General features: G+C 40.5%; 1 protein-coding gene across 7 annotated transcripts; it reads right to left on the reverse strand.

The window, feature by feature from the left end:
- Positions 1–6,544: 6,544 nt before the first annotated feature.
- Positions 6,545–112,615, reverse strand: LOC105921694 (BBX high mobility group box domain containing). Of its 7 annotated transcripts, none has more exons than XM_036129375.1 (15): positions 112,480–112,614; positions 111,152–111,227; positions 108,093–108,255; positions 107,718–107,972; positions 92,017–92,218; positions 91,873–91,940; positions 91,618–91,692; positions 90,916–90,996; positions 75,592–75,657; positions 49,177–50,011; positions 48,930–49,062; positions 48,510–48,661; positions 47,906–48,100; positions 29,398–29,590; positions 6,747–6,838 (listed from the first exon to the last, which is right to left on the reverse strand). In XM_036129375.1, the coding sequence occupies exons 3-15, from the start codon at positions 108,240–108,242 to the stop codon at positions 6,829–6,831; spliced, it is 2,415 nt and encodes an 804-aa protein (XP_035985268.1). In that variant the 5' UTR covers positions 108,243–108,255; positions 111,152–111,227; positions 112,480–112,614; the 3' UTR covers positions 6,747–6,828. The 7 variants fall into 7 exon arrangements, with proteins under 7 accessions (XP_035985269.1, XP_035985268.1, XP_035985265.1 ...); XM_036129372.1 differs by lacking the exon at positions 6,747–6,838 and adding an exon at positions 24,244–29,305; XM_036129376.1 differs by lacking the exon at positions 29,398–29,590 and having other exon boundaries at positions 6,545–6,838; positions 112,480–112,615.
- Between the last annotated feature and the right edge of the window lie 12,378 nt (positions 112,616–124,993).

Below are 124,993 nucleotides of genomic sequence, written 5' to 3' on the forward strand. Positions count from 1 at the left end.
ATAATATGTAGTGAGCCTCGTGTGGCCTAATCTAATTCTGCTAAACATCCCCTGTTCTCTCCTGCTCTTCCCCAGAGGCTCTTCTTCCCCCACTTTTTGCTGTATCTTATATAAATGTCTTCCTTTATTTCCATTATCCCATAATTTTTGCCGTTGTACCTTAATTTTGCTACGTATGTAGGATCGTATGTAGGACCTTATTTATCGTCAACCCCTTCTTAGCAACAGAATCTGCCATCTCATTCCCTTGAATGCCACTATGTGCTGGAATCCATAAAAACTGAACATCAATCCCCAGACTATGTACTCGGTATAATGATAAACTTTCTAACATAATATCCTCCCTACATTTAGATGAGACTAGCCAATGCTGCGCTTGAATCTGAACATATTCTCATGGGTTTGACTTCCTCTATCCATTGTAATGCTAACATGATTGCCATCAGTTAATCTTTTAAACAGCTTAAATTTTAATTCAGGAATGTCAAAAGCACAGCTTGTTTTTCCATTGTCTGGATTTTTTTACCTATCCGTGAATACATGTACATAATACCCATATCTCTCATGTATCAAAGTGTTCACATAAGCTTGTATACTTAACATGCTATTGCTTGAACTAATCTTTTTTAACAAAGAAAGATCAACACTAGGTTGAGGTAGTAACCATGATGGTATAGCCGGCATTAAGGTAGTTAGACTAACGGCCCAATTATTGATTCCTAACTCCTCTATTATCTGAATAATTCCCTTACTAAATACCTCCTTTTTAATTTTACCACTTTCCCAACTTTCAATTAGTATTCTTTTTGTAAGATGTGTTTCTTTTTTGACTTTGTAAATTACCGCAATAATTTGCCCTCAAAGACTTAATGGCAAAAACCTCCACCTGAAGCGTCGATATTGGAGTTGATTTTACTAACCCTAACCCTTATGTCCAACCTTTTTAAAGATGAACTAGCGGCTGAATCAAAAACAATACCACCGTAATCTAGAACTGATCTAACTAATGCAATATATAAATTTTTCAACGCCATACAATCAGCTCCCCATACACTTCCTGTTAAACACCTCATAATATTCAATACTTTCTTAGTATTGAATAGTTTCCATGTAAGCAAACTATCAAACCCCAAGAATTTAAAAACTTTTACCCTTTCTAATCTTTGTTTATACAATTTCAGACAAATTTGACTTTCTCGTGAAAACATTGAGATTTCTCAACAGATAACTCAAATCCCTTATTTCAAAAACCAATCTTCCACCACATCAATAGCATCCTGAACTTTCTTTACAACATATTCCTTCCTCTTTTCCAAATTGCCCCGTGATCTGCAACAAGTGATTTTCCTATGTCAGGTTTATCATAATAGAAAATAGTACTGGACTAACTCCCTTGAGGGGTGCCGTTTTCAACTAAAAATGAATCAGAACTACAATTACCTGCACAAACCTGGAGGGTAAACTGAGTGAGAGGAGGAACTGAAAAAAACAGGAAAAAAGCCGGACCAAAAACTAAACCATGACAGTTTCTACCAAGTTTCATTTTAGAAAAGAAATATACCGTTGCAAAAGTTCTTCAACTTTTAACATGTTTTTACTTCCTTGAGTATTTGCTTGACTGGTTTTATCTTATGAACTACTAACAAAATTACCATAATTTGCATAAAAAGTAGTCAGTATTAGAAAAAAAGATATGTAGTGTTTTCAGACGTCAAGTAATGAAAGGAAAATAAGCCTATATTAAATTTTTATTAACTAATGTTTTGCAACAGGAAGACTTTTGAAATCAATATCAAAAACACAGTTGTCATGTTCTCCACCCCACTTTCACATCTCTCTGGTAAAAGAGAAGTTGTGCTTCAATTAATATCTGCTACCCTTATGTGCTTGTGGGATGGGATAGCACATGTAGAGATGCTGATTTTAAGACTTTGCACCAGTCTCTTAACAGATTTCCAGATCTGCTTATATCAAGTTATTTTTTTCTTTTAAATAAACACCCATTCAAACTTAATTGAAGTTTTCACTAGATATCATGTTGTGCAAAACAATATTCCCTTAAGTCATTCTGGTCTTTGTAGAGTAACGCTGGAAGTGGAACGATGGAGTTGGGATTTTTAGAATTTTTAGAGATAAGCACTCTAGGAAGACAATAGAAAAATGAGCTGCAGATAAAAGCTGTTATTAATTAATTTATTTTACTGGGTTTTACATAGGTGCATTCCGGCTTCTTTTGGTAACTCTGCTGAGTGAGACGGAGAACAGGCGCAAGGAGAGAAGCGCGGCTGAGGAGATGTGTTGTGATTATAATACCTGCGGATGTTATCTTAGTTGTTCACACCGCCTCCACGGGATTGCCTTGTAGGCAACGGCCCAAGGCAGGAGTGCCTAAGCTATTTCTAGGGGCCATTTGAAAAGAATTTCTCTTCAACCTCAATTCAAGAATGGCACAAATTTAGCTCAAAACTCAAAACTAGAGGTAGATGGACACAGATTACGTACAGCTCAGTTTTCTTGTATAGCGGGTAAAACTGAAACAGTTCTACCTGCAAATACAATTTTGAGTAATTTCCGCTTCACCTTTTGCCTGGTGGGGCGAAAAAGTTTAGACACCACCAATCTAAGGTCGGTAATTCGGAAAGCCGCTTAACATATAACAAAAACATGGTGCTCCTGGCCATTTGGAGTTTCAAAACACTGTTACATTAACAAGAATGAGTGGTGCCATGTTAGTTCCCACTTGATGGCTGTAACAGATTTTTTTTTTCTAGTTGCAAGAAAAGTGTAGAAGGAATGCGGTTGGGTTTTATATATTTTTTATTAACATTCATTTATTATATCACATTGTAGAAAACAATCATTTCATATATCACAAGCTAGTTGTAGAAAACAATCATTTCATATATCACAGACTCAATGTAAAAAACAATAATTTCATATTTAGAGAAAGACATTATTTTAATACAATGTCATAAACTAATTGTAGAAAACACTCATTTAATATATGACAAACTCAATGTAAAAAAACACTCATTTAATATATCACAAGCTAATTGTAGAAAACACAACTTTAATATATATTTAGAGAAAGATATGAGAAAACATGCATGCACTGGTTTCAAGACCCCTGCCAGTACTGCGTGATGGCTTCAAGTTGATCTTGTCATTCAGGGCTTTCTTCAACCATCTGAGAAGATCCTATTTGTTGAATCTGTGTCAGTCTCGTTCAAGCGGGTCAACTCCCGCATGCAGCGTTTAGTGGCGGGTGAATCCATGATTCCATCCTCGGTTTCCTGATGAGCCCGCTTGCAGCGTTTAGCAGCGGGTGAATCCTTGATTGTGTCGTGGGTTTCTAGATTCACAACGGGGTATGTCACGTACGAGTCTTTGGGGCCTGCGTCGTACGTATCTTCAGGGTTTAGTTTGCGGAGCAGGACGAGTCTCAGAACAGCCCAATCGTTTGACGTTAGCATGCACAAGGAGTGGATAGGTTGCAGCTTGTCGGTTTCTTGATCCAGCTGATACAGACACATTTCGCCGGTTTCGTACTTGAAGAGGTATCCCCATTTACCGCGAGCTCCATAGGGTTCCAAAGACCATTCTTCTTGCAGAGGTAGGGTCGGAGGCATCTGAGTTCTGCATAGAGACAGCATTACCTTGCGAGGGGTCTGCTGAGCTTGCCTATCACCGTCCTGATAGTTGTAGGTCGTGACGGGTGTGTCGGAAATGATAGGTTCAAGCTTGCTTGTTTCGAACGCCATGTTGAAAAGGAGTCAATCACTATCCATGCTTGAGAAAGGGACCTTATATTATGAGAGAGGCAACTGGGGGCGGGGTGAAGGACGGGTGGGTGTGAACTCCAGGGGTGGGGGAGGGGTCCGGAAATGGGGGTCAAGTGGAGGTCAAATTAAAAGGGGTGGGGTTTGATAAGCTTTGATAAGGGTCATTCCGGAAGTGGGGGAGGGGCCGGAAGTGGGGGAGGGGCTGGAAGTGGGGGAGGGGGGTCACCTAAAGGTCAATTAAAAGGGGCGGGGTTTGATATGGTTTGATAAGGGTCATTCCGAAAGTGGGGGAGGGGCCGGAAGTGGGGGAGGGGGGGGTCACCTAAAGGTCAATTAAAAGGGGCGGGGTTTGATATGGTTTGATAAGGGTCATTCCGAAAGTGGGGGAGGGGCCAGACGTGGGGGAGGGGGGGTCAACTAAAGGTCAATTAAAAGGGGCGTGGTTTAATATGGTTTGATAAGGGTCATTAATCACCCGTTGATTAAAAAGTGACAGAACATATACCCATATGTCTCTGACGTGGGAGACCGTTAGCTGTTAGCTATTAAGCTAGCATTAGAGAAGTGGCGACACTGGCTGGAGGGTTCGAGCAGCCCATTGTCATCTGGACTGACCACAAGAACCTTGCTTAAGCCCCCCCATCAAGCCCGCTGGTCACTCCTCTTCTCCAGATACAACCTTTCCATAACTTTCACCCTCGCTCTAGAAACGTAAAACCTGACGCCCTTTCTCGAGAGTTTGCACCTCAAGAACAGGAGAAGGAACCTGCGCCCATTCTACCGCCCACGTGCACCTTTGGGGCTCTCCGTTGGAACCTGGAGGGTCGTATCAGCCAAGCTTTACTGTTAGATCCGGATCCTGGCATCGGCCCCGCTGAGTTAATGTATGTCCCTAAGTCTGTCCGTTCTGATGTACTGCGTTGGTGCCACGACTCAAAGTTCTCGGCTCACCCTGGAATATATAGGACTCAGTCCCAGGTGTCCCGTCGGTTTTGGTGGCCGTCCTGGACCAAGGACGTATGTGAATATGTTCGTGCCTGCCCCATCTGCTCTCAGAATAAACCATCCAATCAGCCTCCCTGCAGTCTGCTTAATCCACTTCCTATTCCGAAACGCCCCTGGTCCCACATCGCATTGAATTTTGTCACTGGATTCCCATCATCTCAAGGTATGACCACCATATTGACTGTTGTTGACCAGTTCTCCAAGTCATGCCATCTCATTCCTATACGTAAACTGCCTAACGCCCTGCAAACTGCCCAACTGCTCATTAAGCACATATTCAAACTCCATGGTATCCCAGTTGACATCCTGTCTGACCGGGGTCCCCAGTTTATCTCCCAGGTCTGGTGGCACTTTTGTTCTGCTCTCAGTGCCCGGTACACCCTCACCTCCGGCTACCACCCTCAGACCAAGAGCCAGACAGAAAGGATAAACCAACAACTGGAAACCACTGTTCGCTGCCTGACTTCCTCGTCACCCTCCGATTGGAACAAGTTTTTGCCTTGGGTTGAGTACACTCTTAATTATCACGTTTCATCTGCTACAGGACATTCCCCTTTTGAAATCGCACTAGGATATCAACCTCCTCTTCTACCCGCCGATGAACTCCATATACCGGTCTTGTCAGTAAACTAATACATCACCCGGTGCCAGGACCACGCCCGCCGACAGGGGGGGACAAACTGGTCAGTTGTCCTGGGCCCCGGACAGAGGGGGGCCCAAAACTGACACTATGACTGACCAATAAAATGGTCAGTCAGCGTGCAGCTTCATCCAAAGTCTCCCCGTGTGTCTCACGGCACGTTGCTGCTCCCCCTCCCCTCTCGTACATGGCTCAGCAGCGCCAGCCAATCAGCACACAGGCTCAGCCTGGCCCGCCCACTCAGCTCTCTGGTGTCTCTCACAAACAACTGCGCTACGCTGCTCTAACCCGGAGAGAGAGAGAAAACAGGAGCGGTAAATTTTAATATTTTAATACCGTAAATGAAATTAAGCTGTACGTTTTGTAAAAAGCCAGTTAAATTCAGTGGAAACACAACAATTTTATATAAGCATGTGAAAAACCATGAGCAAGAAAACATCGAGCCACAGAAACGGAGAGAGGAAACTTCTCTCATTGCCTCGACAGACCCACAGACTGACGTCACTGACTGAGGCGTTTCAGTCCTCCAGAAAACATCCAAGTAGGTCAGAGTGGCATTCTTCAGCAGCAGTTCATGTTAACTTTTAAAGTAGATATTATCTATCATATGTTACTGGAGCCCACACAGAAAGGGTAGTTAAGACATTGAAAGAAGCCAGTACATATATCCTATTAAAAAGTGTTATTTAAGATAAGATAACATTAGCTAACCCTTTATTTATCCCACGACGGGGAAAATTATTAAAGCAACAGGCAGGTGCACACAACACAGAGAAAATTACATAAGGTTGAAAGATATAAGAGGTGGATTAGGGAAAAAAAACACTATTAACATATTAACATATTATTATTATTATTATTATTATTATTATTATTATTATTATTATTATTTAATTGTAATAATAAAGTAAAAATCACAAAACCTGAAAGGTCAACAGTTTCATGATACATCAAGCTTAGGGACTGGCTAATATACAGCAGGTCAAAAAAGGCCATATTTTGGCTGCAGTGCTTGCTGTTCTCTTATGCAGCAAAGATCAACTAGTGCACTAAATTCAATAGATGGGTTGAAAATATTCAGTATAAAATACAGAGATTTCCAGGGCATGAAGTACAGTTGACTTTTAGTGTGTGTGTGTGTGTGTGTGTGGTGGCGGCAGGTGTAGAGGGGGGGGGCCCAAAAAGACTGCGTTGTTCCGGGCCCAAGCAAAGCTGTCAGCAGGCCTGGCCAGGACACTTGGAGATCCACCGTCACCGCCCTTACTTGCACTGCAGAGCAGAACAAGAGGTTCGCCGACCAGCACCGAGTTCCAGCCCCCCAGTATCGCACCGGTCAGAAGGTCTGGTTATCCTCCAGAGACGTCTTGACGAACCCGACAGCTAGGAAACTCGCCCCCCGCTTCACTGGACCCTATGAAATTGAAAGGGTCATTAGTCCCATGTCCGTCCGTCTGCGCCTGCCTCCACATTCCCGAGTCCATCCCACTTTTCATGTCTCCCAAATAAAACCGTTCATTGACGGTGAACTTTGATCCCAGTTATGATTTCACGTACGTCGTCGCCATCTTTCTCAGGTAATCCAGTAATCCTCAAGTTCCAACATCTCTTATATCATGCATGGTAGTCACAGGAGATTCTGAGCATAGTATTTTCTGTCTTAAGACGGTTGACTGTTTTGATACTTTCTTGTTTACATCAATAACTACTGTATTAGTCTCAATACTTCTCTCATTGCTCTTCAAAATTTTAGTCCGATTGTCCTTCTTTGTGTTAAGTTCACCTAATGAAGAATGGCATTAGCAGCGTCCTCCTTACATTTGAACTCTTGAAGCTTGATTTTTTTCTTACTTCTGTTCTTAATAGGCATGTGGTCACAGTAAACCCTCATATGACTGGTTGCAGTCGTGGTCTGGCATGTTAGCATATATATGTTGACTACCTGACGGCGGAAAAAGGAAAATGAAGGGTGGAATAGTTTGTAGAAAAAGCTAAACTAAGAACAAAAAGCTCTTATGTTATTTTAAAGCGGGGCTAACACATGGACAATGGATTAAATCATGGCTTAATAATAATTGTTTGCCAGAGCCTGCAAAAAGCATGCCTGACAACTATTTTAGGACCATCGCGAGCAGCTTCACCGCCACCGCTGCTAAGACATTTGAAATTTCCTCTATTTTCTTAACCTCACTGTCTTCCACTTGTTGAGACTGGATGAGGTGGAGTCAAGTGATTACAGACTGTACAGGTAGTACAGTGTCTTAAAGGGACACATGTGACACATTGAAACTTGAATTAATAAAGACAGTTGTACTGACATAAAATATAAACTCATGGTTACAAAGGTCATTAAAATAATTGTTAAAATTCATGCAAGATTAAAAAATAAGCTTTATTGATCTCACATTGGAGAAATTCACTTGTCACACATCGGCTTAGTGATCAAAAGAAGGTGCCAAAAGGAGGAAAAGGTGCATAAGGTATAGACAGTGGGTCCACATATATATACAGTGTATCAAAGAAAAAATAGAATAAAGAATAAAAATACAAAGGAAATAAAGCAGAGATTTGAGATTACTATGTTCATTCAGGGTGGCTTATATACAAATACAAATACAAAATGTGCATTAAGGTGGTACCAGGTAAGGAACAACAGTGAGGTAGTGAGATAACTATACAGGTGAAGTTGCTTATTTAACAGGGTTATTGCACAGGGTATTGGATAGTAATAGCACTCTAGTAATTGCATGGTTATTACAGTTATAGTGCAGCATTGTATAATCTGATAGCAGCTCCTTTTTACAGACAGGATGTCTAAGTCTGTCACTAAAGGAGCTTCTCAGCTCATCTACAGTCTGGTGCAGGGGGTGAAAGGTGTTGTCCATCATGGATGTAAGCTTGGACAACACCCTCCTCTCAGCCACTTCCTCCACAGAGTCCAGAGTGCAGCCCAGGACAGAAGTGACCTTCCTCACCAGCTTATTCAGCCTCTTTCTGTCCCGCTCTGCGCAGCCAGGAGCCCAGCAGACGACAGCGTAGAGGAGGGCTGAGGCTGAAAACTGTGTTCCTGTCTGCTTTTGAGATGTCCTGTTCTCCAGGAGCAGAAGATAACAAAGAGCTTCCATCCCCTTTTGCCAACATTTGCACTGTAGTTTGTGACCACAACTATTTACCAAACTGATTTGGTGGTCTTGTGGACAATGCCCAAGTGTACATCTGGGAGTTTGTTGTTTGCCAAATTCTTAAAAAGCTGTCCTGTTAGGTGTGCCGTGGTAGTTTGGTGGCTGATGCTGAACCTGCATTGTTTGATCAGGGCTATCACCTGCTCACTCTAAAAAACAAAGAGGGGTTGATGATTCTTTCTGAAGGCACTGTAAAGGTAGTGAGATCAACTGAGCACCTTGCTTGCCAGATAATGTCAGGACACACTGTCAAGGTGGCCTTCTGTCAGTATGTCTGTGCCCAGATAGGTTCTGAAGATGTGTTTCTTCTTTCTTCATTTTGGGATTTACAATAACCATTTTGTGCTAATTTCACTTGTGTCTGCCTTCTATAAATTAAGGCTACACCATGTTGCCAAACTGGACATGCTAAAGTTGCAGAGTGGCAACAAAGCTGTGCAAGACCATTCAATTTCAAGGTTTTTAGCTTTCAGATACATGTACACACTGTTATTGTTTCGCTATATACATAAATGTGTTGATCAATGTTAGATAGAAAGCTATAGATGGAGACTATACATACTTGTAAAGAAATATACATAGAGATTATATATATATATATATATATATATATATATATATATATATATATATATATATCTAGATAGATAGATAGATAGATAGATAGATAGATAGATATAAAATCAGTTAAATCTAAACATTTGTGGTCTTTATTTTACAAAAACATGTCACATGTGAACTTTTTAAGATCTGGTATAGACACAGATTAGGAGCAGGTTTTTTGTGGGGAAACTACAGGGATAAAATTACTAAATTGAGAAAAAAAAGTTATAGGTGAATAAAGTAAAAATATAATGCGAACACTTGTGGTAATATTGTGAGAATAAAGTGGTATTCTTCTGTTCTTGTTAACAGACTCGTCACTTCTCGCCTAGACTATTGCAATTCTCTCCTCCTCTGTGTCACTCACAAATTCCTACATAAACTCTAGCTAGTCCAGAATTCAGCTGCCCGCATAATCACAATGACCCCTCCATCCACCAGTGTTTTACAACAGCTCCACTGGCTCCCAATTTAATTTTGAATTCTGTTTAAAATCCTCCTCTTATCTTTTAAGTCCATTCAAAGCCTCTCCTCTCCCTACCTTGCTAATCCCTCCTGCACTCTCCTATCCACACGACTCACCGCCGTCTCACCACCATGGGGAGCAGAGCATTCAGCCACTTTGCACCTGGCCTTTAGAACTGTCTACCTCCGGAACTCAGAAACACTTCTTCACTCCCACACTTCAAATCCAAAATCAACACCTACCTGTTCAAAACCATTTTCCCTATGATTTCATTTACAATGTGTAATTTTAACCTGATTTTTATTTTTTGCTTTATGATCACTTTTTATTATTTTGCGTGTTGAGTTGTTTTTAACAACAAAGTATGGTAACCCTGAGTGTCCAAAAAGGTGCCTATAAATAAAAATTATTAATATTATTTTTAATATGAGAAAAATGTCACTATTAGAAGCAAGCCAGAACATTACGAGAACAGTCATACAGTCATTTAAAGAACCATTTCAAAGTCCTGGCAATATTTCACGTTGGAGTATTAGGGCCAAGCTATAGATTCTTTTTTTTTTTCTTATTACGAGAATAAAATTATTACATTAGAAGAATAAAGCCAAAAGGATATGGCAATAAACTTGTAACAGTACAAAAATAAAGGTAATATTATGAATACAAAGTATATTACGAGATTAAAGTCCCCATATTTTAATTGCCACATCCTACATGACTCATCAGCAGCATAAGGCCAGCCCGCCCAACAAGGCGCCTACTTATGCATGTCTATGTGTACAACATGCATCTAAGCTAGGAAGATGCTAAAAACTGCAAATGAAGCTGGTGTTAAGTTCACTATGTTATTACAAAAAATAGCATGGAAATGATAGAACCCATAAAAGAGAAAATTTTATAGAAATATATATTTACTGTTATATTTTATTTGACAAAGATTAAAGCTGAATTTTAGTTTTCCAAATAATTGAATTTAATAAATAAATAAATAAAATGTTAAATACTGCAATAGACTGGCGACCTGTGCAGGGTGTACCCCGCCTCTCGCCCTTTGACAGCTGGAGATAGGTGCCAGCACCCCACGGGACCCCACAATGGATAGGCGTGTTAGAAAATGGATGGATGGATGAATTTTAAATAAATTCCTGCAGTGTTTGTCATATTATCTCTTTTCAGGCTGCAACACATGAACAGAGCCTCTCTATATGCAGCCAAAACAAGGTGCCTTTTAATTTTTTTAAAACAGAGAAAATACTGACATGGGCAAAATTATGTCGGTTATTGTAAATTTTTGGTTTATCGCTCAGGCCTACCGGATATTCGGAATCCGCACTGTGCTGATTCGGTGGAGTGTGCTTTGGGTTAGATCGATTAGCTGCTGTGCAGCAAATCTCCAGTGGGCTCCACTCTGCTGGGGAGCGAAGCCCCAGTAGCCTCCACACTGTTGGGGCTGCCCTCCACACCGCAGTGGCTGCCAAGATAGAAGACTCTATTGTCCTTGTGGCTCATGAGTATGGAGTTTGTCCTGCAATTGGTTTGAACCCCGGCACCTACCGTTATTGTATCCTTGGGCAAGCCACATCCCCCTAATTGCCTGCTGGCGGTGGTCAGAGGGCCCGGTAGCGCCAGGACAGCCTCACCTCTTTTAGTCTGCCCCAGGGCAGCTGTGGCTACTAACATGAACGTGAATGTCTGATTGTAGAGTAAAGCGCTTTGGAGTCGTCAAACTAGTTAAAGCACTATACAAGCACAAGCCATATTTTTAACCAATATGCCCTTAAATATTTCCAACATAAATGCTGAGTAGATACCACGCTTAAAATAATTTTTCAATACATTTGTCCGGCAGACACCAGAGTGCAGGAGGGGAAGCTGTGTCGTTTTTCTCATTAAGACCAAGATTTTGGAGATCTTGGACCCACCCAAAGCTGCTTTGTCCATGATCATTTCTGAATTTATTGTTGGTATAAAGCCAGGTAAACCTGTAGTCTCAGACTTGATTATTCTGTTAAGTGCGGCTTGGTATTTGTTTGGTTTGCTTGGTAACAGAAATTTTATCATACACCAGCATTTTCATCAGCTGGAAAGCTGTACTCTAAGCCTTTTCTTTTTTAACAGTGATTGAAAAAATAAAAATCTAAGAATTGACACGAGTAAAAATAATCAAAGAATGCTGACAACAAAATTTCTATCTGTCACAAAAATACAGGTTTAACAGGTTTTTTTAATAGGTGCTGTACAAGTAATAATTATGTCATCAAACAGTGATCTGACAGTAATGTGGGCTGAATAAAGAGGAGATTCCACAATACAATGGGAACAAGTAAGGCAAGGCAGTACTAAACAAGCTGGGCTTTCACTATGCATAATAGCACATCATGAAGAACATTGATCACATAAGGTATGGCAAGCACATGATTAATAATGTCAATTGATGTACAACATATCAGTTAGGAAGGCCTTTAGAAAACCTCATGGCAAAGTTAGATTAAAAGGAAGGCATAATCTACATTCTAGTTAAGGACAAATTCTAATACATGGTTATGTATAAACTGATAAAATGCTTTTTCTGTTTTAAATTTTGACAAAACTTTGAAGAGTTATAAATATGCTGAAACTCACACAGAAATATTCTGCTTGCAAGATTGTCCCTACTTTCGAACTAAACCAGGGAAAGAATTCTTCACATAAGTCAATGCATGCGCCATGAAGTTTTCTGGATATATTCATCACACTTGACCTTTAGTTAACAGTTAGAATAAAATCTGCACAGAAGCAACAGTATGCTGTCATAACATACCTACAGTACAATCCAGATTGAATTAGAAAAATATAGGTAGAAAATTATTACATTCAAGAAGACAGCACTAGCACAAAGGGGTATTACAGTTAATTTGGTAACATAGGAATTTTAAATCTTAAAGAAGCAATTTTTAATAGAAAAGTTGAGAGAATGAAGGGCTAGTCTGTACTCTGGATATCTAGGTACATTCAGTGATTCAAATCAAAGCATCAGTTATATAGACTGAAGAAAATATTCAATTTTTATTTAGTGACCATGATCATTTTGGTTTGGGTCATAAGGTGCAAATACTTTCAGTTCCAAGATACACTGATTGATGCCCTTGACTGTTGAGACAAACCCTGAATTTAAACACAAACATAATCCATCCATTGTCTTCTGCTTATCCAAGATCGGGTAGCGGGGGCAACTGGTCAAGGAAAGAAACCCAGACATCCCTCTTCCCAGCAACATACTGCAGCTCATTTTGGGGGATCCCAAGGCATTCCCAGGCTATACAGGATAATCCATCCAGCGAGTTCTGGGTCTTCCCCGGGATCTCCTCTCAGTGGGACATGCCTGGAAAACCCCCAAAGGGAGGTAACCAGGGGGCATCCTGATCAGATGCCCAAACCACCTCAACTGGCTCCTTTTGATGTGGAGATTGTTAATTTTTAGTAGTTCTGGCCTATCCCGCTTCGCTCTGAAGGCCCATTTTTACCCCGGTTTAAGATTTGACGATAAATGAGAAAAGCATTGATCAGTGGTAAAACATTGTGATATGCATATTTAATTCATTAGGAATTCCGAATGGAGACAAAAGTTTACATTACCAGTGTATCTAGGTCCATTCCCTTGGTATTGCAGCTTTTGTCTGATCTAAGTTTTGGAAAAACATCCTTTTCATAAGCTTAGTGCTCCTCCCGCTAAGCTCAGGAGGAGGGTGGCTGGGCCCATCTGTTCGAACAAAGAAACTCTTTTTTTTCTGACCTACTCCCCCACCTGCCATAAAACTCATGTAATGTTTACCTTACCCTGCACCAGGGAGAGACAGTCAACCACCTGCATTCCTCAGCACTAAGATATTTATTTTCCTCAACAAGATCCAGCAGATCTACTTTGAGCTCCCCCCGGACAATAGAGTTTCTCACCCTATCTCTAATGCAGACTGAACGCCACCTCTCAATGCTCCTAGATGAGCGACCACTATAGACTTTGCATGTCAATCAGCTGCCCCTGATGCTTAAAGGTATAGTTGGTAATCCAGTTCAGAGACACTTTTTGTTATACTGAGTGAAATGGTCCTTCCATTCTGAGAGTAGTCAATACATTATGTATCCAGAAAAAAGGAGGTTAAAAATTAGATCTCTGTGAGAACCGCAGACCTATAAAAACCCTGACCAATCCTGTCATTCAGTCTGAATGGAAAGAACCAATCAGATGCCTTTGTGTCTCATCCTGCACATGCCCCCTTGTCCCCCAAATTCTAGGTATATCGTCTTATCTATTGGTTGTTCCACATGCCAATCATTCAGACATGCTCACGTAATACCAATGTGCATGCATGTTCATTGTTAGTTTCTGCTTGCTGGCTGCGCATGCACACTTCCAGTGTTTATGTATCTGGTTAGCTTTGGTGTTAGCCCTTCATTGTAGCTCCGCTGCTCTCACAGTATACTTTGAAAATGACTCATGGTCGCAAGAAGCAAACCACATACAAGTTTATGAGAAGAGGAAGGCCTCAGTAGAAAGAAACATGACCAGAGTGGATTTGGGAGATTTCGTCATGCGGTCCCCCTGAGGAACGGAAGAGCAGGAAATACGATCTTGCGCATGCGCAGTTATTAACAAAAACGACATGGGTGTTTATTACTTACATTTCCGGAAAACTCAGCAACTCTACCTTTAAATCACGTTTGGTCTGAACACAGCACAAGGCTGAGCCGGGCTACTCTCTGGAGGAAGCTCATTTCAGGCGCTTGTATCCAGGATCACATTCTTCCTGTCATGATCCATACCTCATGACCATAGGTGAGGGTCAGAATGTAGACGGACCAGTAAATTGAGTTTTGCTGTTTGGCTCAGCTCTTTCTTTACCACAACAGACCAGAGCAGCACCAACATTACTGTAGATGCAGCCCCAGTCTGTCCATCTCTTGTTACCTTTCTGCCATCTACCATCGCTTGTGAACAAGACAACACGATTCTTAAACTCTTCCTATTGAGACAAACGTAATCCAATTGGATAATCAAAATGAATTGGACTGACAATGTTAACTGAAGATTTGAAAGCCTACAAAATCCAGTGCAACACTTAAGATAGAATAATTTTTATTTCCTCCAAAAGGATTTTCCCTTGAAACATACCTTTCTATTTCTTTGGCTAATGTTCATAAATTTACTTGCTGTAAAGAGGTATATTAATGTAAAAAGGTAGAGTGTTGGGGGGTGAAATGGGAGGAAAAGGGGTAGGGAATTCAGTTTTGCAATAAAAGTATACAGGTATTTCTAGTCTGCTTGGATAACCAGAGGTTTCTTACATTTCTGAAAATTTTAAATTATTTATTCTGTTTCTGATTAAGATGAGAAATCGTAGTTTAGTTCTATGGAGCTTACTGTTTACTGTAAACCAAAATTAGCCAATCACAGGTTGGTTGCAGTTCAGCATTATTTGCAAACAAACATGAGTTATGAAGATTGTGATTTAAGATTTAATAACCATGTTATTAAACCCATCCATCCATCCATCCATTTTCTTACCCGCTTGGTCCCTCATGGGGTCGCGGGGGTTGCTGGTGTCTTACTCCAGCAGTCACCGGGCAAGAGGCGGGGTACACCCTGGACAGGTCGCCAGTCTATCACAGGGCAACATATACATACATGTATATATTTACATACATACATACATACATACATATATATATATATATATATATATATATATATATATATATATATATATATAGATATATATATATATATATATATATAGATATATATATATATATATATATATATACATATACAGATATATATATATATATATATATACATATACATATATATATATATATATATATATATATATATATATATATATATATATATATACATACATAACAGTGTTTCCCGCATGAATTTGCTTAGTCGAGGTGGTGACTTGTCGGCTGGAACCAGTTTTGCGCGGATGACTGAAGGGGGGTGGGGGGGGGTGACGACGACACAATCAGTGTCCGAAATTAACTTCCTGACTCTCAATTTTTACCAAAAATTAAGAGTGAGATTATGTTAATTTGGTGGGGGGGGGGGGGGTGGCTTTGTTTACTACCTTTGATAGGAAAATATTACATTTATTATAAAAGGCACAATATAAATTGTCAGATTCACATCCAGATTCACATCCTTGGAAGGGGTACTAGAGAGTGCCCCTCCTGGGGACTCCCTCGTTTTGCTGGGGGACTTCAACGCTCATGTGGGCAATGACAGTGGGACCTGGAGGGGCATGGTTGGGAGGAATGGCCCACCTGATCTGAACTCGAGTAGTGTTTTGTTGTTGGACTTCTGTGCTCGTCATGGATTGTCCATCCCAAACACCATGTTCAAGCATAAGGGTGTCCATATGTGCTCTTGGCACCAGGACACCCTAGATCGCAGTTCAATGATTGACTTTGTTGTCGTTTCATCTGATCTGCGGCCGTATGTCTTGGACACTCGAGTGAAGAGAGGGGAGGAGCTCTCCACCGACCACTACCTGGTGGTGAGTTGGCTCCGATGGCGATTTGCTGGGAACGTCTGGCAGAGTCCCCTGTGAGACGGAGCTTTAACTCCCACCTCCGGGAGGACTTTAAACATGTCCCGAGGGAGGCGGGGGACATTGAGTCTTAATTGACCATGGTCCGCGCCTCTATTGTTGAGGCGGCTAGTTGGAGCTGAGGCCGCAAGGTTGTCGGTGCGTGTCGCGGCGGCAACCCTCGAACTCGCTGGTGGACACCAGCGGTGAGGGAAACTCCATCTCTGGAGTTTGCCCAACCAATCTACATGTGCTTTGTGGATCTGGAGAAGGCATTCGACCGTGTCCCCCGTGGGATCCTGTGGGGGGTACTCCGGGAGTATGGAGTATCGGACCCTTTAATAAGGGCTGTCAGGTCTCTGTACGACCGGTGTCAGAGTCTGGTCCGCATTGCCAGCAGTAAGTCGGACTCATTTCCGGTGAGAGTTGGACTCCGCCAAGGTTGCCCTTTGTCACCGATTCTGTTCATAACTTTTATGGACAGAATTTCTAGGCGCAGCCAAGGTGTTGAGGGGATCCGTTTTGGTGGCCTTAGGATTGCGTCTCTGCTATTCGCGGATGACGTGGTCCTATTGGCTTCATCAGGGCGTGATCTACAGCTCTCACTGGAGCGGTTCGCAGCCGAGTGCGAAGCGGTCTTGGGGTCTTGTTCACGAATGAGGGGAAGATGGAGCGGGAGAACGACAGGCGGATTGGTGCGGCGTCTGCTGTGAAGTGGGCGCTGTACCGATCCGTTGTGGTGAAGAGAGAGCTGAGCCAAAAGGCGAAGCTCTCGATTTACCGGTCGATCTACGTTCCTACCCTCATCTATGGTCACGAGCTTTGGGTCGTGACCGAAAGAACGAGATCCCGGATACAAGCGGCTGAAATAAGTTTTCTCCATAGCGTGTCTGGGCTCTCCCTTAGAAATAGGGTGAGGAGCTCAGTCATCCGGGGAGCACTCAGAGTAGAGCCGCTGCTCCTCCGCATCGAGAGGAGCCAGTTGAGGTGGCTCAGGCATCTAGTCAGGATGCCTCCTGGACGCCTCCCTGGTGAGGTGTTCTGGGCACGTCCCACCGGGAGGAGGCCCAGGGGAAGACCCAGGACACGCTGGAGGGACTATGTCTCCCGGCTGGCCTGGGAACGCCTTGGGATTCCTCCTGAGGAGCTGGCCCAAGTGGCCGGGGAGAGGGACGTCTGGGCCTCCCTACTGAAGCTGCCACCCCCGCGACCTGACCCCGGATAAGCGGAAGAAGACGGACGGACGGACAGATTCACATCCAGGCAATAAGAAAACACTACAGATTATCATTATTCTATCCATGTTGGTCTCATTAGTGAATGAGGCAGAGTTTCATCAAGCCTATACCGTCCAACATTTTTCCCTCAGCTGCCACACTTAAAAGCACGCTGGGGTTCACGCTGCGTCTTTACGCTGATCCAGCTGCTGGATAAACAGTGGGGACAATGCATAAATGAAGAATGTAAAGGGTTCCTTTAGATGGGAGAGAGGGAAAAATGGGTCTGAGCTAAAGCCCCTGATGTTACAAGTTCCTTAAAATGACCCTTAAAAGTGCACACCTAAATTATATGTAACGTAATTTTGCGCACCTGAATTCAAGCGCAAGGAACCACGCCCACCGAAGCACCGCTGGTTCTGTGTCGTTAAAAGCAAGAGCATGAAATACAGCTACTGGCTCTACTATTGATTTCAATTGGGACATTTTGGTATGAGTGGAAGGACATTAAACGCAGTGATTCACGTTTTGAAGGCTGGCCACTGATAAAAGCACCTGGCTGCGAGAGGGGGGGGCAGTATGAGCGGTAAAGCACAGAGACACAACGTACGTAGTTAAAAAATGCAGAATAAATAAGAACGAAACTTAAAAACAGACTAGTTGGCGTTTTAGAATGCATCTGGTTAGCAGAACGGTTTTCTGATCCAGCATGCAGCCATGACTGGTTCTGAATAAAGGCTTCATCTGGGAGCCGCTCTCCCCCCTTGCCTCCTGCTCCGCAGAAGGCGGAGTTTAGACTGAGCTCTGGATGGACAGAGCTGTGAATGGGTCCTCCACAGCCCAGATGGGTTTTGAAGAGAAGACAAGTTTTGCACGGACGACTGGCGAAAGGGGGGGTGGGGGTGGGGGGGTTGGCGTATCCATGTATTTTTGCCTGTTTTTTCCCTGACATATACCATATGCACGCGCGAAAGCAACAACAAAAAAACGCGTGTTAACGTTAAACAAACATACAAGCATATTGACTTAGTTTTTTTTTGTAATGTTAGAGAGGCGGTAGCGTGAGTTCGCCTCGCTAAGACAGTGCTGCGGGAAACACTGTACATATATATATATATATATATATATACACACACACACATATATATATATATATATATATATATATATATATATATATATATATATACATATATACATATATACATATATATATACATATACATATATATATATATATATATATATATATATATATATATATATATATATATATATATATATATATATATATATATATTAGCGTTTTTCGCGCCTGCACGCTGGACTGGAAGGCAGAAGGCGAGCACAGCGGCAGACGCCAACAGAGCAAACAACGAGTTCTCGACGTATTTTTCTTTAGGTAACGTATCACAAGATCGTTTTAAGAGTAAGTTGATGGTTGATGGTATCAGATTGCCAGATACAGTCCAGATAGCGAGTCTGTGAATGCTGGCCAAACGATTTAGTCCGGTCCGGTGGCCAAATGCATTATCATTATTCAACGTCTGTATCTCCTCTCTGCATCGACTGATCTGCACTAGATGTTTTGTGAGTCGTGGGTGAGCGCTGCTCAACGCGTTCGTGTGTATCGCCCGGTGGACGGGCGGAGAAAATGTGTGACAACTTCTGTGGTGGCTGGCGGCCGGCGGTGCGCGAAGGCGCTTGGCTGCAGGGCTGATCGACGCCGCTTGCAGCTCTAATTATTTAAGCAGGACAATGACCAGTGCAAAATTAAGTTTTATTTACCGGAGATTAAGTGTAGACTGCAAATTCTGTTGGGGTATGATGGCTCCTACAGTCCATTGGGATTTGTCTGCCTGGGTCCTTTTTCACTGAAAATATCCATTTCTTTCTTCGTCCTTCGGTAAACAAAAGAAACGTACATCCAACGATTTGGAATGCCTCTGTGTGGCATAAACTAAAAGCACGCTCTAATTCACCCGTTTTGTCACGGTGTTTGGCGAGAACAGTCCTGCTTTTTCTTACCGGCGTAACCCGGAAGTAGCACGTGCGTCACTTTACTGTTGTAAAGTGTTGATATTGAGGGGAGTGTTCATTTATTTTCATTGTGTCCCCTACGTTACTGTGTGCCACATATGCCACAACGACACATGTTAAAACGTCTGAAGGCATGAAATGTGAATAAGAGTTTTTGAACTTTAATTTATCTAATGCTGATTATTCATTGAATCATTTGAATTTAAATATTTAAAATACTTTCACAGCAAAATTATATGCGATTAATTTAGATTAATTATCAGACAGCATGGGATTAATTTCCACTGTTATGCTGATGACACTCAGCTATATTTATCCATAAATCCTGATGAATCCAATCAGTTACTTCGACTGCAGTCATGTCTTGATGACATCAAAAGCTGGATGACTTTAAATTTCCTGCATTTAAATTCTGACAAGACAGAAGTTGTAATCTTTGGGCCAGAGTCTTCAAAAAATAAAGTTCTTAATCAATCCCTTAATCTGGATGGCATTAACTTGGCCTCTGGTAATAAAGTTAAAAATCTTGGTGTTGTTTTCGACCAAGACATGTCATTTAAATCCCATATTAAACAGGTTTCCAGAGTTTCCTTTTTTCACCTCCGGAATATCGCCAAAATTAGAAACATTCTGTCCAGGAGTGATGCTGAAAAACTAGTCCATGCATTTGTTACTTCAAGGCTGGACTATTGTAATTCTTTACTATCAGGAAGTCCACAAAATGCAGTTTGAAGTCTTCAGCTGATTCAAAATGCTGCGGCAAGAGTTCTGATGAAAATCAACAAGAGGGATCATATGTCTCCAATTTTAGCTTCCCTTCATTGGCTTCCTGTTAAATCAAGAATAGAATTTAAAATTCTCCTTCTAACGTATAAAGCCCTTAATAATCAAGCTCCATCATATATCAGAGCTCTGATTACCCCGTATGTTCCTAACAGAGCACTTCGCTCTCAGACTGCAGGTCTGCTGGTGGTTCCTAGAGTCTCTAAAAGTAGAATGGGAGGCAGATCCTTTAGCTATCAGGCTCCTCTCCTGTGGAACCAACTCCCAGTTTTGGTCCGTGAGGCAGACACCCTATCTATTTTTAAGACTAATGTTAAAACTTTCCTTTTTGACAAAGCTTCTAGTTAGAGTGGCTCATACCCTGAGCTATCTCTATAGTTGTGCTGTGATAGGCCTAGGCTGCTGGAGGACATCAGGGTCTAATTTTCTCACTCTACTGATTTCTACTGTTCTTCAGTCTACTGTTCTCCAGCTTTGCATTGTATTACATTGAAATGACTGTCGTCATTTCAGCTTTTAACTTTTTGCTCTCTCTCTTTTTCTTCATAGTAGGTACACCTGGTCTGGCGTTCTGTTAACTGTGACATCATCCAGAGAAGACGGCTCACCCGCTACTTCCATCTAATGTAGAACAGATTACTAGATCAATGTGTGCTTCTGTGCTTTTTTGTTTCTCTTGTTGTGTCTCTGTTCTGTCTTCTGTAACCCCAGTCGGTCGAGGCAGATGACCGTTCATACTGAGCCCGGTTCTGCCGGAGGTTTTTCCTTCCCGTTAATGGGTGGTTTTTCTTCCCACTGTCGCTTCATGCTTGCTCAGTATGAGGGATTGCAGCAAAGCCATGTACAATGCAGATGACTCTTCCTGTGGCTCTACGCTTCCCCAGGAGTGAATGCTGCTTGTCGGGACTTTGATGCAATCAACTGGTTTCCTTATATAGGACATTTTTGACCAATCTGTATAATCTGACCCAATCTGTATAATATGATTGAACTTGACTTTGTAAAGTGCCTTGAGATGACATGTTTCATGATTTGGCGCTATATAAATAAAATTGAATTGAATTGAATTAATTAATTAGAGTATGTAATTAATTAGATAAATTTTTTTAATCGATTGACAGCCCTAATATATATATATATAGATATAGAGAGAGAGTAGAGAGACACAGAGGGAGAGACAGACAGAGAGAGAGACACAGACAGAGAGATACATACACAGATATAGAGATAGACACATACACACACAGAGAGAGACACAGACACAGAGAGAGACACAGAGAGAGAGAGAGAGACACATACACACAGATAGATACAGAGAGATAGAGAGACACAGATAGAGAGATAGATATAGAGAGACACAGAGACACACACAGAGAGAGACAGAGAGATATAGAGAGACACACACACAGAGATAGATATATAGAGACACACACACATACAGATAGAGATATAGATACACACACACAGATAGATATATATATAGATAGACACACACACAGATAGATATAGATATATATAGATAGATATATATAGATATAGATATATATATATATATATATATACACATATATATACACACACACACACACACACACACACACACATACACATACATATATATATATATATATATATATATATATATATATATATATATATTATATATATATATATATATATATATATATATATATATCAGTGACGTGCGGTAGGGTTCATAGCTGGTGAGGCACTGACGTCATCAGAGTCTGATTTACAAATATATACACTCTACAGAGTAGACTCATTGCAAAGTGCTGAAGGAGACTGATTGAGCCAAATCAATTCACCAAGAGGCATGTAAAAAATATTGATTCTTTGATGAAAAAAAAACGAAATTATTTGTCATTTGATTGGTAACAGTTTATGAGTTATGATGGATTTCAGCATTTGTAACACATTTAAAAACTATAACCCACATTACACACATTTCATTACAAAGCCAAAACATGAATAATTATCGTTGTCTTACCTCTACTTATAAATTAAGTCCATGCAGCGCTCTTTCTGAACAAAAATATCAGTCGTTTTCCGGTAAAAGTTCTCTTTATCTTCTTCAGTTTTAAAAGTCTCTCAGTCTCAATGGAGCTCACTGCCAAGGAGGAAAGCCTTCCTTGATCAGTCCTGTTCCACTGCATATTTGAGTCTTTTTAGTGCTTTACTTGTTGAGCATAACTCGCTAATAAAACATCCATAACTTGCTGTGAGTCTACAGTTTCGGGATCAGGAGCGGTGCTCCTTGAACGCCCCCTGTCTAGAGGCCAAGGAACTGCCGCTCTCCCCTACAACCAGTTCTTTGCCTTTTATGATCGCGCAGCCGCGCACGAAAACATGTTACCAGCACACATTTTGATGACCGAAACACAATTCGTAATCCACATATATTAAATTGTGGAAAATCAGTTCATAACTGTTTTAACAATTGAATTTATGATCTAGAGACAGGAAGATGCATTCACGGAATGGAAGCCAGCGCACTTAACATGGGATTGCGCAATTCCAGGGGAGGCCAAGCTCGCTCCGGCCTCACTGGCTTCGCTATCAAGCGCCACCAAGGATTTACATGAAAAATAGCGAAAAGTCTGCAATTTTAAAGAGAATATGATCGAAAATGAGGAAATTAGATAAAAAAAATACTTAATACAAATGACTGAGTGAATCAAAATTTATATTATGTTATTATATATTTTCTTTCTTTCCATGATGACAAGTTAGGCCTGGCCTCACTTGCTGCCCCCTGACTGCACGTCACTGATATATATATATATATATATATATATATATATATATATATATATATATATATAGGAACAATATTAATGTATACCAAAACCCAGAAAATTGTAATAAGATAACTCACGTAAACTACAGTAGGAATAAATTGTAACAGCACATCTCACATTAATTACAGTAGGTTTTATCTAGAATTTGGTCATTGAAGTATTGGTCTAAACAGAGGAATGTAGAGCTCCAGGGGAAGAAGGTGGGGGTGTTAATGGTTGTACGGTCTCTTGGAATATTAAAACTTCTGGAAATCTTCTTATTGTTTATCCAATGATTGTAACTTACCTTAATACCTTCATGGGCGGGGTTATATCTACACATCACAGCTGAATCAAATAAAGGGTTATTATAGACTTCCCATTGGCTAGGGAGCGCAGAGCCTTGTGTCTTCTTTGTGCCAGTGTCAAGCCCAGATACATGCACAGGGTTGCATCAGGAGGGTGTTCAGCGTAAAACGTTTGTCAAATTTACCATGTGAGTAAAAAAAACATAATCTCCATACTGGATCATTTAAAGCCCGCATTGATCGACAGGGTAACATTGGAAATTGGGCTACTAGTGGTCAGCTAAGAATAGGAGGAAGAGATGTCTGTTGACAGAGAAAGAAGAGGAAAGGCAAGAGTCTAGAACTGAGATGGGGGCTTTAAGTGTTGGGAATATGTCAGGAAAAACTAGAGAGTTGGTTTACATAACGCATAAGAGGAAGGTGGACATACTGTGTGACCAAGTGGATAGTAGCATCGCTAGAAGCTTGGGAGCAGGATTGAAGCTATTCTATCATAGTGTAGATGGGAAGAGAAATTGTGTAGCACTGAACTTGAAGGAGTTTGTCGGAAATGTTATGAAGATAAAGAGTGTTAGCTAGAATGATTAGTCTTAAGGTAGAAATTGAAGTTGTGATGTTCAGTGTTGTTAGGGGTTATCCCCCACAGGTTAGATGAGAAATTCTTATGTAATTTAGATTAAGTAATGCATAATATCTCCAGAGATGAGAGTGATTTCAATGGTGAATGAGATTTCAATGGACACCTTTGAGCTGGGAACAGAGGTGACAAGGAGCTAATGGGAAGGTTTGGTATTCAGAACAGGAATGCAGGACAGATTGGTGGAAGACTTTGCAGAAGATCAAAATACCTGTTTGAGTACTTTATTCCAAAAGAGACAGAAACACACGGTGACTTACAAGAGCAGAAGGAGGAGTACACCAGTGCTTGTGTAGACGATGTAACCTGAAGGAAGTCAATGACTGCAAGGTAGTAGTTTGAGAGTTGCCATACAGTACAGGGTGGTTGTGTATAGAATGACTCTGATTGTGCAGAAGATGACAAATATAGAACAGACAACAAAGTGGTGGTAGCTGAAACAGGAAGAAAATTGTGTAGCTTTCCTCATTCCACCACCAAGTTGCTTTATCAACATTCCTTCCAGAAGACATCCCAATGCCTCTCCTGCCTGTTTTCCCTGATAGCATTTGCTGTTGCTGTAAAGTCATCTGGAAGCACCTCATGGCTATGTGTTGAGATAAATAGATCAGCTAACAAAAAGTGAAACACTGACGACAGAAGAGAGTTGCCAGGAATACTGGGAGATCCAGCTACAACTGCATGTAGTGGTAAACAAAGGCCAGTGACCTTTATGATGGGCTGCACAGTCGGGAAAGAGAGAAGGAAGTACTATAGATGCAGTATTTGCTTCCAGGGTGTCAATGAAGAAGTACAAAGAGGGTCAGATGGAGCTGCATTGTGTTTTTGTAGATCTAGAGAAAGCATATGACAGGGTGCCGAAAGAGGAGCTATTGCCTTGTATGAGGAAATGTAGAGTAGAAGAGATGTTAGAGGGTTGCAGAGCATGTATACGAACTGTAAGACAGTAGGTGCGACAGATGAGTTTAAGGTTGAAGTGGTACTGCATCAAGGATTGTCTCTGAGTCGCTTCTTGTTTGCCGTGATAATGGAGAGGTTGACAGATAAGGTTAGACAGGATTCGCTATGGACTATGATGTTCACAGATGGCTGTGAATGAGTACATCAGAGGTACAGCTCATGTTAGCTGTATAGGAGATAAAAACAGAGAAGACAGATTGAGATGGTTTGGACATGTACAGAAGAGGAATAGTAAGTATATAGGTAGAAGGATGTCAAGACTGGAACTACAAGGCAGTAAGCCTAAAGGACAAAGAGGAGATTTATGGCTGGAGTGAAAGAGGACATGACGGCAGTTGTGAAAGAAGAAAATGCAAAACATAAGATTAGGAGACAAATGACTCGGGAAGTGCCGGAGGTGGCAACAGCGCACTAGTCAACGAGTGATCCCACCAGCACCCATTTGTGCCTACTGTAATGGGCACTGTAATGGCCCAGTACACATGTTGAGTGTGTACTGGGCCTGCATTAGTGGCCACAGGCCCAGCATCTTCACTAACATGACAGAGTGTGATGAGGCCACGGGGGAGATATCAGATAAGTACATCCTGATCTGCATTAGTGAATGCAGCCCAGCTTAGAACTGCTGTGCTCAGTGGAGATGGGGGTTAGACAGAAAGTGCAGCTTTCCCCTCTTCTGTCTCCACATTGACAGGTCACAGAGCACAAGACCATGGTGTAGCTCTAGGAGGCTGGCATCACCATGATGCCAAAAGACTTCAACTGGATACAAAGATTGTTAAAGATAAAAAGAAGCTCCTCACCTTATAAAACTATATCTTCTTCACCATGGTCCAGCACCCTTCAAGAACATAAATAAGTACCTCAAGCTGGCGTAGCTTGACTTGGTTTTTGAGGGGTGACATAAATTCATCAGGACTGCCCTGGCAAACTGTGTAAGGTGTCACCACACTCTGCTAAAGCACATTCTTTTGTATATCATATGTTTGAATCATGACTGATTTTCAACCCGTTTTCCTGTTCAGGCCTAATCTACTCTACTGGATGAGAAGCACAAGAAAGTTAGTACATTCATGTGATACAACCCCAGGATGGCTGAGCGCTTCTACTGCCACAACCCTTACTCTAGTAAAGATGCTTTTTGTTCTTGCAAAAGCCTGCTGTCCGAGTCTTTCCAGACTTTTCAAGACCTTTTTGTGTGGTCTTTCAAACCACACAAACAAACCTGACATAATTTTTTTTTTTTAAAGGGAAAATGCTAATGTATTTAGTGTGCATGTCAGGTCCCAATGGCATCAGTGGCAGGAGCTCTGCCTGGTGGTTGTTCTCAGAACTGTGCCGATTTCGAGTGGCAATTGTTCCAGCCGTGAACACGTCAATACAACAAATGGATCTGACAATTAATAACATCTGAAGCCTACAATATGAAACAGATCAACAGATCTGACCAAGCTAACCCAAACAATGAAGATGATAGTTTCGGGTGTTACAAGACTGACTTGACCACCCCAGCATTTGCCCATTCATCTAAAACAAGAAAAATGCGCTTAAACAAGAAATCACAAAGAAAAAGAAAAAGGCAGAAAAGAAATGTAGCATAACAGCAACAATGCAAAAAAGACTGAATATGTCAATCATTAATCTAATAATGGCCATATTATTAAAGGTATGATATTTAATATTCCAGTGATTTTATTGCAAAAAGAATCACTTATGAGATACAAGGGCACAATTTAATCTTTATATTTAGGTAATGTTCAAAACGATTTAAATCTTACAAATCTGCTTTAAATGTGTTATAGTCGTACTGCAAAAAATATTTTATCGTTTAGGGCAGGGGTTGGCAAACTTTACAAACCCAAGCACAATTTTTGCTCTCAGACAAGCTAAATAAGACAAGTTTAGAGCCACACATTTTACATGTTTTTTTTTTTTGTTTTTTTTTTTTAAGACAACTTCAAATCCTGGACATCTACTACAGAAAATCTGTTGTCAATTTTAAAGAACCACCATTTCATTCCTAAATTCAGGTTTTGAAATAAAGTAAAAAGCTTTGGTTTTGGGGTATAATTATGACAATTTTTCATAAAGTCAGTGTGTCAGATGCTGTTTACATACTGACATCTATTTCATCCATTTTCACTATGTACTAACTGAAGGTGAGGTACTCTAAGCCTAAGCCGCTTCAGTGCAGGTAAGGTTCAAACATTTAGTTCCCATGACCCAGAAGACAATATCCTGAACGTAACCTGAAGGTACCTCAAAAGGCCTCTAAAACCTGCTTTGCATTCCAAATGTCTGGTCTTTCATGTAGAAACCTGCAGCTAACTGGATTCAGAATGTCAAAGATATGACTGTGGTGGAAGAACCCTGTGGCTGGGGGAGGCATTGCATTACTCTCATATGTGCAACTCAAATTTCACCGTCAAATTAGTACAGTTTGTAAGTTAATACACAAGCAGTGCATACTACACAGAAAATATGCAGGCCTAAAAATCAGCCTTTTACTCAAGTTATGAGAAAGCCACACTCTAAACATATTGAAATTGAGATGACAATGGTGCTTCAGGGCTTTGTGGTGGCAGAGGGCAGGTGGTAGGTTTGACGCTAGATTTGAAACACTTCTTTCACTTCCGAGAAGCAGGATTTAAAAGGGACACCATCCTTGAGGGACAGTGAACATAAAGATAAACTGCCCTCTGCTATTGTCAGTTCTGGTTCAGATTTAGGGGAATGCATTTCTCTTAACATTCAGTCTAGCATCAGTTGCTACAACATTTGTTAAAACTAAAACATGATCACATAAATATCTGGATACAACATTAGTATACTACAAAGAAAAAAACAACTGAATAAGTAGTTGTTAATGGAAGTCTGTCCATCTGGTTAAATTTTATTTTGGGTGTAAGATGGAAGCAAAAAAGCTTTCCCAAATACATGGGTGTTTAAAGAGGTGCAGGGAACTATTCAGCGGGTAAAACAAAAAACATGACTACAAGCTCTTGGCACTTTTAGAGCCCTGTAAAAATTATGTATTTTCAATCCCAACACTTCACATTTAAAATGGCTTCTTTCCAACAGTTTTGGGGTATAATTATGACAATTTTTTATAAAGTCAGTGTGTCAGATGCTGTTTACATACTGACATCTATTTCATCTATTTTCACTATGTACTAACTGAAGGTGAGGTACTCTAAGCCTAAGCCGCTTCAGTGCAGGTAAGGTTCAAACATTTAGCTCTTAGTTACAGTAAATCTACAGTAACCATCTATGAAGGAAGCCTTGCATTAAGGGACGTCTGGTTCTTTTGCACAGACTAATCAGGTGTAAATATAGCAGGTCTTCTTTTTCAGTGCTGGTGCAAAACAGTACTTAGTGGCCACAGCCACAAATGTGTTGGTATTGATGTTTTAATATTCGTACACATGGAACACATCAGTGTAGATGGAAATCGTGTGCATTCTTAATATCTAAAATAGGATAACGTGTGGTACTTAAGAGTGGTCAGTGTCACATACAGTACACAACAGTGAGAGCTTGAAAAGTTTTGAGGATTACTGAGGATTGCAGACAAACCAGTCCAACAAATCTCCCTTACTAGCCAAGCTGAGGACCCTCTGACTGCTGCAGCTGAGATACTGAAAACTAAGAAGTCACACAACTTCCTTCCAAAACTAATAAGGTAATTTCCCTTCAAGTTATGATAAATGTAAAACAATGATGGAAGTATTTAAATGGCCCCCTTTATAACCACAAAGTACTAACGAGAGAGGATAATTTTTGTTTGCATAACACAGGAGCTGCTGGCCTACTGCGTGACAGACAAGCAGCACCAATGTTCTTATGACTGTTTTTCTCAAAGCACCTGGTGCACTTGACAAAACAATCTACCTGAAATTCCACTTTACCTGTTTCTCTAAAACTGGACTGTACTGACCACCTCTTACTGTAGGGAATTCATCGACAGTCAAGTACATCATCCATTGAAGACACAAAGCTATCCTTTGAGAAAAGCATTCTCCCTCAATCTGATAAAGTCTCAGGTAAAACACTGAGACAGCAGCAGGGACGGGGCAGGCAGGAGAAGAGGACAGGGTTTATTTCCCCTTACATTGAATTCAAGCAAAATCAGAGACTGGAGTTTGTCCAAACCCCCCAAAACAAGAGACCTCCCATGAGAGCAAAGCTTCACTACTACTGTTCATGTCATCTTCTTCCAGAAGCAGCAACACTTCACTGATCAGCGCAGGATATGAGAACCGGAGTTTGTGCAAGCTCTTTCTTCTTGCTCTGAGCCAAGTTCCTCTGGCCTCTGAAACAGGGACATCAGACTTTAAATGACCACCCACAGGCCTTGCGTTATCCACCTATTAAATAATATATCAGGAAGGCAGGACTTCCTACCTGTGAACAGTTTCCATGGCCGCTACCTCAGCAAGGGCTGCCAAGCTGAAGAAAGTAGGGAGCTCTTGTGGTAAGGTGCTCCTCTCAGTCTCTTCTTCTGTGGGACTGCTGTAGCACCTTTTTTCATTGCATAAATTCTGTTGGTTTAATGGCTTCTTATCCTGGTCCTGGTTTCGATCCCTTGCTTTGTTTTCTGCAGAAAAACGTCATATGAACATGTCCAAAGATTAGCAGACCGTTTCATTTATTTTATGGTTCAGTGATGCAGGCCTGAATCATAATGAAAGAGTTTGTTCCCCGGTGAGCTGCTGGTTCGAAAACTTGCTCTGCCCATCTCAGTCGTTGGGTCCTTGGGCAAGACACTTAACCTGCTAGCGATGTTCCGATGGATGGTGACACCAATTGTCTAGCAGCCCCGCTTCTGTCAGTCTGCCCCAGTGGCTACAATGTAGTGTACCGCTGTCAGCATGTGAGTGAATGTTTGAATGAACATAATTGAGTCAAAAGGGGTGAGAGATTGCTAAACTAAAGAATTATAACTAAATGCATAACAAAGTCAGATACAGAGATGGACAAAATTGTTTGTACCCCTCTCTTAATAAACTGATATCTCACAATGGTCACTTCAGTAACTTGAAAAGTAATAATAAATAAAAATGTACTGAAAATTAACCAATGAAAATCAGACATTACGTTTGAATTGTGGTTTATCAGAGAAATTTAAACACAAACCAATAAAACATACCTGGACAAAAATGATGGTACCTATAATATCTTTTGAAAAAGATTTCGCGGCAGTCACTGCAGCAGAGGTGTCAAGTAACGAAGTACAAATACTTTGTTACTGTACTTAAGGACACTTTTTAGGTATCTATACTTTACTCCATTACTTATTTTTCTTCCTACTTCTGACTTCTACTCATTACATTTTCACACAAGTATCTGTACTTTCTATTCCTTACATTTTTAAAACAAACGTTACTCGTTACTTTTGGCTTCAGTTTAAAATTTATAAATATTTATTTCACGTAATGTGCGCCATCCAATGCAGATCATTGGCGCCATCCACACCTAGTGAGAACTAGTGTAATTGGATGAGTCATATAACGCAAACACTCATTGGTTAGCTATTCTATAGCTATTCTCTTTTTCTCTCTCTCTTTCTTTCTCTTTCTCTTTCTTTCTTTTCTCTCTCTCTCTCTCCCTTCACACACAAACTACATAGAATGTTTTTGCACCAAAGGGTATAGTTTACCTTAGGTATTTGATGGAACTCACACATTTATGTTCTGGCAGTTCTGCAGGCTTGAATACTACCTCTGTTTGGAATTGAATTCCAATAAAGTTTGAGAGAGAACATGCTCCTTGAGTGACTTTGTCTTTGATTAATGGGTTAATGATTATGTTGTGTCTTGGGCCACATGTAAAACTAATCAGTGTTTAAATTAAGCTTTCAATTCATATAGTGGCATTTTTTTAAAAAGGTTACTTTATACTTTTATACTTTAAGTAGTTTTTGGAGCACATACTTTTTTACTTTTACATGAGTAAAGAGGTCAAGTTGATACTTCAACTTTTACCAGAGTGTTTTTAAACTGCAGTATCTATGCTTCTACTTAAGTAACAAATGTGTGTACTTTTGCCACCACTGCACTGCAGTCAATTTCTGTAACTGTTAATGACTCCTCTGCACCTGTCAAAATGTATTTTGCCCCATTCCTTATGAGCAAACTGATTCAGTTGTCTCATGGTGCTTTCACACCGAACGCGAATGAGGCAGCCTGAGTAGGTGATTTACATATGCAAAAGGCCTGGTGTAGCAGCCAACAACGTGATTTGTGCGATCCGATTGGCGCGTTTCACCTGGAACAAATGGAGGGGAACCCGCAACGACATTCGCAGGAGTTCTAAATACTGAACTTTTCTGTCAAGTCACGTCTACCAACCAGGGACTGGATGTGGTTGTCACATACGGTGAAGGAGCACAGCGGAGAGAACACTTTTTTCATTCAAAATGGAAGATAGAAAAATTAATGTTGACATGGGATGAAGTAAATTCTCTTTAGAGGTTTATGGGTGGCTTTGAAAAAAGCAGTTTTAATTTAGACCTTAAAAGGACTGTTAAAGTGCCTGTGACATGAATGGTAAAAAAAAAAAACTGAATGGAAAGATTACATTGACAAAGCTGTTTTGATATAAATATTATACAGATTAAATAAACGGTTGTTGAGATATATGGTCACAAATCTCACTAAAAAGGACTTTTTTTTTTAGATCCTGTCGCGCTACTTTGTGACATAAAGGGGGAACCCTGGTGGATAAACTGACTGGTGCTACAATGGCTGACAACATAGAAAGTAGGGAGGGTTCTTATTTTTCTGTATGGCTCACTCAACTATCAGTTTACTGATAATGATTCACTATCATGAGAAGGGCGAGTCAGAAGAAGAGTTCTCGGAGCAGCTTCCTTCTATGTTTGAGCCAACAGCAGAGCCAAGAGCTTCCTCAGCTTTGTTTAGCTTAGAAGACAATACATGGTTCATATTTTTGAAACTTTACATTGGAATAATTAGATAAACATTCATTCCAATATATTATATTTAGCCTTCATTATTTATTAAATGTGTTTTATTACAAGTGCACTTGTATGGCAAGGGTGACAGAGTGCTGTCTAGAAGTTTATCAAGTTCTAAATTCCCTGACCAACACTCAGGATTTCCCACTGTATTTTTGGACGTTTGGGTCCTGCAGTACAGTAAGTAATCATCTGAACATCACGCAGATGCAAATCAGCTGCCTCAAAATCCGCAAAGTGTAACCACCAGCAAGTATATATTTCAAAGTAAATATCAAAAACGACAGTTGGGATAATGACCACTTACTACTACATAAAATCATAGAAGTGTCATGATTTGTGGTTATTGAGGGCCACAAATGCAGTGAAGGCGACGCAGAGCCATCATAAACGTAAGTAACTTTAATGAACAGGACACAGACGGAACTTCAGGTAAGGTTACAGACCAGATAAACCAACAGATTAACCAGAGTTAACTAAGGATCCAGGGAAGACTGAACAGAAACCAGGAATTTAAATATGCTGGCCAATAATCATCTGGATTACAAACAGGTGCGAGATAATCAACAGAAATACATACAGCGGAGAAGGCAACTAGGGTGGGAAATTAGAAGAGCATGAAACACAGATAAACTATATACAAAACAAACACTAACTGAAAGATGCACAATCCAAGGAACCGAAAAACTAATAAATAACCAAATACCTCAGGATTGTGACAAGAAGAGTATTTTTGTTTTTTATGTCAGTGTTATTTTGTATGAAATGTGCAAATGCTGTTTAATAATTTCGAAAAAATACATTTGCCTCTAAATCTGATTCCTATGTTCTTCTGATTTTTTGTGCTTGTTAGTTAACTGAAATAGCAAATTTCTGTATATGCAACCACTCTGGTGATGTATACTTAGATTTATCAGCAACAGAGTCCAAACATCAGTAGGCAGCAGTGGCGTCTTTGGCATGATAAGTTAGGTGGGGCCTAAAAACTCAACACCTATTAGCAGCAGCTAATTTATTTTTATCGTGATGCATACTGACTTTGCATCAGTATGCATCAACCCCCTGGTTGTGATGCCCCCCCCCCCTCTGGTCATTCATGTTTTATCCCTGGGGGGGGGGGGGGGGTACATTCCTCCCCCTTCTGATCTGAATAAGTAATATTATCAAGGGTTAAAGTTCTCCATCGCTGTGAGGGATTTTCGTCATTTGGAAAATGAGCGCAAAATGTTCCGTGCCGACTTTTTATTCAAGATTTTAAACAGAAGCTGCGTTCAACCAATGAAATCTGGCAGAGCCAGGACATTAGTCAATCAGAAGGAGAGTAGGTCGGGTCTTTGCAAAGCGGAAATATACTAGTTTGAGGTTTATCGGTGTTCAATCATTTTAACTTTTGGAAGAACATCTCAAACTGACCACAGATGCGTGAATGTAAGTAGCGGTGGTCAAAGGTTTTCTTTGGATTTATGCAAACCAGCAGGTCAGAAAGTTCAGCGGATAGAACAGCTGACAACAACTTCCCTCGGTAAGTGTGTCTGTCGCTGTTATGTTTTATTTAAAACGTTTTTTTTTCTTTCTTTTTTTTAAGAAGAAGAAGGAGGGTCGGAATGTGAAACGATGACTGGGTCTGATTCGGAAAAAGTAAAAAAAAATAAATCATAAATATTATTCCACCTGCGCTTTTCTGTAACAAAGAATGTCGTGGAGGGGCTGTTGACCATCTCCAGCAGTCAATGAGCGAGAGGTGGGGACACAGAGTATATAGGCAAGGCAAGGCATATTTATTTATATAGCACAATTCAGTACAAAGACAATGCAAAGTGCTTTACATGATCAAAATATAGCAAAATAAAACAGAATAAAAGCAAGTAGGAATAAAATGTAGATAAAAAAACTCTAGTGGTGTTTTAGTTAACTAGAACAGTTGAAGGCAATCCTAAAAAAATGTGTTTTTAATCTTGATTTAAAGGAACTCAGGCTTTCCGCACCTTTACAGTTTTCTGGAAGTTTGTTCCAGATAAGTGGAGAACAGAAACTAAATGCTGCTTCTCCATGTCTGATTCTGGTTCTGGTTCTGCAGAGCAGGCTGGAGCCAGAAGACCTGAGTGGTCTGGTGGGTTGATACACTGATAACAAGTCTGTGATGTATTTAGGTGCTAAGCCATTCAGAGATTTATAAACTAACAGAAGGATTTTAATGTCTATTCTTTGAGATACAGGAAACCAGTGTAAGAACTTTAGAACTGGGGTGATGTGCTCTACTTTCTTGGTCTTAGTGAGGATTGATTTATATTGAATGTGACAGTGGAGTTAATGTACTGGTGTGAAGAAGATGATGTAATGATGCAAGTTGCTGTCTTTTGAATTAGCTGCAGTTTATGGAGGGTTTTGAAATTGTAAAGTGGAAAAGTGAGTAGACTGTGGACCAGTTTGGCAAAAGTGCGAAAGAAGAACTTGCTTGATGCTGTAAATATGAAAGTTTACCAAGTGTTGTTATGAATGTGGAAAGTTTAAGGAGATTATGCAGAGGGCTGTCCAGGATGACACCAAGGCTCTGAAGCTGGAAGGTGGGTGAGATACAGGAATTGTCAATGGAACTACCAGATTTGGTTAAAGTGGACTTTGCACAATAAGCAAATGAGGTTACTAAGGTGGCATGACGTCCACGGCCCGGAAATATATGGGCTGACTAGAAAAGATTTTCAGTCAAATTAATTATTTTTGCTTTAACCCCTGAATATTTTGGATTTTTCAAAATTGATATTAATACATGTGTTGTGTCCTTCACATTTGTAAATTAATTTTGTTGTTTGTTTTTAAAGAGTATTATTACATTTTCTGCTCAAAGCGGTTAAAGTAAACTAATACCCACTCCCGAGTCCCAACAGTAAATGGCGCCAGTTTAAAAACAATAGTTTAACCTACTGGACCTAGCTAGCTACCTGAAAGAGCGCCTACTAGCTAACCATTATTAATATTTTTTTATTCATTAATAAAACTTTTGAAATGATCCCCCCCCTCTGTTTTTTTTGCAAATCGCACACTGTACGTAACAATAATACTCACCGACCACATAGTACAGAAGTAAAAAGAACAACAGAAGAAACTGGAGGAACATAAAGATGAAACCATATGTATTTATAAGGATCAGAACAGATCACTGTAACGCAAGGTGTCCAGAAACTAATGCAACAACTGGTCCTAGAGACAGGTGAACAATCCAATTCTTCAGTTTCTGGAGGAGTAATCTTGAGCAGATGGCAAAAACAATCCCGTTTGTCATCTTCATAATCAATTCTGCTCCAGTATGCGCCATCAAAAGGGGCCGGTATAATGATCCCACAAGGCTTCTAAACAGGCCATAATTTATTCAGAGTTGGTGTTAAAACTCAGCGATTATTGCCTGTGGGTGTTTGCAGCTTCTCATGCGTCAGGCTGTTGAGGAATGCAAAAGCTTCATCTCGTAACAGCAGGTTCCTCCAGCGACTGGTTGGATCTTCAGGCGTGCAGGATAGATGAGGTAGCATGGGATGCTTCTTGCCTTGATTGCTTGCAGTGCAGGGAGGAGCTGTTTGTGTTTGGCTAATTCCGGACTTATATCAGGGAAGGAAATGATTTTCATATTGTCGAAGCATACAGTTACTTTCTTTTTGGCCAAAGCCAAAAATTTTCTCCCGATTTCGAAATTGAAGTTGGTCGGATCAAAACAGGTCTGGGGGTGACACGAGGAGGTTCACTTGGTCTCGGGTCCAAAGACACGGTCCTGTGTGCTCCTTTAATTTCCACTTCCAGTCGCTGAGTCGCCATGCCCTCGAAGCCTTCTTTTAGTCCCAGAATATTATTCCTCCTGCTATGATTTTCAAGCTGGTCAACTTTTCTTTTACGGAAATCGTTATCACTTTTTCGCTGCTTCGTCAGCTGTTTGAGCTCACTTACTGCGTCCTCGGTGTCACTGATTTGATTTTCTGCCTCTATTACCCTCATCAGTATGGAGGACCAAGTCTTCCATATTTAAAAATAAATACAGAAATAAATAAATGCTCAATAAATAAATAAGCATACAATTAATTGCCACCAAAAATACAATAACCTAATAAATGTAGGTAGAAATTAAATTATACAGTGAAACATAAATGTATCTGTATCTATTATTAGCTTCTTTATTTATTCGCCTTTGTAATAATTACCTTATTTATTTATTGTCCGTTATAATCTTCAACTTTATTTATTAATTACTTATTTTTTTAAGTCTTTATTTATGTGCATGTTATAATATTTTTGTTTGTTTTATTCTTCCTTTGTATTTTTTTACCCTATATATTTCTGTGATGCTATTTATTTCTGCCTGTCCTTTTTACATTTCTGCCTGTCCTTTTTACATTTCGGTATGCATTTTTTCCTTGTTATGCAAATGAGGAGGGCTGTGTCTTAAGGGCTCAACTTCTGCCCATTGGTTGGTTAGCATTTTACTGCGTCGGTCAAATCTACATGGCTTTTCCCCACACTAAAGCATTGTTTAGTAATGTCAAACTCAGCAGTGTCCGACCTCTTAAGGGAAGTTGCTAATAGACTGGAAGAATTAGAAAGCTGTACGCAGGGTCTGACATAAAGAGTGTTGTGTAAAGTACTGAAATCTCGGAGTCAAGTAAAAGTATAAGTACCTCTCCAAAATATGACTTTGGTAAAAGTCCAAGTCACTGACTGAAATGTTACTTGAGTAAAAGTCTTAAAGTATCTGAAATGTCTTGTACTTAAGTATGAAAATTACTATAAAATAGATGTACTCACGTAACGTGATAAAAAGTATAAGGAAAAAGTAAAACAAAGCAAATGCAGTTTGAATGACATTTTTTACATGTTGGTAAACATTGAAAGTCAAAATCCCTTAATTTAATATAAACAACCAAGTGCAGGAGAAGTTTAGACCAAGTTTAGACAGAAAATACAACCTTTTTGTAAGCTTTCAGTTTTCCTTCTTCAAGTAAGATCAGTGCTATGCACTTTAAAATTGTACACAACCAAGTGCAAGCAAAGGGGGTGTATACTAAGAACATGGTTAAGTGATAATGTGATAGTTAACCTACAGGAAGTGGTAAACTTGCTAATAGATACGCCTGCGGTTGCAGGTATCATTTAGTTAAGAAAAGTAGGACTCTCGGCTCTACTATTAGATGCTCTACCTATACCACAAGGTTAATTTAACCTGCTTTACTACTAAACCAGCTTCTTATCCTGTTGATCAGGGGCAATTCTAGGATCCAGCCCCCAGTGTTGACTGTGATCCCTGGTATGAACAACAGGCTTTCCATTTTTAGTCCAGATGTAAGATTCTTAGAGGTGACACACTTTTGAGCTAAAGCTCGTCAAACAAGCTACAATATAGGCCATCCAAAAGCAGTGACAAACAGATTGAAATGTTTTCACTCGATAAAACCTTGTGCATTTGTAAAACCTGCATGATGGCAATAGTTAGACTAGCTATATTGATAAAAGTGAGGAATCATTTCCCTAAAGACACAAAACTAGGGTTAGGGCACTGATGCACAAGGGTTGCTATTACTACATTTAATAGTAATTGTCTCTCTTGCTTACAAGAGAGACAAATATAGCAGTTTAATGATCTATATATATATATATATATATATATATATATATATATATATATATATATATATATATATATATATATATATATATATAGATAGATAGATAGATCATTAGTCTGCCATATATTATGGCAGTCTCATGACCAGTCCATGTGTTCTGTCAAGCAAATTGCTAATAAGTTAGTAAATCCCTACAGATATCCTTTATGAATTTGCATAATGAACTTTTTTTTAAACTCAGATTAAGAGAAACAGTTCAGATTTAACTTTTCAGACAAGCATTTTGAATCCATGACTGCATCTACTGAGCTCATGTTTAGAAACAATTCATTAGAACAGCTGAAGCGCTTCGGACACCGATGCCACATGTGCAGAAAAGAATATAGCTGCAGATGTAAAATGCTCGAATAGAAATAAATCAAAATGGCAAGAATAGCGGAGTTCTGTTTTTTTTAGCAACTAAAAATATCTGTGGTCCCATCATGGTCTGATTGTGAAACAAAGATGCAAGGGTGTACGTTTGATTAGAACTTTGGTAGGGACACTTACAAACAAACCTTCCCTGGTCTGACGTCATTGGTCCTACGCAATACACATGCTCCTATTTTTTGATGCTTGACTTAAGCGTCAGGGCGTGTTTTGTCTGTCTAAAGAGAAAATCAGCATTTCCTGCAAAATTTTAGAACCACGACACACACTAGATGCTGTTTGTTAATGTTTAAAGCATTACAGGATCTGATCAATGTTGAATTGGGACTTTTTTTCCATTTGAACAACCACCAACAGAGACAGACGGTAAATATATGCCTATTAAACCAAATATATTCAAAATATATCCGTTGTCTAGATTTATCCTGTATTTATATAAAAAGTGCATAATTTAGAAGGATGCAGGTCCAAAGCGTTTTCAGGATTTTGCACATTCGCTACTCCTGAAAAAATTGTTTCTTCGGCAAAACCGTAACATTTATCGACAAAATTCCATTTTTGTGAGCGCCAGAAGGGTCTGGACATGAATGTGTGAAAGTCTCATGCCTGTATATCAAACGGTTTAGGAGTAGCGACGATGTGAAAACATGTGTCGCTTGGGAATGTCAGGTGTGATTTTTCACCACACCTCCATAGAAAATCAATGGAGAGCTTTTAGGCTTTGTGGTGCTCTGGGATGATTTGCGAGAAATCTATAAATCCCACACCAATGATGGTTACATTTCCAGAATCCAGACAACAATTCCTACGTTTTGATGTATAATTTATGTTAATAGAGTGAAAATTGAGCGAGTGAGAAGAAGTTGTTCAGAGAAGGAAAATCTATAGAAACGTCAGAGTGGCCACTCTAAATGACCTCCCTAGCAACCATAGCAACGCATTAATTTTTCTGAATTTAATGAAAATGCAAAATTATTTTAAGGAGGTACTATATGAAAATGGTAAAAGATATGAAAAAGCTGAAGTAGCTGAAGATAGCTGAAGGTTATTTGAACATTTTAAAAGTTGAATGCCATTTCTTGCTGAAAGTAGGCTGAAGCAGTAAGCTGTCAAAAAGCTGAACATTTTGAAGAATTTGAAGGATTCTCCATTCAATTTTAATGAGAGCAAAAAACTCACAAAAAGTTAAATATTTTAAATATTATAAAAGTTATAATTACCAAAAGACATAGCAGTAATGTCGTGAACGAGCTGAACGTTTTGATACAAAAATTGTTTAAATCGGTTGAAGTATGCAGGAGTAGTTAGATGCCGAAAAACTTACAGAATAATAATTAAGACCTGAAGGAACTTAATATGGTGTATAGCATTCTCACTGATAATAATAACTAAAAAAAGCTGTTCCTGCGTAACAGCAAGTGAGAATGCTAATCTACAGAATGATTGAGCAGAAGATGCAGAAAACATTGAAATCAGATTTGAAGAATTTGAAAAAAAAGAATTTGAAGAAATTTGAAGAAATTTGAAGAATTTGAAGAAATTTAAAGAATTTAAAGTATTTGAAGAAATTTGAAGACTTTTAAAAATTTGAAGAAATTTGGAGAATCTGAAAAATTTGAAGGAATTTGAAGAAATTAGAAAGGAATTAGAAAAATTTGAAAAATGTGAACATTTTGAAGAATTTGAAAATTTTGAAGAATTTTGGAGAATTTGAAAAAATTTGACGGAATTTGAAAAATTTAAAAAAAATTTTTTTTGAAGAATTTGAAGATTAAGAAAAACTAGAAAATTTCTGAAGCAATTTGGCAAGGCGCCTGCCACTTGGTGCATACCGTACCGTCAGAAATAGCAACAGGAAGCAACACTGCGAATTTCAGCTTCCTACGGTCTTCACAGCCCCCGCAGCGGGCGTCGAAAGTTGCCATTCTATTTCAATGGAGTGTCTCCCTCTGGCCCTCAGAGTTCCGTCGTCATGGAAACTCACTGACACACCTGCAGCGGCCAGTCTACCGAAGTGCAGACACTTTGGTCACAGTAAGTCCCATTGGATTATAATGGAGAACTTTGCCCCGAACAATGCTTCATATCTCCTGATCCATAAATGGTAGAGATGTAATTTTTTCTGTGTTTAGTTCGTAACGGATAGGGGAAGAAGAAAAGCTATCGTTTTTTGCTAGAAAAAGTTTAATAAAGGCGTAAAAAATTCTGATCTAAATGGCATTTTTATGGAATTTAAGAAATCCTCTAAAAAGGGTCCCGAACAAATCGCTGTAACTCAAAAAGTATAAGAGATATCAAAATAATTCTTTCACCATGAGTATCAGCAGGCTTTTGATGACCCTGAAGCACATTTTTATGTTTGTACAAAAATCGGTGTAGACACAGCGACGATGTAAAAAAGTGGTCGATGTGGGAAAATGCAGCTCCAAAGCGTTTTTAGGAATTTGCACATTCGCTACTCCCGAACAAATTGTTCCTGCGGAAAAACCGTAACAGTTATCCACAAAATTCCTTTTTTGTGTGTGCCAGAAGGGTTGGGACATTCATGTGTGAAAGTCTCATGTCTGTACATAAAACGGTTTAGGAGTAGCCACGATGCGAAAACATGTGATGTTTTGGATTTTCAGACGTCATTTTTCAAAACCGCTCTATAGGAAATGAATGGAGGAGGTTTCGGGTTTGTGTCGGTCTGAGGTGATTTGCGAAAAATCTATAAATGCCACACCAATGAGGGTTACATTTCCCGAATCCTGACAAAAATACCTACGTTTTGATGTATAATTTGTCCACGTAGAAAGTTCCACTTTTGTTTTGTCTTTTGTTTGTTTCTGCATGTAAATAGTTCCTTAGCTTAGCTTCTTTTTATCTTCATTTTGCTTAGTAGTTTAGTTAAGTTTCACTAGCCTAGTATACAGGATTTGTTAATCGAAATATTGTGTTAATTCAGATAAACAGCATTATATAGTGATGTTCTCTGGATGTTCATTTTATTTCTGTTATTAAATTCTTGGACTTGAAAAGAAGTTGTCACTCTTTTATTCTATGTGTGTGCAGGTTTTGCTGTTAAAAGATCACTAGTGCTCAAATTCATCTCTTTCAACCAGTGTCTTGATATCAGCTTAAGAGCTGATCATCACCAGACAATACTTAACAGAGGGTTATTTAATAAACATTAAATAACATTAAACAGTGTATAATTGCACAACACTGTCAACTGGAATTATCCCTCCCTGGGTATGAACAATATATCAACTTGCCATAGTTGAGTTTTGGTTTGGCTTTGTTTTTCTGTTATTTTTATTTTTTTTATCTTTTTGGGTTAGGTTTGACTTTATTTATTGTTTGTTTTCAGTCATCGGTTATTTTCTGTCAATTTTCACTTCACCTCCTCAGCAGTCAGTCACACCTGATAATCATTTACTTGTTAATTAGCCAGACCCTTGTTTCACATGTTAGTGCTCTATTTAAATCTCCCTCTGTCTTCAGTTCGGCACTGGGCCATCTTCTGTTATCCACCTCTTCATGCCAGTCCCCGTTTTTGCCTTGGAATATTTGTTTGCTCTCTTGTTTAAGGTTAGTCCTGCCAGTCTCTCTAAAAACTCTGTACTCTGCTGTTTGTTCCTGGAGAAGCTCTGCTCTGTGCCCCGGTGTCTCCAGAGAACTGCTAACCTGACTAGCCGCCCTGGAGAAGCTCTGCTCTGTGCCCTGGTGTCTCCAAGAAACTGCTAACCTGAGTAGCCGCCCTGGAGATACTCTGATCTGTGCCTGGTGTTGCTACGAGGTCTGCTAGACGAGCAGCACTTAGCTTTCCTGACCACCCAGTTATTAAGGACTCTCACTCCGGGCCGTCAGCTCCTGCCATCACCTACATCCCTGACCTTCTGCAGCCCTGAACCTCCGGTCTTCATCATCCGCCATCCAGCATACTTCATTTAAATAAAACTCTTAAACTTTAGTCCCGTGTGCGCTTCCTGAGTTTGTCATGTGATAGCAGGGTCCAGGCAAATGTTACAGAAACAAAAAAAAAATGCATACAGTGCTAAACCCAAACCTCCTCTCTGATTCTGACCACAACACAGTGCATTTAATCCCTATATACAAAACCATGCTTAAAAAGGAGCAAATCACAGTTCAGAATCCTAGTCCAGTACCCCAAGTGAGCAGCGCTTATGCGCGCATCCATCCTGGGTTCCTGACCCAAAGGGGAAAAAAACAATCAAACACAGCAAAAATGTGATGAGTCTGGGGGGGGGGGGGGGGATTTATAATCATCTGTGTGTGTGTGTGTGTGTGTGTGTGTGTGTGTGTGTGTGTGTGTGTGTGTGTGTGTGTGTGTGCGTGCGCACACATGTCAGTATGGGCCCATGACTCTCCAGCCACCATCCTCCAGCCATAGTCTTAGATGGCCTATTAATAGCAGAGCGTCTGGTTTGCATAACATCCTGGAGAAAATTTGAGGTAGCCAGCTCCAAGGCTAGCCATCAGGGCGCCAGATTCAATAAAAAGGATTTTTTTGTCTCTGACTGTGAAATTTGTGTCAGCCTTGATTGCCAATAACTAACAGTATTTCTTCACAACCCTGTCCTATCTGATCATTTTTGAATAACCTTTAAGTTCTCAGTGCTGCATTTGATACAGTTATCCCAATATTCTCCTAGAAAGACTTGAACATACTGTAGGGATTAAGGGGAAAGCATTAGGCTGGTTTAAATATCATCTGTCTGACGGATTCTAGTTTTATTATATTAATAATAAATCTTCAAAGTGTAGGGTCACTTGTGAAATACCGCAGGGTTCAGTCCTTGGGCCAATTCTCTTTAGTTGCGATTGGTAAAATTTTCAGACAGCATGGGATTAATTTCCACTATTATGCTGAAGACACTCAGCTATATTTATCCGTAAATCCTGATGAATCCAATCAATTAGTTCGACTACAGGCATGTTTTGATCACATCAAAACCTGAATCACTTTAAATTTAAAGACAGAAGTTGTAATCTTTGGATCAGAGTACTCAAAAAATAAACTTCTTAATCAATCACTTAATCTAGATAGCTAAATTGGCCTCTGGTAATAAAGTAAAAAACCTTGGTCTTATTTTTGACCAAGACGTCATTTAAATCCGACATTAAACAGGTTTCCAGGGTTTCTGTTTTTCAACACCGGAATATCGCCAAAATTAGAAATATTTTGTTCAGGAGTGACGCTAAAAAACTAGTCCATACATTTGGTACTTTAAGGCTGGACTACTGTAATTCTTTACAATCAGGAAGTTCACAAAATGCAGTTTGAAGCTTTCTTCTGATCCAAAATCAATCAATCAATCAATCAATCACTTTATTTTGGTCAATTGTCCACATAAAACACAGGAAACAACAAAAGAACAACAATAAACAAACCCACAATTTACCAAAAAAGGAATAGGCTGAAGCAAAGCTTATTCTTGCCTACCCTGGTTCTATACCTTAACCTACCAGTATATCTTCACAATACATATTTAAATCTACATAACAGTGTAAGATTTTATCACTTTATATTTTAAAGCTCTTTTAAAGTTCACCAAGAAAGGACATAAATTAAAATCATCATTCAATTCATTCCACAGTTTCACACCAATAACTGAAACACATCTAGACTTTATCTGGCTCTTCTCTTTTGCACATTCAAATATAAACAAACCTCGCAAATTATATTTATTCTCTCTTAGCTTAAATAATTTCTGAATACCAGAAGGAAGACTTCTGCAAAGCTACAAGAGTTCTGATGAAAATCAACAAGCGTATTTCTCCTACTTTAGCTTAGCTTCATCGACTCCCTGTTAAATCAAGAATAGAATTTAAAGTTCTTTTTCTAACATATAAAGACCTTAATAATCAAGCTCCATCATATATCAGAGCTCTGATTACCCCGTATGTTCCTAACAAAGCACTTTGCTCTCAGACTGCAGGTCTGCTGGTGGTTCCTAGAGTCTCTAAATGTAGAATGGGAGGCAGATCCTTTAGCATCAGGCTCCTCTCCTGTGGAACCAACTCCCAGATTTGGTCCGTGAGGCAGACACCCTGTTTACTTTTAAGACTAGGCTTAAGACTTCCCTCTTTGACAAAGGTAGAGTGGCTTACCCTGAGCTATCTCTGTAGTTATGCTGTTATAGGCTTAGGCTGCTGGAGGACATCATGGTCTATTTCTCTCACTCTGCAGAGTTCTCCTACACCAATTAGCATCGTTTGTTGTTATTTCAACTTTTAGTTCTCTGTACACCTGGTCTGGCGTTCTGTTAGCTGTGACATCATCCAGGGGAGACAGATCATTCGCTATTACCATATAACATATAAAGGATTCCTGGATCAATGTGTGCTTCTGTGCTTTTGTGTCTCTGCTCTGTCTTCTCTAACCCTCAGTCGGTTGAGGCAGATGAGCGTTCACACTGAGCCTGGTTCTGCTGGATGTTTTCCTCCTTGTTAAAGGGGAGTTTTCCTCTCCACTGTCGCTACATGCATGCTCAGTATGAGGGACTGCTGCAAAGCCATTGACAATGCAGACGACTGTCCCTGTGGCTGGAATGAATGCTGCTTGTCAAGACTTGATGCAATCTACTGGGTTTCCTTAAACAGGACACATTTCGACATGTATGATTTGATTGAATTTGACTTGAGATGACATGTATTGTGAATTGGTGCTATATCAATAACATTTCATTGAATTCAAATTCTCTGGAGATCTTTTACTGGGAATAACTACAGTACATTGATTTTGCTGATTGTCATCCCAGATTGAAAGTTAATCTTTTCAAAATCCCTTTTCAAAGTCACTTTTTAATGAGATTAGCAAAAATAAATCTATTGGCGCAGGTGGTATTTCCGCTTTTCTTTTAAATACCTGTGCTGTACTTACTCCAGTCTGGTTCCCTATTTTCCAGCAATCACCGAATCAACATATTGTTCTTTCTCTTTGGAAAAGGTCAACTATCATCCTGGTTCCCAAGAAATCAAGTCCATCGGAGAATTATAACTTATTATGTTTTTAAGTTCTCCGATGATACTGCTATTCTCAGGTTGCTGCATGAAGACATGGACTCCTCATTATATTTTAGTGAGGTACAGTCCTTTGTTCACCGGTGCAATGACCACCACCTTAATAATGCTAGGAAAACAGAAGAAATTATCATAGACCCTAAGTCTTTATGTGACAATTGGCCGAATTGACCAAAAAATAAGCCAGGTCTGATATTTGGGTGTTCACTAAGATAACTTTTTCAAGTGGGAAATTGATATCAATATGTTACGTTATGTTCCTGATGGAAAGCAGTTGAAAAATTGAGCGTGCTTAAGAGAAAGGCAATGGTCTGTCTCAAACTAGACTCTGTTCTGAAGGTTCCCCATCTTGAAAAAAAATCTCTAGGATCAATGGGATTGATCCACATCAGAATAATAACTGGACAAAGGACTTACATGACTTGCCATAGCTACCCACCACCATTCTCAGAAGCTGAGCTTGCTTTCTGTCTCATCAATGAAGTAATTTTTTATACCGTGATGAATTTAGAAATATTACATCTTTAAGGGCTCATGGACATGGTGTCTATCTCCAGCTGTCAATGAGCGACAGGCGGGGTACACCCTGGACAGGTCGCCAGTCTATCGCAGGGCAACACATAGACAAACAGGACAAAGAACCATTCTCGCACACACTCACACTAAGGAGAATTTAGAGAGGCCAATTAACCCAACAGTCATGTTTCTGGACAGTGGGAGGAAGCCGGAGTACCAAGAGAGAACCCACGCATGCACAGGAAGAACATGCAAACTCCATGCCCGAAAGACCCAGGGCAAGGGTATGACCTGAAACCTGGACCTTCTTGCTGCATGGCATTAGCGCTACCCACTGTGTCACTGTGCAGCCCTCGCAAGCCTTCTAAAAACTCTAAACCACCATAACATGGTGCTTTGAGAAACACGCATGCCCATTATTACTTTTTAAATTCTTTGGTTATAATGAAACATCAAAATTAATCTCCTCTGCGTGGAGGAAATAGAGAATCTCCTTTACCCCTACTTTGTTTGCTATCCTCAGCTGGCTAGGCTTGCACAAGCAGCCTGATAAAAGCTCTGTGTAAAACAGCATAACAAGCTTTGATTCAAACTTACCAGTCTGAAAATGCCGTGAACACACATTTATTGGGATATGGCGTCAAAAATTAGGTTTGGTTGTCTCAAGTTTGTTATCCAGGGTCCATTCGGCATCTCATTGTCGGTTCAGAGATCCAAGCTCCTTGGTTTCTATTCCACATTGGAAAACTGAAAAATCTCAACCCATCATTGTTTTTTCCAAAGCGATTGTGTGAAAGAGTGTGACAGTTTATGACACAGCACATTAAGACCATATTTTTAACTTAAAAAAGAACAGAAAACAAAGACTGTGTTGTGGATAAGAGCTGTGTAAACAAACAGAAGCTGGTTTCAAGATGCTCAGGTATCCCATAATGCAGTGCAGTTGTTAAGTCACCCTTTCAAGAGTTATTTTAGTTGCATAACACCCAGTGTTGGGTAAGTTACTTTAAAAATGTAATCCGTTACAGTTACAAGTTACTTTGTTTAAAATGTAATTGTAGTGTAACTTTTTCGATTACTTTTTAAAAGTAATGTAACCAATTGCTTTTGATTACTTTTTGATTACTTTAAGGTTTTAATGAGTATTGACCCATGTTCAACATTTAATTTTTGAGAACTGAATGTGAACCTTAAAAAAGCGGAATTTGGGAATTGACACTTGTATGACTGTATTGCCGTATATCCATCAGTTGTTAAAGGACAAGAGTCAGCAAATGCAAATTCTGCCCTGTAAAACAATGACAGCACAATTGTTGCTGTATGATCTGAAGCCCCATTTAGAGCTTTTAAACAGGCTTTGAAAAACTTTGATAATTTGCTGCTGTAATATTATAGATTTTTTTGAATAAAAAGCTAGCAGATGTGCATAATCAAAAATAACAGAAATACAGTTATAGAGCATTCAGTATTGTAAGAAAGCCCACACTGTTTCTGGATAAATACATTATTGTATGAGTTAGGTTCTGTTCCGTTTTCTGCCTTTTTCGTTGTAAAACTGAAATGTCCCATGCTCCTGAATGCACCATAGCTTTCCGACGCACACGAACGCAACACTGTGAACGCTGAGCTGTGTAGACACGCGTTTGATTTTCCGCTTAAGACAAAGTTTTGCAGTTTCACAACACACGTCGGCTCTCACGGTTTATTGTTGTGTGTGAATAACAAGAGGTGGCTGTCAACAAGCTTGAAGGCTGTCATTTTTGATGCGCTGCTTGAGCTGAAATAAAACCATGAAACGATCGCTTGCTTGCTGTTCTTTCAGAAGGCTCCACCAGCACAGGATGCATCATCAGAGTGATAGAGACAAGGAGCCGTAGCGGGAAACGGCGATACAGGGCGCGAAACAATAAAAATATCATTACATATTTCGCAAAGGTTTTTTTTTATATTTTTTTAAAAGATGTAACTAAATTTGTAATTCTTAATATTTTCGGAAGTAACTGTAACTGAATTACATATTTTCTCATTGTAACTGTAACGAATTACAGTTACTCTTTTTTTGTAATTAAATTACGTAACGTCGTTACATGTAATCCGTTACTCCCCAACACTGATAACACCTTAGCTCTTTTGATAGACTTGTTTACCTATTTAGCAATCCATGTATAGAAAGTCAAGTATACCGTCTTCTAACTCATGCTTGAAATATCTTGCATTGATCCAATTTATGGCACTAAAGTTCTGGTACTCTATGTGTTTGTGCAGTTAGGGTGTATGGTGTATGTCCCATCCCCCAATGCAAAAGCCCCTCAAAACAAAGCAGACTGAACATGTGAACAAGTACCTGGTGACTCACCTTCAGCTAGAGAAACACTGCCATCAGCTGTGCGAACCAAGTGCGTAATCTTGGTCTTCCTGGCCTTCCTCTTCTGGCTGCCAACCAGAATTTCCATACTGGTCGTGCCATGGAAATCTGGGAATAATGTGTTGATGGGAGTAGAGGACTCGACTTTTGAAACTGAATCCAGCAGGAAGGAATTACTCTTTTCCACTGCAGTATTGTACAAAAACAAAACTCCATCAGATCAACATATTTTTAACCTTTTAACTAAACTTTTTTTATATATAAAGGAGATTTAAATGAATCACTTTAATATTGTTTTTATGTGACCCAGACAACTAAATGCTTTGCAAAAAAAAAAAAAAAAAAACATTCCCAGTGTGGGGTCACAGTTTGTTACAGGTTGGGTACAGCAGAAACATGTTTCATTTTACTTCAACAAAAATAGCCCCACAAGCTCACAGAAAGAAAGAACAAAGTAGCCCTATTAGTGAATGAGTAGAGTTCTATTGGATTACAATGTGATTTGGATTGTGTGTAACTGAACTTGAACTCTGTGCTCTCTGTATTGGATTGTTTTGTCAAGTAGAGTGACCTTTGGTTTAGACAGCATTCTGACCTTTGGGAACTTTAGAGGGGTCATCTAGGTTTGAGGATGATTCAATTTTCTTTTTCTTGGCAACAGCTGTCCCCTTCTTATCAAAGGTCAGTGGGCTGTACTGTGGTAGGCTATTGAACTTCTTTTCAAACTCCTCCTCCAGTTTCCCCAAGCTGAAAAGTGAAGTCCAAGTTTTGATAATATACAGTGCAAGACAGAATTAGTTAACACTCAGTGGATTTTGTGAGATTTAATTAAATACAAAGGAATTAAAAGTCTCTCTAAATCATTCTAGGTTACCACTGGTATACTGATCAGTCTTCATTGCAACGAGCCCTTAGTCTTTGAGTTTGTAAACAAGCCATCCCATCACCCTGATCTTAAAACTCGCTCCACAGATTTCATATAATTTAAATGTATTCAGTGTGAGACAAGACTGACCTCTGTGAAGACTCTTCTTTGGACTTGGACTTTTTTAGCTTCTTGGTAATACTTGGTCCCATGTGTGAAACTGTCCAGCTATCATGACTCCAGGTAGTATCATGATCAAAAGTCCGAAAAGCACCTCTTTTACCTGCAGACATTTGCCATCCAAGTGAGTTAAGTTTATCGGCATTCATTAACTACATATACTCACAAAATTAGATTGGAATGTTTTATCTATTTGGTTCAAGACTGAATTAGATACCTCGGTCTATATTGGCTCTCAGTGAAGTTAGCATTCCCTCAGACACCAGAGTTTTGTACAAGGCACCCTTACAGCTGCGCTCTGATTTCCTGGAGCCATGGTTGTGTGTATTTAGCTCACAGGAAGTATCACTAGCCTTCTGCTTCCCTTTCTCTTTGTGCTTCTCCTTGTCCTCTTCTTTGGGCTTAGCAGGTGATTGGCTGCACGGGGACTGGGCTGATTTTGGGATGCAGCCCTGAAGGCCTGTGCTTTCAACATTTACACTTTCTGCTTCGGTCCTGGGGATAATCACCCCTGCTTTCTTTGTCTCCACATCAGAGGAGCCATGGTGCTTGTTGCCATCTTCCAACTCTTCTTTCGCTTTGACCATTGTCTTAACTTTGGTCTTATGTTTCCTTTGGAGCAGAGCACAGTTTCTACCTGTAAGACTGGTAGGGTTCTTCTTGGATTTATCCTCTTTGCCAATCCAGGCTCCTCTGGCCACTGCCTCAATCGTGCTTTCCACATTTGATTGAAAGTGCTGAAAATTCTTGCAGATTTTCTTTTCTGAATACAGGATGTCACTAGACATGACCTCCTCATTTTTCTTGTTCTTTTTAACATGTCCACTTTGGCTTGCGTGTTGAGGAAGTGGGGCGGCATAGGTGGAGGTAGATACAGAGGGAGGAGAAAGAAGAGGGGTTGATGTGTAAGTAGGAGAATAGCTATCAGGGTCTTCTCTCTCCTCTTTAACTCCTGACTTCATGAACATTTGTTTGAGAGTTGCTGTGGAGCAGTTGTCCTTTGGCTGAGATCCTATTGTGTCAATGTTTCCTGCTTCTGATGCTAAACACATCTAATGAAAATACAAAACAAATAAACAAATACATTATTTAGAACTGTATTTTTGAAAACTATTAGAAATACTATTCACTCCACATAGAAACATTATGATTATAGGGAGTATTAGGAATATAAACAGAAATGTTATACAGTTTCTGTACAATTCTTAAAAAAATACAGAAAGGAAACATTTGCGACAGTATCATGTACTGTTTAAAACTGGAAAAAAAAGTTTAGTCCTGTCATGTTCCACCCCACTTGCAAGCAGGCATTAATCAATTCACTTTGTTTCCAAATTCCTCTTCTGTATTAACACACTTTACCTCAGTGTCATGTAACAGAATTGCTTAGATTAATTTTAAAAAAATTGCCTAAAATTACTTTTGTCTAAATTAAAGAATAATTGTGTAATTGCAAATAGAGAAGATTTATTTTGGTAGAGCATTAAGTATGAAACCACTCTTTGTAATTTAGAATAACCAAAGATTTAAAGGGTGGAATCATTCGGTTAACAGTTCAAACATTATAAAGTTTCACATTCCAGGTTCAAAATGTTGCAATCTCCCATACAAAGAGACACTTCACTTAAACTGTCTCGGTGAGCTTTAAAGGATAAACAAGTAAAATAGTTAAAGTAAAATCAACCTAAATGATTCTCATTTGTCACCCAGGATGGAAATAACATTCCCTATAAACAATTGATCCTCTCCATCAACAATGTCTTAGTCAAGTTTTTGTTTTCCAAACCAAGAGGTACGGTGCAGAATGACTTGGTTCAGAGTGTAGTATAGTGTATATGAAAGTTCCCAGTGTTCCCAAAATCCGGCAAAAGAGCAGCATCCTGCAAACATGGAAGCCAGAAAGAGAGGCGGACCAGAAATAGAACAGAATACAACATAATATACCTATCCTGCGTAAGTAAAAAAAATCAGCAGCAGCAATTAATCGTTTTGAAACTTCAGGCTGTGTGTTGTTCCCATTTTAACCACCAGGTCATTATAAGGCCCGAGCAGCTAAGCTACGAAGGCCTATTGAAATTGGAATGTTTCTTATTAATTATTCTGGCAAATGAGTTGTCTTTTGGAGGTCATTTTCAAAAACTCACACAATTTTGAGTCATACAAGAAATGGCTCAATAGTGCCACCCTGAAATTTTCAAAACACCCTCCACATTTAGTTTAATTTGTAGTAGAGAGATGAAATTTGGCACACTTGTAGATTTCCCCAAGACATACCTAAAACTCTCTTTCACTAATATTCTACAACAAACAGGAAGTTGGCCATCTTAGATAAAAACTTTCCACTTTGACCCCATTTTTCTTGTTTGTAGCCTCTGCGTTTGATCAAGCTCCTCCTAGTAATTTTGATTAACCGGCTTGAAATTTGGTCAGTTTGCTCAAAAATGATGGGATCTAAAGTTATCAAAACCATGAATTTTGTGAATCGTGAAGGAGTGGGGCCAGACCTCAAAGTTGGATGACTCACCAAAAAAATAATAAAAAAAATGGCATAGTGCCAACAGGGAAAGTTGTTGATACAAAACTTCTTGTGATTGGTCCACATGTGGTCCTGAACAAAACTAAATAAGTCAAATAATGATGTAAATGAAACTGTCCTTAGTGATAGATAACAAAATAGTCTGACATGGTCTCCACTACTGCAACCTTTGGTTGGAGGGGGTGGCCATGGCGGTGTGGCAAAGTGTGGCGTCAAGCCAAGGCTATACGTTTGGCTCTTAGTTCCAAGTTTTTCATCAGATCTTCACCAAATTCACCCCTGAAGGAAATGTATTAAAAGGTCAGGTGGGCGTGGCCAAATTCCTCCACAGCGCCCCCTAGCAACACTAAAAAAAAGAGCTCTGAGCTCTGCTTTGAACGAAGATCATGAAATTCGGTACATGTATGCAACTTCTCAAGATGTACAAAAAAAGTCTCTTGGAGCAATAGTCTAAACCCCACAGGAAGTCAGCCATTTTGGATCAAATCCGGCAATCTGCCCCTTTCACTCAAGTCATATTTTAGCAAACTCCTCCCAGAGCTTTTTACTGAGAGACTTCAAAATCACTCAGCATAGTCTTCAACCATTGGTGAAGACCAGACTTCTCAACTTTTATCAAAAGTTAAGAGTGAGATTATGCTAATTTTGGGGGCGGGGCTTGTTTGGGGGTGGGGCTAACCGGACCATGGAAGAGCCGGTGGAGTCAACTCCATCTCATTTTTTACCCGCCAGACATTGAAGTAGACATGTATTACTTTTGTTAAAAAGAGAAAGAGACGTATTCATACTTTATAGTTCAATTAATGGATTAAAACATAAAAAACACACAAATGTTCAAATAATACTCAATAAAATTAAGTAGTTTTAAGTTATTGACCGAATTATTATGCTGTTACACATTCATCTATGGGTTTGTTTATCATTGTAGATCTATAACCTGATTGGTGATTCAGGCTGAGTTTCATCAAGCCTTTATGGTCAACATTTTCCCCTCAGCAGCAACACTAAAGCACACAGAGGTTACCGCTGCGTCTTTACGCACGATCCAACTGCTGATGTGTCCCTCTTTTCAGCTCAATGCACTTCTAGACTATTACAGTTTATAACCATTATCATCACCTTTCACAGCGACAGGTTTCTCATCTCAGTCGCCGCGCTGACCAGACAAATTTCTATTGCTCTCGTCAGTGAGCTCTGGGCGGTGAGGTGGGCGGATTTTACCCCCGTTGGTGCGCTGCGTGCGAGGGATAAACAGTGAGGAAAATGTATAACTAAATACTGTAAAGGGCTCCTATAAAGGGAACGGGGTTACTGACAGGTCTGAGATGAAGTCCCTGATATTACAAGTTCTTTAAAATGACCCTTAAAAGTGCGCACCTGAATTAAAGTGCAAGGCAGCACGCCCACCGAAGCGCCACTGATTCTATGTTGTTAAAAACAAAAGAGCATGAAACACAGCTACTAACTCTCCTATTGACTTTAACTGCCACACGTTGCTACCGATGTGAGGACATTAAACGTAGTGATTCACGTTTTGAATGGTGATAAAAGCACCTGCTCTGAGGGAAAGGAGGGTGGGAGAGGAGCAAGCGCTGAGGCACAGAAATACGGTGCATGTAGTTAAAAATTCAGAATTAATAAAAACGAAACTTATAAACAGACTAAGTGGCGTTTTAAACTGCATCTGGTTAGCAGAACTGTTTTATGATCCAGCGTGCAACCATGACTGGTTCTGAATGAACCGGTCATCTGGCAGCAGCTCCCTCCCCTCATGCGCATGCGATACAGGACCTTACCGGCCTACTTTCACCACTGGTTAAGACTAAAATTATTCATAACTCTGATCACTCTTCCTGCTGCTCTGTTAACACAAACTGCAGCAAGAATTACTGATGGCCACAAGCTGTGAAAGAAGCCGAAACAGCTCAGCAGAAGGCGGAGTTTTGTCGTCCGCAGCCCAGATGGGCTTTGTGATTTTTATGTGTGAGAAATGCTATGTTTGCGTGAGAAATGCCATGTGTTGTGTGTGAAGTCAGTGAAATGCGTGTGTCACACGGTCAATGCGTGAGAGTTGAGAGCCCTGTGAAGACTATGCTGTTAGCCCCGACCACATGTTTTTCGACAAGAAAACGTGGTCGGGGCTAACCCTCAAAATATGACATAAAAGACAAAACTGCTATATCTTCAACATACAAAGTTGCAGCAGCACCAAACTTCCTGTCAGTCATCTCCTATAAGTACTCACAACAAAAACTCATTGCTCATTTGATGACAGCACCTTAGCCCCACCCACTTAAAACAGGATGTTGCCAGTTTCACTGGTGGATTTCCTCTTTTACACTCTGAATCAGAACTTTCAAGCATAGTGTGATCAAACAGAACATGTTGATGCTGAATCCTGTTCTGAAAAATAGCAGTTAGCTGGACAGTGTGGACGTAGCTGAGCGGTGAATCTCCATAGCATCCTGTTTGGCCCTACATTTGGCTCTAAATCACACATGCACTATTTGCTTCAAACTGGACTTGAATGATCTTTGTCAACCTACCAACAGCTCCATTGGATCATATTTGCATTTGGATCAACAGTGCCCCCAGGACACTTAAAAGGGTGTATCTCCCTGATACATCATCAAATCCTAACTAAATTCAGTGTGATTGACCGTGGGTGACTGTTTGAAAGGTTGGTATGGTCCGCTAATTATATCCATTTAGCCCCGCCCACTAAGAATTAAGTGAACACCAGGCAAAGTATCAGCGAAGGGCTTCAAAACATCTTCCGCCCAGATAATAAATTAGAGCTAACACAGAGTAGCTTAGCCACTCCTTGCCATGCACAAGATAGCGGCAGTTAATGACATATGAGTTCTGGCCCCTCCTTGCCATACACAAAATGCAGTCGGCTGAGACAACAAGCTAACCCACTAGCCAAGAGGGCGAACTCGACCTGATAGGGGCGGTTACTAACCCACACGAAGAGCTTCAACAAAACCGCGGGAAACTCAGAAACCTGAGAAAAAGAGCAGAGAGAGAAAGAGAAAGGGGAAAATAGCTCTAAGCTGATTGGCACGGCTTGTTTCTCAAAAAACAAACCAAACAAAGGCACAAATAACAGATGATCACGTAGATAATCGTTCACTGGCTTGGCTGGGCAACAGGAGACGCTGTGTTCTCTGGTTGAGAGCGGCTGCGACTGGTTCCTGGAGCTGCTGCAATAGTTCCAGCTCACCTGGGCGGCTGAATTGAGCTTGGCTGATCCGGCGGTTTTGTTTGGCCAAAACAAATGGCGGCGCTTCGTTGGCCCCAAGAAGACGCAGGATTTCCTCAGTCTTCTATTTAGGCTTGAATTAAAGAGATTTTAGAGTCAAGTCCTCCCCAGCAAACAACATGGAGGAAAAAGGGTGATGTGGCAACTTGGTCCTGCCAAGAATGTGATTACAGGCCCACCATGTGTTAACAACAGTCAGAAGTTGATGATAATGATTATGTAGTAGTATGCTTTAATGTCTCCACGGGAAAATTTGTCTTGGACATCATACGCTAAACAAAGCTGCTTCAACAATTCAACAATCTGATTGATGAACATAACATATTGACAAGAATTTCCCACTTGAAAAAGTTATCTAAGTGATCGCTCAAATATTTGTAAGAACAGACCTGACTTATTTTTTGGTGATGAATAAAAAGCACCCAATTGTCACCTAGAGACTTAGGGTCAATGATCATCTCTTATGTTTCCCTGGCATTGATAACAAGGTGGTGGTCATTGCACCATTGAACAAAGGACTGTACCTCATTAAAATATGATATGGGGTCCATATCTTCATGCAGCAAGCCGAGAATAGCAGTGTCGTCAGATAACTTAAAAACATAATTTCAACTGCTGATGCAGTTATTTGTGTAAATAGTAAAAACGACCAGAGAAGTAACAACCCTGTGGAACCCCAGTCATTACCACGCTCAATTTTTCAACTGCTTTCCATCTTTGTCTCTCACAGCGCGGCATCCACATCAGCGATGTAAAAAAAAAAAAAAAAAAGCTGTTGCCATGGAAATGGACTGCATCCCACAATTCAATGAATGATTATGTAGATGATAGATAGATGTATACCTTATTGTCCCCACGGGGACATCATACGCTAAACAAAGGTGCTTCAACTATTCAACAATCTGACTGATGAAGGAAAAAATTAGTTTTAAATCAGTTAAGTCTGCAAGCAGGGATTCTAAACCATTTGCCAGACGGTAACTGCTCATATTGTGAATTGAGGATGTGAGCGGGATCAGACAGTACCCTCTGAGAAAGTCTTAGGACAGACTGTTCATAGATGGACAGCAGGGAGGAGGTATGAGTCCTTCCTATCACCTTAATTGCAGTTTGTACCATAAGACAAAGTTTAGATTTTAAATGTCAGTATGATACGGCACAGAGAGGTTGCCGTACCATACTGACATTCTAAATCTGAAGATGCTCTCCAATATGGCCTGATAGAATAAAAACATGAGCTTTTGGTTAACTCCAAATACTCTGAGTCTACGTAAGAAATACAGTCTCTGCTGTAGACAGGAACATAACGTAACATATTGACATGAATTTCCCACTTGAACAAGTTATTTAAGTGAACACCCAAATATTAGACTTGGCTTATTTTTTGGTCAATTCGGCCAATTGTCACCTAAAGACTTAGGGTCTGTCATCATCTCTTCTGTTTTCCTGGCATTAATAACAAGGTGGTGGTCATCACACAATTGAACAAAGGACTGTACCTCACTAAAATATGTTGACTGGTCCATATCTTCATGCAGCAAGCCGAGCATAACAGTATCGTCAGAGAACTTCCAAACATAATTTTCGGGGAAACTACTGATGCAGTCATTTGTGTAAATAGTAAAAACGACCAGAGAAGTAACACGATCCTGAGGAACCCCAGTGCTAATGGACCTTGGCTCTGACAGGGTGGTGTTAATTCTAACAAGCTGTGATATATTTGTTAAAAAAGAATAAAACTATTTAATAAGAAAAGGATTAAGATTCATCTACTGTAATTTATTGATGAGCCGGTGAGGTTGTAGGGTATTAAGAGCAGAGCTAAAATCTATAAATAAAAGGTGAGCATACCTTTGGGTTTTCAAGATGTTTAAGTGTGAATAGTGTGATGGCATCATCTGTACCCCGTCCATGTCTGTAAGTAAATTGGAATGGTTAAAGACCAGGATTTTTCGCCGATTTTAAGAGGGACACAACATATTTCTCTAGGCATTTCTACTGATGTTAGAGCCACTGGCCTAAAGTCATTATTATCAGATGGGCTTGATTTCTTGGGAACCGAGATGATAATTCACCTTTTCCAAAGAGATGGAACAATATGTTGATTCAGTGATTGCTGGAAAATAGGGCACTCGACTGGAGTGAGCTCTTCAGCATAGGTTTTTAAAAGAAAATTGAAGGCATTATCTAGAAGAGAAGCTGGAAACAAGTGGTTGGCTGTGGCAGGGAAATAAATTGACATGAAGGCTAGCCCATAATGTTTTTGGAATTGAGACCAGATTTTAAGGGAATGGTGTACTACTGGATTTTGACAGGACGGTAGAGAGAGTAGGGGAAGAGAGGAGCACAAAAGAGCTGGGAGCGAGACAGGACGGCAGGAACTAGATTCAACTTTTAACCAGCTTGGAATGTATTTTCCCATCGCCAGCACAATAAACTTTCTAAGTTGGCAGCCCAATAATAAATTTTAAAATTTGGTAAGGCCATCCCATCTATTTTAGGTCTTAGCAAAAACAATTTCCCACATTCTTGGTGCCTTGTTGTTCCAGATAAAAGATGAAATGAGACTATCAAGCTTTGTAAAAAAATGTTTTTTGTAAGGAAGTAGGTGATACATTGAAGAAAAAAAAAACAGGAACCTGGGAAGAATATTCATTTTAGTTATTCTAATTTGCCCTGCTAAAGATAAAGGCAGTGTAGACCAGCTAATGAGACCCTGCCAGACGCTCTCAACAAGCAGAGTGAAGTTGGCCTTTAAAAATTGGGAGTGAAACTTTGTAATTCACACACGAGATAATTAAACTTATCATTTGTTACTTTGAAAGGTAAAGAGTTAAGTGGGAGTTGACACGCAACCTTAGTAATGGGCAAGAGCTCACTCAAGATTTAGTTTATATCCTAAAAAACTACCAAAAACTTTAAGGATTTTAAGAATATGTGGAAAAGTATAAAGAGATTTTATGTTCCTGGTTATTTCTGAAGATCCCTTTTTTTTATGAATGGATGAATTTAGGGAAATAGTCTTCCCCCTCAAGTAGGCCTTTAGGGTCTCCCAAAGCAGGGATGGGGAAGTTTCATTTTTTAATTACTTTTCAAAAATATGCATGTGGGCATGTGGGTATTAACAGAAGTAACAAAGCATTCATCTGACAAAAGAAGAGAATTGAATCGCCATCTGAATCAGTTTGGTTTATGGTTGGGGAGGTTTAAAATCAGCGTCACAGGAGTGCGGTCAGATATAACCATACTACTGTTATCACACGACTTTCAAATGACAGTAAAGTTTTATGTATGAAGAAATAATATATGCGTGAATAGGTGTGATGCACAAGTGAGAAAAATAAATAATCTTTCTTTGTGTGTTTAAAAACTCTCCATGGGTCAATCAAAGCACAGAACTGCAAAAAGCCTTCAATGCATTCTTCTGTTTTGGACTTAGTGATGATACGAGTACAACATCAATCTAATAAGGGGTTAATTATGGATTAATTAATTAATGGATTCTATTCCGGACTCATGGTCCAATAAATAAATAAAATAAATAGATAAGAATAAAAAACAATACAAGTACCATTACCAATTAAATAGGAGCTTTAAGGAGTCAGGAATACCAGTGTCTCCACAGCTTAGACTGGTAACGGATTGCACTACGTGTGGTCTCAGTAAGTCACAAGATAATTTAATTGCCAGATGCATTTAACATACAGATAAACTTATACATTAACTTTCGTAAAACAGCATGAAAAGTATTGACTCTTGCTGTGACAAACATCTCACTCGCACTAGTCCATCTTGGCCATTTCAAAAGTACCCATAAAGCATCATTATAGGCCACCTGCTGCCTTTGCAGGTTATTTTTTCTATATGTAGACCACAGGTGAGCAGTGTACAGAGAGGTACGATATGCACTAAATAGTTCCACTTTTACTTCATCAGTACATGCACCAAATTTACAAGCAAGGGTATTAGCTTGAGCATACAACATTCTACATTAGGGGTTCCCAAACCTTTTTAGCTGGCAACCCCTTCCGAGTCCCAACTGGGTTGACGCACCCCCAATCTTCAAAGAAATGTTATATAAGTATATATTAGGGCTGTCAAAATAACGCGTTAATTTCGATTAATTAATTTAAAAAAACTTAACGGATTAAAAAAATTAACGCAAATTAATCGTATAGGGTAGTTCACTGCTATTGTTTTCATCCGGGTTTTTTCGCGCCTGCGCGCCGGACTGGAAGGCAGAAGGCGAGCACAGCGGCAGACGCCAACAGAGCAAACAACGAGTTCTCGACGTATTTTTCTTTAGGTAACGTATCACAAGATCGTTTTAAGAGTAAGTTGATGGTTGATGGTATCAGATTGCCAGATACAGTCCAGATAGCGAGTCTGTGAATGCTGGCCAAACGATTTAGTCCGGCCCGGTGGCCAAATGCATTATCATTATTCAACGGCTGTATCTCCTCTCTGCATCGACCGATCTGCACTAGATTTTTTGTGAGTCGTGGGCGAGCGCTGCTCAACGCGTTCGTGTGTATCACCCGGTAGACGGGCGGAGAAAATGCGTGACAGCTTCTGCGGTGGCTGGCAGCCGGCGGTGCGCGAAGGCGCTTGGCTGCAGGGCTGATCGACGCCGCTTGCGGCTTTAATTATTTAAGCAGGACAATGACCAGTGCAAAATTAAGTTGTATTTACCGGAGATGAAGTGTAGACTGCAAATTCTGTTGGGGTATGATGGCTCCCACAGTCCATTGGGAATTGTCTGCCTGGGTCCTTTTTCACTGAAAATATCCTTTTCTTTCTTCGTCCTTCGGTAAACGAAAGAAACGTACATCCAACGATTTGGAATGCCTCTGTGTGGCATAAACTAAAAGCACGCTCTAATTTACCCGTTTTGTTACGGTGTTTGGCGAGAACAGTCCTGCTTTTTCCTACCGGCGTAACCCGGAAGTAGCGCGTGCGTCACTTTACTGTTGTAAAGTGTTGATATTGAGGGGAGTGTTCATTTATTTTCATTGTTTCCCCTATGTTACTGTGTGCCACATATGCCACAACGACACATGTTAAAACGTCTGAAGACATGAAATGTGAACTTTAATTTATCTAATGCTGATTATTCATTGAATCATTTGAATTTAAATATTTTAAATACTTTCACAGCAAAAATTATATGTGATTAATTTAGATTAATTAATTAGAGTATGTAATTAATTAGATTAATTTTTTTAATCGACTGACAGCCCTAGTATGTATGTTTATGTTATATATATATATATATATATATATATATATATATATATATATATATATATATATATATATATATATATATATATATATATATATATATTGCAGTTACAACCCAAACCTCATAACAATTAGAGCATCATTTGAATTAAATTGCAATAAAGTTACACACAACATGCCCACCAGTGATTGTTTCAAAGCAGCTACCTTCAGCAGGTAAACACGCCCACGGCAACACACCTTAGCTCCTTGCAACCCCACCTCTGGTTTCCTTGTTTCTGTCTGAATATGCACTAAAACTGCATCTTTAAAATGAACTGCACCTGTCTGAATGACAATGAAAAGTACTACAGCGTAGTACTGTGTGTGAACATAGTCAAGAAACCGCATCTATCACCAATTTTACCAGCAGCGGAGGCTGCAGTGGTGTGGGCGTGACATGCGCATCAGTGCTTCTCACCGGTTCAATCATGGCAGCATGAGCAGCACTGTTTGTAGGCGCTGCGCGATCAATAGAGACTGTCACTCAATTTAATCAATAAAACTTTGGGCCCAAATAAAATTTTTCCTAAAGTCAGAAGAGAGAAAGAGACTTTCTGATTCTCGCTCGTTTTCTTCTTACGGATCCGTTGCAATTCTCTCCTCTGTTGCATCCATTTCTCTCTCTCTTGGTTCCTTTCCTCCTTCATCACTAACTTTGACCTTATATGTCTCACCTGCATAACAGTTTCCCTGGTTTCGGCCAAATCAGAACATTTGCCAGAATGAATGAAGTAGAGGCCACAAGCTAGGTGCGCATATACAGCACAATGCATATATTTCATCTTAAAATGAAGCGTAGAAAAAGATTTCTTCTAAATAAATAGATTTTAGAGTGAATATTGTAACATTCCGTTATGACACCCAAGCACCAGACCAAGGTTTCACTGCTAACACTTTATTTTAGGACGAACAGAACGGGACACCTTTCACCCAGCCAGTCCCCCAAACCACCACTCCTCCCCCCGGAAGCCACATATTTCTTCCAGTATAAACCCAAAACAACCTAACTTAAAGAAACAGTAAGTATGCAACAGCACTTAGCAATAAAGTCTAATACGAATCGTTATGATACATTTTTATTTATTGATAAAATTTACATTTTTTGATTTTAATTTTTACAAAGGAAATGTTTATTTACACATCTTTATTGTGTGGGGGGGGGGAAACAACACTGTCAGACTGCCATTGCATTTTTTATCTCGCGCACTGTAGTGGCAGTACTACACTGTGATGATGTGCCCAAGATACTTGGTTTTGTTTGTAACCTTTACTCCAGCAGATCATGACCACGCTTTTAGATGGATTGTACTTAATGTCATGTTCCAGACCTAAATCATCTGCATACATCAGGAAATTAAGTACAGAGTTACCAGCCACACAACCTGTGTTACAAAGTCTCAACTTGATAGTTCTTCCAGATACAAATGAAAGAGAACTGGGGACAAAATCCCGCCCTGCCTCACCCGATTACAAACTTTGAATGGAGCCGAGACACAGTTCCCCCATTTAATCTGCAGTGCTTTCTGAGCATACCAATACTTCAAAATACAAACAATATACTCAAACTTGTTAATATGGTACACCTGTGTCAGTTTCATGAATCATTTTCTGTGATTTACCCTATCAAATGCTTTCGATGCATCTAGGAAACATAAAAACTGAAGAGTTCTGCTTATTATATTTATAAATAATCAGCCCTCCTCTACGCTGTCGTCTGCTGGGCCCCTGGCAGCGCAGAGCGGGACAGAAAGAGGCTGAATAAGCTGGTGAGGAAGGCCACTTCTGTCCTGGGCTGCACTCTGGACTCTGTGGAGGAAGTGGTGGAGAGGAGGGTGTTTTCCAAGCTGACATCCACCATGGACAACACCTTCCACCCCCTGCACCAGACTGTAGAGGAGCTGAGCAGCTCCTTTAGTGCCAGACTTAGACATCCTGTCTGTAAAAAGGAGCGCTACCGCAGGTCATTCATTTCTGCTGCCATCAGATTATACAATGCTACTCAATAACTGTAACAATAACTGTAATTATAACTGTAACCACAAGTAACTATAACTGTAACTGTAATAACCTACGTGCAATATCTAATGTGGAATTCTATTTAATACATTGTGCAATAATCCTGAAAGAAGTGACTTCTGCTGCTATTACACCTGAATATATGTCAATACACATGTATATAAGTCATCGTGAATGTACATAAGATATCCGCTGCCTTATTTCTATTTTGTATTTTTTATTCTTATTTTCTTATCTACTTCTTTTTGATCCACTGTATAAACGAGGACACACTGTATATACCTGATGCACCTTGTCCTACGTTTGGGACCTTCTTCTGATTACTGAGCCAATGTGACATGTGAATTTCTCCAATGTGAGATCAATAAAGCCTATCTTATCTTATCTTATTTTTTAGAGCATATATACACATACCCGTGCCCAGCCTAACCTTAAAACCAAACTGGTTATTTGTAGATTTGATAACCTCTAAAATCCTGTCCAGCAGGATTGATTCAATAACTTTTGAAACTTTACTGGCCAGCGCTCGGATGGTAATTATCAGAACTGCCAATCTTCCCAGTTTTATCTTTGAAGATGGGTACTAATAGGACACTTAACATAGAGCATGGGTTAAAGCAAAAATAATCAGTTTGACTGAAAAAATGTTCAAGTCAGCCCATATATTCCCGGGAACGTGGAAATAATGCGACATTAGTTCCCTCACTTGCTTATTGTGTAAGGTCAACTTTAACCAAATCTGGTAGTTTTACAATATGCAATGACCATTCCTGTCTTTGTCCCACCTTTCAGCTTCAGAGCCTTGGTGTCATCCTGGACAGCCTCCCATCCTCTCCTTCACTTTCCACATCCAGAACATCACCTGGTTAACTTTAATATTTGCAGCCAAACTGGTCCACAGTCCACTTGACAGTTTCAGCTCCTGTCCCTCCCTGTCCTCCAGAAAACCTCCATAAACTTCAACTAGTACAACAGACAGCAGCTTGCATCATTACATCATCTACTTCCCACCTGAACATTAACTCCACTGACTCCCTGTCACATTCAGTATAAATTAATCCTATGATCATACAAGGCCAACCACAACCTGGACAATTCAGGACACATAACCAACACTATGGTGTCATCCATTTTAATTTAACACAGATCTCACATTACAATAATCAGTCTCTGCTTTGCCCGTTATTGCTCACCAATTAATTGTCACAACTCATAATAAAACTAATGTATAAAAAGGCACTATTTACTTTTTTGAAGTTTAATAAAACTGTTAAATCTTAGCCCAGTAACTGTAGACCTGCCTAAGATGGACGAGCCCCCACGCCCCACGACCCTGTGACGTCGAGCTGCGTTTCCCCATCAGATACGGCTTGACATCACACCTGTAGGGAAAAGCCAGTATAGAAAATCGATAAAGGATGGGATGTTACATTTTTAAAAAGTTTAATAAAATTGCCCAAGGTTTATCAGAAAAAACTTGATTTTAAATATGAACATTTTTAATTAGCAAACTGTTATTAATGTATTTCGTAAAGTTAAATATTGTTGAAGGTCATCTTGGCTGCAGTACTGTATGTCTGGCAGGTGTTTTGGGGTCGGAGTAAAATGAGTCCATAGATTCACAGACAGGAGGCTTTTTCAGCGGTTTCTAGTACGAGTTGCTTCTACAGTGAAGCTTCACATCGTGCTCTACTCCGTGTAAAAATAAAAAATAATTTCATAAATGCTCTCTGAGAAACACCTTTGGCCTCACCCAGTTAGAATGTGCTCTTCAGTCCATGTTGTAGCTGCAGTTTATTTTTTTATGTAGTTTCCTTAATAATCAAAATCCTTGTCATTTTATTAAGAATGTCCTGGTGCGCAGCGGCTCATTAGATGGACGCTGCTGTATATTGACTGATAGCAGCTCTGCCTTCTTTGGTTCAGAAATATGCAGGTGAAATTATTTATTTTATTTTATTGCTTTTTCCTAAACGGACCCTATCAAATGCAGGAAATTGTTTTATATTCCGACCCTTCTTCAAAAAAAAAAAAGCGTGTCATGCTAAATTAGCCTGAGCTAAAGCTTTACTCTTCAAGTTTTAAATAAAACATAATAGCAAATAATGAGGAGGTCCCTGGTTGGTCACTGCGTTTATCAGCCAAATTGCTGGAAGCCAGGCAATAAACGCTGAAAGGTGATATGGCCACAGGTGGAAATAATTCATTAATTAACTGCTGGACCAGCGACAGCCGTCTTATCGACGGAAGTTGTTGTCAGATGGTCAATCCGCTCCACTTTCTTACTTGCTGGTTTGCATAAACCCAAAGAAAACCTTTGACCACCACTACTTTCATTCATGCATCTGTGGCCACTTTGAGATGTTCTTCCAAAAGTTATAATGATGAATGATGAACAACGATGAAGCTCAGTCTGGCAATGTTCGCTTTGCAAAGACCCGCCCTACTCTCTTTCTGATTGGCTAGGGGTATGTGCTCTCCTGTCTTCTGTTCTCTCTGTATGTGAAACTCTTTAGGTTGGCAGATGACACCACTATCATTGGTCTGATACAGGAAGGTAATCAGTCCGCATACAGACAGGAGGTGAATTGGTGCGCCCAGATCCACCTGGACCTAAATCCACAAAAGACAGTGGAGATGACAGTGGACTTCAGGAAAACTCCTTCAAACACTGCACTCTCCTCAATATCCTCGAGAACAACGTGTCAACTGTGGATCATTTCCAGTTAAAAGGAACCACCCTTTCTCAGGACTTGAGATGGTCCTCATACATTGACTTCATCCGGGAAAAAAACAAAACATTTACAATGCAACTTAAAATTAGGTAAAACATTATTTGAGACCACCACCACCACCACAACCATAGTTTCCAGCTGCTGTTAATCAAAGACAATGAGGAAAGCTTTGGACTCACGGCACAGCAGCGTTAACGTGGACGCATTGCGCAATATCCTAACCGCTGCTGTACAGCGTTCCGCTGTGGGAGTACATATTCACCACGACACTGGTGAATATGTATTTGTATGTATATTGATATAGATTCTGTATCAATATAGATCAGCATAAATAATTGCATCTGCGGATTACTGACTGATTTTATGTGGTGCAATGCGCTCAAAAATCTGTCAAAATGTGTGAATATGACTTTGTTAAGCAACAAAGCCCCAAGATATTCGGAGCATTACGGTACAGTGTCACTACCTGATCGGCCTCATAACAGGACCCCTGAGTCTACGAGCCTGCCTGACTGTAATGTCTAAACTAGAAGTGCATTCATTTTTTCTTCATAGTAGGCACACCTGGTCTGACGTCCTGTTAACTGTGACATCATCCAAGGAAGGCAGATCACCCGCTATTATCATCTAATGTAGAACAGATTACTGGATCAATGTTTGCTTCTGTGCTTTTTTGTCTGTCTTGTTGTGTCTCTGTCTTCTGTAACCCCCAGTCGGTCGAGGCAGATGACCGTTCATACTGAGCCCGGTTCTGCTGGAGGTTTTTCCTTCCCGCTAATGGGTGGTTTTTCTTTCCACTGTCACTTCATGCTTGCTCAGTATGAGGGATTGCTGCAAAGCCATGGACAGTGCAGACGACTCTCCCTGTAGCTCTACGCTTCTTCAGGAGTGAATGCTGCTTGTCGGGACTTTGAAGTAATCAACTGGTTCCCTTATATAGGAAATTTTTGACCAATCTGTATAATCTGACTGATTCTGACTTTGTAAAGTGCCTCAAGATTACATATTTCATGAACTGTTGCTATATAAATAAAATTGAATTGAATTGAATTACATATCTTAAAGTTTAATCTGCTGTTCTTTAATAGTCTTACTAGTATATACCAAAAGTATATTGTTCTTATTTGAATGATGAAATGGACAACCACTCATGTAACAATTCAGTCTTGGTGTCACCAAACTTACTCAAAGTACAGTATTGGGTCCTCCATGCTCCTTATGTATAAAGGTTTACTGCACATGTAAACATTGACATCTCACTATTGTTAGGGAAATAATTAGTTGTCTGAAAGGATGTAGGTAAGGATAAGCTGTTATCTACACTTTAGATATATGATGTAAGAAATGTGTTTAGAATGTTAAGATAAATTACATGAAATGGGCTACACAGAGTAACTACAGCCCAGTTGTACATTTGTTGAAGTTTGAATTTAATATTTGTAATGCTGTCAGTGTTCGTGACACTTCTACTTCCAGTGCAGAGTAAATACAAGAAAGTTACTTGCAGTCCCTTGAATGTACAATGTTGCTGTGTTTTATGATGCAGACAGAGTATCTTAGATAAAAAAATAAGGGTGGGGTTTATCTCTGCACATTTCTATTTCTTCAAAAGAAAATACAGGATATATCTAGACAACAGACATATTTTGAATATATTTGGTTTAATTGGCACGTTTTTACCATCTGGCTCTGTTGCTAGTACGTTCAAATGCAACCTTTTTCAAAGTGGGAAAAAAGTCCCAATTCAACATTCATCAGATCGGGCGCTACTTTATAATAATTGAACTTTATTGATCTCACAATGGAGAAATTCACTTCTGCATCTTTACCCATCCCCTCGGGGAGCAGTGGGCTGCCACTGTGCGGCGCCAGGGGAGCAATCGGGGGTTAAGGGTCTTGCTCAGGGACCCAAAGTGGTAGTCTGTGGGAGTTTAACTCAAAACCTCTGGGACTCAAGCTCAATGCTCTAACCACTAGGCCACCAGATTAACAAAAAGCATCTAGTGTGTGTTGTGCTTATAAAATTTGTATAAATGTAGCAAGAAATACTGCTTTTCTCTTTAGACAGAAGAAACTCGTCCTTACGCTCAAGTCAAGCATAAAGAAATAGGAGCATGCATATTGCGTAGGACCAATGAAGCTTTAGGCCAATAGTGTCCCTAGGGTTAAAGTTCAAATCAAACCTACGCCCTTGATTCCATGTTACATTCTTTATAGTATGGCTTGGTACATTTCAACCGGTTGTATAGCAAGGTATGTTTCTGTATCATGTTTTAAATCCGTGCCCCATGTGCCCTCTTAACTTTGAGCACCTGCCCCTCCAACACTCTCTGCACGTCCCTGCTCTGTCCTCCCAACAAAGACAGATAGCTCTCTCTTTCAGGAAAGAGCTGTGTACACGGAGGAGCGGAGTGATATTACACACTTGGGAAGAATATTTAGCAAGCCTTATGGTCCAAAAAATACAGTATTCATAATAAAAATAAAGTAAATCCTAGGGAGTTTCTGATCTAAAATTGTTTTGTCCAACTTTTCTGAAAGCTATGACTAAAATAGGTCTCTGATCTAACTTTTCTGAAAACAACAGCTAAAATAGAAAGCAAGCAGAATAGCACAGGAAAGCGCAGTGGAGGCAGTGAGTCAAAGGGGTGTGTGTTTATAGCCAGGTGTCTGTGTGTGTGGGCATATGTGTGTTAATGTAAGTAAGTCCGTGAAACACTGTCGGAGGTATCCCCCCAGCCAAAGTTTTTCATAGGTTCAGCTTCGGTCTGATTCAGGTCTACAGATGTCATGGGAACGGCAGGTAGTCAGGGCAGAGCATCTTGTTTACAGAAGATCCAGGAGAAATTGAGAAAGCCAGTCTTCCAAGGCCGACACAGTGGAGCAATTTTTTTGTTTGTCAGGTCGACTTTTAGTAATTTCTTACCGTTACATCTCAATGGCGAATCCAAAGAGCCAAATTTGTGGTCAGTTCTGCTGAGCCTGAATTGGAACATCTCCACGATGTATTCCAGACTGCAACTGGCCTGAGATTCTGATCGAATCCACTATGCTATTCTGCTAACATAGCATCTGAGTCTGAATGTTGATAGCATAGCATTAAACCCTCACACAGTCCGGGCAGCCTTGCAACCGCCAAAAACAGCTGCAGATGTTTTCCAAATGTCTTGATACACCAGGTAACCGGCAGCTCCAAAAAGCAGAAATCCTGTTATCATAGGGGGGTCACTGATTCGCATCTGACTTAGAATACACCTCGGGGGATGGGCCTACATGTCCTTAAAAACAGCAATGCAGCAAATACAGGTGGCTCAAGTGCGAGCCCACCAGAACTGACAAAGACTCCTGGATAGGTGTCGAAACATTTTCAAAAAGAACTGAACGAAAGTCCAGTTGCCTTCGATTTAAGCCTGTTTGTTGTTAATTAATACTCAAACAATAGAACAGGTTAGTTATTTTGTTTGGTTGCTTTTTTTGTTTTGTTTTGCACTCCCGAGCCAGTGTTTCCACAGTCTAACCCATATTCCGAAGTAGAAGGTGACTGTATTGCTCTTTGGTTGGTTGCCAACCGCCATAAACCCTAAAAAGGAAAAAGGCATTTCTCCACTGATGAATCAACGAGCGGAGATAGAAAAAAGTCAGACTTTCCACAATTTCTTTGGAAAACTGCTGGACTACAAGAGAAACTGCATTTTATTTAAAACCCATCGGTTCTACCTTGTTTATTAAGTTTTTGTTTCCCATATTATTTTGATTGTATTTAGATCAAGCATGTGGATAGACAAAGATGGCAGGGCTGACTCACGGCGCTTCTTGGTTTATTGTGTGGTGAAGTTCCAACACAAACTGTTTATAGTGAAGAGCGGGTCACGACATAGGTTGTCATTGTGGCATTGTCCTAATCTGGATTCACAGCAATGATGGGCTCTGATGGTGGTCATGTAGCAGTTACAGCAGTTTGCTGACAGAAAAGATGGCTAAAAAAAGGGTGTGAGTCTCATTGTAGGATTGAAATGAGTACGAGATCAAGATTGCTTATCGTCAGGGTGTTACTATTCATATTGTTTTACATTTACATTGTTTTATATTTGCTTTAAAAATGTTAACTAAATTAATGACAACATTTTGTTATATGCCATTTCAGATTACCAATAAAAAGCTAGACAATAATTCTGCTTGGCTGAAGAAGTGTCAAACTTCGACATGGAGACAGAAGCCCAGGAAAAAAAGAAAGTAAGTTTTTGTATGGCACCAATTTCCAGTTCTAGAAAAAAAATCAAAACATTTCTTACTGAATCTCCACCTATAAAGCTTTAAGCCTAATAGCAACCTTTTTAGCTGCAAAGGAAAAGAGCATGGGTTCCTTAAAATAGATCTTTGTGTTGCTTCAATGTGAGTAGGAGATTGTAAAACATCAGCCTTTACTAAAGTTTTACTACATTGTGACTTGCACTTCGTTATTTGTCACCGCTGTGTGAAATTAAGTCGATACCTTCTTGATGAAACTAGTTCTTCTGTTGTCTTGTCTCACACACCACCTTCATAACATGCTCACACGTCTTGATAATGCACACGTAAAGGAGCAATAAGCATAATTTCATTCTTTTAAATGGAAAGAACTAAAAAATAGTTTTGAAAAGAACCATCTCAAAAGATGGAATATGGTATGACACCATACACCATCTCTCTTTCTTGTTCTCCAGTCTCTTGTTTACAAAGCTGGGCCATGCATGTATGTGCATATCAACAGCTGCCACTCAGGGCTTAGCCCCTCCCTCCCTTTAAAATGCTACCGCAGCATTTACCCACAGACGATCAGGACTCGTTATGACAACCAAAAAATAACAGTCTTTGACAAAGAAGTTGTCATATAAGGAAGGAGGAAAAAACAAGGATTAACCTTGCGTTTCCAAGGTTGAGAACATTTTCAGAACCGCAGCTCCAGTTTGACTCAGAGTTAGTGTTTCTCCTCCGGATATGTGAGTAACAGCATGAAGCAGGGTTCTTCCCAGAGGATGGAATAAGGGCTCAGTGCCGCTATACCCATTGCTCAGCGTGGCTATACTGATTTTCAAACCTAGGGTTTTTCTTATCCATTTTCCTGGATCATTTTCATCAAATTTATCAAAATTCCTCGGCCCGCGTTTCACTTTCCACAAGTGGCATTGTTTTCCAACGTAATCTCGGAGTACTGTCATCTTGCGATATTTTAGCGCAAGACTTGCATCTCATTGGTCAGTTGTTCTGTGACATGTTCAAATTAAGCGCTGTTATTGGTGGAAAACTGACCGCATGCAAAGCTTTAAAGAGCCATTTTTCATGGGCGAATTTCACAAACAACTTTTCCTGACTTTCTGTTCATCGATATGAGACGGATCAAAGCAAAACGCAAGCGCCACATGAACCCCGGTGATCAGAGGGTTATCTCTGCATTTTTGTTGCATTCTTGACGGTGACCACCGTTCGTGTGTTCAGAAAATCATCCCAATGTGCAGGGCGCTGCAGCAGACAGCCGTCTGGAGAGGGGGGTAACTACAATTTGTCATTGTAGCTATAATTACTTTGAAGTAGCAGACACCCTGTGGTGTCAAATTACATTACGTAGAAAGTGGTTTAGGACAGAGGTGTTGAGACTGTTTGCCATATAAAGGCAAACATTATGCATTTCCTTGCAAATGTTACCGTTCTACTGGCATTTGTACATATTGTTAGCAAAAAACATTTCATTTGACCGTAAAAAGGTTGTGAAGCCCTTGCATCACATCATCTATCGAAAGCTTCCTGTGCAGCATGACAGTGCGGAATGGGGGCTGCCTGGCAGAGGATGGAAAGGATCTAGCACTGGTGGGTGGGTTAGCACAGGGGATTGTGGGATGTTGACTAGATCTAGACACGGTTTTTGCTGCACAAGTTCAGAAAAGAGCCGGATGTATTGCCACAGATCCCACCCACCAGACCAGTGCACTGTTTGTCAGACTTCCACTTCAGGCAAACAATTCAGGAACATTAAATAAAAAACTCAGACTTATAAACTGTTTCTTTTCAAAAGTTGTGTCTATTTGCACACTTGTATATTCATGCAATTGCACGGTATGTTTTTCATCATTCTGTAAACTGACTTCTACCTATCTTTTTAACTTGTATATCACTTAATGTATACATTTTTGCTAATGACTATTTGCACACTTTTTAACCTCAGTGAGTGTTTTGTCTGATATAATAATGCAATTGAATAGTAATTTTCATCCCCTGTAAAGTAACGGTTCTTTTACTCAACATTTAAATCTTATCAGATACTAGGGACTATTTGCACACTTTTAGATCCTCAGGAAGTGTTGTCAGTGCATACAACTGTGTGAACATTATGTTCTGTTTGTGTATGTGTGTTATAGTCTTCTAAGCCAGTGTCTCACCAAAATTTCATTATGGTCACATGAGGACTACGATTCTTGATCACTGCTGCTTTTTTATTTATGTCTTGGATGTGATCACCACAAGTGCTTACAATGTTTTTTCTGTTTTAAGCAATTTTTAAAAGGTATATAGCCACGTTATATGCCTATACCAAAAAGACCAAAATCCAGTTGATTATGTACCGCATGGTGAGTCAAATCTGTTACTGCATGTACTTTCATAAAAACGATGTCACTTTGAAAGCAATTTCAATGTTGGCAGAATTACAACTTTTAGCTAAAATGGGTGTAAATTGTTTTATTCCATGAACATTGCTTAGCCTTGTTGACAAATTCTAAGCATGCAGTGACGTAACTCTGGTCACATGATGTTATACACAGAAAAGGCTATATTTACTAACAAATTGAGCAAATACAAAGCCGAAAATAACATACGACATAAGCAGGACATGATAATCTTTCAGAAAAACGTTGCATGCAACCAGAATGACTGGCCTATACATTTTAAAAATGTCAAACAACATGAATATCTAGCTTTAATATTTTTTTTAATACAGAGGTTTTCCTTTCATTTTTAAAAATTGTGAATAACTTCCGTCCGTCCGTCCGTTGTCTTCCGCTTATCCGGGGTCGGGTCGCGGGGGTAGCAGCTTCAGTAGGGAGGCCCAGACGTCCCTCTCCCCAGCCACTTGGGCCAGCTCCTCAGGAGGAATCCCAAGGCGTTCCCAGGCCAGCCGGGAGACATAGTCCCTCCAGCGTGTCCTGGGTCTTCCCCTGGGTCTCCTCCCGGTGGGACGTGCCCGGAACACCTCTCCAGGGAGGCGTCCAGGAGGCATCCTGACCAGATGCCCGAGCCACCTCAACTGGCTCCTCTCGACGTGGAGGAGCAGCGGCTCTACTCTGAGTCCTCCCCGGATGACTGAGCTCCTCACCCTATCTCTAAGGGAGAGCCCAGACACACTACGGAGAAAACTCATTTCAGCCGCTTGTATCCGGGATCTCGTTCTTTCGGTCACGACCCAAAGCTCGTGACCATAGATGAGGGTAGGAACGTAGATCGACCGGTAAATCGAGAGCTTCGCCTTTTGGCTCAGCTCTCTCTTCACCACAACGGATCGGTACAGCGCCCGCTTCACAGCAGACGCTGCACAAATCCGCCTGTCGATCTCCCGCTCCATCTTCCCCTCATTCGTGAACAAGACCCCAAGATACTTGAACTCCTCCACTAGGGGCAGGACATCCTCCCCAACCTGGAGAAGGCACTCTACCCTTTTCCGGTTCAAGACCATGGTCTCGGATTTGGAGGCACTGATCTTCATCCCGGCCGCTTCGCACTCGGCTGCGAACCGCTCCAGTGAGAGCTGTAGATCACGCCCTGATGAAGCCAATAGGACCACGTCATCCGCGAATAGCAGAGACGCAATCCTAAGGCCACCAAAGCGGATCCCCTCAACACCTTGGCTGCGCCTAGAAATTCTGTCCATAAAAGTTATGAACAGAATCGGTGACAAAGGGCAACCTTGGCGGAGTCCAACTCTCACCGGAAACGAGTCCGACTTACTGCCGGCAATGCGGACCAGACTCTGACACCGGTCGTACAGAGACCTGACAGCCCTTATTAAAGGGTCCGGTACTCCATACTCCCGGAGTACCCCCCACAGGATCCCCCGGGGGACACGGTCGAATGCCTTCTCCAGATCCACAAAGCACATGTAGACTGGTTGGGCAAACTCCCATGCCCCCTCAAGAATCCTGCTGAGGGTGTAGAGCTGGTCCAGTGTTCCACGGCCAGGACGAAAACCACACTGCTCTTCCTGAATCCGAGATTCGACTATCCGACGGACCCTCCTTTCCAGAACCCCTGAATAGACCTTACCAGGGAGGCTTAAGAGTGTGATTCCTCTGTAGTTGGAACACACCCTCCGGTCCCCCTTTTTAAATAGGGGGACCACCACCCCAGTCTGCCAATCCAGGGGAACTGCCCCCGATGTCCACGCAATGTTGCAGAGCCGCGTTAACCAACACAGCCCCACAACATCCAGAGTGAATAACTTACGTAAGACAAAAGACTGCATTAAAACCGATGCTTGGTATAGATTGTAACTGTAGCCTGAATATTTAGACGTCTGGCAGAAAACTTTCACCTAACGTAGATATTGTGTTTCATATGAACGTTGGGCGAACGTCTGTTGATGACGTCGCAGACATAAGAAAGAATGAAAGAAAGAAAGATTTTGCTTATAAAGTATAAACCCATATGAGAATATGAAAATCATACTGCAACATTATTCCAGAGTCCCTGATGGAGCCCTTCATCCTTCCCCCCTCTACCCCTCTCACAGAAAGTGCTCCTTCAAATAAATAAGTAAACAGACATGAGCATGAGCCCCAAGATGTATAGCAGCATCAACTACATCAAAATTAAAAGTTATCCTTTTGGAAAGGAAAAAATACAGAAATGACAAGATAGGGGAAGAAAACAAATTTCAAGATATTTAACGCGAGTGTAACTGTGAGGCTTATAATTATGCTTTGAGCTAAATAAGGCTATCTTGTTTGCTGCACTAGCACAGGATGACAACATCAACTTGCATCAAAATGAAAAGTTATCCTTCTGTAAGTACAAAAGAAAGTAAAAAGTATGACCAAGAGAAAGGAAAACAAGACAGTGGTGATGGCTTATTGTGGCTCATTTAGCTCAAAGCAATAGATCTTAATACAGTTTTAACCTAGCCAGGCCCATGCTATGTACCTGGCTGTAAAGTCTATAACTTGTAACAAGTTTGCTGAATGCAAAAATTGTCTAAAACAATAGCTTTCCATTTTTTTACTCATAAAAGTTGTTTTCAAACAGCCGAGCAAAGAATGCTAAATTATTGACTGAATGTGCAAGAATGTTTGCTAGAGCAACTAAATTAATGTACATAGTAGGTGTTTGTTGTTGTATTTGGTGTAGGGGTTTTATCGTATTAAAGGTATAGTGAACAATCTTTTTCGGCTTTGAGTTATGGGGGGTTCATCTTATCAATTGGTTGTGCCACAGACCAATCATTGTGATGTTCACACCTAATGTCAATGTGTGTGCTTGTTCCTTGCTAGTTTTCTCTTGCTGGCTACACACTTCTAGCGTCTGTGTCCAATGAGCTACTGTTTCAGCTGTTCATTGTAGATCCACTGCACTCACTATGTACTTAGAAAATAGCTAAAGAGTCGAAAGACGCAAACTATCTTACAAGTTTATAAGAAGACAGGGTTTCCCGCAGCACTATCTTGGCGAGGTGGCCGCCTCACGCCTAACTCACACTACCGCCTCGGCAACATTCAAAAAAAAAAAAAAAAAAAAAAAAAAAAACTAACTCAATATGCTTGCATGTTTATTTGACGTGAACACGCGGTTCTTTGTTGTTGCTTTCGCCCGTGCATATAGCGAATGGGAGGGAAGCAACAGGCAAAAACACATGGATGCGCACCCCCCCGCCAGTCGGTCCGCGCAAAACTTGTCGTCCCCTCCCCCGCTCCGCCAGTCGGTCCGCGCAAAACTTGTCGTCCCCTCCCCTCCCCCTCCCCCCCAATTTACCACCTCACCTAAGCAAATTCCTGCGGGAAACACTGGAAGAGCAAGGCCTTAGAACAAAAAGTAAGACCACAGTGCAGTGGATTTGGGAGATTGTTTCACCTGAGCCCCCTTAAAGAGCAAAACAGGTAGGACGGTCTTGCACATGGGCACTTATTCAAAAATTTACTTGGGTGTTTTTTAGTTACATTTCCAGAAAAAAATTCCACTATACCTGTAAATGACAAAATGTTTAACATTCTGGTGTGCACTTTGTAATAATTTGAATTAAAAGTTTACATTTTACATTTGTCAGTGCTGGATTCAATTTATGTGATAAACCTGGTCTGAGGGCCCCCTTGGAATTTTTTGCTAGAGGCCCCAAGAGACCCTTGCAGCGCCACTGCTCTCATCTTAAATGTCTACGCTGCCAAACCAGACATTCTGAACAAGACAGACTGATTGACATAAACATTACAGACACAAGAACAATTAATGAATTTCACAATTCCTCAGTAGGAACACCATAACCTTCATATGTTTGTAAGTTTGATAGAATGGGTAATACTGGCTCTTAGGTTGATTGATATAGCTGCTTCAAATGAATAAAGAACATTTGAAAAAAACAACACAATCTTGCCTCTGCCTATTTTCTTCATTCTGTAATTCTGCTTTTCTCTTAAAATGATGACAAAACTAATCATGTTGAAACTGACATCAAAGATTTGTTTTTGCTAACAGAAAGTGTTCAGTTTTTAGCCATTGAGACACAGTTACATTGTTGTCTTTATGTTATACTAAATTAACTTTTTAAAATAATTCACTTACCTCAGCAAGCTGAAAGAGAGCCGACTGTCTATAAGGTTTTCCTTCAAGGACGCCTGACAGGGAAGACTACGAACACACCATGACAATCAGTTATCCAACGTGTCACTTCCTGTCATTATAGAACTTTTATGTGTGATTACAACAAACTGAACAATATTTATCTGGATTGTAGATAAAGGCTGGTTCACACAGCAGGATAATTAGCCTAATTTTTGTCTCGAGCTTCCCCTTCCGACAGGCCCTGACTATCGGTGTGGCTATTAACATAATCTTAAGAGATATTCCTGCCATGTGTGGTGTCTATCACCATTGTTCTTCCTTGTTATCCATGTTTATTTACTCTGAACTCACATTTGAGCTTGAGAGGTTTTTTTTATTATTCTTTATCGTTATGTGTGGTGTCTCACAGGCGTTGAAGATTGGCCAACTATGTAAAACTCTTGCTGTGTGAACCAGCCTTAAGGGGAAACCTTCAGCAGTTAAACATCAATCCATCCATCCACCTGCTTAATCCCTCATGGTAATCAATTAACTCAGATGAAATAGATAAACCCAAACAGTTGGAGCTATTAATTAAAAGTTGTTTTAAGTAGTAGAGGCAACTTTTTAAAAGTCCACAAATTTATAGGATAGCAGGAAGATGGCAAACTTTCACTGAATAGTGAATTATTTGTCAAATCTACCACTAACTTATAGAGTAAAAATTCCAGTTTTACAACAAAAAAATTTTAACATCTGTTATCCAAAGTCCTCATCAGCTCTACCAGAGGGAACTGATGTGTGCAACTATATCTGTTAACAGATAAACATAAAAACTGTTTAGATCAATTAAATATGTGGCAATAAAAAAAGTCTGGAATACTGATGAGCACAGTGGCTCCAACATAAGTCTGAAGAGACATGTGATGATGTCATAGTAAATTTCTGGGAGCTTAAAAGCTAGCACAAACGTATTGTTTGCTCAAGAGATATTTTTCTGGAGATTCTGTGAGTGTGTAGGTCTGTGCAATGTTATTCAGTGTAATATGGATGCAGTCATTGGCCAGCTTGTCCAAGAAGCTCATCAAAAACAAACATGGCAGACATTCCTGTCATTTTAAAGACAGGAAATAAATATTTATGGAAATATTTGAATAATTATTGCTACAAGTGTTAATATGCTGACTCTATGCCCTTTCTAGTGTCCATTTTTATGTGTATACGTTATCTTGTTCAGCTCAAGTGATCAAATAATAAAGCAAACCCAGATGTTATGGTTTCATACGCTGTAAATAAAGGCTTTAATACAGGGTAGTCAAACCGTTTTACAGTAGCAGGCCACACACTATCAGGTAGGAGGGTGCACTTATGCCGGTGCCCGAGCCCCAGAGGGGAGAATTTTGAAAAATAGTCTCCCTGATCTATTTTGGAAGCTTTCAAGACAGGTGATTATTTAAAGAATAGAGTCAGAGTGCATGTTTTAAATTTAATAAAAGGCAAAAAAAGAAGTGAATGATAAATTCTTCAAAAACATTATTTTTTCACATGATGTTATCATCATGTTCTAACGAGGTAAGGTAATCTCTATTTGCATAAAATTAGTTTAATTTGAATTACTAGCACCACATAAAACAAATCAGATTAGGTGAGGTCTATTCATAGTGCTTCGCACAGCACTGCCTCCCAATGCAAATGCATGGGCAGGGCCTATTACTATTCACCTCTAAACGGACTATATCTTTTTAGGCGCCTGCCATAGCGTTTGCAATGAGGAGGCAGTGCTGTGCTTCGCACAACACTGCCTCCCATGCACATGCATGGAGGCACCTATTACTATGCACCTCTAAAGGCGTCTCTTATCTTATTCTTTATTTTTCATCCGTCAAGATTGCTGCGGCCCGAACCGTAGCATGCACCCCCACAATATAGGTATCAAAACATGCGGCTCGATTACGAGATGTGTGCTATTACTTTTATTGGGGTTTCGAGTTACCATGGCAACGCAGTTAGCGAAAAACCACCCCCAAAAAACCCATAGGAATGAATGGAGTCGGGTAGAAAGAAAAGCCCCAAAAAAGCCTCCAAATGACCACTTTCAACGCTGTACTGTGTCGTCATGCTTTCACCTACGAACACTGTTTAACTTCCAGTTTGTAGATATATCTGTGAACTACTCAGAAGTGAAAACGGGATGTGGTTATCTTTTATCGTCTCTTCACAGTTACTCCTCAAAGCTCATGTCCAAAAATCAGCGAAATCATCGTTTACAATGAAAGTCAATGACGGAATTCTCCAACCGCCAGAGTGGCCCACTCTAGCTTTTTAAAGATTTCAAAACTCCGAACAACTTGAGCTTACTCGCTTAATCTTCACTCTACGTAGAAAAATTATACATCAAATGTAGGTATTTTTGTCAGGATTCGGGAAATGTAACCCATATTGGTGTGGCATTTATAGATTTTTCGCAAATCACCTCAGAATGACACAAACCCGAAACCTTCCCCTATTCATTTCCTATGGAGCTGTTTTGAAAAATGACGTCTGAAAATCCAAAACATCACATGTTTTCGCATCGTCGCTATTCCTAAACCGTTTTATGTAGAGGCATGATACTTTCACATATGAATGTCCCAACCCTTCTGGCACTCACAAAAAAGGAATTTTGTGGATAACTGTTACGATTTTTCCGCAGGAACAATTTGTTCGGGAGTAGCTAATGTGCAAAATCCTAAAAACGCTTTGGAGCTGCATTTTCCCACATCATCCACTTTATTACATCATCGCTGTGCCTACACCGATTCTTGTACAAACATAAAAATGAGTACCATATTCCTCAAAAGTCTGCTGATACTCACAGTGAAAGAATTATTTTGATATCTCTTATACTTTTTGAGCTACAGCGATTTGTTCGGGACCGTTTTTAGAGGATTTCTGAAATTCCATAAAAATCCCCTTTATATCATAATTTTTTACGCCTTTATTAAACTTTTTCCAGCAAAAAAACGATAGCCTGTCGTCTTCCCCTATCCGTTACGAAATACACACAGAAATAATTACGTCTCTACCATTTACGGATCAGGAGATATGAAGTGTTGTGCGAGGCAATGTCCTCCATTCTATTTCAATGAGGCAGAGTCTGAGCAAAGTGTCTGCACTTGAGTAGACGGGCCAGCTGCAGGTGTGAGTGAGTTTCCACAACGACGGAACTCTGAGGGCCAGCGGGAGACTCCCCAGTACAGGATTTGGACCAAACTGACAGAGGGAGGTCTCACCAACTTCTGCTTCACAGAGTCTGTTTTTACTTTAGAGAGAAAGCTCCACAAGAAATTTGGGCTACGTCGCATAAAGCATCTCCATGCTATGAGGTGTCAAACATCCAATGCTTTTCAATGGGGGACCAAACCCCTTATGGTCCCAATAATGCATGCCCATATATGGAGCTACAGTATAGCTCAGATGGAAAGTGCAGGCTTTGCGTGTAAGAGGTCATGGGATCGAATCTCGGTGTGGGACACTTAGAGTTTTGTATTATAATCCCCACAGTATGTATAACAAAACATGTGTGCTGATCATATGAAGTATTTTATTGTACCACCCGCCATTTTGAGTTACCATGGCAATATTATAAACAACGTATTTTCTCCCTATTTGAGGCACATCCCAGTACAGGATTTGGACCAAACTGACAGAGTACAATCACCCGGTGATACTGAACACAACCATGCTAGCAACTAACGGTTAGCATGTTGCAAACCGGAAGTAGCTCTAGGAAGCTTGTACAAACTTCTGCTTGACAGATTTGGTGAATTTTAGGATTTTCTCCCTTTTTAGGAACTTCTCAGTACAGGATTTCAATCAGACTAACAGAGTAACATCACCCGGTGATACTGAACACAACCATGCTAGCAGCTAACCGTTAGCATGTTGCTAACCAGAAGTAGCTTTAGGAAGGTCCTATCAACTTCTGCTTAGCCAGGGTTCTTCTGCCTTTACAGACAGAGAGAGGGCTGCAGCTGTCAATGAGTCTCCATGACAACGCTGCTAGCAAGAGGCTCCTAGGAGGTCCATTGACTTAACATGGCACCTTTCGACGGCCGCTGCGGGGGCTGTCAAGACCGTAGGAAGCTGAAATTTGCAGTGTTGCTTCCTGTTGCTATTTCTGACGGTACGCACCAAGTGGCAGGCGCCTTGCTAAATTTCTTCAGAAATTTTCTAGTTATTATTATTCACAGTTCTGTTCTAAAAACGATCGTAACATTTCCTCACGAACAAAGTTAAATTTTTATGATAAAAATACAGGGTTGGAATTTGAAATTGAATTTACATGTTGAATTTATATTGTTCTTTCGAAATCTCTTATCTCAGTTTAATTTCACTTGCACTCATCACACACACGATATCACATCATCGGCGAGGATTCTAGAGACGAAAACAAAATGCATACCCTGAAAAACTTTGATAATTTGCTGCTGTAATATTATATTCTATTATATGTAATATTATAGATTTTTCTGAATAAAAAGCTAACAGATGTGCATAATCAAAAAATATCAGAAATACAATTATAGAGCATTCAGTATTGTAAGAAAGCCCACACTGTTTCTGGATAAATACATTACCGTATGAGTTTGAGTATCCGTTTTATGACTCTTTCCTTGTAAGTTTGAAATGTCCCATGCTCTGGAATGCACCATAGCTTTCTGACGGTTGCGAATGCATCACACTGGTCTATGAACGCGGTGCTGTGTAGATTTACGTTTGATCTTCCGCTTAAGACAAAGCTTTGCAGTTTCAAAACTCACGTCGGTTCTCATGGTTTTATTGCAGTATTCGGCATAACACCGGTCTGTGTTTTGATCGGAAAAGTAGCATCTCGGTTGGAACAAGGAACCCAATCACTCGTTAATGTTGCTCTCAGTGGAGACAGATGCTAAGGTGATTCTTGGGATGTATAATCAGGGAAATGTAGGCAGCGGCAAGAGCTGCTATAGACGCCGATTTGCCGCCATTGACCGGCTACTTTTGACTGCCCTGTTAATAGAAAACATTCTTTCCTTTGATGTACCACTCATGAATTAATGATTTTTATCCATCCATTCATTCTCTGTACCTGCTTGTTCTTTCAGACTCATGGGATGGAGGTGGAAGGCGGAATCTTAAATGATTTTTAAGTAGTCAAAAAATTATTTACTAGATGAATAAAAAAGCTGCTAAAGGCAGCTCTAAAGCTAAGCTAAACAGACCAACACCTGCATGTGATATGAAAGAATAAAAACAACTATCAAAGGTATTTAGCAGGGAGGTTTTGTAATACAAATTTATTTGACACTCCTCTACACATCATTATATTGCTACAACTTCTCATCTGAAGAGAATTTAAGCCTGGTTTATGCTTGACGCATCTGCGAGGGCCGCATGGCCATATGTCACTTTGGCTACTGCACCCCTCTGTGCAGCCAAATGTTTCCACTCCACACACCTAGAAAAATTCCAAACTACGCGGAAAGTCCTGCGTGGAAAAACATGCCCGACGAGCAACCACTTTGTCTGATGGAGTTTCGTAAATATTGACATCTTTATGTTTCGGCCCATAAAGATCATTGTGATCAACAAGTTGTTAACAACTCCTGAAGATAAATCACCGTCACTTTTAGAAGAAAGAAAAAGGCTTCAAATGTTGGAAATGGTATTTTCTATTTATACTTGTGGTGGGGTGTAGGACGCTTGGCGTAGGACTGCAACACTGCCCTCTAGAGTCTAGGAGAATAGACCTACTTCGAAGGAAAGGCACTCAGAGCATAAATGTTGCAGACGTTGTGTCTGCACAGAAAGTATGTGCGTCATGCATAAACCAGCTTTTACTGTCATTATTATTTGTCCAGGTTGTAGGTCAAGGTCAGTTAAAGACATGAGACCAGAAAACACACTCGCTTTGTGAGTTGAGAGTCGATGTCCTGGAGGGACATCTGTGTGCCTGGGGGAGATGTGCACAGACATTTATACGTAGACGCCTCATTGGGCGCAGGTTTGCACGTCAACGTTACCGCTATATTGTATGTGGCAGAAAGTAGTGAACGTCTATGTTCCCTGTGTATATGTTTTAAGTATTTAGATAGAAAGATATAGATGGAGCTTACATATACTTGTATATATACTTGTATATATATATACACGTGTGTGTGTGTGTGTGTGTGTGTGTGTATATATATGTGCTGCCTTGACAGCATTTTTTCTTTGATATTTTAAGGATATTGCGTTAATGGCGTTGTAAGTTATTTGTAATTGCAATAAGTTATAATGCTTTTATTTTGAAGGATTACTGTGTTGTTCGCAACGAACTTCCTGTTTGATCATTTCCGTTTTTTTCCGTGAGCTGCAGCAAGCATGGCTGAATGTGTTTTGTCTTCAGCATCTAATCCTGTGCCATCCGCTAGAAATTAAGTTGAAGCAATGCTGTAAGTGTTATTTTCTGATAAAAGACATGTTGTGTAGGATGTATCAGATATCATTTTGTTAAGATGCTAATGTTTAGTTATGGGGCGGATATTCTTGTTTAACCATCCATAGTGAATTGCATATAACTGCAGAGTTTATGTATGTGCTGTAAGTTTCTTTGGACACATAACTAAGTTTGTATTGTTTGTGTATTTGTTCTGTTTACAGTTTTCACCCAGCTTATGATAAGGGGAAGTCAACAGTAAATGCTCAATCTTACTACACGTCTCCCTCTCATCAATTTGCTGTGGTTTACCTCAGTGTTTAGTCGGAGTTGTTACACTTTTGGATGAGAACACTATATATATATATATATATATATATATATATATATATATATATATATATATATATATATATATATATATATATATATATTTTAATTGATAGAGATTGGCAGCCAGATTGGCTTTTGATCGATGTTTTGATTGATGTGCATATATAGATTTATTCTAAATAAACGGGTGTATCTCTCCATGCTTCCCATGCTTTTGGTAGCATCGTAGGTATGTTAACAACGTTAATAAACCTGACAAGGAGTCATCTGTCTTCATAGTCTTGATGTTGAGGAGGCGTTTAACTGGCGTTTAACTGACTGTCAAGCCATATAGATGATTCATATGATGAGGACAGCACAGAGAGAAATATATATATGTGTATGTGTTATAAATCTAAAAATCCATAGGTTAAATCTAAACATTGTGGTCTTCATTATTTCATAAAACCATGTGAACCTTTTAAGATCTGGTATAGACACAGATTAGGAAAAGACTTTTTGGGGGAGTTTTAAAGAGATAAAATTACTAATATGAGAAAAAAGTCATAGGAGAATAAAGTAAAAAAAAAGGACAAAAGTGGTAATATTATGAGAAAAACGTCATAATATGACAATTAAGGGGGAACATTTCCAGAATAGTCATAGTTTGCAGAACTATCTTGGAGTATCTCCACTATCTCCTGAAGTAATAGGGCCAGGTTAGATTCTTAAAATTATTTTTATGCTTTACCAGAATAAAGTGAGGAGAATGAAGCCAAAGGGATACGAAAATAAATTTGTAATATTACAAAAATGAAAATATTACAAATATAAAGTATATTCTGAGATTAAAGTCCCTCTGACACTATTTAAGTGCTTGAGTCTAACTGCCACATTCAACATGGCGGACGCTCTGACTCATCCGCAGCATAGGCAGAACCCGCCCAACGAGGCATCTACATATATAATGTCTATGGATATGTGTCCCTCTACACCAGGTAGTAGCTCCTCTTGACCCTGGAAAAATGGAAGTCCCACTGGAAATGATCCTCATCCACAAACAGCTACAGGGGGTGGTACTCTCCGCACCGGGTTTGTCTCTGGAGGATCTGGTGGACCCAGGGACGCCAACGACATTGCTCGGATTTCCAAATTATATACTAAAACCGTGACCATCTCCGTCGCTCTTTGAGTTTAAAAGACAGGAGGGGTCGGCAAGTGGACAGACGCTCCTTACCCCTGCCCATTTGATGTGGGTAGGGGGGAAATGGCTGTGTTGTTAGCGCATTGTCAGAGTGACTTGTTTGTGAGAGAGAAGCGAAATGCCAAGCATCCAATAGCAGGGGATCAATGCGAAAAACTGGCCCGATCTCGTTCGGTGTGAACACACCATTAGGGAGTGGCTGGAGAGCATTCTGGAGCTAGAATTCTTGCACAGGGACCCAGAGTGGCAATCTATGGGAGTCAAACCAGGAACTTTACAGCCTCTCCAGAATGTAAGTGCAATGCTTATGAAGGGGGGAAAAAATCATAACCTACAATATTTCTGTGGGGAAAAAGTGATTTCCTTCCACAATGTGGTGTGTCATGCCTTGAAAAAGTGGAGTTCAACTTTTCTATCCACAGCCAGGCCTGAATAGTGACAAACTTTCTCTCAATGGACTCCTGGGTATGGCAGAGCATTAGCTGGACGCACACCTTCATCCTCTGTAATTCTTTGACAATAATTCCTGTTTAAAATATATCCTGATACATCAAACTACATACAATATCCTCGTAAAAGCTTGCCTATGCCGTCGGAACTTGGTAAAATGAGTAAAGGTCATGGTAAATCTTTACAAGTGTAGACTTCGGGGCATCCAAAGAAAGCAGAAAAGCTAATGCTAGCGCGAATATGGAAGACCCAAGAGACACAGCAGGGGTTGAAATAAACCACGCTCCAGTCCTCGAGGCAATTAAAGACTTAAAAGCTGACTTCTCAAACAGATTGGATGGAGTACTCACTGCAATAGAAGAAATGAGAACAGCAGTCGAAAAATGCATGAAGCAATGCTGAGACTCGCATATCGGATACTGAGGGCACATTGGCTAATCTCCAAGCAAAAGTTCAGAATTTGGAACACAAAAACATGGTCATGGAAGATAAGATAATAGATTTGGAAAAAATATCCAGAAGAGCTAACCTGAGAGTGGTGAACCTGCTGGAGAAAGCAGAAGGTGCGGATCCCTGTGCTTTTCTGGAAACTTGGGCCCTGAAGACACTTGATATTCCCCACCTCAAGTCAAAGAAGTTCCTGGAGCAGGCACACCGCATCGGCCCTAGGTGTGAGCCTAACACTCGTCCAAGGACACTTATTATGAAGTTCCTCATCGACAGATACAAGGCATTGGTGGTGAAAGCTCTGAAAATTAAGAAGCAAGCCCTCTATGATGGTAAGCCGGTTCGATTTTACCTGGACATGGCTGCTGAGCTTCATAAGAAACAAAAGGAGTTTGATTCAGCTAGATGACAGTTCCGCAAGATGGGGATCAGACACAGCACACTTTTTCCGACCAAACTGTTTGCTACCTACAAGGATAAAACCCAAACTTTTGCTAAGTCGGAGGAAATGGAGACTTTCGTACATCAGATCCCAGAGGAAGACAACACAGGACAAACAAAGGATTCATAAAAGGGCAAATAATTAGTTATACAAGCTCATGTTCAAAGAGAGACAAATTTAAACTGAGAACACTAGAAACTAAAATAAAACAGATAGAGAATTAGTATTTTGGGAATCCCTGTCCCACACTATACCAAAGCTTGCTGACTTTAAGATCATAGTACAATGAAATTACTGCATCACGAGCTTCAGCCAACCTTTTGAAACTTAAACAATCAGTCTTTGATCAAGGAGAAACATTTGGTAAAATGCTGGCCTGGTACATTACACAATCCCAAGTAGAAAGATCAATAACTGAAAAAAATGACAGAGGAGAAATGATCTCTGATCCTACTAAAGTAAATGACTCTTTTAAGGAATATTATAAACATTTGTATAGTCCTGAAAATGCCCCTGGGTCACTTATTTCAAATTCCTTCTTGTTTCTGGATAATATAAATATTCCCAAAATAAAGGAAGAGGAAAGTGAGTTATTGGGTGCAAACCTAACTTTAGAAGAGGTTTCAACAGCAATTGAAAGTATGAACTCTGGAAAAGCTCCAGGGCCAGATGGTCTACCAATCAATATTTAAAAGAAATTTGCTTTAAAACTCAGAAAACCTATTTTAGAAATATTTGACGAATCAATTAAAAAAGAGATGCTTCCCCCAACATTGAGAGAAACCTTAATTACACTTCTACAAAAACCTGGAAAATCTGCCTATAGGTGTGGAAATTGGAGACCAGTCTTTTAAATGCTGACATAAAATACTAGGTAAAATCCTAGCAAAGCAACTGGAAATCCTTTTGCCAGATATTATTAATGTAGACCAAAATGGAATTATAGTGGGAAGGCAAGGATTCCACAACGTGAGAAGGGTTTTGAACATTTTGTATGAACAGAAGGGGACTCCAGATACAGTTTTTTTAGCGTTAGATGCTGAAAAAGCATCTGATAGGGTTGAGTGGCCATACCTTTATAAAGTTCTTGGTTGGTTTGGTTTGGGAGGGGGATTCTGCAAATGGATTAAGCTTCTATATTATAAACCTTATGCGGAGATAATCACAAATGGTATCTCAAAAGCTATAGAAATTGGGAGGGGTTGGTGACAGGGCTTCCCTCTATACCTTCTTATTTATTTTGGTGATTGAACCTCTTGCTATAAGAGACCATGGCATGATCACAGGTATAACTCTGGGAGGATCCATTCATAAAATAGCTCTGTATGCCGATGATATAATTATGTTTCTTAAAAAGTTAGTATCGATCCTGGCTCTTCTTGATTTAGTTAAGAAATTTGGTCAACTATCAGGCTTCAAAGTTAATAATACTAAATTCTCTATAATGCTATTAAATGCCCTAGGCGTTCCGATCCTCGGCTGCAGAAGCTGGCTCTTGGGACGTAGAATGTCACCTCTCTGGTGGGGATGGAGCCTGAGCTAGTGCGCGAGGTAGAGAGGTTCCGACTAGAGATAATCAGACTCACCTCGACGCATGGCTCTGGAACCAGTCTCCTTGAGAGGGGTTGGATATTCTTCCACTCTGAAGTTGCCCCTGGTGAGAGGTGCCGAGCTGGAGTGGGCATACTTGTTGCCCCTCATCTCGGTGACTGTACATTGGGGTTGACCCTAGTGAATGACAGGGTGGCCTCCCTCCGCATACGTGAGAGGGGATGGGTTCTGACTGTTGTTTTTTTGCTTATGTGCCAAACAGCAGCTCGAATTACCCACCCATTTTGGAGTCCCCTCCTGGGGACCCCCTCGTTCTTCTGCGGGACTTCAACGCTCACGTGGACAATGACAGTGAGACCTGGAGGGGCGTTGTTGGGAGGAATGGCCCACCTGATCTGAACTCGAGTGGTGTTCTGTTGTTGGACTTCTGTGCTCGTCATAGATTGTCCATAACAAACACCATGTTCAAGCATAAGGGTGTCCTTATGTGCTCTTGGAATCAGGACACCCTAGGCCGTAGTTCAATGATCAACTCTGTTGTTGTTTCATCTGACCTGCAGCCGCATGTCTTGGACACTCGGGTGAAGAGAGGGATGGAGCTCTCCACCGACCACTACCTGGTGGTGAGCTGGCTCTGATGGTGGGGGAGAAAGCTGGTCAGACCTGGCAGGCCCAAATGTATTGTGTGGGTTTGCTGGGAACGTCTGGCAAAGTCCCCCATGAGACGGAGCTTTAACTCCCACCTCCGGGACAGCTTTGAACACGTCCCAAGGGAGGCGGGGGATATTGAGTCTGAGTGGACCATGTTCCGCGCCTCTATTGTTGAGGCGGCTAGTCGGAGCTGTGGCCGCAAGGTTGTCGGTGCATGTCGCGGCGGCAACCCTCGAACACGCTGGTGGACACCAGTGGTGAGGGAAGCTGTCAAGCTGAAGAAGAACTGTCCTATCGGACTTTGTTGGCCTGTGGGACTCCGAGGCAGCTGATATGTACCGGCAGTCAAAGCGGCAGGTGAGTCGGCTGGTCGCAGAGGCAAAAACTCGGGCATGGGAAGAGTTCAGAGAGGCCTTACTGCCGGCATTGCCGGCAGTAAGTCGGACTTGATTCCAGTGAATGTTGGACTCCGCCAAGGTTGCCCTTTGAGACCATGGAGACCATGGTCTTGAGCCGGAATAGGGTAGAGTGCCTCTTCCGGGTTGGGGAGGATGTGCTGCCCCTAGTGGAGGAGTTTAAGTATCTTGGCGTCTTGTTCACGAAGAAGGGAAGATGGAGCAGGAGATCGACAGGCGGATTGGTGCGGCGTCTGCTGTGAAGCGGGCGCTGTACCGGTCCGTTGTGGTGAAGAGAGAGCTGAGCCAAAAGGCGAAGCTCTTGATTTACCGGTTGATCTACGTTCCTACCCTCATCTATGGTCATGAGCTTTGGGTAATGACCGAAAGAACGAGATCCCGGATACAAAAGGCCGAAATGAGTTTTCTCTGTAGTGTGTCTGGGCTCTCCCTTAGAGATAGGGTGAGGAGCTCAGTCATCCAAAGAAAGCTCAGAGTAGAGCCGCTGCTCCTCCACGTCGAGAGGAGCCAGTTGAGGTGGCTCAGGCATCTGGTTAGGATGCCTCCTGGACGCCTCCCTGGTGAGGTGTTCTGGGCACGTCCCACCAGGAGGAGACCCAGGGGGAGACCCAGGACACACTGGAGGGACAATGTTTCTCTGCTGGCCTGGGAGCGCGTTGGGATTCCCCTGGAGGAGCTAGCCCAAGTGGCTACTCCCTACTGAAGCTGCTACCCCTGTGACCCGACCCCGGATAAGCAGAAGACAATGGATTGATGGCTATGAAATGCAGAGGAGAGGGGAAATCCTTCCGTATACACCTTTCTCTTCAGAAATCTTGGTATTGAAATTGTTCTGCAATTGGAGGAAGTAGTCAACTGTAATTATAACCCAACTTTGGCCAATGTCTGTAAATCATTGGAAAGATGGCCGAGTCTCCAAATTTCAATGATTGGCAGAATGAATGTAATGAAAATGAATATCCTACCTAAATTCAATTCAAAATATCCCCCTACCACCCCATTAGATTTCTTTACCAAAATTAAAATTCTTTTTAACTATTTTTTATAGAACAATAGGCGTCCTAGACTCTGGTCGTTCCTTTTATATCTACCATTTGACAGAGTAGAACTAAAATGCCCAAATTTGTTGTGGTATTACTGGGCAACCCAATTAAGAACAAAAATGTCCCCGTCGTGGAAAAAATTGAGTCACTGTCGCTTAGGTTACCTCTTCTTAACTACATTTACTCAGACAAATTCAATAAACTTAAAAATATTACTCTTAACACTAAGCAAAAATATGATACATATCCTTACAATCTGCCAGAAGAAAAAGGAATGAAACCTCCCTACTCTCAGTATTTCGTCAAATTTGGGAAATAACTTCATTCCAGACAGGAAAGTTGGGGGCTTTAAAATGTGGGCAGGTAAGGGAGTTAGTTTTGTAAGTGATGCATATGGAGGGGATTGAAGACTGTTAATATTTGAACAAGTAATGTCTAAATTTAATATATTTTTTATAAATATCTGTGAAATTTTTATCAGGTGTAGAAATAGAAACTTTACGTTTATCTCTTCAATGTCAGTCTTAGAAACTGATTTAATCAAAAATCCTTACGGGAAAGGTATGATCTCAGAATTTTATAATTTGCTGAGGTCATCCTCTTCTGAATCCTCTGTTTCTAAATTAAATGCTTGGAAAATGGATTTTTCAGGATGAGATAACTTATCAACTAACTTATCAGAGTGTATATTACACAAGAAAAACTTAATACATTTAACATCGACATTCCAGATTTGTGTAATAGGTGTGGAGAAGAGAAAGGAACTTTATTTCATTGTCTTTGGTCTTGTCCCAAACTTCAGAAATTCTGTGGAGATAATTAGAGACATTTTACAGGAAATGCTGTCAGTTAAAATAGAGTTGGAACCTAAGTTTTTTTTATAATGGGCTTATATCCTGAAAGAATTGATGTTCCCCGTTGTAAAAAGATTTTTATAAACCTGGGAATATTACAGGCCAAGAGGGTGATTGCTCTGTTTACCACTGGAAAAAATAACATATACACTAAAAGATAAACTGGACATCTTCCAAAGGATTTGGGGGCGATTCATTAATTATATTAAGAACAAGGACCTGACCATTCTGCTGTAGGTATCTGGGACAACAATGACTTCCTGATGCAGTTCCATAACCTTATGCTGTATTTGGTAAATTTCACCTAACATCTGAGAACTCCTGGATACCCAAAACCTGCTTTGTAATGTACCTTGTGTTATTAGTCAAAATGTCAGTGTATGTGCGAGTGTATATATTGTAAAATTCCAATAAAGATAGTTTTGAGGAAAAAAAATATCTTCTCTCAATGCAGAAAACAAACTGAAACTGAATTCATTTCAGTTTTTCTAAAGGGCATCTTGATGATCACCGAAGACTTTAGGGAAAAGTTGGGGAAGTGTGCATTATGTTAATAATGGCTAAAAACAAAAATTCCAACAGTAAACAACAGTAAAATATGATGTCGCTAGTGCGATGGTGTGGGAACATTTTGCTGTCTCAGAACCTGAATAGCTTGCCATTGGAAATGGAACCATAAATTCTGCTGTCTACCAAAGCTTCCTGAAGAAGAATATTCGGCCAGCCGTTCTAGACCGCAAACTAAAGCAGAGGTCTGCACGAGGACAATGATCCAAAACATTCCAGCAAGCCCATTTCTTCATGGTTAAAAATAACAAGGAGACTTTGGAATGGCCTAATCAAAGTCCTGACCTGAATCCAATTGAAATGAGCATGGCTTTAAAAAGGCTGTCCATGCTCAAAACCCATCCCATGTGACTGAATTACATAAATTCTGAAAAGATAAGTGAGGCAAAATGCTTCCACAGAGCTTTAAAAGACTTATCAGGGTTGGAGTGCAATTCCTTTATCACATCGGGGCCATGTAGGTTTGGATTCTTTTCTCTTTACCAGGGTCTGTTACCTCCACAAAATAGAACAGCACACAAACGATCTGTTTATTATCAAAGATTTAAAGAGCTACAGTTTTTTTTTTTTTTTACAGCAACCAGGTAATATGTTGAGAACCAGTTCTGATTGTGAAGCATAAGCAAAACTCAAGGTTTGGGCAGAACTGACAATATATATATTTTTTTTATTTCTAATTAAATACACTGCATACTGTTTTTGTAAATGTATTCAGGATTCATTAGAAACAATTTAATGTAGTTGGTTCCCTTAATCCTATAAAATTATTGTGTTCCAAAAAGGTGCTATATCTCATTAACAGCCACAAGGTGGCAACAACGGATTTCCGTCAACAACCTGATAGTTCAGGAAATCTAAAAATGGCTTTGGGGTACTCAGGACTTGATAGAGCAAGTACAGGCCATTTGCTATTTAACAATTCACAATTATAAGTTTTTACAATACTGATAGAGTGTAGTTTAGCCCTACCTCTTCCAGTAGTGAAAGGCCAGTCTTCATTCTGCTCTCGGTAATGTCAGGCACTCTATTGGGAATTTTCTGTAACAACATCTACAAGTATATGAAAAAAAAATTTAGGATGGTACTCAGTTTTTTTTATTTTTTTTACAAAATGCTTTCCAACCTTTTTGAGAGCCATTTGAAGATAAACTGATATTTTTAGTTAGAGAGAGAGAGACAGAGAGAGAGAAATAGAGAAAGAGACAGAGAGAGAAAGAGACAGAGAGAAAGAGAGACAGAGAGAGACACGCACACACAGAGAGACAGAGAGAGAGACAGAGAGAGAGACACACACAGACAGACAGACAGACAGACACACACACAGACAGACACACAGACAGAATGTACCGTCCTGTATTGGTATAAACTGTTTTAAATGTGTAAAAGTTTTATTTCAGGTATGTGAGCCAGAAAGACATGCTGTATGTCAGCTCAGCTATCGAAGCACTACCTAAATAAGGGCTGCTCCGTTCTGGGGGACCCTTCTAGAACCTCTGGGAATGCCCTTGCAAAAAAGGATTCTTCATAAAAAGAAGAAAATTATGGATAACCCTGAGAATTCTCTTCATCAGACTGTAAAATGTAACAGTTACAATTTTAATCAAACTGCTGAAAGGAGCAGTTTGATTAAAATGTGGAGAAAAAATTTTGGACATAGAACAAAACACAAACCTCTTCAGTTTCCTCTGAAAATGAGTTTTCTTTAATGGCTATGTCAGATAAGGTAGGTTCAGTGCTGGGAGGGATCTAGAAAAAGAAACATTACGAGGGTTACACAGGCAGATGAAAACCGCCATCAAACTTTAAAAACACAATTTAAAACTGAAAGCATGTTTTTAAATTAAGGAAAACCTCAGAAATGCATTTTTGATACAACTCCAGGAAGAGCTTTTGCCTCTAATGTTGCAAACTTGCAGAGAGACCTACCTCCCTGTTTGTGAGGGCGTGTTCACCAGCTAGCAGCAGCATGCTCAGGCCTCCCATCTTTGTAGGATCTTACAATGAATAACAGAAGTTAGAAAAGTAATGCTATTTCTTATTATCTTACCGGCTTTATGTCATTAAACCAACCTGCTATGGCAAAGTTCAACTTGTGCAAACTGTCGTTTTTGTGCACTTTTTTGGCAGTGGAGTCCTTGGGTGAGTTGCAGGAAAAAGACCAAAGTTTTTTGCGAGGACAGCTGACAGGCTGACAGGAAGAACTCTTGAGTGGTCTGCTGGTGGTGGGACACCACTTATAGCCCGGGTTTGCCTTCATAAAGGCATCCTTGTACTTGAAAAACAAATAAGATTAATTTACACACAAAAGCTTTGTTACCATAAGCATGTTGCTAACCATCAAGATGAAAATACTTCTTTAAATTTTTCAGATTTATTTCAAAAGATTAAAAACCATGAGTCATTTTTGTTGCACTACTTTCTGTTGATCTGAAGTTTTAATATGAAATTTGTGTTTTCTTTCTTATTTAGTGTAGATTATGAACATTTTGGATTAATCATCAAGAGATGAATATGAGACAAGAGTTTAAGATTTCAGCTTTTATAACAGGTAACATTAAAGTCCCTTTAATAAAAAAGTTGCGTCATGGGCGTTCCGCTGTATTCGGATCACGTGATCTCCTGCGGCCATTTTGGGTCTAGGCTCATTAAAGGGACTTTAGGCTCAGCGTGTTGACAACACAGCGTTGACAACACAGAGAGCGACCAATTTCTTTTATTTTTACTCGTGATTACATCGAATGTTGCTTTATTGTGAAAGTCAGCCACCATGCCAGGGTGTTGTGCCCACGGCTGCAGCAACAACACGGATAAAGGGACGCAGATGAAGGGCGGCGAGTATTGTGGATCAACCGAGTCAGTCGCTTGGACCCAGAGATGAAAAAAAATTGGAGACCTACTAAAAACTCGCGCTTGTGTGAGGTATGTGGGCTTGTTTCTCAAGTGTACAATATCTAAAAATATTTAATAATAATAAACCAGCCCCTTGACTAACAAAGTTATCACTTGACTACTACTAGCAGGGTTTCCCACAGCGCTATCTTGGCGAGGCGGCCGCCTCGCCAAACTCACGCTACCGCCTCGCCAACATTCCAAAAAAAAAAATAATTCGGTATGCTTGCATGTTTTTTTTACGTTAACACGCGTTTTTTTGTTGTTGCTTTCGCGCGTGCATATAGTGAATGGCAGGGAAAAAACACATGGATACGCCCCCCGGCAAAACTTGTCGTCTTCCCCCCGCCCCCGTGAGTCGGTCCGCGCAGAACTTGTCGTCTCCCCGCCCCCGCGAGTCGGTCCGCACAAAACTTGTCGCCCCCCCCCCCCCAAACTCACCGCCTCGTCTAAGCAAATTCCTGCGGGAAACACTGCTATTAGTACATGTACCACTCAGCCAGTGCTGTTGTATTTTCTTTTTAAAAACAGACACTGTAATCAGTTTAAGGTTCATACTGATCTCTATTAACATCATATATTGCGTATAAGTACTGCCACTGCTATGAAATTGAGTTCCAGAGTCACTATTCCTAATCATTGTGTATAATCATGGAATTTACTGCTAAAAATTTCTATTGCAGTCTCATTTTGATGAGTACCAGTTCGAGCAGAATCGTACAGATGGGAAACCTCACTTGAAGAAGACAACAGTGCCCTCCATCTTCCACCATCGTACACCAAAGACACCTCGCCCACCACCAAAGAAGCGTTCTGCATCATCCGATGCCAAAGGGCAGCCATCATTGAAGAAAACTCACCTGCCTGAACACTCATACTGCACCCCTGTACAAGATCCAGGTCCAGTTGCATGTGAAGAGCTGAATGAAGCAAATGATGACTTGCAGTTGCTTGAGGATATAAGTTGTAAGTAGAACAATCCATCCATCCATCCATCCATCCTTTTCGAAGTGTATTTCGGCAAAGTATCCCGGTATTGAATTTTTTTTCTTTCTTCTTAGGTAATTTGGATGTGGAAAAGGCTGAGTGCACCAACTGTCCCCGTCTTAAGGAGCGCATCAAAGGCCTTCAGGAGAAACTGAAATCAACCCAAAGACAACTTCGAACTCTTAAAAAAGAGAAATTCAAGGTGGAGGCCAACATGAACAAGATCTTTGCTAAGGACCAATTTGTGGCTCTAGGAAGAATACAGATGAGGGGTGTCAAATGGTCAGCTGGCACTGTCAAAAAAGGACTGCAGTTGAGATTTGCCCTTTGGAAAAAGTGGGTACCAAGAACTTCGCTCAAAAGGATTCCCGTTTCCCAGTGAAAGGACGCTTCAGCGCCGGGTTGAGCACATTTCATTCAATCCTGGCATCCTGCATCAAGTGTTTGACTACCTGAAGATCAAAGTGGACCAGATGATTCCTGAGGAGAGAACATGCTGCTTGACACTCGACGAAATGTCAATCAAGTCCCAGGTGGAGTTTGATACTGGAAGTGGGAGGCTCTTTGGAGGTGGGACTCTGAATGGACATCATGGCACAGCCAGTCACGCATTGGTGTTTATGCTGAGTGGACTGCGAGCAAGATGGAAGCAGACGGTTGCCTACCATTTCACGCGTATTGTCATTGATGGTTCAGTGCTGAAAGACATTGTGACTGAGATCATAGCAATGGCTGCCAAAATAGGATTGCATGTGATGGCCGTCACTTCTGATATAGGGAGTGGAAATCGTGCAATGTGGAAGGCCTTTGGCATAGTAAGCACCCGCAAAGAACTAAGAAATAAGATCGCTCATCCACTTGTGCCTGACAAGAACTTGTATTTTCTGGCAGATGTGCCTCACCTGTACAAGAACGTCAACGCCAGCTTGGTGAACTCCAACATCTTCACTATGCCAGATGACATAGAGTAAACTTTCAACCTTAAATCCCCCACAGTGCGTTATGAGCCTGTTCGTAAGTTGGCGGAATTCCAGTCCTCAGACTTGAAATTGGCTCCTAAACTCACTGCAGAACTGCTCTCTCTCTTTCGCACTTCAAAAAAATGAAAGTTGGGAATGCCAGACATGTGCTGAGTCACGACGTGAGTGCTGCTCTTCATTATCTTGTGGACAATGGCAAACAAGATGAAACTACACGAACAACGGCATGGTTCATCGAGACAATGGTCAAATGGTTCCAGCTGATGACCAGTCATCATACTCTGCTCTCAGCAAGATGAACGAAACCAAGTATGTTGAGGCTATGGACTTCCTGAAGATGGTCCTACAGCTTTTCCATGGCCTCAGTATTGGAAATGGGGCCTGGAAGCCCATTCAAGCTGGTGTAAGGCTTACAACCACTTCCATGATGGAGATGGCGGAAGAACTCCTCTCCAGTGGCTTGAAGTTCTTCCTAACCGCAAGGGCATCACAGGATTGTTTAGAGAATGTATTCTCTGTCGTTCGGTCGCGCCAGCCAACACCGACTGACCTTGAATTCAAGAGAATTTTGAAACTCATATGTTTGGCACAGTACTGGAAGATGCCTAAAACAACCTCATACGATGAGAGTGACGCAGAGTTTCTGGCAGAGTTTATCTCTGTTCCAGCTCCTGAGCAGGAGAATACTCCACCTGTCGAAGTTGAGATGGTAGATGAACTTTCGCCATCAGAACAGGATTCGCTGTTGCACCTCTCAGGCTATTGTGTGAGAGGTGTCATCCACAATGCCTGTCCTGGCTGTAAAGCAGCTGTCACTGCAAATTGTGACAGCAAGTTTGACCACCTCACCACCCTCAAAGAGTTTAAGCCCGGATCTCTCTTCAAGGTGACTGAGAAGGTTTTCTCCGTGATCAGCACACTGGAGAAACACATCAGAGGCCAGAGAAATGTAATTTTGACTGCGTTCAATTTTAACATCATGAGCCACCTGATTGAATCATCGAAGGAAGTTCTTGCGGATTTCAACCTGCCTGTTTGCTGCGGGATCAAAGAAAAAATTGTGAAAAAAATTTGTGACAGTAAGGATTCACTTTATGTGCAAGAAGCACAATGAAGAGCAAACGGAGTGTAACAATGGCGTCATGGGCAGCAAGAGCATGGGCATGCGAATGCTTGCTGACAAAAAATGAACATCTTTTCTTGAAATAAAATATAGAGCATGCCTTAGTGCTTTGTAATAGCTACCGACTACCGTAAAGCTTTGCATAATTAAATACTTGTATACAGTAAATATGTAAAACGTAAAAATAAAAAATATGTAAAAGTAAAAATGCAATTTTAAAGACAATTCTGGACTTCTTGCTTTATTTCATTGTGCTGTAGCATTGTGTGTGTGTGTGTGTGTGTGTGTGTGTGTGTGTGTGTTTCTTAAATTTGGTTGCTAGTTTCAACCAAACAAAACAATTGATTTGCATTGTGATGTCACTAGATAGTGTGCCCCTTGTGTAACAAAATACGTAAGTTGAGCTGAGTGAAGACGTGTTGACTGAGGAAAATGGTCTTTAGTTTGGGTTTTTCCTGTAAGAGAATTAGAAATTATTTATTCCGGTTTCTAGTACGACTGAATAATATAACAAACAAATATGCTAGTACTAGAGGACTTTAAAACATGTCATGATTTTTGTCCTATAGGATCAATTCTGGACTTCAAGACAGGAAAAGAGAAGTATACAGTTCACTTAAAAATGTCTCTCTCAAGTCTTATTAAAATGTAATATCAGCTTTTCTGGATGCCTAGTAGGTGATCATCAACACTCAGATAGTTGTGTTTTATTCAGAATTAATGAACTGTGCAGAACACCTGCCTGCAGGGTATTAGAAGGTGCGAAATGCGCATAACATAACAGTGTTAAAGCGCCTGCCTGTGGCAAGTTTAGACCCAAAATGGCGGCCTCCGCTGAGTTGACGCAACTTTCATTAAAGGGACTTTAGGTAACATTAAATCACATCACTCATATGATGACATTATTATTAAGAAAACACAAAATTTGTAGGCGAGCTAAAATAACTAATTATATATCAACATTAAACTCTTAAATGTCTACTTTCATTTTGGTTTTGCCTGTGCAGATTGTTTATAAAGGTGTAGCTATTATAATATCCATAACCAAGAGAAGACAAAACTTTGGCCTAGGGCTGGCCGATATTGCTTGAAAATAAAATGTAAGCTTTTATAATACAAAATACTAAATCAATTTAATTTAATTTTATTTATATAGAGCCAATTCATGACACATGTCATCTCAAGGCACTTTCCAAAGTCAAATTCAATCAGATTATACAGATTGGATCAGATTATACAGATCGGTAAAAACAATTTCCTATTTAAGGAAATCCAGTAGATTCAATCAAGTCTTGACAAGCAGCATTCACTCCTCCTGAAATAGCGTAGAGCCACAGGGACAGTCGTCTACATTGTCTATGGCTTTGCAGCAATCGTCATACTGAGCAAGCATGAAGCGACAGTGGAAAGCAAAACTCCCCTTTAACGGGAAGGAAAAACCTCCAGCAGAACCAGGCTCAGCATGAACGGTCATCTGCCTCGATCGACAGGTGGTTAGAGAAGACAGAGCAGAGACACAATAAGAGAGACAAAAAAAGCACAGAAGCACACACTGATCCAGGAATCTGTTCTACATTAGATGGTAATAGCGGGTGATCTGTCTTCCCTGGATAAGGGAAGACAGAGCTCACAGCTAACAGAACAACAGACCAGGTGTACCTACTATGAAGAAAAAATGACAGAGAACAGAAAGGTAAAAGATGAAATAACAATCAAGCAATGCAAATTGGAGAACAGTAGGAGAACTCAGCATAGTGAGAGAAATAGACCCTGATGTCCTCCAGCAGCCTAAGTCTATGGCAGCATAACTATCCATCTTATTTTCAACGGAAATATGGAGACACTGAGTTGACATTTTTTTGTGCAAGACTTCCGGCCGGTTACTTCCTGTCACAGTTCACCGGGCTAAAAAGCGATTCATGCAGCTACTTTGTACCAAATAATTAGTCATTATGATTTTGAGGAAGACCGGGAGCGTTTGTACAGTTAGAGGCTGTCATAATAATAGGTGTAAAAGAAAGGTTAATGTGTAGTAGGAGTATTTTAATCATCCACTCTGTACAAGAGCTGTGAATGTGAGGCACCCTATTTCCTTTAACACTGGTACTCTAAAACATAAAAGTTACAGCTTCATTCTAAAGCTAACTTACATTTTAAAACTTACATGTGAAAAGCTTGCATCAAGAGTTTTGACACCACACATCAGATTGGTAACCTGATGAATTCCGTTCTGCCTAGCTTCACTCACATCCATCTGGGACCTCTTCCATAGAGAGTGATTTCTTCAACCAACTTTATTGTCCAGCCAATCAGGACGCAGGGCTGGAGTTTCATAGATGTGACGTAGTGGAGAAGCGACCGTGAGACTGCGACCGTTTAGACAACAATAGTGGCTCGCATCGAGGAAGCAAGCGTTAACATTAATGCTGCTATTTCTTCCATGTTGTCCAATTTACCTAATATTGTTTCATTAAAAGGACATCAGAGAACATCTCTGAAGGGTTTTGTTGGCGGAAACGATGTTTTCGCCCTTCTCCCGACCAGATTTGGCAAGTTTTGTTTCTTCCTGCGTCGCTCTCATCAGCGTCACGGGTTGGCTTCGGTGTGAGTGGTTGAAATAGCACGTCGATAAAGATGACAGACAAGTGGCTTATCCAATCATATGCAAGGAGATTTGATAAGGCCCAGCCTTCTGAAACGCCATTCCTATGGATCTGTTCCAGATGAATGAGTGGAGCAAGGCGGAGCGAAATTCATTTGGCTAGGGTCAGGTTATCAGATTGGTACAATTTAAAAATTCAAGCCTAAACATGAAGTAGGCAGAACGTTTTGATATCCTATTACAACATCAGTTCAATCCCAAACATTTAGCACTACTATCTTTGTAAAATTAACTGACCAGCAATTTAATCACAACGAGGTAAAAGCCAGTATGTTTTTGAATCAGACGATTCATTAGCCTACCTTCCATAAGATCGCCGCTGCGTGACTGTTGTGCCATATTACAGCCATGATCATCAAAATGGTTGAAGTCCGATTTATTTCTGACCACACAGCAACAAAGTAGAGAGTCAGCTAGGCCTGCCCTCTCTCAGCAGGATGCCAGCTGTGGACCACTCCCCACAGATAAAGGTCAGAGCACCTCAGAAATCTCTCTCTACAGACCCTCTTCTGCAGCTCTTCACTTCAGACTCCAAGCTGCTCAGCCACCTCTCTCTGGAGCTGACCAGGAAAAGCCAGCTTCGGACCACGGGCCCTGCACGGGCCTGACCGACACACAAAGTAACACCTGGGAGAAACTTCTCGTCGCCTGGAGGACATGTCCGGGCAAATCAGAGTAAAGTTTGCTGTCTTAACCTCATCATCAGTAGCAGGAGGAAGAAGTCCTGCCTGCCAAAAACAGCTTTGTTTATTTTTGTCAGCCTTTACAGGGCAGCAAAACCCAGACGGAGCTGAAAAGCCGGCAGAAGGCCCTGCAGGCGAGTGCTGAGGAGGACCTGCTTAAATCGGACTGAAACCGGGTCAGAGACTGTCTGCAGGACATCAAGCCTCTGATTCCGACCACATGTTGCTGCTGTTAAGCCAAATGTTTTTTCACTCCATTCCATGCTTTTTTGCAGTGAACAAGGGTTCACTGAAGTATTTTAATTATGATCAACCACTTTTGTTTTGTCTTTTATTTGTTTTTGCATGTAAAAAGTTACTTAGCTTAGCTTCTTTTTATCTTCATTTTGCTTAGTAGTTTGGTTAAGTTTCACTAGCCTAGTAGAGAGGATTTACTGACTGAAATATCGTGTTAATTCAGATAAACAGCGTTACATAGTGATGTTCTCTGGATGTTCATTTTATTTCTGTTATTAAATTCTTGAACTTGAAAAGAAGTTGTCACTCCTTTATTCTATGTGTGTGCAGGGTTTGCTGTTAAAAGATCGCTAGTGCTCGAATTCATCCCTTTCAAACATTGTCTTGATATCAGCTTAAGAGCTGACTATCACCAGACAATACTTACCAGACAGATGGTTATTTAATAAACATTAAATAACTTTAAACAGTGTATAATTGCACAACAGTGACTGAAGGACTTCCCCTGGAGCCGCAACACAAGAGTGCTCCGGCCATCTCGGTGGTGCCGGTTGATGTAGTCAGGATCCATGCAGGGTGAACTTCGGACTTGCTTTGGCTTGAACGGACATCAGCCTTCACGGATACCAGGTCATCGATGTTTCTATTTATTAACACAAAGCCAACTTTTTCACTCTGGAGATTCGCCTTGGTACATTCGCATTGCAGAGCAATTATTTTTTTAACCCAAAATGGGTAAAAATGTCCTCGTAAGTTATATGAGGCCACATTTTTTCCTCTCAGTCATGAATAGGTTGAGGCTGTTGCACTGACCTGCCACTTCGATTGCTCTGCGATTTTTGGAAATGTTGCTGTGACAGTTTATCATTTCAGTCAAGCTAATGTTATTTGGCCTAGGGAAGTGCTACAACGGAAGTGACGCACAAAAAAACGGAAGTTGGACCCATAGTTGCTTCCGCGTTCAAAAATAAGGTGAATAGAGAATAGCTCAGGGTAACCTAAGCCACTAACTATAAGCTTTGCCATAAAGAAAAGTTTTAAGATTAGTCTTAAAAGTAGACAGGGTGTCTGCCTCACGGACCAAAATTGGGAGTTGGTTCCACAGGAGAGGAGCCTGATAACTAAAGGATCTTCAAACTGTATTTTGTGGACTTACTGATAGTAAAGAATTACAATAGTCCAGCCTTGAAGTAACAAATGCATGGACAAATTTTTCAGCATCATCCCTGGACAGAATATTTCTACTTTTGGCAATATTCCACAGGTGAAAAAGGAAACCCTGGAAACCTGTTTAATATGGTATTTAAATGACATATCTTGGTAAAAAATAACAGCAAGATTTTTTTACTTTATTACCAGAGGCCAATTTAATGCCATCCAGATTAAGTGACTGATAAATAAGTTTTTTTTATGAGGACTCTGGTCCAAAGATTACAACTTCTGTCTTGTGAGAACCTAAAAGCAGGAAAAAGGAACAAAGAGAATTGGCCCAAGGACTGAACCCTGTGGTACTCCACAACTGACCCTAGAGTTTGAAGAAGATTTATTGTTAACATGAACAAACTGGAATCTGTCAGATAAGATTTAAACCAGCCTAATGCTTTCCCCTTAATCCCTACAGTATCTTCAAGTCTTTCTAGGAGAATATTGTCATCAACTGTATCAAATGCAGCACTGAGATCTAACAGGACAACTACAGACACAAGTAAATTATCTGGGGCCAAAATAATATCATTAGTGACCTTTACCAGAGCTGTTTCTTTCTCAAGAATTTTAGATGGGATAAGAAGATTAGATATAGGTCTGTAATGTATTAAGTCATCTTGATCAAGAGATGGTTTGTTAAGTAAAAGTTTAATAACAGCTACTTTAAAAGCCTGTGGTACATATCCATTTACTAAGGATAGATTGCTAAAATAGGGTCATTGATCAAAGGGAACACCTCCTTAAATAACTTGATTGGGTCTAACATACAAGTAGAAGGTTTAGATGACGCTAAACTTTTAGATAGCTCAGAAAGCTCTACTGCTTCTAAACAGTTCAAACACCGATCCGGTTCTAAAGATTCCTCTAACACTGGCTCACTTACTGAGGACGAGGTAATCATGTTTGGGAGGATGATTACTGTACTCAACCTGTACTGTACTGAAGAGAAATGTAGGAAAATATTTATTCTCCTCTATTATTGATGAAAGATATGCATCTCTAACTCTACAAAGGGTCTTTTTATACAACAATAGACTGTTTTTCAAGATTAGGTAGGATTCCTCATGGTGTGTAGAGCGCCATTTTCTCTCCAATTTCCTAACATTGTGATTCAAAGAACACATCGCTAAATTAAACCAGGGGGGTTACATTGTCTAAAGCAAAACGCAATGAGGAAGTGACACTGTCAACAAAAGTGTCTATTTGTGAATGGGAAGTAACAACATTGCTGCCATCTACAAGGTATTTCTGTGATACTGAGGAAATTGAAAGGGGGACAGACTCTTTAAAGTTTGATACAGCATTATCTGATAAAGGTCTACTATAATGAAACCTTCTTTTGGTGGAGGGGGTGGAGAATTCCGTTAAATTGAACTCGGGGGTTATTTAAAATGGTCAGATAGGACAGGGTTGTTAGGAAATACTGTTAATTCTTCATAATCAATGTCATATGTCAGCACAAGGTCCAAAGTATGAAAGCAAGAATGCGTTGGTTTATGCACATTTTAAGCAAAATCAATTGAAACTAGGATAGTTTTAAAGGCTACATTAAGGTTAGGGTTACATTCAGTGTCAACATGAATGTTAGAATGCCCCACTTTAATAACCTTCGATACATAATAGATTTTCTTCTCTTGTCTTTCGATTCATAAAAACAAATTATATAATTGTTTTTTATTCAGAATCGTTAAAGAATTATCTTTAAAAACAAACTTTTTTTCAATCATCTCTTCTCAGAGTTGACCTGAATTCAAAGTTCAACTAAACACAAGCTGTGGAACATGCTTGAAAAACAAGACTAAATATTCAGCTAACAAAATATTTAGTTAAATATTTAGCTTCAAATCATTCTTCAAAATGTTATTTCCTCAAATAATGTTTTGTGTAACTCGGGATTTGCATTGTGAATGGGTTGAAAAACATACCAAATGTTGTTCTAAATTAGTTAAGCTAATTTAACTCCATTCCATGTTCTTTAAGTTGAACTTTGGTTCTTTAACTGTGAACCAGGATTCACTGAATTGTTCTGATGATGATTGTCACCACTTTTGTCTTTTGTTTCTTTTGCATGTGCATAGTTCCCTAGCTTAGCTTCTTTGTTATCTTTATTTTGCTTAGTAGTTAAGTCTCACTAGCCTAGACACTAGGTTTAAAACTTTTCTTTTTGACAAAAATTATAACTAGTGACTCATGTTACTCTCAGCTACCTTTATAGTTTTACTGCTATAGGCTTAGGTTACTGAAGTATATCAGGATCTAATTTTCTCACTATATTGAGTTCTACTGTTCTTCAATTATGCATTATGTGTTGTCATTTCTGCTTTAACTTTCTGTTCTCTCTCTTTTCTCTTCATAGTAGGTACACCTGGTCTGGCGTTCTGTTAACTGTGACATCATCCAGAGAAGACGGCTCACCTGCTACTACCATCTAATGTAGAACAGATTACTAGATCAATCTGTGCTTCTGTGCTTTTTTGTCTCTCTTGTTGTGTCTCTGTTCTGTCTTCTGTAACCCCAGTCGGTCGAGGCAGATGACCGTTCATACTGAGCCCGGTTCTGCCGGAGGTTTTTTTTTCCCGTTAATGGGTGGTTTTTCTTCCCACTGTCGCTTCATGCTTGCTCAGTATGAGGGATTGCAGCAAAGCCATGTACAATGCAGATGACTCTTCCTGTGGCTCTACGGTTCCCCAGGAGTGAATGCTGCTTGTCGGGACTTTGATGCAATCAACTGGTTTCCTTATATAGGAAATTTTTGACCAATCTGTATAATCTGACCCAATCTGTATAATATGATTGAACTTGACTTTGTAAAGTGCCTTGAGATGACATGTTTCATGATTTGGCGCTATATAAATAAAATTGAATTGAATTGAATTGAATAGTAGAGAGGATTTGTTGAACAACTCAGGATTCACATTGTGAATGGTTTGAAACACATGCCAAATGTTTTTTTCACTCCATTCCATGCTTTTTTGCAGTGAACAAGGATTCACTGAAGTATTTTGATTATCATCAACTACTTTTGTTTTGTCTTTTATTTGTTTTTGCATGTAAATAGTTACTTAGCTTAGCTTGTTTTATCTTCATTTTGCTTAGTAGTTTGGTTAAGTTTCACTAGCCTAGTAGAGAGGATTTACTGACTGAAATATAGTGTTAATTCAGATAAACAACATTATATAGTGATGTTCTCTGTATGTTAATTTTATTTCTGTTAATAAATTATTGAACTTGAAGAGCAGTTGTTACTCCTTTATTCTATGTATGTGCAGAGTTTGCTGTTAAAAGATCGCCAGTGCTCGAATAATCCCTTTCAACTATTGTCCTGATATCAGCTCCCGGGCTGATATCCACCAGACAATACCTAATAGACAGAGAGTTATTTATTAAACTTTAAACAACTTTAAAGCAGTGTATAACGCACAACAACAACTTTGCTAAACAACGAAGCCGCTCTGCTTAATGGATATTTGGAGCATTACGGTACATTGTGTCACTACCTGATCGAACCCCTGAGCAATCTAACTACAAGAGCATTCATGTAAAGGCCCCCGATACTCGAGCGTAGTTCACTCCGCGCCTCTCTCTCATGCAACCATTATCTCTTCCTGGGTGGTCTTTGTCATGTATTGCTTTAAAGTTTTTGCTACCAGCTTCCAAAAATAAAATTATGGGCCCAACAATCATTGATCTTTCTTTCTACAAATCACATCACCTTGTTCCCCTAGAAAAACTTGCTTCAGCTACTGAAACAGCCAACCGTCTCCTACTGTTTATCTTTAGACTTAAGAGCATACACAGGGGCCCATAAATCTTGAGAAATTTTTGTTCCACTCAAGGGGGAAATTCATGCATACTTCTGGTTTCCATAGCCATAGTGATGGACAGACTGAACGATTAAGGCAGAGGCTGAAGGCTGATCCCTGGTGTGTAAAACACCAATCACACTACATGGAGTAAACATTTGCCCTGGACTGAAGTCCATAAGTACCACTAGTTTGTCTACCTTTGAGGTTTCCCAAGACCACCAGCAGTTTCTATTTTTCTCTGCTATGCAGAAACCCTCTGTAGCTTGACCATTAACATATCCTATGACACAAAAAGACCTTGACCAGGAAAACAATTAATAAATAAATTTTAAAAAATCGATCCTCACAGAGTTAGAACCCAAAAGGTATGGTTACCAACTAAAACCTTACTTTTAAACTTATACTTTCAAGAACATTTGTCACTTTGAGATCTAGTTAATCAATTTTTGATATCTCCCCATAAACCTAATCGATGTGACACTTGGTATATGCCCACAAAGTAATGTGGAATTACTTTTAAAATGTTTTTTTTAAGCTACAAGTATTTATTGCTAACTAGAGCAACAGTTAATTGACATTTATATCTCTACAGAATATACATCAAATGTTGTCTCCTAGGCATGGGAAAATGCAAAATCTAACCACTGGTGCTGTTATGGCAAAAAAAATGTTTTATGTCATAATATAGGAAAATGGATGACACGCAACCCTTCATGTTCCCCAATGTGTGGTCTGTCGGTAAGGTAGTCACTGATCCAGGCAACTGTTGAGGGCTCCACCTGATCTTCTGGCATTTCTGATAAAGTAAGACAGTTGATTGTGGCAAATGCAATGGATAAATCAAATAACATGATCCTCACAGAGCTGTATGCTTTATCCAGATGAAGATGTGCTGGTGAAGATTCTCAAGTCATCCAGGTCATGGTCATTCCAAAAAAAGTTAAAAAACAAAACAACTGGACTTTTATTCGAAGTTTGAAGACATTTCGATTCCTATCCAGAAAGCTTTCACAATTCAAAATGTCTGGAGTAGTGTGGAGTTGCAAGCTTTATAGTACTGCCCAACAGGTAATAGTACTGTAGTCGTTAAGGTCATTATTGACCTGCAAATTTTAATTTTGCAGGTCAATGATGACCATATTGACTCCCCATTACTAAGGAGGTGGACCTGTTTCGGTTCAATTGGCATGTCATCTAAGCCATTACAAGGTCTTTGTTGGGCAGTACTATAAAACTTGCAACTCCACACTACTCCAGACATTTTAAATTGAGAAAGCTTTCTCAATTGAGAAAGCGCAAAATGTCTTCAAACTTCGAATAAAAGTTCACTTGTTTTGTTTTTTAACTTTTTTGGAACAGATGAAGATGTGTTTGTTAAAGCAACTGTATGATGGCATCTTCAACTCCAACTTCAGTGTGACAAGAAAATTGCAGGGGGTTCTGATAGCTGCTTGTTTGCTTACTCATCTGGCCCAACAGCATTTTTTTTTCTAGAACCATCATGATGTAGGATGTGAGTCTATAATCATTGAGGACTGATGCGCGAGTTTTGTTTGGTACTGGAAAAAGCGAGAGTTGACTTCCACAACACTTGAACCTTCTCCTGGGTCAGGCTAAGGTTCAAGTGGTGCTGCAGAATCCCGCACAGGCATTTAGGGCTCTGGGGCTGACAAACTGGACCTAGAGCCTCATTCTGATTTAGTCTCTCTAGTTTCTATATCATCCAACTTCCTGAGACAGACAGGCGGGAGGTGAAAGCATAGGGAGCACCAACATCTCCTGATTTGGTTGAAAACAAATATTTATAAGTGGAAGGGTCCAAGGCTGTGGTGGAAGATCTGAGGAGTGACATAGAAGCTTTGGGTTTCAGGAGGGTGGACTGTCTGTGGGCAAGAGGTGAGGATGCTGAGCTTGTTCCCAAACTGAACCTGTTGAATGTGTTCTGCTTTTTGGCTCTGTCCAGACTTCCATCTAGGAGATTCTCCTTTTGCTTGAAGTATGTGATATTTTTCAGCCCTAAGCACACACCTCTTATATAGTTTTCCTGTAGCTTGCTCTCCATCTTATTCTTATAAATCACCTTACTTACTCTAATCATAACATGAAGTTGCTTCTGTACGCTCCTCAATAATTCCATGTCTCCCTCCCTGGAGGCTCTTTTTCCTTGTTCATCAGTTTCTTTAGGTAACTGGTGGTCTGGGCTTTAGCATTGGGAAAGCATCTCGCTGCTTTGCTGGGGGTTATCCACACAAAGGTTTAAATAATTTAGCGCTGCTCCCATTTGTAGAAACCTCTCAGCCTTGTTGATATCATTATGGTAAATGTCCAAAACATTTTAAAAAGAAATTGCAAAAATCCTTCTAGCTGCACCAACATCCAAAACTGAATGGAATAATTGTTCAAAAACAGCAATGTTTTAGCTACAAAAGAAATAGTTAAAGGGTTTAAAAATAATAAATCAGACACGTAACAGAGCGTCTCCAACATGATGCCACCTTGAGCGGGGCAATTCTAAAACATTTCTGACAGTATTGCCATTATTGCTGGCAGACAACAATATTTTTTTGAAAGGCATTCAATGCAGAGGCATTAATAAAACTTAATATTTGTCTACATATAGACATGATCATCTGATTTTGTTTAAGAAATGATATGCATTGTATAAATTATGTTTCACAATTTTTGGTTGTAAGAGAAATAACACTAGGGACATAAAAAAAACGTAATTTTGCATTGCTTAGAAACAGTTCTGAGAATATTTTGAGAATTTTATGATTAAGCATGTTTTTCTATGAATTTCTAAATTCAGGTAAGGACAGGAAAAACATTTTTGGTTGAAAAACTATTCCATGTCGGTATACAGAAAAAAGATGGTTACCAATTTTTGGTAATAAAAGGTATTTGATCTAAGGACATAAAAGAAAACTCACATTGGTTCTTTTGTAGACATTGTCATCAGAAAATATTTTGGGGATTTTATGATAAACTATTGATTTTTTATAAATTTTTTGGATGTTGGTTCATATTGCCTTATATTGCAAAAATTACATTTTACAATTTTAAAAAATAACTGTTCTGGTTATTTTTATCACCATAAGTCATCATCTGAAACATAAATGACTCAAAATCAGGTGAAAATGTATGCATGAAAGGTAGAGTTCCATGTAACTTTACTACACCGCTTTAGAGACGGCTTACCTCCTTGGCCATATCAGTGTACTTCTGCTTCTCCTTGGGCTCCAGCACAGCCCACCAGTCAGCCAAGATTTTGGTGGCCCCACGGTTGTCAAGACGAGGATGTTCCTGCCTCACCAGGGAACGGTGTCGTTTGCAAAAGAGGAGGAAAGCATTCATAGGCCGACGTGCCCGCTGTTCATTAGAGTCCTCCTCAACTTCCTCTGTCATGCCTATACTCTGCACTTGAGTGTCTTGGTCCTCAATGGACAGCCCTGTCTGTTGGGAACAAATTTAGAAACTGCAATGTAGATTTAGCTTCTGGTGATAAATGTACAGATGGTTATTTAGGACCAGGCTGGAAAACTAAACTAGTCTTGCAACACTAAACCTACTAACCCTCCGCAGCTCCTCTTCGTCTTCTTCTTCCTCAGAGAATTCTGAAGTCTTCTTAGAGAGAAGGGGGTGCCACTGCAGGCATTTGCGTTTGGGTCTTTTGCCAGTTGCCTCCTCTGCAGGTGGCACCTTACCCCTTCCTCCACTCTTCATGGTACTACCGCACCTAAAAAAAACAGCAGAACATTTGCCTTAGAAACACTGGCTATACCTAGTATGTGCAGAAAAGGGAGCAACTGTTAATAACATGTTAAACTGAAAATAAAGTACCTATGGCTAAATACAGTACTGGTAGAGTAAGACCCATTCATGTGCATGGTAGGGCATGACCAGGTAAAATCTCAAGCATCAGCACGTTGTAAGCGTGTGTGCATACAGATGGACAGACGGATAATCTTGCTTTGTACAGTGTCTGTGAAGGAACATTGAAGGAGGGGAAAAAAATAATTCTTGCCACAAGTTATAGATCCGTACTTAAGGCGTCTCCCCTTCTCTACCCTGCCTAATGTTCCTAGAGTGACCACACATCCCCGATTGATGGGGACAGTCCCGTTTTGGACAACCTATCCCAAGTTAAAGCTGTTCCCCATTTTTACAATTTTATAAATAAAATATAACTAAATTTTGTGTAACAACATCTGTAATGGAAGCTTGTCCCACTGCTGATAGTGTTACAGACACAGAGTAGTACATTAGAGGCGAGTGCTCAAATCCCCCCATCCACCCACCACCACTCACACAGACCTGTCACACCATCCCGTCCGTATTTACATTTGTATATCCTTCCCCCATTGCTCATCAGTATATGATCTGCATATTCATGAAGGCAATAGGTTTGCACCCATTGCTCTGATCATTTTACACACAAATTGCTTTTCACCTGGTATGAAGATCAGCTTTGCACATGCTAATTAGTTTTCACATGTTTTAATAAACATAAACATGAAGATCAGGCCCTAAGAATCTAAATCTGAACAGCTGGCATGAGGATACACTAAGAGCAACTTTTTAGAGATTTTGAAATAGAATGTGAAATATTAGACATGCACTTGAGTTGCAAGGAATACCAAACTTGTGTTTAGGTCCAGGGCTGGCCTCCGATAACGCCCAAGCTCTGAAACACTCCCCTGGATATCCAAGCTTGAGTAAACAGTGACAACTGTCTTTGCAACTAACTGGTACAAAACGGAAAAAAAGATTTGTTTTAAACGTTGACATCTGAAGGGTTTTCATACATATTCGCTGCTCATAAAAATAATTAAATGTTATATTCAGCTTGTATCAACTTGAATATTTACATGACTAATTGAAATTAATAAAGCCATTGATGTGTGTCTGTCGTTATTCTGTAAACCTGATAATAAAAACAGAATAAAAAAATGTGTCAGTGGTTAGTATTGTTGCCACATAGCCAGAAAGATTGACTGTAGCTTCTCAATGAAGTTAGTTTTTTTCCCCCATAAATAGATTGATTGAAGCATAAAACCTTAAAAAGGTATAGTGAATGATTTTTCCAGAAATGTAAGTAAGAAACACCCAAGTCCCTTTTTGAACAATTGTGCACATGCACAAGACTATCTTATCTGCTCTTCTGCTCCTTATAGGGATCACGTGAAAGAATCTCCCAAATACAATGTGGTCTTGTTTCATCCTTCTGAGGCCTTCCTCTTCTTATAAACTTCTTCTTATAAACTTGTAAGACAGTTTGCTTCTTGTGACTCAGCCATGTTTAAAAGTATACAGTGAGAGCAGCGGAGCTACAGTGAATGGCTCACACTGAAGCTCACCGAAAACATAAACACTAGAAATGCGCTTGTGCAACCAGCAAACGGAAACTAACAAGGAACGTGCACACACATTGGCGTTACATGACCATTACAATTATTGACATGTGAGACAACCAATAGATAAGGTGATTCCCCTGGAACTTGAAGCCGAAAAAGATTGTCCCCTTTACATATACTACAGCTCCTTCCACCATGTAATGCATGCATTTCCAACAAAATGCAAGTTAACTGTTTCTAAATTGCCCTTATGTATGATGTAACTGTTGTTGTTGTTGTTGATGTAATTGTTCTTGTTTTTTTTTTTGTTTTTTTGAAGGACCAGTGTTCTGTCCAGGATGCACCCTGCGGGTATTCAGGTACATTTTATTTCATTTTATTAGCCTGCCAATTTTAATTTTGATTCAAATTTCTCTCCACAATCTACATTAAAAAAATTAATTTATCCTCCACAAATTTAGACTGATTTTGTTTTGTCTTTATAACAACCACAATAACAACTTGGATATTTTGTGTAAAACAGTTATTGGTTATATGGGCTCCTCTCTTTTTCATAGGAATATCTAATGCGAAAGAACTGAAATGAGAATATATTTACATCAATTTTCAAACTTGACAAATTTGATTTCAATTAACTTGACAGAGGAAAAGCTCACTCTAGTGACAACAATGATTCCTTTGGGAGTGAGAAATTCTAAAAGAAGTGAAAAAATATCTTGGACAAACATTAAGCTTTTTTATAGTGTGGTGATATTTCTCCTGCCAGTGAGACCTGATTGTCTTTGTCTTCCTCCATGTTTTTTACCATGCAGTCTTGTTATTCACCATTGCTTTGACTTTCAACTGTAAAAACAGAAGACTTGTGTGTTAGCTGTTACAGTTGAGAGGGTATGTGGAGTTGTGCTTACTTGGCTGGCTATGTTTCCAATCTGCGCGTAAACAGTCTAGTGCAGAGGAAACTAGAATGTTGCTTTTTTGAACAGTAAGAGAAGCCATAGTTCCTGGAGAATACCCAAGGATGCACAGGGGCAACATGCAAACTCCACACAAAAATAAACTAGCAAAATTCAAAGCTGCTCCTTGCTCCTAGTAAACAGTATATTAGTAAAAAATATCATAATAATAAAAATAATAATAATAATAATATATAACAAAGTAAAATGTTTATATTTCTCAGTGTCTGGATTTAATCTGGGCCTCATGGCACAAATGAATGATCTAATAATTAGAAGCTCTTTTTGTACAGATGGATTTTGAGTGGAAAACAGGAATACTTACTGAAGAAAAAATTATGGAAATGCTGAATGAATGATGAGGACAAAGCTGGCACAGCCCGTCATACAAAGAGGATGACCTATAAAATACAAGACAGCCATCTCAGTCATGCAACACTGTCATCCCTACTGTTATTCTGTATAACAGGAGCTTTCTTGAAGGAAAGAAGGGTTCAAAGCAACTCCACTGCAACATTATTGAGATGCATCGAGTATGAAACGGTCTGTAGCAACCCTAAAATTAAGATGGGACATTTTGGGTTGATCATCTGTACTTATTGTGCAGCTGACCCAGCCATGTGGCCGAAGGAAAACATGAAGGCCAAATCTCCCAAACCACCGAATGCTTTCAAAGCAATGCGAACCAAACCGGTTCAAATCAAGCTGGCATTTAGCTGTACTTGTTCCTCAGGTCCAACTGATGACTCTCACACCGAACTGTTTACAATGAATCTTGTGCTGCCGTGTGCTCCACTCACGGGCAGTAATGGTTGAACATACGAGAAGGTCAAATAGCCCACATCCTGTATTTGTGCCTCTAGGCACAGATTGTTTTAATCTCCGTGCAAAATGTCGATCTGAGCTATGACGAGACAGACGAGCAGAATCCATCTTGCTGTTGGTCAGAGGAGAACCTACAGTAGAGGATTTTACTTCTGTCAAACTCTATCTGGACAATGTCAACCATGTGTTTTAACTCCGGGGTAAAACCATCCAGAAGAGCGATTAAATTGGGCTTTTCCCGACAAGATCAACCCCATGCGCTTGTGAACGATGTTTAGCAGAGCAACAGCTCTGTTCCAGGGAGTATAGTAGCTAGTTAGCTTGCTAGCTCTGTCTCTTGCTAAGTAGACGTGTCATGGTTTATAGTGCCGCGCTTCTCAAAGTCCAGTAACCCTATTCACTAAAAAACAAGACGAGAGTCAGTCATTAAACTGCGATCGAAAGCCTGGTTTTGGATTTTGCAACTGTTTTTTTGAATGCGACTGGCACTGAGGCTGTGATGCATATAGGAAGGGGGAGGGAGGGGAGACTTAGCACCTGAGTTGCTTTTGGCATTTTAACGCTGCGTTTCTACGGCTGTACACACTAAAGCTGCGCTGCAGCAGCCACACAGATGGGCTCGAGCTAACGCAGCATTTCAGCGCAATGCCTGCAGCTGAGAAAGTCTAATGACCAGGAAAACCCCAGCAGGCGGACATCATGTCCAGAGCAGCGACAGTAACTGGATTTCTCACAAAGCTGAGAAGCTGGCAAAACACTGACTGTGGTTTCAGAGTCCGCTGACAACGATAGTTCCCGGAGGAACCGTCATCTAATGCACGGCCATACCTGAAGTACTGTTGTCAGGAACCAGCCGGAGCCTCTCATCATTGGTCCCGTTCACAATTTAACTTCTTAACACATGACAACACTTCAGCACTTGCTGTACTGAGAACGGTTCCGTCAAGTCGAACATATCGAGTCACGAAAGAAACAGGAAGTTAAAGAGTTTTCCATCAAAATAAAAGGTTACTCCCAGAATTTGTTATTACACTGGCTTGACGCCAATGAACCTGAAACAATGAAACATGAACAAACTGTTATCAAAAATGTATTTCATTATACATTTTAAATGTATAGAATATGGTCAAAATGAGAGGATTTTCTTGTAGATATTGGAACGTTTTAAGTGAGTTTTATTAATTGTGTTTTCTGTCAATTTCTAACCAAAACGTTTTAGCATCTCTACTTCATATACATTTGTGTTCAGTTTATTGATAAATTCTGATTCTTGAAACTTTGGCAAAAAACATGTCCCACTAAGAAAAGTGCTAATTCTGTTGGAAATACATTTTCATGAATAAAAAGAATCAAGATTATAATCAGGGGGTCCTTTGCACATATGTAAGGTTCTTTTAAAGTATTTTTTTTTAATGAATTCAATGATTATATGCTGGCCCATTGCCTACAAAATCAGTTGTCCTTGAATAGGAGATAATCATTTCAACTTGACAAAAAAAAGAAGTAATAATTGAATTGAACAACATCTTTACCAAATGAAAGAGTACGTTGTAGTATGTATTTAAAACTACAAACAGTGAGTTTTGAACAATATTTACTATTACTGTGTGATTGCTCAAAATGTGTCCAACATATGTGTCACCACCGTCAGATATTTATAAAAAGCAATAAAATCAAGCAACTAAAAGGTCAACTACATTACTGAGGACCCCATTTTCAAATCTTCAGCTCTACTGCATGCTTCAAGTTCACTCAAGCTCCTGAAAGTTTGCTATTTTTTCTTAAACTTGTTCATATTTTTGGACACTGCTAATGTCACAACCATAACATGTCAACACCGTCTCTTTTGTATAAAAAAATAGATTATGACATAAATGTTTACTTTTTAAGAAGAGGTCTAAAGTAGCTAGCAACAGAGGGGAAACAAGATGGCTAATGTGAAAAACTCATTCATATCATGTGAAAGAGTAGGTTTTTTCACCACCGTCAGATGTCACAACCGTCAGGTTTTCTGTCTGACGGTGGTGAAGTAAAGTCTGACGGTGGTGACAAAAACCTACAAATGGTCCTTGACGGAGGCTAGAATATAATTGTTGATCTGTAATGTTTCATTAACGTCTTTTATATCGTTATTTATGTAATTCCTCCTATATTTCTTCCATATCGTACAACCCTAGGGGATGAGGTGTGCCTTCCCTCTCTCTCAATTCACTATTATGCCATGTTCATTTCGCTTACATCATTTGGGATGCACATAGTGCACCTACTACCTACCTAGCACATGGTAGTATACAATATCCCTTGTAAGCTATGCATCTCCTATGACTAAAGCTAAATAAAAATGGCATGGCAACATTTAACCAAATCTAACATTTACTGTAATTCCCCCAATTTCATAGTCATTACACTCAACTTCGACTTTATGTATTTTAGGAAGTTATGGCTAGGCAGCAGCTATCTGTGGAGGAGAGAAGGGGAAGAAACAGGGAATATCAAAAGAAGCTGTTATCTGTTCTGCACGTCCAATATACAGTTCACAGTCCAGTTTACAGAAGAATATAATGTATTATTTTATGAGTAGGGGACACTAGACAACAGTTTAAGATGATGTCAGTGATGCATCGTACATTATTCCTACTGGTAATTACTTTATTTTTTATGATGATTTGATACCTTGAAAAATGTTTGTCACAGTGCTCATGATTGTTATTTTTTGGACCAAATAGTTACATAAAGGTTAATAAGCAAGAAGCCATTGACTTGAGTTGTATACAGTTTGGAATTGTATGTTGTAACGAGGCCACTGTCACCACCGTCAGATTAGTATCGCCACCGTCAGTTCTAAAGTCACCACCTTCAGAAGGCTTTTTATTTGTTTTAAATGAATATGCTTACAATATTGGATATTGGATTTTGGATTTGGACCTGGACCCCCCCACTTGGATTTTCCCCGTGTACCTCGCCTGGATTGCTGGATTCCCCGTTACTGGACCTGGATTGCCTCTTGACAAACGCCCTCTGGAAAGCCCCAAGTCTGACTGACTTCCTCCTCAGCCGCTCAACGGCTTCAGTCTCGCCTGCGGACGGATCGGCTCCCGTGGCAGCACGTCTGTACTGCCCGGCTCTCCTCAGTATAAGGTCAGTTCTCAGCAAAGTCTCTCCGCTCACTTTATTACTGAGTCTAAACCTGTGCCTTTGCCTCCAGGAAGTTCCAGCCAGTGAGCGCGAACCGCGAGAGTCGACGCCCGTTCCCGCAGTTTGATAATAAACTTTTTAAGAACGTCACTGACCTGTTGTGGTGAATCTTGGGTCCAGCTTTCGGTTCATTACATAACGATCTGGCCATATAATGGATCCAACACCCAACGGTCTTTGGCGGGCAGGCGTGGAGAGGTCCATCTCTCAATTAAAAACGGGTGTCGCCAAGATATTAACTCATCTCCGCGGCCAAGCGGCTCCAGCTCCGGCTCTTCCGCAAACATTGCCTGCCGTCACTACGTCACGTCCGGTGACGTCATCACTACATGAGCCGTGTCTCACCCCTCCCAAACTGTTTAGAGGCGATCCTAACCATTGTCGTGCCTTCCTCACTCAATGTGAAATTAATTTTGAGCTGCAGCCTTCTTCTTTCCCCACTGACCGTGCAAAGGTTGCCTATGTTATTTCCCTGCTGGGCGGAAAGGCTAGACTTTGGGGAGCTTCTGAGTGGCAAAATGATTCCTCCATCTGCCACTCATATTATGGCTTTTCCCATGAGCTCATTAGAATTTTCAGCCCTTTGTTACCCTGTCGAGAGTCCTCTAGGGGGCTCCTATCCCTCAAACAGGGGGAAAGGCCGGTTTCAGAGTATATTATTGAGTTTCATCTGTTATCTGCAGAGAGCCTTTGGAACGAGCCTGCTCTGATGGATGTGTTTATTTCCGGCTTAAACGATAAAGTCAAGGATGAGCTCGCCACACGGGACTACCCAAGGTCTTTAAAACAATTAGAGGGTTTGGTCTCCCGGATAGATCTCTGGCTCATGGAGCGGCGAAGGGAACGCCGCTCAACTCTTTCTGCTCCACCCGGGATCCGTGTTGCACAGTCACCCCCCAGGGCTCCAACAGCCTCCGAGTCGATGCAACTAGGGAAGACAGCTCTAACAGAGGACGAGCGACAACGCAGACGTCAGCAGGGGCTCTGTTTCTACTGCGGTGGAGACAGTCATCGCGTTCGCACCTGTCCGATAAAGGCTCAGTTAGGGAGAGGGAGTTTCCTACTGAGTCGTACCAAATTTTCTGTCTCCCCAGACCTGTTGCTGCCCGCTACTTTATCCACTTCAGTTAAATCCCACAGTATCTCAGTTTTTGTTGATTCAGGTGCAGATACCGAGTTCATGGACAAGGCTTTTGATCAGGTTCAGCGAGCCAAGGTGTTCCCTAAACTGGACCTGAGAAACGCCTATCACCTTGTCCGCATTAAGGAGGGTGACGAGTGGAAGACTGCTTTTAACACTCCGACTGGGCATTACGAGTATCTTGTCATGCCTTTTGGTCTCACCAACGCCCCAGCCGTCTTCCAAAACTTGGTTAACGAGGTTCTCAGAGACATGATAGGACGTTTTGTCTTTGTCTATCTGGATGACATCCTCATTTACTCGGAGAACCTCACCCTTCACAAGCAACATGTTCGTTCTGTTCTACTCCGCCTCCTACAGAACCAGCTCAATGTCAAAGCAGAGAAATGCCATTTTCACACTACCTCCACCTCCTTCCTCGGTTTTATTTTATCTCCCGGTCAGATGTCCATGGATCCAGCCAAGGTCAGGGCCGTCGCTGAATGGCCCACTCCAGTGGACAGAAAGCAACTTCAGAGGTTCCTGGGGTTCGCCAATTTTTATAGATGGTTTATCCGTAACTATAGCCAGGTCGCTGTTCCTCTCCATGCCCTCACATCCAGCAAGGTAAAATTTTCATGGAACGAACAGGCTGACAGAGCCTTTAAGCGCCTGAAGGGACTGTTCACATCTGCCCCAGTTCTTGTCTCCCCTGACCCAGAGAGGCAATTCATTGTGGAGGTGAATGCCTCTAGTACTGGGGTAGGGGCTGTACTCAGTCAGAAGGCCTTGGATGGCCGCGTTCACCCGTGTGCCTTCTTCTCCAGAATATCGTCCACGGCTGAGCGCAACTATGATGTTGGAAATCGGGAGCTTCTGGCAGTCAAGTTGGCGTTAGAGGAATGGAGACACTGGCTGGAGGGCTCCAAAGTCCCTTCCCTGGTGTGGACGGACCACAAGAACCTGGAGTACCTCAAGACCGCCAAGAGGCTCAACCCCCGGCAGGCCAGGTGGGCTCTGTTCTTTGGTCGTTTTAATTTCTCCCTCTCCTACAGACCTGGGTCTAAGAACATCAAGCCATATGCCCTTTCCAGGATGTTTGAACCAGAAGAGGAGAGTCATGACCAAGCTTCCGAATATATCCTTCCGGAATCTGTAAGGTGTGCAGTTACCAGACTGGGTCTGGAGAGGGAGGTCAGGGACTCCCTGGAGAATGTACACGTCCCCGAAGCTTGTCCGAATAACAGACTCTTTGTCCCCGAACTCCTCAGACAGAAGGTCCTGGACTTCTGCCATGGTTCCCGTCTGTACGGCCATCCTGGCATTACCAAGACCCTCCGTTTGGTCCAATCTCAGTTCTGGTGGCCCACCTTAGTCAAGGACGTCAAGGAATTCGTGCCTACCTGTTTTCTCTGCAACCAGGCCAAGGTCTCCCGTCGCCCCCCCCTCTGGTTTGCTCCGTCCGCTGCCCGTGCCCTCCAGGCCGTGGTCCTGCCTCTCGATGGACTTTATCACTGCACTACCGACCTCCGAAGGCAACTCAGTCATCCTTACGATTGTTGATCGCTTTTCTAAGATGGTTCATCTGGTTCCATTACCTAAGCTCCCTTCAGCTAAGGAGATGGGGGTAATCCTGGCAAGGGAGGTCTTCAGGCTGCACGGTCTTCCAGCTGACATTGTGTCAGACCGGGGTCCCCAGTTTGTGGCCTGTTACTGGCAGGAGTTTTGTGCCATGCTGGGTATTTCCGTTAGTCTGTCCTCCGGCTTCCATCCCCAAACAGATGGCCAGACGGAGAGGGTTAATCAGGAGGTCGAGACTAAGCTCCGTCTCCTTTGCCAGTCCGACCCCGCCAAGTGGGTCCAGAACCTGCCTTGGGTGGAGCACGCAATTAACTGCACGCCCTCTAGCTCCACTGGCCTCTCACCGTTCTTTGTGGTGTACGGTTTCCAGCCACCGGTGTTCTCCATTGAGGAGGTGGAGTCCAGGGTCCCGTCTGCCCGGCTGTCTGCCCTGAGGTGCCAGCGTGCCTGGAGAAGGGCTAGGAGGGCCATTCTCTCTGCCTCACAGAACCAGGCCCTGGCTGCCAACTGCCGGCGGGTCCCAGCCCCGCAGTACCAGGTGGGAGACAGAGTCTGGCTTTCCACAAGGGACCTTCCCCTGAAAGTGGATAACAAGAAGCTGGCACCTCGGTTTATCGGACCATTCCCCATCTCCAGGGTGGTGAACCCGGTGGCGGTCCGTCTCCGCCTGCCCCCTGCAATGAAGGTCCATCCTACCTTCCATGTTTCTCGAGTCAAGCCGGTTAGAACCTCAAGTCTCCTGGAACCCCTACCCTTGGACTGCCTCCTAGTGTATCGGATTTTGGATTTGGACCTGGACCCCCCCACTTGGATTTTCCCCGTGTACCTCGCCTGGATTGCTGGATTCCCCGTTACTGGATCTGGATTGCCTCTTGACAAACACCCTCTGGAAAGCCCCGAGTCTGACTGACTTCCTCCTCAGCCGCTCAACGGCTTCAGTCTCGCCTGCGGACGGATCGGCTCCCGTGGCAGCACGTCTGTACTGCCCGGCTCTCCTCAGTATAAGGTCAATTCTCAGCAAAGTCTCTCCGCTCACTTTATTACTGAGTCTAAACCTGTGCCTTTGCCTCCAGGAAGTTCCAGCCAGTGAGCGCGAACCGCGAGAGTCGACGCCCGTTCCCGCAGTTTGATAATAAACTTTTTAAGAACGTCACTGACCTGTTGTGGTGAATCTTGGGTCCAGCTTTCGGGTCATTACACACATTTCATATTCAAATTAATCACGTTCAGTTGCATACATTTCCGTACAATCAAGTTCAGTTAACTATGCCAATCAGTAAAACTTTTCTGTCAAAGAAAACTCAGCGGATGACATCTAGCACAGACTTTGCTGTCAACCCTCCCTCCTCCAGAGGAAGTACGTGGCTGCAGTGAATTGTTGATTGCATTGAGTTGTTAAATTTGCAGCAATCATCACTCTAAACAGGCATGTGGTGACAGATAAAAGGAAAAATTCCTTTTGATAACACACCATCATTCTGTCATGATTTTAGGTTCTGTCTTAGTTTTGGATTATGGAATAGTTTGAGTTTTGTTGTGGTTTGATTTTGTTTTTTGTTTTATATTATCTGTCAGGGTTTTGCAAGCTTTCAGTTCAGTTCTCTGTCAGTCACTTCCCTGCCTCTGATTAGTTCCAGCTGTTTTCCTGTAATTAGTTTTCACTCCATTTCACCTGTGCACTCCACTATATAGTTCTGCCTCAGTCTTTAGTTCTCCGCCAGGTGAGTTTTGTTCCAGCGTTCCTTTTCTGATTGACCTGTAGATGCAAACCCGAGTGCCTTTTGATTCTGAGGCAGCCTGATCCCTGAACCTGTTTTTCCTGCCCTGTCTGACTGATTTGCCGTTTTACCGACCTGATTCTGTCCCAGGATTATCTGAGCTTGCTTTAGCCCTGTCTGTACCTCTGCCTGTTTTGGACTGCTTTTTGTGTACCGTTTTTGGACTGCCATTTTTGACCATTGAGCCTGCCTGTCCCAGTCTTGTTTGTCTCTGAGCATTAAAACGTCTGAACCTGAAGCCTCTGCTTGTTAGCCTGAATACCAGGGACGTGCAGAGACCGTTGGAGGGGCAGGTGCTCAAAGTTAAAAGAGGGCACATGGGGCACGGATTTAAAACACGATACAGAAACATACCTTGCTATACAACCGGCTGAAATGTACCAACCCATACTATAAAGAATGTAACATGGAATCAAGGGCGTAGGTTTGATTTGAACTTTGATTTGAACTTTAACCCTAGGGACACTTCATTGCTCTGACATCATTGGTCCTACGCAGTATGCATGCTCCTATTTCTTTATGCTTGACTTGAGCGTCAGGGCGCGTTTCTTCTGTCTAAAGAGAAAACCAGTATTTCTTACTACATTTATACAAATTTTATAAGCACGACACACACTAGATGCTTTTTGTTAATCTGGTGGCCTAGTGGTTAGAGCATTGATCTTGGGTCCCAGAGGTTCTGAGTTCAACTCCCACAGACTACCATTCTGGGTCCCTGAGCAAGACACTTAACCCCGATTGCTCCCCTTGTGCCACACAGTGGCAGCCCACTGCTCACCAAGGGGATGGGTAAAGATGCAGAAGTGAATTTATCCATTGTGAGATCAATAAAGTTCTATTATTATTATAAATTATAAAGCAGCGCCCGATCTGATGAACGTTGAATTGAGACTTTTTTCCCACTTTGAAAAAGTTTGCATTTGAACTTACCAGCAACAGAGACCTATCAATTTTTACCATCTGCAACATTCCAAACACATTTCTTACATCATATATCTGAAGAGTAGATAACAGCTTCTCCTTACCTACATCTTCTCAGACAATTAAATTATTTCCCTAACAATAGTGAGTTGTCGATGTTTAAATGTGCAGTAAATCTTAATACATAAGGAGCATGGAGGACCCAATACTGTACTTTGAGTAAGATTGGTGACACCAAAACTGAATTGTTTCATGAGTGGTTGTCCATTTCATCACTCAAATGAGAACCACATACTATTGGTATATACTAGTAAGACTAATAAAGAACAGCAGATAAAACTTTAAGATATGTTAAGGCCTATATTAAATTAATTTTACGACCATATCAACAGATTAAATACTTTTTACTTTTTTGGTGTACCAAATTACCCTCGTAATGAAGTAATATTTTATGGATTAAGTCCCTGATGATAAGAATGTCTAGCTCCGCCCCTGGTTTGCACTAATTTACTAATAGACAGTGTGGAAATCTTTGTACAATAAAAGCAATGTAAATAGTGTTCCTCGGTTGTATTTGTCGTAATTCTAATTCTAGAAGTAGAAATAGTGAAATAAATAGCACTATCATTTTGTGAAATCCTAATTACGCTATTATAAATAAGTAAAAGTCTAAACAAAATATAGCAGTTGTTTAGGCAGCATATAGTGTTGTTGTGTTGTATATCTTATAAAAGAAATATCACCCGCTATTTATACCTGAACTGCATCAGAGGGTCAACAAAAAAATTAAACAATAATAGCAACGAAATATTGGTAAAAGGGAAACCCTCACCTTTTCTTTTTCAGGCAGCTGTGGCTAAGAATCAGAATTTTTAATAGTCTACAGTCTTTGCTTTTCCATCTTTCCAGCCGGCTTCAGAACTCCAGCCTGGCACAAAATATTTAGTTTTATAAAACAGATTAGGTTTCTGTTGATAAATGCATTATACTTCAGGATTAGATGCTATTTTGAGATGCTAACGTTGGTTACTTACATTTCTCAAGTTCCATAAATCAAAACTCTCTCGCCTGCTTCTTTACAGAACTGCACTCAGCAGCTTTCACCTATTTTACTGCAGATAATTAGTTTCTTAACTGGGACTAGTTCCGTGGCCTAGTATTAATTGTGGTAACCACAGTATTCCTGTATGACTCAAAACTGAAATCTCCGCTCCAAGCAAGCACGCACACGGACAGACTAGAAAACAGCCAATCAGAAAGAGGGAAGGCGGGATTTAAAGCAGTATAACCAATGACAGTGGAGTTAAACAGCACAGAGCACAGTCAAGTGTGCTGCAGATTTAAAGGGGCAGGACCACTGAGCTATATTATACACTGGAGTGCTGATTTTGCCGAAAAACTGAAGTCACTGGCCGCCATCTTGCTACTCCCTACTCTCAGAGAATCCCATAGGATTTGGTTGCAACAACAAGCAGTTTTCTGACTGTGTGAAAATATTTCACAGGTAATTCTACAGTCAGTGGATGTACTAACATTATCAACTACTGGGAAATTAGGTGCTGAAATATTTTACATGTTATTCATATTAAATATATATATATATGTATATATAAGTATGTGTATATGTATATATGTATATATATATGTATACACATATGTAAATATATGTTTTTGTACATTGTTATTTATATATTTAGAAATGTTAAACATATATATTTAAATGAATAAAATGCAAAATATTTCAGCACATAACTTTCTCAGTACTTGATATTTTTAGAACATAACATAAAAGTATATGGCATTTGACATTTTAAAAGTCTTAAGCCCCCCCTGAACATGAGAAAATCCGATGCTGTAGCGCACATATTCCCTAGTTACTGGGGGGAAATAGGGAGTACCAATATGGCGGCTGGTGGCTTCAAAGCGACTCGTTCAAACAGACTGTGATTAGCACTCCAGTGTATAATATAGCTCAGTGGGCAGGACAGATTGGCCAGCGTGAGGCAGCGGAGCTGGGAGCTGCGAGAGGAAAAGTAGGGCAGAGTGAGGGTACGTTATGTGGATCATGTAACCAGCCACGGTAGATCTAAATTATTATTCTTTTGGACATGCACACACACACACCAACAAACACGCACACATAAAAAAAAAATAAAATAAAATAAAAAAAAACCTGACAAAAGGGCACTTTGGGCACCAAGGGGCAAAGGGGCAGGTGCTCAAGCCCCCTCCGCCCCCCCCTCTGCACGTCCCTGCTGAATACTGAGTCCACCCGTTCAGTTCCGTTCATGACACATTCGTTTTTGAGCAGATTTAACTTGTCGAATCAGAGCCTGGAAAAATCTGCCTTCTGCAGGGTTAAAACAACTTCAATAAAAAAAATTGTGGTTAATGTAAATAATTTACAAATAACACATTTGTGTTAGATGCATACTGAAACAGAAATTTATTTTTACACACACATCTGTCTATCCGACCATCCACCCATCTATTTAAATATGCTCATCGCTGTAGCATGTATGCTGATTCTAAATAATGATGTTGCAGGTGAGGTTTTTTTTTTTTTTTGCTTAAAATCTCTTTAAAGAAACCCACAAAATATCAGAATTATCTCTTGATTGCATATCCACCTTATAGATAAATCCCACAGAGGATGAGCCTCATATAATTTCTGTAGATGAGCGAATAAAGCTCCTTTGTTTTTGTTTTTTTTATTTTGGTTATTTATTTTTTAAATCGCCTGTCACATAGCTTACATGTCAATGTCTCACATAGAGCTGAGGTTTCAGCAGCTACTTTCAACTAAATTTGTTAAAATAATTTTTGACTCCATTCTGAGGGTTTCCAGTCTTTTAATATAAGCACTTACTGTTATTAAATTTTGTATAAGTCAGCATCTTATATATGGGGGAGGATCTGGTGTAAAAACCAGTGCATGTGCAAGGTGTAATGATTTTCTGTGGCGACTCCTTTCTGTGGTGTTATTTAATTCATCCTAAAAAGCAGTATGCACCTCGCTGCTCTTACCAATTAGAGATCCCCAGGTCAGGATTCTGATTTGATGTGCAGCATTGTGTTGTGAACAAAGTTTAATTAAATAACATTTTTCAATTCAATTTTATTTATATAGCTCCAATTCATGAAACATGTGTTATGCTATAATAACGCCATGATGAATAATTGATCTCAGATTGAATTCTGAACAGTGGAAGAGTTTAACAAAGGAACTCCACTCTGGCTGCAACATGAGACCTTCAAAGCTTGGACGGCCCTTCTTCCCAGCAGGGGTTCTCTCCTGCTGCTATAAAACCTTCCTCCCAGAGACACAGACTCTCTCTCTTCAGCTCTCACTTCTCATGAGACTGCTACTCTGGCTGGAGCCCTCAGAGGGGGGGCTCCCACCCGCTCCCCTCCCACCCGCTCCCCTCCCACCCCAGCTCTACAGCAGCTCTCTCAGGCCACCTCTCCCCGGAGCAGACAAAGAAGGCCAAACCATGAGGGCCTGGTCGGCCCTGACCGACACACAAGCCAGCAGCTGAGAGAAGGTGCCTGGACCAGCCATGCTTGGTCCAGACTCGACTGCCTGCTTCAATGGAGGACCTTCCTGACTGAATCTGGATAAACAACAGACGAAATACAAAGCTAAGTCTGCTGTTTAACATCATCACCGGTAGCAGGAGCAAAGATCCTGCATGCGAAACAGCTCTGTTGTATTTTTTTTTCTCAGCATGTACCGGGAAGAAAACCCCAGATCCCGCTGAAAGCCAGAAGCAGAGCCCATGTTCAATTCTCACGAGAAGAATCTGCTTAGATCGGACTGCAACCGGGACAGAGGCTGCCTGGAGGACCTACAGTCCTCCATTCCCTCCACACGCTGTGGTTAGCCCACATGCTGCCGCAGAGGTAACGCTAGCCCGCCAACAACTTCCCTCCTTCAACGCTCCTTCGGTGAAAGGCCAAACTGGACAGAACTGACACAAGACGAAGGACAGGTTTGGGCAGCGAGCTGAGGGTGAAGTAAAAGGTTTATTGGGAAATGTTTTGTAAACCGTTGGACACATGGTGTTTAGAACAAAAGGGCAGGTAGCTCAGGTAGCTCACGCTAGCCAAACTGCTATTAGCCTTGCTAACATCCGGTTTCGGACATTTCAAAAGGAGTTCGTTTTAAAGCATAAAGCGTAACTGTTCTGCTCTCCCTTCCTTCAATGGTGCTATGAGCCTTATCCCCGCATTACTATTGAATATTAATGTTGGTAAAGGCAATTTTGATAACTTTATGTTGTAACCTCTTAGCCACCGACTTGCTACAGCGACCCCCGACGCCCGGAGGGAGAATCGCTTTAACAAACTCAGTCGTAAGGGTTTAAATGATTTTACTGAGCAAATCAGTCTTCAGAATATTATTTACTCAAAATAATGCTCTGGTTAACTTGGACTTTGCATTGTGAATGGGTTGAAACACATGTCAAATGTTGTTCTGAATTAGTCAAGCTAATTTAACCATGATTCACATACTTTAAGGTGAACTTTGGTTCTTCAACTTAGACAAAATATTATTTCATCAAATAATGTTTGTTTAACTTGGGCTTTGCATTGTGAATGGATTGAAATACATGCCAAATATTTTTAACTCCATTCCATGTTTTTGGAATCAGATCTTCAGTGAACAAGGATTCACTGAAGTATCCTGATTATGACCAACCACTTCTGTTTTGTCTTTTGTTTGTTTTTTTGCGTGTAAATAGTT

The sequence above is a fragment of the Fundulus heteroclitus genome, unplaced genomic scaffold (assembly GCF_011125445.2).
Source record: "Fundulus heteroclitus isolate FHET01 unplaced genomic scaffold, MU-UCD_Fhet_4.1 scaffold_161, whole genome shotgun sequence".
NCBI classification, from domain to species: domain Eukaryota; kingdom Metazoa; phylum Chordata; class Actinopteri; order Cyprinodontiformes; family Fundulidae; genus Fundulus; species Fundulus heteroclitus.

Bases quoted from the DNA above. Each gene is read 5' to 3' on its own strand.
- LOC105921694 (XM_036129373.1), bottom strand. From the start codon at position 108,242: ATGAAGAGTGGAGGAAGGGGTAAGGTGCCACCTGCAGAGGAGGCAACT. The intron at 92,219-107,717 runs GTAAGCCGTCTC...TTGTTTTTCAAG, and splicing joins ACACTGATATGGCCAAGGAG to TACAAGGATGCCTTTATGAA. The intron at 29,306-29,397 runs GTAGGAAGTCCT...TCCCTGTTTCAG, and splicing joins GCCATGGAAACTGTTCACAG to AGGCCAGAGGAACTTGGCTC.